The sequence below is a fragment of the Lynx rufus genome, unplaced genomic scaffold (genome assembly GCF_022079265.1).
Source record: "Lynx rufus isolate CCGP_SWC_20201006 ecotype Redwood Valley unplaced genomic scaffold, mLynRuf1.p SCAF_5, whole genome shotgun sequence".
NCBI classification, from domain to species: Eukaryota; Metazoa; Chordata; class Mammalia; order Carnivora; family Felidae; genus Lynx; species Lynx rufus.
This window is the reverse complement of record NW_025814867.1, coordinates 38,079,988-38,224,166: the sequence shown is the minus strand read 5'-3', so window position 1 is coordinate 38,224,166 and position 144,179 is coordinate 38,079,988. Positions and strand designations below refer to the sequence as shown.

The 144,179-nt window shown below is 39.3% G+C and overlaps 2 protein-coding genes across 4 annotated transcripts; both read right to left on the bottom strand.

The window, feature by feature from the left end:
• Positions 1 to 1,292: 1,292 nt before the first annotated feature.
• On the bottom strand, positions 1,293 to 5,250 carry CHST2 (carbohydrate sulfotransferase 2). Its single transcript, XM_047099643.1, has 2 exons — positions 5,163 to 5,250; positions 1,293 to 5,056 (listed from the first exon to the last, which is right to left on the bottom strand). Exon 2 carries the CDS (start codon positions 4,872 to 4,874, stop codon positions 3,267 to 3,269), a length of 1,608 nt encoding a protein of 535 aa, XP_046955599.1. The 5' UTR covers positions 4,875 to 5,056; positions 5,163 to 5,250; the 3' UTR covers positions 1,293 to 3,266.
• A 52,110-nt stretch (positions 5,251 to 57,360) lies between these two features.
• Positions 57,361 to 111,301, bottom strand: U2SURP (U2 snRNP associated SURP domain containing). 3 transcript variants are annotated; one of them, XM_047098950.1, is made up of 28 exons: positions 111,123 to 111,301; positions 102,484 to 102,528; positions 100,906 to 101,037; positions 98,257 to 98,355; positions 95,634 to 95,748; positions 95,027 to 95,160; positions 92,330 to 92,397; positions 91,654 to 91,748; positions 91,535 to 91,570; positions 91,361 to 91,443; positions 89,934 to 90,099; positions 89,540 to 89,751; positions 88,562 to 88,605; positions 85,364 to 85,468; positions 84,122 to 84,188; positions 83,881 to 84,044; positions 82,383 to 82,545; positions 81,895 to 81,974; positions 81,127 to 81,214; positions 79,772 to 79,894; positions 75,149 to 75,305; positions 74,330 to 74,425; positions 73,542 to 73,608; positions 70,575 to 70,734; positions 67,553 to 67,663; positions 64,870 to 64,988; positions 62,729 to 62,905; positions 57,361 to 61,560 (listed from the first exon to the last, which is right to left on the bottom strand). In XM_047098950.1, exons 1-28 carry the CDS (start codon positions 111,165 to 111,167, stop codon positions 61,422 to 61,424), a joined length of 3,090 nt encoding a protein of 1,029 aa, XP_046954906.1. In that variant the 5' UTR covers positions 111,168 to 111,301; the 3' UTR covers positions 57,361 to 61,421. The 3 variants fall into 3 exon arrangements, with proteins under 3 accessions (XP_046954906.1, XP_046954905.1, XP_046954907.1); XM_047098949.1 differs by having other exon boundaries at positions 91,538 to 91,570; positions 111,123 to 111,250; XM_047098951.1 differs by lacking the exons at positions 88,562 to 88,605; positions 89,934 to 90,099; positions 91,361 to 91,443; ... (7 more) ...; positions 102,484 to 102,528; positions 111,123 to 111,301 and having other exon boundaries at positions 89,540 to 89,685.
• Between the last annotated feature and the right edge of the window lie 32,878 nt (positions 111,302 to 144,179).

Here is a 144,179-nt window from a genome sequence, read left to right as displayed (position 1 = left end):
TGGTGAACAGCTTGGCAGTTTCTCCAAACAGGTAACACATTCTTCCGCTCTTGCCCTTCTGAGGACTTTCAAATTTTGATAGTTCTAGATTTCGTGGAGGTACTTAGCAAGTGTTTGTCAAGTACTCACTCTATGGACACTGAAGGGTACAGGATTTACCCCAGTCCCTGCCTGCAAGGTGCCCACAGGTCAGCCTGAATGAGGCCTTTGAGTGCCTCTGAGCTCCCTGAAATTCAAGCACCCAGCCAGTGCCGCTGCCTTGTTCTAAACTCATATTTGTTGACTAAATGCACTGGGTGGACTACATTTTCTAAATAGAGCTTTCTAATTAACAAAGGCATTCCAAAGTCAAAGGAGTAAGTCAGGCGTGCTATCAGCTAAGCAGAATCTGAAAATAAAAATCACTCAGATAACCTGCTCTGAAGAATATTTCCTCCTGCTGATGGATATCCTGCCAGGTTGGGAAATGTGAAAGGATCTCTTTTACGTTTGCTGCCTCAGAAATCGTCACAGGTTCTGTTGCAATTTGTTGGGACACAGGTCTGCTTGCACCAGGGGCTGACAGAAGCTTATTAACACCAAAAAATGCATCTCTCCTTCTCAAACCCGTGGAAGCTGGATGCCACTGATATGACTATGTCGGCCGTTAGTGGGAACTACACTTGTCTTGCTTTCCTAGAATGCAGCTAGGAACAAATCTCCAGGAGCGACAATTCACCTTTCAAATTACAGAGTGGCAGAGTGGAGAGAATGCATCGCTACAAAACAAGGGTATTTCGGGCGGAAACCACGTTCAGACACAGCACAGGGGACAAATGTTCTGTGTTTACGCTTAAAATTTCATCTGAGCAGAGGCCACAATGCTCTGCAGGCTGCAAAGGCTCTACACAGCATCTAATATTTTTTTTAATACAAAATCCAAAAACAGCATATTTCCACTTCAACACAAAGTCCTTAGATATACTGAGAGGAGAATGAATTCAACTGTTTAAAACTCCTTCACTCAAAAACCAAGCATGAATTCTACTGTGATTAAGCGATAGCTGATTCTCATGCCGTATGAAATTTGTTTTTAAGTGGTTATTTTATTCAGAATGGTTGCTTTTTAATGATGCTGTCTTGATTTCCTGTTAAACCTGTGTCATCTATAGTCATCCCACATTCATATTAATTTTGTTCATTTAATTTTAAAGTCTTCTTAAATTAAAGCTATTGCAAATATTCCACTATTGGCCATGATACTTCAGCATAGGCGCTACCATGAAAACACCGTAGAAAACAGGATCGATATGTTATAGCTACAATCTGGTTTAATAAACACAACACTATAAACTATTTTAGTAAGTCAGGAACTAATCATTCTAGAATGTGTTATAAAATCGACTGCTAAATACAACTTTTCTTTTTAACTTCTGTGCTTTTTTATCTTGAATGCTTAACAGCGTGGTGAGATTTCACCTTGTAATGAAAATTATACTTAAGAATCATCTTGTGTTGAATATTTCCCATGTATGTATTATTTTTCATCATATTTTCCTTAAAATCCTCAGCATTTAACCAACACAGCTTGGCCTGCAGAGATTTCACAATAAATTATAGAAAATAAAGTCATGATGATATTGAACTTGTACCGTATTTAATGAAACATAGAACTACACTGTCTCTTGTTCCTATTCAGGCTTCATAACTTCTTATTGTAATATGACATTCTGCAGAATGTTTCAGTATAAATGGGCTCAGAACAGCAGCAACACCATTACCATTGCAGGAAAATTGGAATGGTTTTCTCCCTGGAAAATACCAAATCTCAAAATCCAACACACTTACTCATAATTCATTTCATTTCCTCTTTCCCATAATTCATTTTCATATCTAAAAGAAGCTCTTGGCTGAAGCCTTATACTGTCTGCAACATGTTACAGCTTCTTTGCAATTTTACTTTTAGGAAACACAGTAACGAAAAGCAATGTAGCCTCATGGGCATCCCAAGTAAGCCATTATAAATTCATATTGTTTGCACTAATTTAAATAGGAAGCAAGAAAGAAAAGGAAAAGCCTGTGCGTACCCTTATGGTTTATGGAAGATAAAAACTTCCCCTTTTCAAATGCCTCCATGTACTATGTCACAGGCAGAAAAACACTCCAGACACATATACTTCTTTCATTTTTCTAAAGAAGTTGCTACCATTGTCAACACTGTGTTCACACTAATTTTCGAGGTCTATGTTTTAATCCTCAGAAAATTTAATTACACACTTTTCGTCAAAAAACAAAATCCTTTTTCTGAACTAACCTCAGCACCAAAACACGTCTCTGCGTCAAGTTTCCCCAGTCTTAACCCAACAATAATCAAAACCGAATGCCGTCAAATCCTCACGGGGTTGCTTCTTCCTTTCTGTGCCCACAGTGGAACAGGAAAGTAGAGTGGGCCTTCTCCTCCAGTGCCTTGCTTGGTTTTTGCCTTTAGAATTTCAAGGTTTGTTCCCATTCCTGGGCACCTGACAGGCTGTGATTTACGTGTGAGAAAACAACTCCAAGGTTCTTATCAAGGAGTCAGAAGCTGCTGCCACCCGTCCTAGCAGTTTTCTAGGAAACAGACTGGGAAAATGGGGTGGCGGGAGGGGAAGCAAATTCTGTCCGAAGCTACACAGGACAAGTAGCACAGGTAAATCCAAAGTAATGGAGGCAGATATTAAAAAGAATATTATTTATTACCTTTTTTTTATTAATACTCACTTTATAACCTTTGCCTTTTACACAAGTCTACTTTTAGAAGAATGCCTCCTTGGTTTGTCCAACGGAGCTTTGTGCTCCTGGACAACTTCCCCTTTCTCCACCCCACCCCACCCCACATCCAAATGACTCTTTTACGTGTTCACAGATGCGACGAAAATTTTGTAAACAAGATTTAAGTTACTGGACCTTGATTTAATCAACATCCCACTTCAAAACACAAGGCAGGTAGGAGAGAGGGTAAGAACTGGGAGAAAAAGGAAGGGAGAAAAAAGGTAGGGGAGAGGAGAGTAGGGGAGCTGGTCAGAGCTTTCAAGTCTTGCCTTTTCTGAGACGTGTGTGTATTGTGGCTGTTCCTTGAAATTCAATGACTCAAAACATTGACAGCAAGTGCCTGTGTGGTTATTTATATTATATATCTATAATAGAATACGTGGGCTTCCTCAGTTTGGGTCTGGGCTGTTTTTGTTTAAATACACCACAATCCTCCCGTGGGTGTCTCTACAAGGAATCAAGTCTCCCAGGAAACCCTCTCAGAGCCGGGGCTTCCGGAGCAGGGTCTTACTGAGGTCTTTGACCTCTTCGGGGCTATTGACCCGCTCATAGCCCAGCACGGCCATGGGCTGGTAGCAAAACTCCTCCACCTGTTTGATCTGCTGGAAGGTGAGGGCCGTCCGCCAGGCGTTGGCGGCCTGTGTGGCGTTGCGAGCGGACACCACAAAAGGCTTAGAGGAGGAGCCTGAGCCACTGGTCATGTTGAGGGCAAACTGTTCCATTTCGGGGCTCACTAGCAGCCCCACAAAGTCGTACACCCTCCGTAGGGTCTTGACGGGGTCTCCCACCAGGTCCTCGTACCGCACCACCAGGTAGTGGCCTTGCAGCCAGTCCGGGGGCTGCAGGGCCGTCTGCAGTGTCTTGGCCATGCTGTTGCAGATGACCTCCATAGCGCCAAGCGCGTGGTAGTCTGCCGGGCCGCCCACACCCTCCTTCTTGACACCGAGCTTGTGGCCAGCGGCCTCCAGGAACGGCATGCGGTGGGCTCTCGGGTCCCGGCTGCGCACCACCTGCAGGCTCTCGCGGATGAGACCGTGGCGCGAGCGGATGCGTGAGCTGGCCACAGCACGAGGATCGCGCACTAGGTGGATGACCTTGAGGTCCAGGGCAGGGTCGCGCAGCAGCGGCGCCAACACGGCCACGTCGAAGACACGCACGCCCTTGATGACCAGCGTGCGATACTTGCGGCACTCCTCCTCAAAGCGCGCCAGGCGCTGCGGTGGGCACTTCTTGCACACACGATCGTCCACCAGCCCCACGACCTCCTTGCGGTAGGCGGGGCAGAGTGGCGAGGAGCACACCACTTTGTTGGTGGCCGCACCAAAAATGCCCAGCGTGGTGAGGTTGCGCCCCCCGCTGCCCGCGGGGCTGTACAGCTGGAAGACGGAGAGGTCGCAGCGATACAGAGCGCTCAGCATGTCCCGCGCAGCCCCTTGCAGGGAAACAGCGTCCCCTGGGTACAGTTTTTGCCACACGTGCCACACTGGCTCGTACAGAAAGAACACCTCGGGGTTCTGGTTGAAGAGCTCACCGAAGAAAGATGAGCCCGAGCGCCACGTGGTGAACACATACACCAACTGCCGCTTCTCTCCGCTACCCCCGGTGCCCCGACTGCCATTGCGGGGAGGGGCTACGGCCCCCGCCGCCCCTGCTGCGGCGGCGGGGGCCGCCCCACCGACGGCGGCGGCGGCGGCGGCGGCGGGAGGGCGGTACGGCGTACGGGGGTCCAGGCGGGTGTGTACGCGGGGCGGCACTGCTGGCGGCGGCCCCGGGCGCCCCCAGCCGCCGCCAGCCGCCCCCGCCGCGGCACCCAGCTGCCCGTCGGGGCTGCACTGCTGCAGCGGCTCCTTGTGCCACTTGTAGTCCAGGAGGTTGAGCATGGTGAGCACCAGCAGCAGCGCGTAGCCCGCGCACAGCACCAGCGCCTTCCTGCGGAACACCTTCATTCCGAGCGGGGACGCGGGCCAACGACGGCCCGGGCGCCGGGGCCACGGCGGGAGCAGGGCGCGCGGCGCGGCGGCAGGCGCGGCCGGGAGCAACCTGGGGAGCGCGCCCGGGGGCAGGGCTCGCAGCGGGCTGCGGCTCATCACAGGCACAGCCGGGGCCGGCGGCGCGGCGGAGGCGGCCCTGCAGCCCGAGAGGGGGACGCAGCGGGCCGACTTCGGGCGCGGGGACTGGGGCCGCGGCTCCGAGGCAGGCGCGGCAGCAGCGGCGGCTGGTCCCCGACGCCCAAAGCTGGCTCTCCCATGGCAGCGGCTCCGAGAAAGACCTGCGAGGGGAAGCAGAGTAAGCCGATGCGCCCCAATCCTCCTCCCCATCCGCCTCCTCCACCTAAGTAACGCCCACCCTCGGGTCTGCCAGGCTCCCCCGCTCACCTGGAGCCGCGGGCGCACACCAGAGCCGCCCGGGTTCACGGCCGGGTGGTCTGTCCTGCTGTCACTCGTTCCTCGGTTTCTCTGTCTTCCCCGGGAGTCCCCGCGCCTCAGAGGGGTCCGCGGGACTCAGCAGCGCAAGCCCTGGGCAGTTTCCGGGCGGCAGGCGCCCTGCGGCTTGAGAAGGGAAACTTTCACCGGGCCTGGAACCCTGCTCTGCGCTCCGCTGAGCCCGGCGTGCCCAGCTCCAGCGGCGTCTCCGCCGCCCTCTCGAGACCGCAGCTTCCTTCCTCGCTTTGGGGGGCGAAGCCGGCTGGGGGAGGGGGCTTATACAGGACCCAGCTCCCGGCAAAGCGGCTCCGCCTTTCTCGCTCTCGGCCTCCGCGCCCCGAACCTTCCCATCTCTCTGGCGGCGGTGGATGGGGCGCAGCGCGACCCTGCAGCGGCAGCAGCTGCTTCTTCCATCACTCGGAGGATGCCCGGGCCGGCATTGCCGGCAGCGCCCGCCGCTCCGCAGCCTCCGACTGGCCGGGGAGGACCCTACACACACAACAATCGGCCAAGGGGCCCGAGTCTGCAGCGCTCCCTTGTCGGCCCGCCCCCGGGCACCGACCAGTTCTGGCCAAAGAGGTATCCGGGCAGAGAAAGCCCCCGCCGCTGCCGCCGCCGCCGCCGCGCGAAAGCGGCGCCCGGGAGGATGCTGCTACCCGACTCCCCCTACGCGGAGCGGCTGCAACACGCTCGGGCCAGCCTCTGCGCGGCTCCTGCCAGCCGGCGCCGGGTTGGTGCGCGCCGCCGTCTGTCGCTGCGGCTCCTCCCCTTCGCCGCGCTGCCCTCCTCCTCCGCCCGTCCCGCGCCCGCCCTCCTCCCAGAGTCGGGCTCCAGCCGCCGCCGCCTTGGGGGCTGGAGATGCGGGACTCGATTCACGGCGACTCAGCCCGGGCCGCCAGCCGCACGGCAGAGGCCGTAACAATCCGTGCGCATAAAGCCTGGGCGCGAGCGCGGGGTTCGGAGCGATCGGGCGTCGGGGGCTCTGAGAAACTTGGGAGTCTCCTTGCCGCTGCCAGGCTCAGCCGCATATTTTTGCTCTCAGAAAGAGTTGGTGATAAAGTTTGAACAGAAATCCCTCAGCGGCTGCCCACTCTGCTCTTCCCTCGGCGTCTGCACCGCCCGGCTCCTCCGGGAACCGGGGACACAGCCGCTCCCGGGAGCGCTCCGAGGACGCCGAGCGCCGCTTGCAGGCTTTCTACTCCCGGCTCACGCGTTCCAGCTGGTCTGGGGTTTCTCCCTCACTGAGGAAGTAATAAATCTTTCTGACCCCCGGGTCAAAGAAGACGCATCAGTTTTCGGGAGGAGTGTGCAGGCGGGGCGTCTTGCCTCCCGCTTTACTCCACCTACGGACAGGGCCGCTCGGGCCGCCCCCCGAAAATGCTCTCCCGACCTCCGCTCTTGGTGACGCTTCCAGGGTGACTGACATCCTCGGGAACCGGGGTGGTGGAGGGTCGGGGAGTAGTGCCTCTTTGTTGTTGTAGTTTGCAGTTAAAAAAAAAAAAAACACAAAACAACTTGCCTTGCTTCTTGCTTTTACAGAGGAGCTCAAATGATTCGACTAAAGGAAACACGGTCGTTGGAAGTAAGAAGTCATTTTGAGTTGCTTTCTTTTCAAAAAGATGAAAAATCGCTCGCTCCTGCGAGTAAGAGAGACGACTAAGCCATACCCTCAATTGCATCCGTAAAATGGGGACACTTATAATAGCCTCCAGTAATTCAGCGGTGATTGGGTGTTAGATGCCCAGATGATCGAACCCTACTGGAGGCCTTGCCTGAGCAGCAGCGAATCACTAGGAGTCTTGAAGCTCACGGGCTGCGGGTAAACAGAGCGCGGATCTGCTGGAGGTGTTCTGTTACCTCCTGCCCGATGAAGTTTTTGGAAGTTTGACAGTTACTGCAAAATTACATTTGTGCTATTTTGGGTAGCCTCTCTCAGCCAAAGGACTCTTCTAAATTTAAAATGTTGCTGTTTGCGCCATTATTCTTCAGTGAGTTTTATAGAATCTCAGGAGTGCAAGGACTCTTGAAAAGTGACCTAATTCACGTGGGTTTTCAGGATAGGAAAATGTTCAAAGAACTTGACTTTCCCCCGTTTTCCAGAAAAATCCATAACGCCCTGAGTGAGTTCAAATAACTTTTGCCCCTGTCGTTCTGATAAAGTGTAAGGATGAGGCATTTCTAGGACAGAATAGAGTTTGTGTGCAGCTTTCTCAAGTAGCAAGCATCCCCTCTAGGAACGGGTCAGGACAGACGCCCTTAATCCCTGTCTACAGAGAAAGGCGGTAGAGTTTAATTGTGTGACTTCTCATCTCTCCATTTCTGGACCCACCCACTTCTCTTCCGCTGCTGTCTCAAAAGTCCCTGTCCCTTCTTCCCTCTACCTTTTTCCCCATAAAAATAAATAAGTTATATTGGCTCACTGAAAGCCTGATTAAAGAGAGAGGGCGTTGTGGAGGAAAGAAAATCTCCATTTTCATATTCAGCATGATTCCAAGAAAAATAATTTCTAGTATTTTTAATTTAGTCTCTGGGTTTGTGGTTACCCAGAAAGCACCATGAATTGCAGTTATTTGAGGGAAGACCCTTTTTTAAACAATTGTTTGCATAGGAAAAATTTTGTTGCAATTTTCTAACACTTCACTAGAGTCGGCAAAATAGTAAATCCATTTGCCACACGCCCCCACAACGAGTGCTCAGCTGGCATAAATTTACAGGTTCCGGCATCTCCACCCTCTCCTTGCTGGCAAAAATTTTACCATTTTGCATGGTGTCATTATTAATTCCAAACTTTGTCACAAGTCATGACATCCAAAGACTTGCTAACAATGCCTTTCTTCCCACATTTGTTCAGAAATTCTTTTCATTTGAATCCACTTATTCTTCTAGCATGGTAATGACCCAGACATATAATAAGTCACCTAATAATTTCATTGGCAGAGGAGCCAGTCATGCCATAGGCTGTCCTTAATTTCAGCTCACTGTTTAGTTCATTGCAATTCAGAGTCTTTTCCAGGATGCTCCTTCAGTATCTCTTCTTGGACCCCTGTGATGGGGAAAAGGAACGCTGTTGGACATTGGCTGTGACCTTTGCCTAATCCCTGACAAATAGGGGCCTAACATTCCGGGGTGCTGTCAGCCCAGTACCCCAGCCCATGGCATCAAAATCTTCCAAGACCTTCCTCCATGATCAGGATTTGGAAAAAAAATGTAAGTCAAGGGTATCTGGACAATTTCCAGCCAAGCTTGTCAATGTCACTGGGGGCCTGCCAGATTCACCCCTGGACACCAAGATAGATTGGCTCACTCATATTTGCAACAAATATGCATTTTCAGTGGAACTTAAATGCACAGAATTGGATTAATCATAATCCTTGATTTAAAACACACCATCATCAGTCCAAGGGTGGCTCTCTTCTATTTCGTATGATTTTAAATAAGATAATGAATACTCACGAGCCCTTTACAGAGCCCAAAAACCTCCAGAGATAAACGCTCTACTTAATTTACTTAAAATTTTTTAATGAAATGGTTGTTCCAAGAAGAAAAAAAAAAAAACTTGCCTTAATTGTCAAAGAAATAGCCTGTACAGTCTTATGATTATAAGGAAATGAAGCAGTCATTTAAAATCTTTCCATAAGAAAAACAACAGGCCCAGAGGGCTTTATCAGGCTTTCTACCAGACGTTCAAGGGGTAAATAATTCCTATCTTATACAAACTCTTCCAGAGAACAGAAGAAGAGTGAATACTTACCCCAACTCATTCTAAGGGGATGATAACTAGAGGAGGATTTCAGAGGAGGAAATAGGTCCTTTGCGTTGGTTAATATACACACAAAACTCTTAAATAAATACTAGCAAGACACATCTAACTGAGTGTGGGAATAAAGACAGAAGATTGGGAACAAAGCCTTGGAGTCTCTTTGCACAGTTTTTCCTACCAGACATTAGGGACAAGCTAACTGGACAAGGAGATGTCCCCCTGCCACAACTAGTCCACCAGCCATTTCTCTGCTGCCTGCATCAGGCATCCTTCTGGGGTTGGCCTGCCCTTCCGTTCTTCCTCTCTTCAGGCACAGTGTCTGAACCACCCCGCCCCATTGACTGTGGCTTTGATGGGAACTTTGGCCAAAGTACTCCTCTTCTCCTCCCAAGGGGCATATGTGGGACCCAGACTTAGCAAGTTAAGTGTTCTCTTCATGAAAGTTCCATTCATTCATTCAATCTATGTGTATTGAACTCCTTGTACGTGCCAGACAGTCTGAATCTTCATCAGACAGACTGAAAAACAGAAAACAGTTGCAGCCTCCTCCTCCCATCAGTGGGGCCCTAGAGAGATGCTCCATTAACCTTTCAGAGGGGCCCTGTCTTTAAGCCTATTAACCTGGGGGATTTATTTTTTAGATCCTGTGAGCTACTCCAAATGCATCCACAAATTCTCCCTCCTCCCCATTAAGTTTGTCAGAGTCCATTTTTGTTACTTACAACCAAAAACTCCTAATCAACGTGATGGCTTACTGCCTAATTGCAGCTTTGGTTTCATTCATGCTTCATCTTTGTGCCTTATTCTCCACCTGCCCTTAAAGCAGTGCTTTCTCTTCTGAGTTCCCACCTTTACATTCCAGTATCTAGCCAGGCAGTGATCATAGGATCTCCATGCAGCCCAGCCCCCACATGGGCATCAGTGACCTCACCACTCACACCTTCCCCTGGCCTTATTTATCACCAACACTGGCTGGGCTGCGCACTTGTAATCCCTGCCCCCCTCAGCCACACAGCCAGGACTGCTATCACACTAATTAGCATGCCTTTTTACTCAGATTTACTCCCAGAAACCACATCTAATCATCAGTATTTCCTGACCTCTGCTTCCAAGGACCTGCTGGGCTCTTTGATTATTATTTAATTACAGCCCCCTATAAAAAAGAGAGAGAGAGAGAGAGAGAGAGATAGTAGGGATATGAGATTGCCCACAAAGATAAATACAAGAAAAGTGATCAAATGGAAAATAACATGAAGCCAAGGGTGTGCTTCTATATAGCGATTCATTCCATGAGGTCTTATTCAATTATTAGAGGTGAGCCAAAAAAAAAAAAAAAAAAAAAATTGGTTCTGAGCTTCCCAGTAGCCAGTGTAAAGAAAGAAAATTGGTCAGGAGACCAACAGCCTTACCTGACACAGAAAACTAAGAAAAAATTTTTTATCTTCCTTCTATTGTAGGCCTCATTTATGTGATTTCTTTGTTTACTACTCTTTTCCCAATACTAGCATAGTATCTGGCATGTAAGTGTTCAATAAATACTTATTGGTCGATTTGCTGTGGGTCCTCATAAAAGAATTATGCAGTATAGAAAGTAGACTAAGTCCTTAAATGTGTCTCTGTAATCTACAATAAAAACAACTATAGAGTTGGGGCAGAAAGTGCTGGTTCTTATAAGACCAGTCAATGCAATCCAATGGCATAATGTCAATGCTCAGTTCACTAAAGGCAATTTAGTGTGGGCTACATCTACCCCTCTGATGCGCTAGGCTGCTGGGTCATCTCAGCGTGCTGAATGAAGCTATTTATCATGCTGAAGCATGTAAGGATGAATAACTTCTAGGACAAGGCTTCTTGGAGAAACTATTACCTGGAAACAAGAGACCCAGCTTCTGTCATCTCTTTCCACATCTCCATGCCAAACATCGCCCAGTGGCAGTAAATCTGTGTCTTCTGCTATCCTCAGCTAGACAGTGGTCTTGAAGCGCTTTGAAAATCATTTCATTTCCCTGGCTTTCTCCCTCAGTTGGTCAGGACTTGTGAGTTATGAACACACTGAATAGGGTTGAATCTGGGAGTGTGCAGAGTGCTTTGCTCTGATTATTGCCCCTCATCCCCAGTGTGGAGCTCCAGTTCACAGGAATTCCTCCTTGGAGTAAGCCTGTTCTCTCCACAGAAGGTCTGTACCCTAACAGATGCTCAGAGGCCAGGCCTCCCTGTATCTGCTGAGAGGCAGCCATCCCCTTCTCTGTGGACCATCGAGGCCCATCTCTGCCCCCCCCCGCCCCCATCCATCCTGATCAGTCAGGAGAGATAACTCTCAAGAGTATTTTGAAATATGACATTTGAAAAGATGAGAAGCTTTGACACTGAAGTTTCAGTCCCTGATCAGAAATGCTTTAAAAACAATTAACCAGTCACCCAAATCAACAGTCATGAGGATGGAGATAACATCACATTGGCAGAAATTCCATGGGACATCCACACGCCTCTGCGCTAATAGAATTCTGTTTAAAACAAATAAAGGGATGTCTGCTGTAACACCCTCATGCCTTCAATGTGACTTCTACCTCATGTACCACAGTATCTGATAATAGGCGGTCAATTGGAAAACCGTCTCTTTATTAACAGAAAGAATTAAGTTCTTTGAGATTTAAAAACAGATAGTGGCCCATGTACAGAATTTGGAATCAGCTCTGGATTTAATTCCCTACAAGTTTACTTACAAGTTCAATGTTCTTAGACAAGATATGAAATCTCTTTGAGCTTCAGTTTCCCATCTGTAAATAGGATAATAATATCTGTCTCCTAGAATAGACAGAAAAGGCCAGGGAGGGTTCAGAGGTAAAGCACACAGCATGGCATGGAGCCCTTAGTAATTCCTGTCCCCACCCCACATGAAGGGTCTTTTCTCTTAAGGGAGGAATGAAGCAAGTTGAAAGAACTTAGGATCTACAAGAAAGAAGGATATCCTATCACTTTCTTTCCTCCTCTTTTGTTAGGGATATTTGGGGATTTGGTTTGGTGAGGGCTTCTTTTCAGGCAGGAAGGGTTCTGGTTGACATTGGAAGGGTGCAGAAAGATGGGGAGAAGTATTCAAACAGCAGGGAGGATGGAGCCCATCACAGCTGGAGTTGACCTGTGTGTCTTGATAGCCTTGATGTCCCCTGGGCCTTGCTACCCAAAGTGTGGTCAGTGGATCAGCTGAACGAGGTCACTTGAGAGCTTGTTAGAACGCAAAATCTCAGGCCCAAGACATCTTGCATCAGTGTCTGCCGTTTAGCAAGATTCCTGTGTGACTGGTACACACATTAGAGTGTAGGAAGCAAAGTAGCAGCCACTTTGATGTTTAATGATGGGTAAACACCTACAATAAATTACTCAGGGCCATGCAGGTGGGTGGACTGGTCCCCTCCATTCCCACCTCTGGGCTACATAAGATTACCAGGTGGTTCATAGAGGATTCTCCTGGAGCAGTGCAAATTAAAAAGAGATGCCTCCCTACCCCCTTCCCTGCCCCCAGGTACAGCCCCTCGTCAGGGTTCACAGCTAATGAGCAGATGCTGGAGCCTTTGTGCAGTACACAACTTGCACAACCATACGAGAATATTTTGTTCTTAGCACAAAAATAAGTAAAATAATGCTCACAATTCCCAGAACTAGTCCATTACTCTCAACTTTTGTATTTGCCGAAAGCAACAGAAATACCTCCTTTGCTTGCATTAAACAGAAAGAAAAAGAAATCGTGGCAGCACTTAATTACAATAGCAACATACTGTGACATCGGTTCTTTCTGCAGAAGAATGAGTGTTTGGGGCATGTCATGAGTCTCACGGTACACGTTGCCACACACAAAAGCAGATTCCATTCTAGGCAATGCTATCTCTCTATTCTTGTAACTTATAGACAAACTGTTATGCAGAAACAGCAACTTTCCTTAGGTGACCTCTGTGCTTAATGTATGCTGCATAATTTCTAAGATGTATTGGTGAACAAAGTGGAATGTACGGTCTCATACATGCATTGTTTTGGCAGTCACAAGATAGCAAATCCCTCAGAGGGAAAAATTGGAGATAGAAAGTAGTTCTCAGCCTGGATTGTTCCATTCTGCATCTTCTCAGCTCTATAGATTGTCCTTTCCCCCTTTCCTTTTCTGTGGTAGTGTCTGAGTTCTGAATCCCCAAAGTTTTATGTCAACTCTTTATCCTCTGGCTCAGATCTTGCCTAGTTACATGCTAAAAAGTTGGATGCAACTTTGGCTCAAAATGTAACGTCTCATTAGTTTTCAGATGATATATCCTTGTCCTTCTTCAGATTCCTCTTTTCTCAGTCACGACACAACATGTGGTTTGACTCACTTCAAAGGAGCAACCTTTCGGCTTGAGCTCTGTTTCTGTCACACTCATTTCTAGAGCACAAAATGTTTTGTTGATTTGTTGAACTGTTTCTTTTCCTTTGCCTTGTTAGCTGTCTATTTTTATGCAAGATTTCATTGTTAGGACACAACTTATTATGCAAAAAAGTCTCATCTGCAGGTCTGTGTCCCACTTACAGTTTTTGGGAGACAATCTGCATTTTAATGCCATAGGTCAAATTCCAATCCAATATATATCTAAACTCCTAGCCTTTATATGAAAATGCATTGCTTTCTTCATTTCCAGCCAATGCCCCATTTGTCATTTATTTCAGGATCTAATCAACTTGATGAAATTCCAGGAAAACATAAGAAATTAGGAATTTATTGTACTGAGATATTTGCTGTGATTTTTATGACAAACACCTGGGTTCATTCAAATTTATTTTTCCACTGTTATTTTAATGGTGGATATTTTGGGGTTTTTCCCCCAAATCTCCTCTGCACAGAACATAAGAGACTGTTGGGCTTTAGCCCTACTGGTTCAGTTCATCCCTTAACACCCGTTATGGAAAACCAATGTTCAGCCATTGCCATGGCCTGGACTCTGAACCTAGAGAATGAAGATTGGATGTGCAGCATCATAACACATAATATCGGGTTTGACAGAATAGCAGTGCCGACAAAGTGGGAATAACAGTCACTAATGACAGAAAGAAGGCCTCTCCAGTGAAAATTAATTGTTCTCAATTAATATGCATGGCACTTCTCTGGAGGCTTTTGGATCCCTGGCTTGTTTAATTCTGTCCATAATGATGTGAAGGCCACGATATCTTCACATGTTTGCAGCATTTTTGCTGGTGTCACCAGTTCAGAACGCTTGGGCATCCATCTCTCAGATTTTACCCTTCTGCTTGGCATGGCATGTTGGAAAAGAACCCATGAAAGATGGTGCCATTTGGTATGCTTTGGCTGAATGGCCTTGTTTCTGTAAACAGCTGGATTTGTCCAACCATGTTGGCCATCAGCTTGGGTGTTTATGGCCCTTATGAAACTCCCATATCACTCAGGCAGGCAATTGTTTACTTATGTTTTGCTGGAAACCCTTAGAAATATGTGTACAATCACTGCAGATGAGCCCACAGCTTGCATACAGTCCCAGTCTGGGTCAGCAATCTTTTATATCCTTTTAAATAACCCACACAGAATATCCCCTAACAGATTATTATCCATCTGGTAGTTCAAGGCAAAGTGCTGAATATGCACTGTGTGCATTTGGGGCTCACATTTAGTTTAATCCCATGATTCCTCCTGATTCAAAAAGTCTTTATTTACCTACAAGACTCCCCACATTGCTGTTTCTTGCCATCAAGAGAAGGTAGATAATGTCATCTCCCGGCACAACCATGGTTCACTTTCAAAGCAATTTACAGATGCTCATCCTTATAATCGCTCACCAGAGAAGGATAGATATTTCAAGAGGACTGGAAATGAGGCACTAATTTTGCCCATGAATAACTAGGTCCAGTAGAATTTTAGCTTCCTGACTTCATGGTGTCCCCCAAGGATTACTGAAAGCCTAACCCTGTACTCAGCTTCGATACAAAGCAAGAACAGAGAATCCAGATCAGAAGATCTCTCCGTCCTCCCACATCCAGGCATTCTCCTCCCAATCTCTCCCACAAAAGTGCCACCCAACTGGGGCTAATATGCAAGGAGGTCTCATGGGCAACGGGAGAGATACATAAATGTGCTAAAACAGAGTTTAGTCACTGACTGCCGTGAAGAACTGAGGAAACAGAAGCACCTGGTGGTACTGCAAGTCCATAACCACAAAAGGATGCACACTCCAAGCTCAGCGGCCAGACCGCCAGTTCTGTGTTTATTCTCCAGATTCACAGGCCTTCTCACATGGCCTTCAACAACCTTCTCCAGGTGAGGTTTAAACACTCCCCTTCCCCCAGTCACTGGATATTACCTCCAGCATTTCCAACAGTACCTGGAAAAGCCCTCCTGCTGATTCTGATGCATACTTCAGTTGGGGCACCACCGTCAACTGTAGCACACACCTTGACTCTCAGGCTTCCACAGTCATTTCCCCACTTGGAAGGCCCCTTGCTCCAATGCCAGTCTCCATCCACAGAAAGACAGGCAGAAAAGCCTCCTTCTGGGAGCTTCCATAATTACCACAGAAGGAAGAGGCAGCCAATGCCTAGTGTGTTCTGCGGCTCCTGCTTGAACCACTGAGTTAGCTGAGCAAAGCACGCCTCACTTCTCCTCGTAAGGTTCCCAAATTTCGCTCTTTCCACTGCTACTTCCCCTCTTTCTTGCCACATGCACATATTGTTCTATTATTTATCCACTATTTTCTTTCATCTGACTCCTTGCTCCAGACCTGACCTGTGTTTATTTTAAATAAAAATTATATAAATAAAAATGGTATGGAAAACCATCATGTTCCAAAACTGAAAGGTAACCAAAAACCAAAAGAAAGTTATTAAATTTTAGTTAGATTATCACCTATAAAAGGTTTAGATGTGATCTCTGTTTTGTTTTGTTTTTAAAGGAGAGGAAGATTAGCAAGTATTAAAAAGTGTTAAAGACAGACCAATCCCAGACTAAAATTAAAAATCATCCTTCATTCTTCTGAAAACTATTGGGCACCGACTCTTGATTTTGGCTCAGGTCATGATCCCAGGGTCATGGAATCAAGCCCCATATTGGGCTCTGCGCTGAGTGTGGAGCCTGCTTAAGATTCTCTTTTTCCTCTGCCCCTCTCCCTCCCTGCGTGTCTCTCTCTCTCTCTCTCTCTCTCTCTCTCTCTCTCCTCTCTCTCCCTCTCTCTCTCTCTCTCTCTCTCTCTCAAATAAAACAAAATAAAGAAAACTATCTGACATACCATGAATGGTAGGGTTCCAGTCTTTCAGAAACGTCCCAGAAAATAAGTTTCTTAAGACAAAGACCATAATTTGTGGGAAACATAACAACTCAAAGGCAGACATGTTGCCACTTAAAGAAATCAGTGTGAACGTTTTATACTACTGTCATGCCCATCTTTAAAACTGCTTTAGGACTTAGTATGAGTGCTTTGCATATGGAGTACACTGAGCACACTGAGCAAATATTTGTTGAGTGAATGAATGAAAGAATGTACAAACATCCTGGCTGTAAAATTGATTTTGCAACTTTCCTCAGCTTAACTGCTCCATTAACCTTTAGTGGTTCAGTTCAGTGTCTCCCTAGTACAATCCAAATTCTACCCTATGAATTTCTTCCCCCATGTGATGAGTTCCAATTACACAATTCAAATAGACAGCTCCCAATTTGCATGTGATTTGATCGTGGTCAGAATGCTCATTAACGGAGGCTTTTTTGCTTGTGTGTTTATTTGTTTATTACACTTTCCATCTTGTGTGCCCCATCACCCCTTTCATCTATGTTAGGTCATGAACCACACAGTTTATTGGAGCCATGGGTTGGTTTTTATGTTTGGATTTTGGTTCAGGAGTGGGTATCTAATATTAACCCTTTAGTTGCCAGCTTCCCTGTTGCTAAGGGTTTATGATTATGCCCGTGCACCTAAAGCGGTCTCACTCAACCTGCAGCCCTGAATCCAGCTCACTGAACAACCTCGTCATGCTATTTCCTGATTAATTCAATGGCAAATACTTTCATTGCTGGCTCAAGAGCACTGCAAAGGTGCTAGCCAATTCCACGCACCCAAGATCTGCGATGTCCTCTGAATGCTTCTGTAAACTATATACATACACGTAGTTTGCTCTTGCCGTTAAGGTTATTAGGTAACAAAGGGTTTTTTAAAACACTCACTTTGCCTGTAAGTGTCTCTAGGCCTTCTTTTCAGGATAGTATATAATCAATCATTTTCAAACATGGGTACCACACATGCAGTTACAATGATAAGGGAAAACCATACTGCTTGTCTTTACACCTGGCATTTTTATCATCCAAAAGATTCATATATTCAGCACAGACTTTTTGAGCAGCTACAAGAGGCATGATGTCAACACTATATCCCCACCCAAATTAAATCTCAAACCTTATAGATAGCATTTTTTTCATTCCAAATCTTGTTATGACGCACTTGTGGGAGTGTACATTAGTATCTCACCTTTTGCAGAGTGACGTATCTCTGTGACATATCTAAATCCAAATTCAAATGTTCTACCCAGAAAGTACTGCTTCTGCTAATGACAATTGTGGTTATTCAGATCAACACCCCCACTAACTACAAAAGTTGATGGATATATAATGTGGAGGGTCAAGAAAAAGCCAATGAAAGCTCAGAGGAGAACAAATAGGAAGACTTCCTCTTACAGATATTAAAAACTTGGTAGAAATCTCTCATTATGAAGACAGTATGATATTAGTACAGGGACAGAAAAATAGACCATGGACCAGAATAGACCATCACAGACTCCATCACAGACTCATGCATTTATGGACCCTGAGCTGTGACAAGCTGCCATTGCAAAAGGATAAGACAGAGATAGTCTTTCAATAAATGATGCTTGGACAAGTGGATGTTCATATGGGGAAAAAATGACAATGGAAAGACACCTACCTCATACTATATATAAAACTCAAGTCCAGCTCAATTACAATTCTGAATGTTAAAGGTAAACACAATAATGCTTTTAGAAATAATGTAGAACAGCTTAATGATCTCAGTGGGGGGGGGGGGGTGGAATGTAACACAAAAGCCCTAACCATGAAAGAAAAAAATATATATGTATGTAACTACATTAAAAATAGGGGCTTCTGTGAGTGCCTGGGTGGCTCAGTTGGTTAAGCATATGACTTTGGCTCAGGTCATGAACTCACGGTACATGAGTTCAAGCCCCACACTGGGCTCTGCACTGACAGCTCAGTGCCTGGATCCTGTTTTGGATCCTGTTTTGGATTCTGTGCCTCCCTCTCTCTCTCTGCCCTTCCCCCATTCACTCTCTGTGTCTCTCAAAAATGAATAAACATTAAAAAAATTTTTTTTAAAAATAAGGGCTTCTGTTCATCAAAAAAGAACATAAAGTAAAAACCAAATGGAATGGGAGAAGATATGGCAACACACATAAGTGACAAAGGACTTCTAACCACATGACAAAGACTTTCCACAGATCAGTAAGAAAAAGGCAGGTAACCTAATAGAAAAAAACTCCAGAAGATTTTATTTAGGCTCTTCACAAAGGAATAAATTGAAATTACTAATATACATGAAAAGGTGCTCAGTCTCATTAGTAATCAAGGAGATGCGAATAAAAACCACAATGAAACTGATCTCATGGTTTGTGAGTTCAAGCCCCGTGTCAGGATCTATACCGACAGCTTGGAGCCAGAACTGCTTTAGATTCTGTGTCTCCCAGTCTCTCTGCCCCTCCCCAGCTCACGCTCTGTCTCTCTCTCCTCTCTCTCTCTCAAAAATAAATAAACATTAAAAAAAAAATTTTAAACCACAAACCACAATGAAACACAACACCAAATTGCTAAAGAAATAAAAAAATCTGGCAACATCAACTGTTGGTAAGGAGGGGAACTCTCATCTACTGCTAGTGAAAATCACTAATTATTGATACTGTATGAAAAAGGTCTTGGCATTATTTACTAAACTTGAAATGCTCAACCTTGTGACCCAGCAATTCTACTCATAGGGCCTATGTGCTGAAGAATCTGTGGACATGGGCACCAGGAGACCAGAGTCTTCAAAACAACACTGTTTATAAAATCCAAAACACCAAAAGAGACAAATAAGTTGCATTGTCAAACAATGGAATATTAAATGAAAAGAGATGAACCAGAGTATATATAAAAACATGATGAATCTTATATACACTTCTGAGTAAAAGGAGCAAGGCCTACATTATTTGTAATACTATACCATATAATACTGTAATACCTGTCCAAGAGCAGGTGAAATTACACCATAGTATATACATAGGTGACAAAATTATGTTATTTAAAAATCAAGGAACTGCCTCCCACAAAAGTCAGATGGGGTCATCTGTGGAGAAGGCATATGGAAGTGCTTTAGGGAGACTCGTGACATTATATTTCTTGACTTGGTGGTATGAGTATTCATCTTTTCCATATTAATTATAATGTACATCTATGTACTTTCCTTAGGTGTGGTGTATTTTATAAGATAAAAGTAAATAAAAGGAGAATGAAGGAAGACAAATCCAGGAAAGAACAAAGGAAGGAAGAAAGGAAAGTAGGAGTGAGGGAGGGAGGAAATGAGATCGGAGGCAGAAAGATCAATACACACTCTCTGACTGACATCTTACTTTAGAAACTCGGGCATTAAAAATAACGAGGATGTGTCTAAAGTTTTAGTTAAGAATGTTCATTATGACATTGTTTCTAATTTCAAATATGGGAAACAGTCTAAAAGTCCCAAAATGAGGAATCAGATGTGTGTGTCCCCATATGATACAATATATTGGCATTATCAAAGTCCATGTAACTTAACAAATAGTGTTACAGAAATACATTCACTGCCATGGTGGATCATGGCATGTGGTAAATATGGAGACGCTCTGCCCAAATACCTGTTCGTGGAAGGACTTGCCACCCAGCTGTAGGGAGTGTGGCTGGCAGACTTCCCCCAGCCGCCAGCTACTCTGAGGTTGGCCTCAGCTGCAAATAGCCGCTGGAGCAGGGACAGGCCTGTGACCCAGCGTACAATACCGTAAAGTGGGGCAGCGCAAGATGGAGGGAGCGTTGGTCCCTCAGTGACCAGGTGGAGCACAGCTGGCCCCCCCAAACCAACCACGGTCCATCTTCTTAAAGGCACTGCATCTTGAAGTGTATTTGTTACAGCAGTCTTGCCTTTTAGTTACCTACATTACAATTCAGGAGTTTCACATAAAAATTCAGAATTCTGGGGGCGCCTGGGTGGCTCAGTCAGTTAAGCATCTGACTTCGGGTTAAGCGTCCAGCTTCAGCTCAGGTCATGGTCTCACAGTTTGTGGGTCTGAGCCCCTCCTCAGGCTTTGTGCAGACTGCACGGAGCCTGCTTAGGATTCTCCCTGTCTCTCTTCTCTCTCTCTCTCTCTCTCTCTCTCTCTCTCTCTCTCTCTCTGCCCCTCCTCTGCTCACATTCCCTCTGTCTCTCTCCAAATAAATAAATAATTTTAAAAATTCAGATTTCTGTTGAAAAATCTGAATTTTAGCAACACTGGACCTGAATCTTGTAAGATGATCTTCCAGAAATCATTGGTGGCTGCCCCCTCAGAGGGGCCATGAGATGGATAGCTCCCGAGTCCCCACCTGGTCCACTGCATTCTCTCATGGGATCTGACTGGCATCTGAGGAATTTGCAACTCCAGAATCCAATGCACTTGTATCAACCCATTCTTCTGACCCAAAGATTTCATTCACTCCCCACGGCCAACAAGACCTTGCCCAGCCTCTTCAGCCCAGCATGGGAAGTGCTGCATTCCCGCCCCACCTGTGAGTTACCCCTCTACTCCTGTACCCCTGGAGTCCACTTCCATGCTTTTGCTCAGGCTGGTCCCCCTGCCCAGAAACACCAGCCTCCTCTCTCCATTCAGGAGACAACATCCCCATGAAGCTCCTCAGTGCCAGCAACCTTGTCATCCCCTAAATTCCTAGGACACAAATTGTCTGTGCTTCTCAAACAATCACTGAATTTCAGAGCTGGAAAGAACCATGAGGAAAGGAGATCAGGATGTAAAGAGGGTGTTTAAAATGACAAAACCAGGTCATGGTTGATTTCTGGAGGGAAAAGCCTAGGCTCCCCAAAGCAGAGCCCTTCTCACTCCCTCTCATTCATTAACTTCTCCAAGCCAGAGTTTTAGAACTATTTCTTATCACAACACAGGAAACTGATTTTACATTATAACCATGTACACACTCATACACAATTCACAAAACATGAGATGTAATTGATACTCTCTAGTCTGTTCTATTTTCTTCATGCTGTTCGTAAACCCTGATTTCACACTGATTTTCATATCCCATTAATGGTTTACAACCCACAGTCCAAAAAGCAGCCTGCTCCATGATTCTTCCTTGTCTGGCCATGTGGCAGGGAGCTCTGCTTATCTCCAGTCCTGGATCAGCCACTTAAGGAGCTCTGAGGCCCTAGGCAAATTACTTAACCACTTGGGTCTCAGTGTTCTCATCTGTAATATGGGAGAATAATGTTTACTTTACTAGACTGTTGTAAGGATTCAAGACAATTATTTAGGGATTTTGCACAATGCCTTATACAGAGCAAGTAGTTAATAAACTGATTTTTATGTCAGTTTTTCCTTACATCTTTGAGTCATACTCTTCATCTATATGACGCTTTCTTTAGAATGCTGTGGCACCTAGAAAGCTGCTGTGCAAGTGCTAGGATCTCAGTATGTGCATCAGGGACAGTGTCCTGTCACCTTCTGGATTCCTGCCTTGAGGACCCGACCTCAGGGGTCAGCTAATAAGAGTCCATAGAGGGGGTGAGGAAGTGTGGGAAGATGGAAGGAAAGAAATGGCAGAGTCTTCCCTCCTCTGAAGCCTGTGAGCACAGACCATCCCATTCTCCTGAGCACAGATTCAGAAGCTGTCAGAACTACAGAACAAAATTCTTAATGTGGGGCCCAAAGGGAACATTACCTGGCAGCAGCAGGAAGCTTGGATTAGAACAGTGGCACTCAATTTGGAGAGGGGCCATTTTTTGGAGGGCAGTTTTTAAAAATCTCACACACAGGCTTGCACCAACACGCATATGCGCATGCATGCACGCGCGTGCGCGCGCACACACACACACACACACACACACACACACACACTGAATTGGTTGGTGAGAGCAATAGTAATATATGGCATGACAGCCTCATTTTACAGATGAGGAAGCTGAAGTCCACGAAGTAACGCGCTGAAGGTCACAAGTTAACCCAGATCTGGGCCAGGAACAGAGTTCTTTTCTCAGCCAATACCTTTTTCTCTGTGCACCTGCCAGCTACGTACTTCCAAAACCTGCCCCCAGATTCCCATTCTGCCTCACTCTCCCTGGATATAGTCAGGTCACATATTGGTTTTGGGAAGCTATCTGTTCCTATTTTTGTAAGAACCAAGGTTATTTTTTTTTTGATAATTTTTGTTTTTTAAAAATCAGGTAACACTGATTACATGTAATGCTGGAAGTATATAGCCATTCTACTGGCCTTGGCCTCTGCATTAGCAGCTCCAAACCATCAAGAGTGAAAATGTCTCCATGGGTGATCTTTTCTGAAGGCACTACGCTGGCCATGTAAAAAGTGTCTCTCTTCTCATCATCACATCTGCCGCATCTGATTCTGGAAATCAGAAAATAACCACTGAACCATTAAAATGCTGTTGAATTACTGATTGATGAGAAACCAAGTAATTTCATTGGCAGCTTGCACTCCTGGCTCCCCACCCAGCCTGGGGAAATGCAGAATGTTTAGGTGATAAAGCACGGGACCATGCCCAATCCACTGTCTGCCTAATGCAGGAATTTCCCATATACAGGAGGCCGAACAACAGCTCAGGCTCTAAGTTTCTAAGCCTTTGTCAGTTTAAGTTAGTACTTTAATGCAATTTTAATAGGTAGTGATTTTATTTTGTATCTAATGAAATCAACGGAGCGTGAAAATAGACAGCGTAGCTGAGCGAGGTACAGTACTTAAGGTACGAAGAATAGACTGCTTCAGAAGAGGCTTTTATTAGCTTCATTAGGGTGGTCATCAAATGAGTGATTTCATAGCCAATCTAATTAACCAAAGAATGTGCAGGAACTCATCTTCTTGTTGCTAATTGGGCATACAGACGCAAGGCATATTAGCTACCTCAGAAATCTAGCATACGGATAAACTTGATAGATTCTTTGTGCGTTCCATGTGGGGGGCTTTTAGAGCAGAATTTTGAACAACTCAAGATAAAAACTTTGCAGCTTCTGGCTCCTGGTGTTGCCTGGGCTGAGGGCCCAGGGCTATCTCATCTCCCTCCCCAGCCACCAGGAAAGGTGGCATCAGCAGACGGAAGTCTTAAGGAATCCCTGACAAATGGCCTGGGACTGAGGGAGACAGAGCAGAGAAAAAGGCACCGCCAGATAGTAGACAAAAGTGTAGGGTGCAGGTCTGTCCAAGGGAGGCCTGGAGAGGTAGCAGGTTCCACCAGACACAAAGGACTGTCCTGGAGCAAATCACGGGGTTGCAGAGAAGGAAGGCACTGAGGATATGGAGCCACAGCAAGCCCGCCACACTGAAGCACTCCACCCAAAGAGGAGACCTCCTGATGCAGGCAAGTGTGCATGCCCCACGGCCACCCGCCAACTTGACTTGGCAACATACCTACACGGTGGGCCTTTCAACGTGCCCCACCCACTTAGACAAAAGCACCAGGCTCCTGCTCGGGGAAAACTCAGACCCACACACCTCCAAAGGAAATTCATGTCAGCTGCTGGGGGCTATGGAAAATGGTCAATTTGAAAAAAAAAATGCAAAGATTTTGATTAATTAAAAAATGTAATCATCGAGGGGCGCCTGGGTGGCTCAGTCGGTTAAGCGTCCGACTTCGGCTCAGGTCACAATCTCACGGTCCGTGAGTTCGAGCCCCACATCAGGCTCTGGGCTGATGGCTCAGAGCCTGGAGCCTGCTTCCGATTCTGTGTCTCCCTCTCTCTCTGCCCCTCCCCTGTTCATGCTCTGTCTCTCTCTGTCTCAAAAATAAATAAACGTTAAAAAAAAATTAAAAAAAAAATGTAATCATCGATATAAAAAATGAAGGAAGAGAGGGAAAGATAGAAGAATGAGTTGATGATTTTAAAGGCAAAGTCAGACTCTCCCAGAATATACAGAGTAAAAAGGCAAAGAAATAGAAAATACGACAGAAGAGTGGAGAAGGAGAATATATTCAGGCAGTTTGATTTACATCTAACAGTAATTCCAGTAAGAGTGTACACTCATAGCTGAAGAGAAAAAATAACCAAAATTATATTAAAAGAAGATGACTCTGGGATGTCTGGGTGGCTCAGCCAGTTAAGCATCTGACTTTAGTTCAGGTCATGAATCACGGTTTGTGAGTTCGAACCCTGCATCAGGCTCTGTGCTGGCAGCTTGGAGCCTGGAGCCTGCTTCAGATTCTGTGTCTCCCCCTCTCTCTGCCCTTCCCCCACTCATGTTCTTTCTCTCTCTCTCTCTCTCTCTCTTTCAAAAATAAACATTAAAAAAAAAGATGCCCCTGAACTGAAGAAAGATGTGACTTTTCAGACCAAAAGGGCTCACCAAGTTCCAAACAAGATTAAAGAAAATGATCCTCATCAAGACATATTCTGCTAACATCTCCTGACCCCAAGGATAAAGAGAAAAATCTTAAAAGCTTCCAGGAAAAAAAAAATGAGATTACCAAAAAGGAACAAAAATCAGACTTTCCTTAAGCAACATTGGATTCTGAGGACAGTCGTGCAATATATTTAATAGTCGAAAAATCAGTTTCCCTAACATTAACAACTCAGGCAACAACAGATGTTGGTGAGGATGCGAAGAAAGAGGATCTCTTTTGCATTGTTGGTGGGAATGCAAGCTGGTGCAGCCACTCTGGAAACCAAAAAACTAAAAACAGAACTACCCTACAACCCAGCAATTGCACTACTAGGCATTCATCCAAGGGATACAGATGTGCTGTTTCAAAGAGACACATGCACCCCCATGTTTATAGCAGCACTATCAACAATAGCCACAGTATAGAAAGAGCCCAAATGTCCATCGATGGATGAATGGATAAAGAAGATGTGGTACATATATATATATACACACACACACACACACACACACACAATGGAGTATTACTCAACAATCAAAAAGAATGAAATCTTGCCATTTGCAACTATGTGGATGGAACTGAAGGGGATTATGCTATGTGAAATTAGTCAGAGAAAGACAAAAATCATGTGACTTCACTCATATGAGGACTTTAAGAGACAAAACAGATGAACATAAAGGAAGGGAAACAAAAGCAATATAAAAACAGAGAGGGGGACAAAAACATAAGAGAGTCTTAAATATGGAGAACAAATGGAGGGTTACTGGAGGGGTTGTGGGAGGGCGGATGGGCTCAATGGGTAAGGGGCACTGAGGAATCTACTCCTGAAATCATTGTTGCACTATATGCTAACTAACTTGGATGTAAATTTTAAAAAATAAAAAATTAAATTAAAAAAAAGTCAGTTTCTACGAAGAATTTTATGCCCTCACAAATTGAATCAAACATTAGAGTAAAAGAAAAATATTCCCAATCAAAAAAAAAATATTTCTAGTAAAGTAAGTACCAAACAATTACCAAAAGATTTATCACACACATACCCTATAGGAAAAAACTAAAGCAAGATTAGATGAAGCAAAATAAATCTATATTAGGGAATACTGATCTCATAGAAGTGAAGGAAAGTAGGAAAATTTAAGGGAAAATCCACTGGGATGAGATGCTTACAAAATTTTTCGATGAGCAAAGATTTAAAAAAAAAAAAAAAAGGATTACAGGGCACTTGGGTGACTCAGTTGATTGAGTGACCGACTCTTGATTTCAGCTCAGGTCATGATCTCATGGTTTGTGACTTCGAGCCACACCAATAATGCAGAGCCTGGAGATTCTCTGTCTCCCCCTCTCTCTAACCCTTCCCTGTTGCATGCTCTCTCTCTCTCTCTCTCTCTCTCTCTCTCTCTCTCTCTCTCTCTCTTAAAATAAATAAATAAACAAACCTTAAAAAAAGGATTACAGGGACGCCTGGGTGGCTCAGTCGGTTAGGCGGCCAACTTCGGCTCAGGTCATGATCTCACGGTCCGTGAGTTCGAGCCCCGCGTCGGGCTCTGTGCTGACAGCTCAGAGCCTGGAGCCTGTTTCAGATTCTGTGTCTCCCTCTTTCTGACCCTCCCCCGTTCATGCTCTGTCTCTCTCTGTCTCAAAAATAAATAAATAAACGTTAAAAAAAAAAGGATTACAATTTCAACTATATGGCTCAAATCATAGTTGGCTCTACAATGACCAACACCTACCTACTGACATTATTGTAAATGCTGTTAATAGGTTTTCAGTTTTTAGAATTAACCTAAAGACAGGATGGGAGCCTTAGTTATATAGAGATGGTCCAGACTCACAATGGTTCAACTTAGGACCTTTTGACTTTATGATGGTGTGAAAATGATACACTTTTCAGTAGAAACCATACTTCAGATTTTGAATTTGGATCTCCTCCCAGGCCAGCAATATGTGGTGCGGTCCCCTCTCGTGTTGCTGAACAGCAGCCACAGCTCCCAGGCAGCCACGCCATCTCAAGAGTGATCAACTGATACACAAACAACCATTGTGTTCCCCAACAACCACCCTGTTTCTCACTTTTAGTACAGTATTCAATAAATTAGTGAGACGTTCAACACTGTATTATAAAATAGGCTTTGTGTTAGATGATTTTGCCCAATGGTACGCTGACACAAGGGTTCTGAGCACGTTTAGGGTCAGCTAGGCTAAGCTATGATATTTGGTAGATTAGGAGTATTAAATGCATTTTCTACTTAATGGTATTTGCAATTTGCCCTGGGTTTATCGGGATGTAACCCCATCCTGAGTGGAGGAAGATCTGTACTGATATGAAGAGAATGCAGAAGGTGTCAAACAGTGACATTGTAACTGTAACAAGCATACGATGGGAGGTAGTGAAAGAGGTCAGAGAGAGACAAGAAAAGATGGAAGGAGGAGTAAGTGGGTCATCTGTAGGGATTCTCTTGGCTGATGTAGGCAACCACTAGAAGAAGTAGTTAAAATTATAGGCAGCAGGTAGCCAGTGTGGAGAGCAGGAGGTGGACAGAAACATGAATGAGCTAAAGCCTTCTTTCCAGATGGCAGGAAGTTAAAAGATTCCATTTAAAAATAATAAATCAAGAAATAGGGGGATGAGCATATTACATAAAGTGATGACAGTAAGTGCCAGAAGAATTTATGATAGAAACTATTGACGGTGGTTACCTCTAGGGATGGGCCCTGGTGGTTGAGGGAGATTTTTAATTCCATTTTTTTGCTCTTCATGCAGTTAGTAAGAACATACTGAATTGAATAGCTTCATGGCTTTCACCAGATTTCAAAATCCACTTATCTTTAAAGAACTTTATTTAGCTGAATGTTAAAGATACTTTTTTCTTTTTTTCTCTTAAGAGAAAAAATGAGTAGCTGTCTGTATGAGAACTCTAAACATGCACACACACACACACACACACACACACACACACACACACTTCTAGACTAATTTATAAACCTATAGCTCCAAAACTATTGCCCCCAAATATTTCATGCCAATATTAAGGAAAAACGTGCAATGTTTCCTCTTTCTATCCTTCTGAATGGTAAGTTCTTCAAAAGCTTGACGATGGTGATGATGACAATGACATATATATACATATATATATGTATATATATATTTACATATATATGTATATATATTTACATATATATGTGTATATATATATCCTTATATATATACATATGTGTGTGTGTGTGTGTGTGTGTGTGTATATATATATATATGTATATATATATATATATATATATATACTTAATGGGGTTGGATGAGAGAGCTGGAGACTAAGGAGAAGCCCTAAGGAAATCTGAAACCCCTGTGACTTCTAGGATCTTAGCAAACAAAATCAGAAGTCCCTTTTCCATGTTTCTTTTGCTAAAATCATTAGAAACTGTTTCTCTCTTCAGATCACCATTAAAACCTCGGCATCTTGGTAAAACAGCAATAAAAATGTATTGTCTTGCTACATTATAAGCAAGGTTCTTTCTCTCTCTGGTGTCAGACAGTTTCAAGGCCTTTAAAATCTCAGCCCTGGAACAGAAGTCCTGGCCCAAAAGCTGAAGGTATACCCGTTGCTCCCCAACCCAGACTTACGGTATCAGAAGGTAGCTGCAACCTGGAGCTGGGGAGAAAGTCATATGGTTCAGATCATCCATCAGAAAAGTTTTTAAAAATCTCAGTAACTCCCTTGACAGTGGGTCTACATGTGGTGAGAGAACAAATTCAATGTTAGAATTGCTATTAGAGGGGTGCCTGGGTGGCTTGCTCAGTTAAGCGTCCAACTCTTGAATTCGGCTCAGGTCATGATCTCATGGTTCATTAGATCAAGTCCTACATCGGGCTCTGCATTGACAGCATGGAGCCTGCTTGGGATTCTCTCTCTCCCTCTCTCTCTCTACCCCTCTCCCCACTGTGTTCTCTCTCTCTCTCTCTCAAAATAAACAAACTTAAAAAAAAAGAATTTTTGGTAGAAAAATACAGTGTTGTCTTTTAGTTGGGAGTGAGGGAAAACATCTGAGTGTCCTTTGTAGTTATTGTAAGACAAAAAGTGTTCCCAGTGGTGGTTCTGGATTTCCAAGTACTACTGTCTAAATGGACACTAGAAATCTTCATGGGAATACCTAACATGTATGGCACACTTACTTTGCAACTGTCTAAATATTCTCAATGAATGTGTTACTCAATATCCATCTGATCCTATGAAGTAGGTGTTATTATTAGCATCCCTATTTTTTAGATGAGATAACTGAGATGCTGGCAGTTTTCCCACCTTAATCGTGGAGCCTCAGCTTAGAGAGTGACAAACGGGAGAAACAGCAGAAAGCATCTAGGGGCCCCTCCTGATGACCTGAGCCTCAGCTGAGAGGTTGCAAAATTGGAGTTACGATCTACCTTCATCCCTTTGTTGGAGACAAGCAGCCCTGGAAGCCAGACAGGTCTGAGTTGGGGATGGGGGTGGTCAGGGCACACTGAAATGACAAGGGGAGGAAAAAAGGGGAGAAAGAGAGGTCTGTCTCAGCTGACCTCTCTACCTGCAACCAGGAAGAGGGGAGATGAAGGATCACATGGTGGTCTCAAAGTGTTTCTCAGCCCCTCCTCTCCAACCCCACTTGGCCATGTGTGCTGCTACCCCTGGGGCCCTCTCCCTGGGCCCTTGGTACGAGACTTCTCGCTGTCTCTGGCCTCTCCTCTCTCTGCCACCACAATGGCACAGAGGGAACTTTTCAAAACACAGATCTGGTGTCCCCTTTCCTGAAAAAATGTGACAGGTCCCATGGCCTCCACCAGCGATTCAGACACCACCTTTGAGAATTGTGTTTCCCATAGCCATGGACACCTATGCTATCACTTAGTGCTTGTCTTTAGAACAACTCACTTCCTGACCTAAATAATTGTATCCTCACTCTAAGCAGTAATACCCATAACATTGTGGGTTTGATGTGCTGTTTACCATTTTCCCCAATATGCAATAAAATAATTACATAACTGAAAATTCTAAATGCTCCTTGGTACCACCTCAAATGATCCCACTGACTGTATTTCACTCTGGAGCCATATTGACAGTATGTCAGAATATTTGGGTTGCAAGAAACAGGAACTCAGTCTGACCACCATAAATTAAAATATATTTTATTGGAATCTTTGGGGGCATCAGAGGGCGGGGATGTGAAGAGTCTCACAAAGGACTGGACCAGTAGGTCTCGTCAGGGGTGGGATATCCAGGAAACTGGGCTCAAGCCCCATCCAGACACCCACATCAGAGTGAATGACAACCAAGCATCTTCAGCCTCTAAGTCATGCTGTGAGTCAAATCCCCAGGAAGGGAATTCCCATGGGCCTACTTGGGTCTCTTGCTCACCTCATAGCTATTGGCTCAGGTGCAACTATACAGTGGCTGCTGCCACACCCAAAGACCGCTCTCTGCTCATTTCCTTCTTCACTGAAAACTGACTCTGCCACATTATTCGTGGGCAGAGTATTTTCCCAGCTTCTCACTGAAGGTAGAAATAATGTTGTGTCTTTTAATCAGATTTTGTTCCTTTCAGGGATTTTTATCTCATTAATTTGTTTGATGTTGGAGCTTTTTAGGAGGAAGGGTGGGCAAAGGATATTGATAGCACTAAAACTGTCTAGCTTTTATTTTCACTTATTTATTTTTTTAGAGAAAGAGAGCATGAGTGGGGGAGAGGGACAAAGAGAGAGGAGAGAGAGAGAGAATGCTAAGTAGGCTCCATGCTCAGCCCAACTCGGGGCTTGATCCCATGACCCTGGGATCATGACCTGAGCAGAAATCAAGATGCCCAACCAACTGAGCCACCTAGCCACCCCCAAATTGTCTGGCTTTTAAAAGTAAAGCTGATTTAAATGGATTAAAAGTACTTTAATCATTGTTATCTACTGATTAACTTGGCCCAAAAGAAATTCCTTCTGGCTCGTAATCTAAGACCAGCTGGGCTTCTCCTAGATCAACTAGAAAGCTCTAAACCAACTGCTGGCCCACTGATAGTAAAATGTGTGGTTTTTAGCCACCCTCCATATTTATACTTATTTTTCTTTTTCCATCACCCCTTCTCAGCTCCACCTACTTTCTTTTATGAGTATTGGGGTTTTAATTTTTTTAATGTTTTTTTTTTTTTTTGAGAGAGAGGGAGAGAGACAGCACGAGTGGGGGAGGGGCAGAGAGAGAGGGAGATACAGAATCCAAAGCAGGCTTCAGGCTCCAAGCTGTCAGCACAGAGCCCAACACAGGGCTAGAACTCACAAACCATGAGATCAGGACCTGAGCCTAAGTCGAATGCTTAACCAACTGAGCCACCCAGGCGTGCCAGTTTTGTTTGTTTTTTATATCCTTGAAAGAGACCTTAAATATGATGGATAACAAGTTGGGAGATGTAATGATGAGGAGGAAGAACACACACACACACACACACACACACACACACACACACACACACACCAGGCTGTTAAGGTGAGCCTCTTTCAGGCTCTGTTGTGGTCAAAGCTCCACATGGCCACAAACAAATTAATAGGTGTCAGGTATTCCCACATGTCACACATTAGTACTACGCCATCCACATAGACTCAAAAGAGGGGCTCCAAAATTGCAGTCCTTGGCTCCATACCATCTCAAAGGTTTTAAGGATTGAGGTGAAGAGGTTCTAGAAAAAGCCTTTAGCAAAATGAGAACATTTTCCTCCCCCCTCCCCCTTCTATGGGGAGAAGTGAAGGGAGAGAGAGGCTGTACGGGACCAAAGACAAGAGGGGAGAGTAAGTGTTTCTTGTGAGTCCTCAGGACTCCTAGTCTTGGAACATGTCAGTTCCATAAACTCAGTCTTAACACTCAGACTTTAGATCATAGGGGTCAATTCTTTACACAGTGTTAGTCCTGGATCCCTGCATGCCAGTCTACATGATTTCCACAAGAAACCTTATCACCAAAGTAAATGAAAGCTTTTACCTGCTATTGGACCATAGAACTGTTCTAAATCTAGCAGAACGCCACTCTACCCAGATGCCTCAACTCTCCCTAAGGGTCTTTGGATTTTGTTTTCTTGATCTAGGAGCTCTCCAAGATTTCCCTTCGTTTGCATTGGTCTGTGGAGGTAAGGTCTGGAGAACTCCTTCCCCTTTCTCATAAAATTTGCTGACAGAGGCCACTGCCCTGTGACTGGCAGGTATGTGTTACAGGTATGTGTCAAGTATGTGTACCTCTGGAAAGGATCTAGATAGAGGAGAAAATGGAGCCCCAGAAAGGTGTGGACCCAGGCAGCAGGGAGATCCCAAGATGTAAATCTTAGCAAGGCCTGTGAAATATCCTGACCATCAAGATCATCAAGTCAGAAATCAGGTGGTGAAGTGTCCTTGCCTGACTTCCCCGGAGGTTGGGAGGTTAAGCAGCCCTGCTCCTTCACGAAATGTAGTAGCTAAATGCAGTGCTCTCACAGGGAACAGACCCACTTCTCCTAATTGGTAAATGCTTCAAGATTAGGTCTTTCTACATCTCCTAAATGATAGGTTGTACTGAGTGTTCAATACATGTTAATAGATGTGGTAGGAAGAATGGATTGTACAATTTAAAGCAAGTGGTATGAAATTCTAGCAGATCAATGCACTCTGGGTTAAATGTCTTATTATAGTTATGGAAGAACTAAGATATTCAAATAATGGGCTCAAAATAAATTGTTCCTAGGTTTTCTGAGGTTATGGCTTTAGGGAATTACCTTTTCTGATAATCAAAAACACAACAAATATGCTTTTTTTCTTCACTTGTTTAATTATTTTAAACATTCAGCTCTGGTCATATGCCTGATAGCTATAAAAATGAGAGATCAAAGCATCCCAGGGCTCCTTATTAATTCTGCCCACCAAACATTCCCAAATAACCCTATATAATACACTGCTAACAATAAGTATTTTAGTCTGAGAAATAAATACATTTAATTTTAAATTTATGGTTTGGGGATAAGCTGGTTCTCAGCTTCTAAGCGTTTTATTGTTTCCCAGACTTTTCCCTAATACAGATGTTAAAGGGCTTTTCAGAAAGAATGTTTTAATTTTTTTTAACTTATTTTAATTTAATTTAATTCAATTTTAGAGACAGAGTGCATAAGCCAGGGAGAGAGGCAGAGAGAGAGAGAGAGAGGATCATAAGCAGGCTCCACACTCAGCACGGAGCCCAACAGGGGGCTCGATCCCACGGCCCTGGAATCATGACCTGAGCTGAAATCAAGAGTTGGATGCTCAACGAACTGAGCCACGCAGGCGTCCCAGAAAGAATGTTTTGATGAGTTATCAACTCAATAAAGAAATGAGCAAAAGATATGAACAGACACTTCACTGGCAATCAAATCCCTTTCCTAAATTTGGAAACTTCCCCAGCATGACTCCATCCCCATAGAGAAGCCAAAAGGGCTAACATATGCATTCCCAGACTCTACATGAAGCATCCAGGCTTGTGACCTCATGCAGCTAAGAACCCTGACTCTTTCAGTACCAAATCAGGAATGTGGGGACACTGTGGTTGCACAAGGTGCCAGACCTCAAATGTGCCTCAGTTTCTCACCTAACATAGGGAGCTGCCAACACCAGCTTCTGTTTCACTGAATTCTTAACAAGAAAAGCTTGTAAAATTCCGAATTTCTTAGGGATTAAGTGGCATGGACAAACAAGTATGTGTACATGTTTTGGAACCAACGAATTTTACTAAAAGGAATGCAAATTTCAAAGCCAGAAGAGAGAGAGAGAGAGAGAGAGAAGACTGTGCGGAAATGCTGTGCCATATACAAATTCCAGTTCCTTCAGGCAATGAGTGGAAATCCAGCCTGCACGGCGGCCTGACTGGATTTCAGAATTTATGGAGCCTCCCAGGAGAAGAGTTTCTTCACGGACCTAACAATGCCATCTAACGCTTTGAAAAGCATTCCATGTAGCCATAATTCCACCTGTGTGTCACAGCTTCTGTGTGTTTCCCTACTCTGTATCTTTTTCAAGCAACGAGATAAATACAAGACCTTGGTCTCCTAAGAATTCATCTATTTGAGCCTTTTTCTTCTCACCAGTGTAACCTCCAATCGTAGCATCCAACATAGAGGCTAGGGACATGGTAATCATGTCACGAAGAATGAGCCCAGAAAGAGAAAAAGCAGCCAACACAAGGAAACCCTGCTAGTCAGAAGCCCATTCTTAGAACAAAAGGTCACTTACAAGGGAAAAGAAAAAAGAAAATTGAATGCAGAGCATCTGATGAATATTCCTGCATTAAGACTTACTTTTTAATCCTATAAAGTCAGGGCGCCACACCCTTTAGAGAATATCACACACTCTTGTTTGCAAATCCAGCCAACAGCATCATGTCCCCTCTCACTGCAAACATGCTGGAGAAGATGAACAACAGTCAGCCCCTGGGCCGCCACCATGGGAAAGAGCAGAGCCTCCGGGGACTCCGGGGTATCAGACCAGAACAAGCGGCTTGGACGAGTTAACATTTTCCTGCCGGTGTCAATGACTTGGAAAGTCAATTCTATTCCACTGAGCCTTTTCATCAGTTATGACACCCTAAACCCATCTTCTTTTCACACCTGCAGCTTAGAGAAAATTCTATGAATCAGTCTGTCACCAGGCCGCCCTCGGCATGTCTCCAACAGGCACAGCTCCGGCTGCAGCCAGCTGGCCTAAGGCAAACACAGAGATTCCTTTTAGGGGAAGGTGCTACCAAGAGAATGTCAAAGTCTGGGTGCACATAAGGGAGACCTGCAGCCTTCTGCTGTCTCCACAGAACCAAATGCCGCTTATATGGCCCCAGAGGGCAGGTAGAGGATGACTGCTCTCCAGCTCTTGAGGCTGAGTTCGTTCATCCTTTCGCCCTCCCAAAGGGCAAGCCCAAATACAGAGGCACTCACAAATACCAGCTCTGATCCCTTCCTACAGCACAGAAGTGACCAGACAGATCTGGGTCCCACAGGTTAGGTTCAGGATTGGGGGGGGGGGTGGGGCGGGGAAGGGCTGGGATGCTCCATCCAGCTCCCAGGGTAGGGGACATTGGGCACCCCAGGTTTGCCCTCAGGCTGCCATGCCCCTCATCCAGGACACTCAATCAGAGATGGGCATTTCCTTTGCATTGTTCCAAAGTGTATGCACTTTGAGTTTCAGCCACTGCAAGTGAGAGGCCTGAGAAAATTGAAACTTAAAAGCTTAAGTTATGGGAAACTGAAACCTAACCAAGCTTAACCAGCTTGTTCCGCTTCTGTACAATTGCTTGGCGCGCCCATGTATTCCTGATCAATCATTATTGCCTGGCACATCCGTATATTCTTGATCAACCATTGTTACTTGGCACATCCGTGTACTCCTGATCAATCATTGTTGCTTGGCACATCCGTGTATTCCTGATCAATCATTGCGATACCCGTACCCCCGGTTGTGGTCTGACCTAAAGGCAGGAGCCAATCGAATACTGTTAAGTGTCCAACTTTAAACACCAACCAATTGCAGCTCTGTAACTGTGGAAAATTCCTGATTTCCCCATGACTTGTTTGTACCTGTCTATAAAAGGGGTGTAAAAACCTCTCTCAGGGCCTCTTGGCGTCACCGGCAACGGGGGCGCAGAGGTCCAGGTTCGAACCTGCAATAAATGACCCTTGCTGCTTAGCTTTGACTCTGGACTCTGGTGGTTCGTTTTGGGGGGTCTCTTAGACTCTGGGCGTTTCACAAGTTCAAGTGGCTTCGTCCCTTTCTAGCCCCAGACTGCAGGGAAGTGGAGGACAGTGGTGTAGACCTGGACTCAACCACAGTGCCCAACAGGTCCCTGTAATATCCATTCTACAGTGTATCCACAACCCATTTTACTGGCCACAGCACAAAGAACCGACTCTTCAGGGTGTTTAAACAATTTGTTAGCATTTTTCAATATTATTGCTAGATAAGATACAGCTTTATTACCATCTCTAGCTGCCCTTTCCAATTCTAATATTCTCATATTCTGTGCATCCCAAGAGGGCCCTTCCCTGACAAAGATGTTTACCTTAGATATGTGTGACTTCCAGGAGTCCAAACTATGATCATAAAGCATTTGCTAACACGGTGAAGTTTAGCTTCTTCAAAACAGAACTCACATCACTAATAAGTCTTTTAGGATATCCATCTTTGCCAAGCTTTCTTTTATCCCCCAAGGTGAGGAGGACTTATTATAGATTATATGCTGGATCCACCAGGGGACCACAGAAATGAAGCCTGCATGGCATTTTATTAGCCCAATAGATTATATTCATGATGGAGAGGGAGAAAAAGCAAGTTAACACCCCCAAGAGACTTATAATGGTCCAAAGCATTTCTGTCAAGCTGAAACGGGAGGAAGAAGCCCCAGCCTGGGCAAGGAAACCGGCAGGCTCCAGGGTCTTCTCTCGTAGGGCTCACTTCTGCCCTCGAGAGGCCAGATGGTGTACACTCTTCTGGAAAACAACTCTGAGAGGTCTCCTGTGGATTCAGAGTTGGTTTAGACAGCCATTCTCAGACTTGAGCACCTGTCAGAATCACCTGGAAGACTGGCTGAAGCACAGATTGCTGGGCCCCACCAGAATTTCTGGCTGTGCTGATGTTTGGGGCTCAGGGAGAGAGGGGGGCCAAGAATCTGCATTTCTAACCAGTTCCCAGAGCTGCTGCTGCTGCTATGGGGACCACACTCTAGGATCACTGGAGATACAAGATGGGGCAATGCTTTAGGACACTCTAAGGGAGCCAGTGAACACAGGCTCTCATGGATGCCCCAATCCAGCTGCTCTTCAGGCCCCTGGCTTTCAGTCCCCTGTGACCCCTCTCCTCAGAGGTCCAGATCTCCCTGGACTGGTGCCAGTCCTGTTCCCTTCAATTTCAGGGCCAAGTGCTACCCATGTAGCAACTCCCTCACCACAAGGACAAGTTTTCCTCCTGTGGGAACTGGCTACATAATTTGTGGGGTCTAATGGAAAATGGAAATTTGGGGCCCTTTGCTGAAATAGTAGTAAGACTTAATAATAATAGTATTAATACACTGACAAGAGAGCATTAAGCTCAGCATGTGCCTTTCTTCCCAAGGCCTTGTCTTTGGCCCTGCACTATTGAGACCAGAGAGTTACGACTCTTGTTCACCCCACCCTCCTGTCCTCATCAGGTCTTCACACAAGAATCCACCCTTCCTCTGCACCTCCTTGACTCCACAGCTTCAGTCCCTCAAAACGAGGGCATTGGTATATGTTTGGAGGGAAATTTAAATCCCTGTCAAGATTATGAAAGATTCCTGGGGCACCTGGGTGGCTCAGTTGCTTAAGCATCTGGCTCTTGATCTCAACCCAGCTCATGATCTCACGGTTTGTGGGTTCAAGCCCCACATGGGGGTCTGCACTGCCAGCGTGGAGCCTGCTTGGGATCCTCTCTCCTTCTCTCCCTCTGCCCCTCCTTTACTTGTGCTCTCTCTTTCAAAAATAAATAAATAAACTTTTTTTTTTTTTAATTTTTTTTTTCAACGTTTTTTATTTATCTTTGGGACAGAGAGAGAGCATGAACGGGGGAGGGGCAGAGAGAGAGGGAGACACAGAATCGGAAACAGGCTCCAGGCTCCGAGCCATCAGCCCAGAGCCTGACGCGGGGCTCGAACTCACGGACCGCGAGATCGTGACCTGGCTGAAGTCGGACGCCCAACCGACTGCGCCACCCAGGCGCCCCAAAATAAATAAACTTTTAAAAAATTATAAAATATTCTTACTCTTTAATACAGCAATTCCACTCCCAGGAATTTATTTGTCCTCCAGTGGATAGACTCTGTAAAGTGCTCTTAAAGTGCTCAAAGGATGTTCACTGAGACAGTATTTGTAATCAGAAAAAAATGGAAACAACTTAATGTCTATCAATAATAGTTACAGCATAAGGAATATTTATAGGCAATGATTAGGAAGTCTATTCAAGATATACCAAGTATAAAAAGGAAGTTGAAAGTGTGTGTGTGTTAGCGCATGAATAGAGAAACACCCAGGTAATCTAAACAAGTTGTTAGTCATTACCACTGGAAATGTTCACTTTATAGCATATTCACTTTAAATTTTAATATGTTTTATTATTTCTTTTATTACTTCTAAGTATACGTAGAACAAAAAAAATGCTTAAGACTTCCACCAAAACTGGTCTCAGCCAGAAACCTTGACCACCGGCCAGGGCTACTATCTCTCCCCCGGCCCCTTGTCCTTCCAGCCCTGTCCCTCCTGCACTGGGACATGGCCCATTCCTGTAACTCTCCATTCCCTGTTGCTATGAAGCCTCTCAGGTATCTGACCAAAGCAAGACCACAAATGAATCTTCTCATCTAAATATATTCAGTCCTCCCCAGAACGGGCTCCTGTGAAAGCCTAATAAAAATATAGAAAAGAGAAGCATTTATGAAACATCTTTAGATCTATTGCCTTACTTCGTTTTTACTCTGAGGTAATGGATTCTTATTTATTCTTATTTCCAAGTTTAATTTGTATCTTGACTAATAGCCTCCAGCCTGCCCACTTCCTGAGGCTCTAAACCATCCTGTTCCTCACTCTCGGTCTCAAACAATAATCAGTTTAGTTGAGATACTAGGGTAAGCAATGCTAGCTAACAACAAACTCCCAAGTTTGGTGGCTTAACACAGAGGTTTATTTTTCACTCCGCTCATTATGGATGTTCCAGTGGCAGACAGCATTCTGGTTTATCCTTGAGGGTCCCAGGTGCTTCCACCTTCTGAGTCTGCCCTCCTTTGTGTCCCCAGTGCAGGGAAAGGGACAGAGCATGAGGACTACAAGGGAGATTTTATGGGCCAGGCCTGGGAGGGAAGAGTAAAAATCATATTTCTCTGGTCACATTCCATTGGCCAGAATTTGGCTTCATAACTCTTTTAACCGTGTGGGAGACCAGCATGAGCAATGTGGCAGACAGAAGAATGGACCCCAAAGATGTCCCTAGAACTTGTGTTATATGTTCCTAGCCAAAAAGGACTTTGCAGATGTCATTAAGAATCCTGAGATGAGGAGGCTGTCCTGGATTATGTGGGTGGGACCAATGTAATCCCAGTGTCCTCATAAGAGAGAGGCAGAGGGCCAAAGTCAGAAAAGGGGCTGCAAGGGTGCAAGCAGCTTGGAGTGATGTCCTTGAAGATTGAGGGAGGAGCCCAAGCCAAGGAACACAGGTGGCCTCTAGGAGCTGGAAAAGGCAAGTAAATACATTCTCCCCAGAAACCCGCAGATGGAACAAAGCCCTGCCAACACCCTTCTGACATCCCGGATTACAAGAGAACCAGTTTGTATTGTTTTAAGCCACCTAGTTTGTGGCAATTCGTTACAGTGGCAATGGGACAAATACAAGTGTGCTGTGTGCTAAGGAGGAAAAGGCGACAGAATCTTTTTCATGGGTAAGTAAATCCATCCTTCCTGCCGCTGCCACCTCTGTTCAAGCTCCTGTGGCCTTTCTTCACCTGACCTGTGTGGTTTTGGCTGCCCTCCCAATGATTTTACCTCATGCCAACCTCTCCTACGCAGCCGCCAGAGTGGTTCTCTTGAATTATAGGTCAGATGGCGTCACTCCCTTGCTCAAAAACCCCTGTAATTTCTAAAGGAGAAAATCTAAATTTCTCAGCCCAGCCTTCCAAGTCCTCTGTAATGTGGCTCCTACCTGCCTTTCCACATTTTCCCTCACAAGGTCTCCTCTCCCAGGCAGGGGAAGTACTGATAAGTGCCCGTGAGTAGATGTCAAGAGATGGGGGTGAAAGAAGCCTGGTTAGCCGGCGCTTATCCGCTTCCTCACCCTCAGCCTCCACCTCCTGTCAAGAGAGAGAAAGCCAGGGCAGGACCTTCCAGGTGCTGGGGAGGTAGGAGTTGAGAAAATATGCCTCACCTATCAATACATACAACCTAAAGGAGCTTGTCAGAAGGCCAAGCAAGGAAGAGGGCAAGCCCCAAACAAACTTTGATGGATACTCCCTTGGTTACCTGAATATATTGAAGCCAAATTCCTCAACATGCCAGTCATGTTGGACAGTCATGTTGGACAGACTGTCCAGACATGCTGGACAGTCATCCTCACCATCAAGCCACGTTCTTTGAAGCCCTTGGTGTGAAAACTATCCACAGTGCTCTCAATGAGGACATGCCAGAGATGGTCAACAGGGAGACTAAAGAGCTTTTAAAGATTCCTCATGCTCATAGGTGAACCATTTGTGAGCTTAATGAAGACAATGATCAGGTAAGACTAAAGGGGGGGGCACTGTCATGTCCACTGTCACCCCCCCAACCCTGGCCTTTCTCAGCCTGGTGCTCATATCTCCCCCACCACTCCCCAGATAATGCCCCAAACTCTGGGTTCTATCTTATGTTTTGTGCTCCTTTTCCCTAAACCTGTTGTTTCTAAATGACAAGGGAATGCATGTCAGTCAATCATGTAATATCACAGACTTGTAGAATTTCCAAATACATGTATAACTAATTTGGGGGAAAAAATCAGAAAAGGGGGAGGGTAGAGAGAAATCACCCATTAGGTTACTAACCAACTGCTATCATTTTGGCATATTCCATTTTAAACACTTTCATATGCATATTTTAACATAATGTCATAAATACAATTTTGCATCTGGCTGCATAGTCCTCCTAGGCATCATTTAATGGCCTCATGATATCCCTTCCAGTAAATTCTCTGCAATCTACCTAACTACTCTCCTATTTTTGGATGTTTGAGCTATGTCTAACTTTTTACAGTTTGCAAATAAAGCTTTGATGAATGCATTTTCCATTTTTAAAATTATTTCCTTAGATCAGATTTCCAAAAGTGGCATTTCTGGGTCAAAGTGTATGAAGATATTTCAGGAGAGATACATTTGAAAGTGCAGCTAAGAATATCGGTTGTCAAAATATATGTTTATTTCATATAAATATTTAAAAATCATTCCAAATAATTTTTTGCTACTTTAATAAGAAAAAATAAAACAAAGCAGTGTTTTGGAGTTGAAAGGAAACTCAGATTTAGCCCAGTGGTTCCAAAACTTGGCTGCCCATCAGAATTAACTGAAGAGTCTTAACAATATGAATTCCACTAAAGCTTGAGCAATATTTTAAGTCTGGAGTAAATAATGTACAAGATGAGCCTGGAGAACTTGTCATTTTCAGAAAACAAGGAAACTATCAAAGACCAATGCCATGTGTCCAAAGAACTCAAGAGAAAACTTGAAGAAGCTGCCACTGGCCAAAGAGAGGAATTCTAAGAATAAGAATTGCAGTAGACCAGAGCACATCAAATATGTTAAAAATCCACGAGGTTAGAACGATACTGAAAATAATAATGAAACTTCAATGCTCACTTTGGAGGATCATAGTAATATCTCAGCATCAAAATGACTTTGAAAACTGGAAAATGAAAGAATTTAGGGTATGTTTCCTACTGAACTGTACTGCGAAATCAGTAAGTAGTAGATGAGGGCAAGTTTCTCTGTATTATTCCACCTAATAAGTGAAAAAGGAATGCTGGGGTTAGGATATCATCATTTGCAACCATAATGAATTAATGGACACAGGCAATGACCATAAATGGCTGCTAATGTTACAAAAAGAGACACAACCAGACATTATGTGACCCTAATGAAAATGCACAGTACCTCTTATGAAGTATTCTTGCCAAAACTTTTGAACCTAAGTCAGATCAAACCTCTAGGTCAAATTTCTGTTTTACAGAAAATAAACATGGGAGGTAAGGATGCAATCAGCAAAATCCAGACTATGGGAAAGTCTTCAGCACAAACAACCCAGTTTTTTTTTCAACAAAAGGTTTAAAGGAGAAAAAAATTAAATTGAGGAACACCAATGGATTAAAAGTTACTTAAGAGGTATATGAACCAATGATATTGTACGATCCTTACTTGGATTTTAATTCAAACAAACAAAAAGAAACCATTTTTCATCAGACAATTGTGGATTTGTGGACATTGACAAGAGTTTTGATAATATTAAAAGACTACTGTTATTTTTTCTGGTGTAAAATGGTATTGTGAATATTTTAAAGTCTGTATCTTGTGGAGAAACCTACTAAAACACATATAATTAATTAAAGGATAATTGTTAAAGCTGGGTGATATATTCAAGAGGGTTAATTATACTACCTTCTCTACTTTTGCATAGGTTTGAACTTACCATAATTTAAAAAAAGTACATATATATCAGGTCCTAGGCCCTACCCCAGACTTGCTGAACCAGGATCTCAGATACAAGAACCTGGCATCTGAGTTCTGAGAGCCCCCATGTGATTCTGACGTAGCTGGTCTGTGGACTAGTGTCTAGGAAACAGTGATTTAACTCATAAGGAAACTGAGGCACAATGACAGTACATTTCTTGCCCAAGTTCACATAACTAGTTCATGGAAGAACCCAAGTTTCTTAAATCTTGCTCAAGATCCTTTCCAAGATGATAGGTAGCCTCTTGAATACAAATACCCTCTTGGGCAGCATGATGTTTTGGCCTGGTTTGAACACATTGTGTTCAGAAGGCACTCTGGGAGTTGTCTAGGATCTTTTATCTCTTTGAAATCATAGTCCCATGGGGTTATCCATGAGATCTCAGTGTCTATCACAAAAATGGAGGGGGGACTTTTGAGCCACACCTGCACATAGGAACACAAACTTAAGATCTCCAATGTTATTTCCGAATGAGATTATACATGGAGATCACAAATTTTCCCTTGCTGTCCTTCAGGATTCGCAGTCCAGTAGTTGCAAAATCCCCTCTATCTTCAACCTCTTTTCTAAATGGAAACCAGATGGCAACAGAACATTCAGAACAGAGGTTGAGGACATAGGGAATATTGCTTCTGTTGGACTGTGAATCCTGAACAGAAAGGGACATATTCAGCCTGACAGGTATTAAATGTTAGAGGTGGCATAGGAGTCTGGGGCTTCTCATGATAGCTGACCTAACCAGGGATAAGGAATTGGATAAATTCAGTCTTGGCAGGTTAAGGAAAAATAATGGTAGGAGTGGTTGTGAGAAGTTGTGAGGAGGGAAAGGAGAGGTGTCTGTGGTCTTCTCCTGACCACTGTTTAATATGAGGACTTCTTTTTTTTAATGTATATTTATTTATTTTGAGAGAGAAAGAGAGAGTGTTCAGAAGAGGGTCAGGGAGAGAGGGAGACAGAGAATCCCAAGCAGGCTCCATGCTGTCAGCACAGAGCCCAACTTGGGGCTCGATCTCACCAACCATGAGACCATGACTTGAGCCAAGATCAAGAGTCAGACACTTAACCAACTGACCCCAAAATGAGGACTTCTTCTTGACCTTTGCTGTTGGGGGACAGAGGCTTAAGGGAGGGTCACTCCTAATCTGACCTCTGTTGTTAAAGGGGCAAACCCACACCAAAAGTGCTGGGTTCTCGCTGGCGCAGAAGCTGGAGACGTCTCATCACCCCTGATGATGTAGAGTAGGAAGTTTAGGGGAGATATGTCTCACTCCCCTACCTTGCTACCATAATGGATATTCAATATTGCTACTGTTCTAATGAAACACAAGATAAGATTTGGAGAATAAGAACATGCAGGTCCAATTTTTTAACTCTTAGTGCAGGAAGACTTTACAGCATTCCATCTCAAAAATCATCAGGGAGGAGAAGGTTTCCCCTAACTAAATATATCAAGATATAGTAGGGAAAAAAAAGATACCCATCTAGGTGTCCCTTGTTTGGGGGGCGGGGGGAGCGTGGGTGGAAGGAGACAGCATTGCTTGGCTTGATCTTTTAATGTACCAGAAATATTCTCCTCTCTATCACCCCCAATCCTCATCACGCAACACAGGACCACACTCATACACTTACACACGTGAAAAACTAACCTGAAAAATCACATGTAAAAAAATGAAAACAGCTAACATCACCCAAAAAACTTACATTTGAGTTATTAAATAATTTCTCTCTTCTAAACATAGTATAAAAATAGTGATTTTTTTAAAAAACTAAGTTATAATCGATAGATTCATATTGGGAGTCTTTGGCCTTTTGCCTGACCTGTCAGAGGAAATCAGTGTGGATCTAAGGACATAGCTATCACTCAGTATGGTTGATGCAAGTAGGATTGCTTTAGACCCACACATTTCTTCAGATGACTAGACTAGTTACCTCACTCATCTATATAGCCTGCCAAAATCACCCTCTGTTTTATAGATTCCAGAAATCTCCCCAGCTGGGAGCAAGTAATTTCATCCAATTTGAATTTCTTTTTAAAGTAGTATGTCACAAACTCCCAGTGTTGGCAAAGGTGTGGTGACATACCCATCCCCCACATCACAGAAACTCTATAATGGTACATTTTTGGAAAGACAATTGGCAATATGAGCTTTAAAGTGTTTATGTTCTCTGACCCAATAATTCCATATCTGAGAATAATCCAAAAAAATTTTGAAGGAATGAAAAAAGTATTATGCATAGTGATATTCATCACAGCATTACTGAGAAAAGAAAAAGCAACAACTCAAGTTTCTAACAACAGGGCCTTGGCAAACTATAGTAAAGGATTGTTTGTGGCCACTAAAGTCATATTTTCTAAAAGTTGATAACCTGCAAAGCAAGGTCCATGTGGTGCTCCCTTCCTGGAATGTACACCTCCAACCGAAAGACCAAGCAGCTGCAGAACACTGGAGCTGTGATCGTCTGGGTGGGTAGCCTGGCCAGATTGCCCACCGCTGGATTCTGGCTCCCTCAGCCCACTGCTTTCTCCTGTCCTGCTGATTCCCACATTTGGCTCACCAGCTACACTGTCAATTCTCAGAGATTCCATAGGCTTCCACTGAATTCCTTTTTGCTTAACTTCGCTAGAGATGTCCTCTGTTGTTTGTGCCAAAGGACACTGACACATCTAACTAACCCATTAATCAGATCATCAGACTCTGAAAAATAGTTGCCCAATTACAGCTTGAAAGTGTTTTCCAGAGTCTTTCCAGTAGAACTTTAGCCTTCTGAGATCAGATAAGTTGGGGAAATATGACATAATGTCTCCTGCCTGGGGATACAGAGTACATAGTCTCAGTCCTTTATGAGAAGTTCTGCTGAAAAAGCCTATTAGCCTAGTGTTTCCAATTTACTTGACCACATGACTCTTTTTTTCTAAGTAACACCTAGTTTCACTGTGCAGGGCAGTAGGTAGCAGGAGCAGTGGCCGGCAGCACACCGAATATATGAAGGAATGCTTATGCAGTCTTCACAATTTATCAGTTCCTCATCTACCAGCCCAAGAGCGACAGGGATGCTCTGTCATGATGTAGCCAGCTTGGTTTAAGAGAGGCCAAGTGAAGTTAATCTTACGGTGAATACTGAGCCTCTGTTGGGAGAAAAGAAATCACAAGATCCAAGAACATGATGAGAGGAGAGGCTGAATTATTTATCAGGGAGCTGCTGTTTGCTTGGGGCGATGCGGGATACTTTACTTATAAGACCATTTAATCTCCACAGCCAAGAACCTCCTAACTGGTCTCCCTGCTTCTCCCCTTGCTCCTCTCCCATTCTCCCTGCTCAGTGACCAGAGTGAGCTTCTGAAACGACATCAGGTCACCCCCTTGCTTAAACTGTCAAGTTCCACTGAACCTCATCTCATGCCACACCTTCCTTTCCTCACTGCCCTCAAGCCATGCTGACTGCTTTCCTCAAGTGCTTTTCCATTCCTTAACACACCAACATTGTTCCTGCTTAAAAGTTCCATACTGGCAGCTCCCCTGGCCCAGAGCACTCAATGCCTTATCTTCACATAGCTAGCTCCATGATATTATTCAGCTCAGCTCCCAATGTTAGTGCCATCGGGAGGCCCTCTTTGACTACCCTATCTATGAAAGTACCTCTCACCCACTTTCTATCTCACCACTGTGTTTTTCAGTCCATTTTACCATCTGAAATTATCTTGATTTTTTTTTTTTCTTTTTGGTCTGACTCTCCCACTAGTATGTAAATTCCAAAAGACCTTGTCTGTGCTATTCATCACCTTATATCCCCAGGACCTAGAACAGTGCCTGGTGCATAGTAAATGCTCAGTGTGTTGATGACCCCTGTAACCTGGATGGCATACTCATGCTGCAGATGAGGAAATGGGCTCAAAATGCCCTGGTTAAGCATCTTGACCAAGGCCACACAGCTGGAAAGTGATCAGAACCCATGCTTTGCAATGACGGTAGCCTGAAAGGAGTCTTTGGAGTCCAGTTATTATGTTGTATGGCTGGCCAAGTCCTGCTGGGTCACACAATACAAAGAACTAGGTTTTCCAGGAAGCACTCACCTTCTGTGAACTTTGTGCCTGTCAAGCCCTATAGGAAATAATCTAGATTTATTAAATATGGTCAAGGTTAGGGGCGCCTGGGTGGCTCAATTGGTTGAGCGTCATGGTCTCATGGCTTGTGGGTTCAAGCCCCACATGGGGCTATGTGCTGACAGCTCAGAGCCTGGAGCCTGCTTCAGATTCTGTGTCTTACCCTCAGTCTGTCCCTCCCCTGCTCATCCACTGTCTCTGTCTGTCCCTCAAAAATAAATAAACATAAAAAAATTAAAAAAATTAAAAAATAAAAAAAAGATGATCAAGGTTAGAAATTCATTTTTAGAAATCATATTCTACCCAAAATATCCAAAGAGCTCTAAGGTCCTAAGGTTTGACAACTGGACACATTCATACAGGAGATTATGGAAGTGATTACATCTAATATTTCATGCCCTTGCTCCAGTCTTTCTTCTTGCATTGGGCAGTGGTTTGGTCAAAGGTAAGGATCTGTACAAATTAATCAGAGAGAAGTCACTTTAGGCCAAATCAGGCATGTTATCATATTTACTTTGCTGTCTGCAACACATTCTGCAAGGAAAGAACTAAAAGCTTCAGAGAAAGTGGGGAGGTCAATCAGAGGAGGTAAGGAGGGCAGGGGAAGTCCTCTATTTCTGCCAAAAGCGTATTATATTCTCCTCCATTTTCATCAAAATGTTCTGTTTCTGGGGCACCTAGGTGGCTCAGTTGGTTAAGCATTTTACTCTTGACTTTTGCTCAGGTCATGATCTCACAGCTCATGAGTTCAAGCCCTAAGGAGCCTGCTTGGGATTCTCTCTCTCCTCTGTCCCTCCCCTGCTAGTGCTCTCTCTCTCTCACAATAAAGTGTTTTTTTTTTTTTTTAATGGGGGGGGGTCCTGTTTGAATAGAGGTAAACCATCTGCCACACAGACACAAGAAGCTTTGCAAAGTCAAGGACCTTTGGACCCCCAATGGGTGCATGTAAGGACACAAAGAGGTGTAGGCATTAGTGTACTCAGGCACTAAAAATAGCTTGAAGGTTTTTTTTTCTACAATCCAAGTTATATAAGGATGTATGAGGTTCAAGCAAAGCTATGAGGAGGTGGTGATCTGTGTAGCTCAGTACTTTGAATTCCACTGTGATAGGCTAGGGCACTTAAAGAGAATCATTTGCACTCTTCACTGGATAGGACAATTATCAGTGTATGTGCCATATAAGATGATAAACTGTTCTAAACAGATCTAGATAGGTGAATTCTGCACCTTACCACTAATAGTATTATAAGCTCTGAAATATATAGTAGACAGAGTAATTATTTATCTCAGCACCAAAACTTTCTCTCCTTCATACGTTGTTAGTCATGGCTTTATTATACAACAAAGTTAAGAATATACTAGGTTTCATTACAAAGTATATGCAAATAAAGGATATTCTGAGAGGTTTTGACAATTTCTACATTGAGTCAGGAGAACAAACAGGTAAACAGATCATTCCCTGCTTTAACGTACACCTGCTATTTAAGTAAAATAAAACATGCTTTTAGAGAGATCAATGCAGAATAAAACCAGTATTTTTAGAAGTTGATGCCTCTTAAGAAGTACTTGATGAGTGATATTTCTGCTTGGTGGCACTTACACATATACAGTACTTGGCACAGAGCTGAACATGCTGTAGATTTTTCTAGGGAGGACACATTCTTAAAATAAGATGGGATGTATAAGAAATTGTGGCTAAGCACCCGATGAAATAGCACCTGAGGGTACACATAATTCGTGATTTTGAAATTTAGAATTAACATTCACATTAGCTGAATGTTGTGATTGGAGAATATAGATAAAAAACCTACTTAGATCACCATTTGAGTTTTGATACCTCACTATACCCTGTGAGGAAGACCTATATTAGACCCAAATAGTTTACTTTTCCAGAAATAAGTGAACAGTTTGACAGATCTTTTACTACAATGCTAGCATGGCCAAAAACCATCTGAAACTCATTTTCCTAAATGCTCTTAATAAACCGCTCACACCCGTTGGCTATTGCAATGCCATAAAACAAAATATGCTGAAACAAGAAAAATCATCTAATAGCACTTCATGGAATAGGACTATTTAGCTGCTAAGGTAGCCAACATATAGTGAGGTGCTTATTCTTTTCAATTTCAATGCTTCCGCTTTATAGAGGATCAAATAGTGTTTTGAATCAAAGTTTTGCTCTTCCGGCTTCATGTTTGTGTAAGTCGCAAGAACTCTGAAGAGTTTTACAAATGTCCTGAGGACATTACTACAAAGCCATTATTTCTGAGCAGAATTTAAAGTGTCATTTCCTTTTCAAATTCTTTATCATTTCAGCTCTCCAGTCAAAAGGGTATTTTTAGGGTACATTACTTATTTCTGCATAATCTGAAAATACCAACTGTAACATACACATATACACAAAATACAAGAGTTCAATTCGCCTCACATCACTAACCTTAGTCTTCTCTCAGGATACTCTTCTCTGTCCATTCATCTTGTGAAAATTCCCACATTGCAGCTCAGTTCTGTTAATGTGATTTTTTTTTTTTTTTACTTTGAACTTGGGCAAAAATTCTAGTGCTTCATCATATTTCATACTGTTCTCTATGTTCCTTCACCATATACCCTATTTAAGTTGTTCACAATTAAATGTTCCTTTATGGGCTTTCTCTCAGAAACTTTTGTCATGGAACTCTACAATAATAAATGACAACTAATAAAAACTATTTTTAAAAATCTAGTTAATAAAAATATTAAGGTGGGAGGAGCCAACATGGCAGAACAGCATGGAAGTTTTTTGTGTGTCTCCCATCCATGAAATACAGCCAGACCAACACTAAACCATCCTGCAAACCTAGAAAACTGATCTGAGGATTAACACGACAATCTGCACCACCTGAATCACACAATTCAGCAGGTACTCGGCACGGAGATGTGAACTGGGGGAGAGAGAAGCCACAGAGGGCAAGGAGCTGTTTTTGCGTGCAGAGAGAGGATTGAGATGGGGGGAAGTGGGGAAACGGGAAAAGCACCCCCCCCCCAAAAGCAGCTGAGAGAAAGTGGAAAAGCGGAAACAGCCGCAGGGACTGAACAAAAAAGGGAGAAAGGAGAAAGAAGAGGGTTTAAATTCCATTAAGACTCTATAAATAGGGGGATCACAGAGTCTGAAACTCCATAGCTCGATACCTGGTGGTGCTCTGGTGACAAGGGTGAATCCCCAGGAGCAGAGTGAAGTCTGGAGGTCTTGGGGCCATGGGGAGAGCCAGTTCCCCTGCTGGGAGGACAGCTGGTAGAGGCTGTGTGATTCCCCCAAAGACAAAGGCCCCAGTGGACCCGGGAGAACAACCACATGCACTGGTGCTGGAACAAGGTCGTTAAGGGTGAAGCCTGGTGCCAGATGCGTGTTGTGATTTTCCATAATCCCTGAAACGCTGCTGCTACATGACCGCGTAAACTTCTTCTGGGGCGGGCTGGCACCCAGCCTCAGGCTCTGGGCATCAGCAGCAGCATAGTCTCGCAAACGTTCCTGGGCGCAGCCAGCACCCGGCCATTTCCAGCAGAGGGACAGAACGGGTCAAAGCCATAGTCCCTCAGAAATAAGGGGTCAGGAAAAACAGCCACATCTGAGATAAAACTCAGGAGGGAGGTTCTGCCTGGCGCTTGGTCACAGTGTAAAAGCGGGGAGTGGACGGAAGCCGAAGACAAAGGACTGGTACGCGATTGCTGATTGGGAAGAACAGAGTTCCGATATTAGAGTTTGAACAGCTGGGTGACTCCATTTTCGCCCTACGCGCACGCGCATGCGCACACACACCAACGAACACCACAATAATCCACCCCAATAAGCTAGGCAGCGCCATCTAGTGGAGAATGGAGCCATTACACTAAGCCCCACCCAACTGGGCTAACCTCGCTCTTCAGGAACACAAGTCTCTCCACCTGCTTAGTTTATGGACTATAAAGCGTTTCACAGTTTGACTTCTAGGGGAAAACGAAGTAATTTCAGTCATATTTCAATCTGTTTGCCAGTCCATATATTCAGTTTTTTTTTCTTTTTTCTCTTTTTTGTTTCTTTTTGTTTTCATGAATACAGAAAGATAAAAAATTCATTTTTATTTTCAATTTGTATTAAAAATATTTTTAAATATTTTTCTACTATATATTTTTTTTTACTTTTGTGTAAATTTTTTCAAATACTATTTTACTTCCATCATTTCATTTTATTCTACTTTGGTGTACTCATTTTTTCAAATTTTCAGACAATTTCCTTTTTTTCTTTCCTCTTTTTTCTCTAATCTATCAAGCCCCTTTCAACACCCAGACCAAAACACACCTAGGATCTAGCATCATTTATGTGTGTATGTTTTTAATTTTTTAATTTTAGTATTTTTTTTTAATTTTAATTTTAATTTTTTTTACCTCATTAATTCCTTCTCTCCCTTCAAAATGATGAAACGAAGGAATTCACCCCAAAAGAAAGAGCAGGAAGAAATGACAGCCAGGGACGTAACCAACACAGATACAAGCAAGATGTCTGAACCAGAATTTAGAATCACGATAATAAGAATACTAGCTGGAGTCGAAAATAGATTAGAATCCCTTTCTGCAGAGATAAAAGAAGTAAAAAATAGAATGAAATTAAAAATGCTATAACTGAGCTGCAATCACGGATGGATGCCGCGGCAGCAAGGATGGATGAGGCAGAACAGACAATCAGCAATATAGAGGACAAACTTATAGAGAATGATGAAGCACAAAAAAAGAGGGAGATGAAGGCAAAAGAGCACGATTTAAGAATTAGAGAAATCAGTGACTCATTAAAAAGGAACATCAGAATCATAGGAGTCCCAGAAGAGGAAAAGAGAGAAATAGGGGTAGAGGGTTATGTGAATAAATCATAGCAGAAAACTTTCCTAACCTGGGGAAAGACACAGACATCAAAATCCAGGAAGCACAGAGGACCCCCATTAGATTCAACAAAAACTGACCATCAACAAGGCATATCATAGTCAAATTCACAAAATACTCAGGCAAGGAGAGAATCATGAAAGCAGCAAGGGAAAAAAAGTCCCTAACCTACAAGGGAAGACAGGTCAGGTTTGCAGCAGACCCATGCACAGAAACTTGGCAGGCCAGAAAGGAGTGGCAGGATATATTCAACGTGCTGAATCAGAAAAATATGTAACCAAGAATTCTTTATCCAGCAAGGCTGTCATTCAAAATAGGAGAGAGAAAAAGTTTCCCAGATAAACAAAAATTAAAGGAGTTTCTGATCACTAAACCAACCCTGCAAGAAATTTTAAGGGGGACTCTCTGAGGGGAGAAAAGATGAAAGAAAAAAACAAACAAATAAAGACCAAAAGCAACAAAGACTAGAAAGGAAGAGAAATACCATCAGAAACTCCAACTCTGCAAGCAACATAATGGCAATAAATTCGTATCTTTTAGTACTTACTTTAATCATCAATGGACTCAATGCTCCTATCAAAAGACCTAGGGTAACAGAATGGATAAGAAAACGAGATCCATCGATATGCTGTTTACAAGAGACCCACTTTAGACCTAAAGACAACTTCAGATTGAAAGTAAGGGGATGGAGAACCATCTATCATGCTAACGGCCAACAAAAAAAGCCAAGTAGCCATACTTATATCTGACAATCTAGACTTTAAAATAAAGACTGTTAACGAGATGAAGAAGGGCATTGTATCATAATTAAGGGGTCTATCTACCAAGAAGACCTAACAAGTGTAAACATTTATGCACCAAATGTGACAGCACCCAAATACGTAAATCAATCACAAACATAAAGAAACTCATCAATAGTAATACCATAATAGTAGGGGACTTCAACACCCCACTCACAGCAATGGACAGATCATCTAATCAACTAATCAACAAGGAAACAATGGCTTTGAATGACACACTGGACCAGATGGACTTAACAGATATATTCAGAACATTTAACCCTAAAGCAGCAGAATATACATTCTTATCCAGTGCACATGGTACGTTCTCCAGAACGGGCCACATACTGGGACACAAATCAGCCCTCAATGAGTACAAAAAGGTCGAGATCTTACAGTGCATATTTTCAGACCACAACGCTATGAAACTCAAAATCAACCACAAGAAAAAAATTGGAAAGGTAACAAATACTTGGGAGACTGAAGAACATCCTACTAAAGAATGAATGGGCTAACCAAAAAGTTAAAGAGGAAATTAAAAAGTTCATGGAAGCCAATGAAAATGATAACACCACAACCCAAAACCTCTGGGACGCAGCAAAGGAGGTCTTAAGAGGAAAGTATATACCAATTCAGGCCTTCCTGAAGAAGGAAGAAAGATCTGATACACAACCTAACCTTATGCCTTAAGGAGCTGGTAAAAGAATAGCAAATAAAACCCAAAACCAGAAGACAAAAAGTAATAAAGAGTAGAGCAGAAATTAATGCTATTGAAATCATAAAAACAAAAAACAAAAAACAAAAACAGAACAGATCAATGAAACCAGAAGCTGGTTCTTTGAAAGAATTAACAAAATTGATAAGTCACTAGTCAGTGTGATCAAAAAGAAAAAGGAAAGGACCCAAATAAATAAAATCAAGAATGAAAGAGAAGAGATCACAACCAACACAGCAGAAGTAAAAACAATAATAAGAGAATATTATGAGCAATTATATGCCAACAAAATGGGCAATCTGGAAGAAATGGAAAAATTCCTAGAAACACATACACTACCAAAACTGAAACAGGAAGAAATAGAAAATTTGAACAGACCCATAACCAGTAAGGAAATTGAATTAGTAATCAAAAATCTCCCAAAAAGCAAGAGTCCAGGGCCAGGTGGCTTTTCAGGGGAATTCTACCAAACATTTCAGGAAGACTTAACACCTATTCTCTTGAAGCTGTTCCAAAAAATAGAAATGGAAGGAAAACTTCCAAACTCTTTCTATGAAGCCAGCATTACCTTGATTCCAAAACCAGACAGAGACCCCACTAAAAAGGAGAACTATAGACCAATTTCCCTGATGAACATGGATGCAAAAATCCTCAATAAGATATTAACCAACCGGATCCAACGATACATTAAAAAAATTATTTCACCACAACGAAGTGGGATTTATACCTGGGATGCAGGGCTGCTTCAATATCTGCAAAACAATCAGTGTGATTCACCACATCAATAAAAGAAAGGACAAGAACCATATGATCCTCTCAGTAGATTCAGAGAAAGCACGTGACAAAACACAGCATCCTTTCTTGATAAAAACCCTCAAGAAAGTAGGGATAGAAGGAGCATACCTCAAGATCATAAAAGCCATATATGAATGACCCAACACCAATATCATCCTCAATGGGGAAAAACTGAGAGCTTTCCCCTAAGGTCAGGAACAAGACAGGGATGTCCACTCTTGCCACATTATTCAACATAGTATTGGAAGTCTTAGCCTCTGCAATCTGACAACACAAAGAAATAAAAGGCATCCAAATCAGCCAGGATGAGGTCAAACTTTCACTCTTCACAGATGACACGATAAGTCTATATGGAAACTCCAAAAGATTCCACAAAAAAACTGCTGGAACTGAGTCATGAATTCAGCAAAGTTGTAGGACATAAAATCAATGCACAGAAATCAGTTGCATTCCTATACACCAACAATGAAGCCACAGAAAGAGAAATCAAGGAATCGATCCCATTTACAATTGCACCAAAAACCGTAAGATATCCAGGAATAAATCTAACCAAAGAGGTGAAAAATCTATACACTGAAAACTTTAGAAAGCTTATAAAAGAAATTGAAGACACAAAAAAGTGGAAAAATATTCCATGCACCTGGATAGGAAGAACAAATATTGTTAAAATGTCAATAGTATCCAAAGCAATCTACATATTCAATGCAATCCCTATCAAAGTAACACCAGCATTCTTCACAGAGCTAGAACAAACAATCCTAAAATTTGTATGGAACCAGAAAAGCCCCCGAATAGCCAAAGCAATCTTGAAAAAAGAAAACTAAAGCGGAAGGCATCACAATCCCGGACTTCAAACTGTACTACAAAGCTATAATCTGGGGCGCCTGGATGGCTCAGTCGGTTAAGCGTCCGACTTCAGCTCAGGTTGTGATCTCACGGTCAGTGAGTTCCAGCCCCGCGTCGGGCTCTATGCTGATAGCTCAGAGCCTGGAGCCTGTTTCAGATTCTGTGTCTCCCTCTCTCTGACCCTCCCCCGTTCATGTTCTCTCTCTCTCTCTCTGTCTCAAAAATAAATAAACGTTAAAAAAAAAAAATTAAAAATTTAAAAAATTAAAAAAAAAAAAGCTGTAATCAGCAAGACAATATGGTACTGGCACAACAACAGATAACTCAGATCAATGGAACAGAATAGAGAACCCAGAAATGGACCCGCAAACATATGGCCAACTAATCTTTGACAAAGCAGGAAAGACTACCCAATGGAATGAAGAGTCTCTTCAGCAAGGGGTGCTGGGAAAACTGGACAGCAACATGCAGAAGAATGAAACTGGACCACTTTCTTACACCATACACAAAAATAAACTCAAAATGGATTAACACCTAAATGTAAGACAGGAAGCCATCAAAATCCTCAAGGAGAAAGCAGGCAAAAAACTCTTTGATCTTGGCCGCAGCAACTTCTTACTCAACACATCTCCAGAGGCAAGGGAAACAAAAGCAAAAATGAACTATTGGGACCTCATCAAAATAAAAAGCTTCTGCACAGCGAAGGAAACAATCAGGAAAACTAAAAGGCAACTGACATAATGGGAGAAGATATTTGTAAACGACAAATTAGATAAAGGGTTAGTATCCAAAATCTGTAAAGAACTTATCAAACTCAACACCCAAAAAACAAGTAATCCAGTGAAAAAATGGGCAAAAGACATGAATAGACACTTCTCCAAAGGAGACATCCAGATGGCCAACTGACACATGAAAAAATGTGCAGCATCACTCATCAGGGAAGTACAAATCAAAACCACAAAGAGATACCACCTCACACCTGTCAGAATAGCTAACATTAACAACTCAGGCAACAACAGGTGTTGGTGAGGATGTGGACAAAGAGGATCTCTTTTGCATTGCTGGTGGGAATGCAAGCTGGTGCAGTCACTGTGGAAAACAGTATGGAGCTTCCTCAAAAAATTAAAAATAGAACTACCCTATGACCCAGCAATTGCACTACTAGGCATTTATCCAAGAGATACAGGTATGCTGTTTTGAAGGGGCACATGCACCCCAATGTTTATAGCAGCACTATCAACAGTAGCCAAAGTATGCACAGAGCCCAAATGTCCATTGATGGATGAATGGATAAAGAGATGTGGTATATATACCTAATGGAGTAGTACTGGGCAATCAAAAAGAATGAAATCTTACCATTTGCAACTAGGTGGATGGAACTAGAGGGTATTATGCTATGCAAAATTAGTCAGAGAAAGACAAATATCCTGTGACTTCGCTCATATGAGGACTTTAAGACACAGAACAGGTGAGCATAAGGACAGGGAAGCAAAAATAATATAAAAACAGGGAGGTGGACAAAACATAAGAGACTCTTAAACACGAAGAACAAACAGAGGGTTACTGGAGGGGTTGTAGGAGGGGGAATTGGCTTAATGGGTAAGGGGCATTAAGAAATCTACTGAAATCATTGTGCACCATGTGCTAGCTAACTAACTTGGATGTAAATTTAAAAAGTTAAACTAAAAAAAAAGCTGCTGTAACAGAGAAAAATAAAATAAAAATAAAAATATTAAGAATTAAATGCCACCTGTAAGACTGGGACAGAATATATACGGATATTCAGTGTGCAATAAAGCAATGTATATTCCCAATGTAAGTTTATACAACATATTACAGTGCTATGGAATTACAGTATAACTCTATTTTTAGTTAAAAGATGTTCCCATCATTAGTTTTCAAATACGGTTATTAATTTTAAATACCACTGTATAACTATGTGTCAGTGATTTACATGTGATTTCACGTTTACAATCAACACCCAAGGTCAGTACCCATTTTGTGAGAAAATTAGATTCCGAAATATCACACAGCTAGTAATGGTGAATAGCTGGGAATTCCAGTCCAAATAGGACTCCACAGCCTAGGCTCTTCCTCCCCTTCCACACTAGGCCTTGCCACATCTCATTTAAAAATCAAAAAGCAAGTTCCTTACTGTAAACAGTTTGAAGCTCTGCATTTTCTTAGGGCCAAATAAAAGAAACGAGAATAGAGTTTTTCTTCTTTCCTTTGTGGCAAATGAATTTCCAATCCAAAAACTGCGTTTACTACATGCCAAAGTTTTAGTTTCCTTTTCAGCAGGCAGTAAGGAAAAAAAAAAAAAAAAAAAAAAAGCATTTGAGTATGGTAATTACTATTAATACACTACAATTTCAAAATCACATGGCTTGCTTTGAAAGCATACTTTGTACCCCACTCTATGAAATGTTGATGTGAAATTATACATAACCATTAAAGAGAACACAGCACAAAAAGTGGTAAAAATGGTAAAGAAAGTGATATGGAAATAGCTGGCATATATACTTGGTATTACTTGTTTTCTTTTGAAGTTTTTACTCAAAATAGAAAATGCTAATGTGCCATTTGGGGAAAATCCTTTTCAAATTCTGTAAGGAAACAGAGAAACTTTAAAGAAAAAGTAGGTTTTAAAAAAAGAACCAATGCACAAGCTACCACATGGATGAACCTTGAGGACATTATACTAAGTGAATTATGCCAGCCACAGAAAGACAAATACTGTATGATTCCACTTATTTGAGGTATCTGGAGTAGTTAGCGATACTCCCAGAAATAAAAAGAAAATAAGGGATGGGGAGGACATGAGGAGTTAATTGTTCGATTTTCAATTTTGTAAAATGAAGTTATGGAGACTGCTTGCACAATGTGAATACACTGAACACGACTGGATTATACACCTAAAAATAGTTAAGATGGTAAATTTTGTTATGAGTATTTTACCACAATTAAAACATTTTTAAGTCTTAAAAGAAACCAATGGATTATTTTTAGTGTAATAATGATATTGTGACTACGTTGTTTTAAAAACAAAACATTCAGTCAGAGATACATACTAACAAGGTGATACTTGGGATGTTCATTCTACAATTTTGTATGTTTGAAACCTTTCCCCCGTGAAATAAAATGAACAAAATAACTCTTCAAAGCAAGGGGAACAATAAAATTTCCTAATCAAGAGAATCATCTATCATAAAAATATTTTATTATAGTTTAAACATGTAAGATGTAACATTTTAGCTACAACTGATAAATGTGACACATCACTTATTTCACTTGAAAGAAAGCTGCTGAAAACCAGCTATGGTTTACTGAGCTTGCATTAGAAAAACTACATGGAGAAAATTACATGAACAGGCTAAAGTTTGCTATGAAAACAATGTTTTTTTATTAAAGTAATTAAAAGTCAAAAAACAACAACAAAGGGAAATTCCACAACCTTTGCAACTATATAATCTTTATGTAGAAAAACTATAAAGTGACAGTCTGGAAAGCAGCTCCACAATAAACTTAATCCTTACATCAAGAGTAACTAAATTATGGAATCAGTTCACCCAAAAGAAAAGGTCTTGCTATAAAATATTTCAGCTGAGCTGATTTCAACTAGATTATTCTCATTCCTGAAAAATTGTCTTTCCTGATATTTCAAATCAGCAGAGATGTAACATACAAGAGCCTGTTGAAGTAAAAGGATAAAACAAATATTCCAAGCACAATTACATGTGAAAATGAATGAGGGCATTTTATCTATAGATCTACAAAACTATATAAATAATCAGTTATACACATAACCCATTTACACTGAAGCTCCATGAGGTGGTACTGAATAAACACTGAGGCGTTGAATTTTCAACAATGGAACATGGCTCACTCTGAACAGCAGCACATTCCCACCTTTTAGTCTAGCATCACAACACTTCCCCTGGGATTTGTATTTGTGTATTTTCTGAGTCCTGGGAAGCTGACAACAAAAATAAAGAAAAAAAGCAAAATGACAAGAAATGAAATACCCCCTAAAATTTGCCTAAAATCTACATGTGAAATATGAAGAAGTCAAGCACTTTGTGAGTTTTTAGTCACGTGTTCTTTTAAACTTGTACTAGTGTCTTCATTAGTATCTGTGCTGAATTTCCTGTAATTAGTTTTTCCATTAAAGTGAAAGAGGAAAACAACAAAGAAAAAAAGCTCTTATTTTGTAAATGTACAGTCTTAGAATAGCGTTACTATTTATTTTTAAAACAACCTTCTCTGTTGAAGAAATCACACTGATGTGGTCATCAGAATAGCCGAGGTCACTTTGGCAATACAGCGATTTATTTGCTCTCATTTTTTAATAATCATAATGATAGACTGTTATGGCCATAAAACTTTTCACAATCTATATGATCATGAAGGCAAATGTGTAGAGAACATGTCTAATATACTTAAATCGATTGGAACTTCTTAAAAATATTTTCAAGAATATTAAATTTTGGGGATAAAATACAGAAGTCATAAGCAAGTATTTCTTCTAAGATTCTTTAATTGGGATAAAAATCTCAGGGTTAGCTCACGAATGGTCTGTAACAAAGAAAAATTAGGTCACCGTAATCTCTGCAAACTTTAGCAGAAAAGCCAAAAACATTCTAAGCATCATAAAAGAGCTTGTTGTTTTAGTCTTTAATCTCTAACTTCTCAACATTTATAGTTTAGAAATGCCCATATGCTTGCTAATGGTAATAAGGAAATACAATGTCAAAGAAAAGATTCACAAACATGATCCTTTTCAATCATAGGTCTCTCTTTGGTAAGAAACAGACCACCATTTATTTGTGTGTTTTCTCTCAGGGTAGGAGAAGGAGATTAAATGGTATTAAACTGGTAAGAAATCCCCGTGTATAAATGTTATTAGGATCGAAGGTAAAGAGATTAAGCCTTTATAAGAAGAGTAGGATCTTCTTTATAAAAAGAGTAGGTAACTCTTACTTGTAGCTATGACAGAGCATCATAACCATCTATTACAGAGCGGGAACAGTGTATTTCCTGTAACTTGTATAGAAAGCCACCCTACAAACATTTTAGTTAACCTGTGGAAATTTTGCTGTCTAATGAAGAGTGTTCTTTAGATAGGAAACAGATGAATAATATGCTATTTAAAAAATGGTAAACTATCTCCCCCGCTAAGAATTTACCAATTTATGATCCTATTAAACTTTCATAGAATCCATGAAGAATTAAACAGGCTTACTCTAGATATTTTCTCATTAAGTAAAATTGGAAATAACCTATGTAACAATACCATTTGCAATTCCAGGAAAAAAAAATCCAATCCAATCTAATACACACATTTAGCAAACTTACAGAATACATATTCTATCAAGCCTAAGCAATCCCCTCCCCCAACACACCCAAAAGAATATTTGCTGTATCTGGATCCAAATTAAAGGGACTGCAAACTTCCATTGCAGTAGGAAAACTACTACAAATAAGCACCCAAAACTGACGTAACAATTTCTACTCACTCCTCCTTCCCCAGGGTATTTTTTTTTTTAAAGAGAAAAAAATAAACACTCCTTGTAACTTGGCTGGGAAAATCATAACCTGACCAATTACTTATAAAACTATACTAGATACCAACTAATAATGGAATGCCCAAATCACTAGCAACTCAACATTATTGTTATATTTGCAGAAAAAAGCAATATATAAATTTCCCTTCTCCCAGGCAATGAACAGAGGAGAAAAAATGTGTTGCTTTTAAAATGGCTATATTTGTAGGTTTTTAAAAACCAGCACCAAATGTTCATGTTTAATTATTCTGAGCAACATTTAGGAATTAACATTCCCTAACATTATGGACAAACAAAAGAGTGAAGTGAACAGTAAGGGAGTAACTTTCAAGCAATATTGCATGTTGACAAGAACCATTAAGTAAAACAAACTGATTGGCTCTTTTCTAAAGCTGTATTTTAAGGTTGCCCAGTTTGGAAACAGCATACCTCACTGCTCAGCTAATATACCTACTCCTCAAACCATTGGTATAGCTTATTTTATAACTAGGCAACAGTAAGTAAAACAACTGGAAAATACAGTTTTAAAATCTAACTCAAAACAATCCATTATTAGAACAGTTTTCTACTCTATGAAGGGGGGAAAATATCAAACCACTGCATAAAGTGTCTAAATAAAAAACTGAAAAATTCACAAATCGTAGTAGTGTCAGTTCAAGTCTACATAACCCTTTATTACATATTTCTAGCAATATTATGATCAACATTACACAAGTTTCCTTATTTCTTCCTCATACTGCAGCAATTATTCCCATTGTATATAGATTTTAACTCTGCAAATTGCTTAAATCAACTTTGCACAATGAATTTACAAACTACTGGATGTTAAGTTTCCTGAAAACTATTTTACTCTTAAGTTTTACCTAAAGCTAAACCTAAAATTCAATTCTTAAAAAAACAAAACAAAAAACTAAGGTGCTTTAAACAGAACTTTGTAGAAATACATGAATACAAGCGTTTGAAAGGTAATCTACAGAGGGCTATATAAAAGGGCATTTATCATACAAAAAACTTCGACGGCCAACTCTTGTTAGAAAATTTCTTTTATAAATAAACTTCTTTCATGATAGAAGATGAGTCAAAAGATGGAGATTTAATTTTCCCCTAAAAATAAGTAGTTGCTCAGGACATAGGCTGAGTATACTGAAATCGTATTGCTTCTTTGAAAAAAGAAAAAATATTGTAGCCAGGCATTCCATTAACAAAAAAGACCATGCCACCTTTACCTAGTCTTTTGATCTCTGGGTACTAGTATTATCCAAGATAACCTCATCGAAGTTGGTTGGCAAGCCTACCAAATAGGAGTCTCAGGTCCCTTAATTTTCATAGTCATCTTAGTAAATATAAAACTTTAGCTACTTGAACAATGGAGCTTATAAAGTGCATTAAGTATAAGAAACACAACAGAAGTGCTAAACTCAGTAGGACTTTAAGGGACTTGATGTCACCAATGGGGCAAAAAAACAACATTATAGTTTTCTGTTCAGATTTTATTTGAAATCTAATTCAAATTGTCAAAGCTACAAAAGGGGGGAAGACATCTGTATTATTTTTGCTAAGTCACAACATCCTAAAACAAAATACTACTACTGCCAGCAGATCCATTATACACATTTCTGATGAAATTCATTAGCACAATAAAAATTTCATCTTGAGAAACAGCCACAATGAAAGTAATTTATACAATATAAAACAATGACAGGTCTACAGATGTAGTTACTCATGAGTTTACACATGCATTCACAAACAAATAAACAAAAAATCCAGGAATGCTCTTTCATTTGATTTTTTGTTTTTTTTTTTTTAAAAAAACAGACCATTCAGGCACAAAACAAAATTGCATTTCCAATAAGTGACAGCATCTTAAAGATTTATGTCAGTGTTTGTTTTTCTTTGACTTTTTATGAGACCTGTGTGGAGATCGGGACTGAGATCTGGATTTCTTCCCTGACTTTTTAGGGGATCTAGACCGTGATCGCCTAGACCTTTTAGGTGTCCTGGAACCAGATGGTGATCTGTGGAAACAAATGAAAACAATTTATCAAAGTACTCATGTGATCAAAATGGACCATCCTTCAATTACCTAAAATGATCTTTAACAGAGCACAAAGTCAGAAATAAAACAGGTTGTAAACTTCCCAAATTTACACTTTGTCTACTTTACAGAAACACACATACACACAAGTTTGCACCTCCGGTGTGCAGCACCCATGATTATCAGTGGTGCGCTTGCTTACGAAGACAAAATCTTGAGCCCCACCACTGTTCTATTTAATCAAAATCCCAAGAGGTAAGGACTGGGAAGTTGCATTTTTAACAAGCTCCCCAGGTTACTAATATACCCCCAAAGTCTGAACCTCTAAATCTACAAGATAAAGTTCAAAATGGCATCTAAAATCATTCACACAATTTTTAAAGCATAGCAGCTCTGCAGCCTATCTTCTTGAAGGAAAAGCACCAACTACTGCATATCGTTAAGGAAATCATTTAAGACACCATAATTCTGTATGCGCAGTTCATGAAGATTACCAAAACTAATAAATGTACTTTAATATATATATATGCAAGTACCACTTAGAAAAGGAGAAACATATCTCTTTTATAAAGAATTTACTAAAAATGGTTACAATAATAAAGTTTTAGGACATAAAGCAGTTTTAGTTCACAGGAAAATTCCACTATGTAACACCAGATGAATAAAACATTTCTTAACCATTTTTCTAGAACTACAAGGAAAAGAAGTATGTAACACACTAAAACTACACACTGAAGAATGGTATTTAATTCCACAAGTCTCTACCCAAGAACTTGCTAATAAGATGCAGGGGCAGGAGGAAGGGGGTAATGTATTTTTCTTTCAGCCTTGACAAAATCAAAGAATATTCTATAGAAACTGAAGAACAAAATGAAAAGTAAAGCAGCTATCCCTAGTCCACAGAGAACACTGGATGTAATGTTTAAAATTCTTGGCTGGTCTTTACTTGTTGGAAGCCTTCTTATGCTTTAAGTCATTATGAGACTGGGGTGGGGAGGTGGGAAGGCATAATCTAAAATGAAAGTATACTTCTCCGGTTTTCTAACACCCTTTAAAAAAATGGCTGCCAGCCAAATTATTTTCAAAAGCTGGTAAAATGACAAGGAAACCGGCATTTGAAATTTTACCAAAAAATTAACTGCATTTACCTTTTGGCCTTTTTGCTAACATCTCTAGGAGAATCTTTGTGAGATGACCTGGACCGTGAGCTCTCTTTATGAGATCTTTCTGAACGCTCTGATCGCTCCGATTTGGGTGAAGGGGATTTCACTCGTCTACCACTGCTACTTCGAGATGGGCTAGGGGATGTGCTGTGTCGCCTCTTCCTATGGAACAAAGCCCCCAAAACATTACATAAGTGAGCAAAGGATCAAGTATTCATTTTCCTTCTACTGAATTAGCGATTTATTCCTATCAGTTTATACTAACTTTATTTTCACTTAACCTTATTAATGTTATTTTCCAACAACATTCAAAGCCCTTTATAAAGAATATCTTAAAGATAGGTTCATCAACATGGATGGAACTAGGGTGTATTATGCTAAGCAAAATAAGTCAGTCAGAGAAAGATAAATGTCATGTGATTTCACTCATGTGGAATTTAAGAAACAAAACAGATGAACATTGGGGAAAGGAAGGAAAAACAAGATAAAAACAGAGAGGGAGGCAAATCATAAGAGACTCTTAAATACAGAGAACTGAGGGTTGCTAGAGGGAAGGTGGGGGCGGATGGGCTAAAATGGGTGATGAGCATTAAGGAGGGCACTTGTTGGGATGAACCCTGGGTGTTAGATATAAGTGATGAATCACTAAATTCTGCTTCTGAAACCATTATTGCAATATATGTTAATTAGCGTGGATTTAAATAAAATTATAAATTAAATATAGGTTGATCAAAACAAATACTGAACTCAACTAAGTTCAATTGTCTTTTTCTATGAGACACTGGAACAATGGATAAAATTTCATTAAGGTCTCTGATGAGGTGTTTTTTAAACACTTTACTTATTTATTCATTCATTCATTCATTTTTAAAGTTTATTTATTTTGAGCAGGGCTTGAACCCACAAACCATGAGATCATTACCTGAGCCAAAACTAAGAATCAGACACTTAACCGAATGAGCCACCAGGTGCCCCAAATAAGTGTTTTTTTTTTTTTTTTTAAATGTTAGTTCTCCAATCTTGAAACTTATTGTGGTTATGTAAGAAAATGGGGCATCATGTCGGCTTTTTTTTTTTTTTAAATGTTAATTTATTTTTGAGAGAGAGAGACAAAGACAGAGCATGAGCTGGGGAAGGGGCAGACAGAGGGAGACACAGAATCCAAAGCAGGCTCGAGGCTCTGAGCTGTCAGCACAGAGACGGATGTGGGGCTCGAACTCACAAGCCGCAAGATCATGACCTGAGCCGAAGTCGGATGCTCAACCGACTGAGCCATCCAGGAACCCCAGCAAGTTACTCTTAAATGGTTGGGAGGAGGGGAAAGGAAGGGCAAAAAAAATAAAGCAAAAGTAGAAATATTTCAACATTTGGAGAGTGTGCGTGAAGGATATCTGGGAATTCTTTATACTATCCTTGCAACTTTTCTATGAATCAAAAAATGTATCAAAAAAATAAATACAAGACAAACAAATGGTAAATTTAGCATTTAACCAATTAGTATACTTATGTTATTTGTAACTATCTGTAGAGTAACTAAGCCAGAATTTTTTAAATTTGCATTCACTTGGTTTTTATTAGGAAAATCTCAGTTCTGTTACTAAAGCAATTTTCTCTATTAAATGAGACATTTAGGAACTGAAAGTAAAATAAAAACTAAAAAAGAAGTGGTTTTGATTAGAATGAAGACTTAAAATGAGGAGCAAGTCCCTATGGTCCATGTACACAAACTCCTTTTAGATAGGATTGGGAGATTCAAGTTTTCAAAGGCAGCAGCCTCAACTCAGAAGAATTGCTTATACCAGAGACAACAAGCAAGATATAGCAAGCTGTTTAGTTATTTAAGCCTTAGGTCTGATACCTAATACGGTAACTGAATTCTTGCACTTAACTAAGGCTAAGGTACCATACGACCCACGTAGAGGGATGATGTCCCAGTTAGCTAAGCCAAGTGCCAGCTAACTGCCCCATTTCTCAGCTAATTCCGCCTCCTGCAGGCAGGAGCCAAACACATTTATCATGAAAAAATACTTTTCTAGTTTGTTGGCATCGGTGATGAAAACATTACAAAATGAAACATCATTTCAAAACTTGAAACCAGCATAGGAACTGAGTGAGAAATGTTATACCTTTCTTTCCTTGTTGGAGTACATTCATCTTTCTCCTTCTTGTCTTTGGATCGAGATTCCAATTTTTCTTTATCCTTTTTATCTCTTTCTCGTTCTCTTTCTAATTCTTTCTCTTTCTCCTGTTTTATTTTTTTTAAAGAAAGAATAGTCATTAAAAAATACCAATCTGGGTTAATCTCATTTATGCAACAATATTTTAACCACTTTTTAAAATCACTACTGAAGGTACAATGCCATTTTTTAAAAAATACCTACTCTTCCAGGAAAAGTAGTCATTTCTTCTTACACTGAGTAAAAATACTAATACCAGTGACAGCAGCTAAACGGTTGAATTCCTACCACAGACCAATTACTAAACAACTTGCCATATACCATTTCATGTAACACTTCAAAACAGAAAATAGAAATTTGCTATTACCCTCATTCTAAAGATGAAAAATGACACTCAGAAAGGTTAAGTACCATGCTCATAGTCATAATGGATGGAGAAGTCAGGATCTGAGTCTAAGCTCTACAGCCAGTCCTCTTAACTACTCCCTCTGTCCCTCCACTTAAAAAAAAACAAAACAATAAAAAAAAAACAAAAAAAAAAAAAACAAGGAGAAAGGTAAGAGACTGGCCTTTCTATCTTAGACTACAATAGTCAGCAGCATTCCTACAGCAAGTTGATTTAATCAAAGGAAAGCTCTTTCCAAGCAAAAGGCTTAAAAGGAAATATAGCTATTCACAATAATCATCCATCAGAAAATCTTAATTAGTAACAAGTACCATTTGTATTGGAAATTTTAAATCCTAACTTCTACAAGTACAAAATGACTATATGACTTTATATAAACCAGAAAGATGACCTATCTGCTTATCCCCACTGCTACTACTGCCACTTCTCACTTGAGATTATGACTTCTGTTGATAAAATAATTAAGGGAGTGGCTACAAACAATGAACCGACAAAGCCAACTTAGGTCTTCATTACCAGGAATTGAATCTCTCTACGATTTGTATGCATCAAGAAAGCTACCTGGTAACTGATAAAATGCCTATACCAGATGTTGCAAACATTTTCTGCAAAGAGTCATAGAGTAAGTATTTTCTGCTCTATGGGCCACACAGGATCTCTGTCCTAAGTATTCAACTCTGTCATGATAGTCCAAAAGCTTGAAGGGGCATGGATGTGTTCCAACAAGCTGATTTATGATGAGGTGATGAGTCTGCTGACCCTCAGTATATACCTTCAAGAAACACATCCTTCTCTCCAATTACAATCATAGAATGCAGAGAGTAAAATGGTAATATAGGTATTACTACCATCAGGACCAGTGAGTATCTCAAAGTATAGTCTTAAATGCAGATCAAATCCCTGCCACCAACTCCAAAGGGACTCTTGGGGTACAGATACATCTTTTTAAAAATCTCATTTTTCTTTTTTCGAAATACAACTAGAGTACAGATTTAAAAAGTGATGCTGAGGGGGCGCCTGGATGGCTCAGTTGATAAAGCATCCACCTTCAGCTCAGATCATGAACTCACAGTTCATGGGTTCGAGCCCCACGTCGGGCTCTGTGTTGACATCTCAGACCTGGAGCCTGCTTTGGATTCTGTGTCTCTCTCTCTCGCTCTCTGTTCCTCCCCCACCTGCACTGTCTCTCTCTCTGTCTCTCTCTCTCTCTCTCAAAAATAAAGATTTTTAAAAATTAAAAAATGAATAAATAGATAGATAGATAGATAGATAGATAGATAGATAGATATTGATGCTGAGGACACTGTCTTCGTCTGGTAATCTGTAGGATATATTTTCCTGATTGAAATACTTAAAATATTTTGAACAATTTAATCCAATAAAAAAGTAATTAAAATCCAATTTAAAAAGTAGCGATTATCTCACAATCCTGCAAAATTGGGACTATCAACCTAGTTTCACAGAGAAAAGCAGGCCTCCAGGACTTGCCTGGGAGCACACAGCAAAAGGCGGCCCCAGGAGTGCACAGGTCTGTGTGGCACCGAAGCTACTTTACCATAGTGCTGCTCCTCTCACTGGTTCTACACCATTAATAGTTTTAGTGAGTCTAAGTTCTAGTGTTCTAGTCTAGCCTTTTCTTTTCTTTCTCTCTATATGGTCTTTTCTACAATGACAATCAAGGTAAAACTTAATAGCAGTCCCAATAAAATTCCTGGGTTCTTTCAACAATTAACAAATGGGCTTTCTTGTTCTAAATTCTCTGTATATTGCCACAAATTTTTTATGTACTCGAGTTCACCAATGAAGTATGTTACCCCTTGGTGTCCTTCTTTGTAAACAATGGAAAAGGAGTCCTAAATGAACGTCCCAAATTCTAAGTCCATCTTTATCTCTGTGCCACTTCTCAGGGGGTTGTTGGTGTTTTACTGTCACAAATGTTGGCACTTCATATAAGGTCTTCCAGCTTTGAAAGCATGGAATTTCTAGTCCACAGGTAGTATATCCAGAATAAAATGGTGCGCTATTGCTTTCAGACCCTTTCCCAAGTTGAAATGATTGCAAAACATCAAATTTCTAATGTTCCTGTCTACCAGTATTCAGCATTTGCACATCAAAGGATATAATTTGAGATATACTTTTCCTTTAGTGTACTAATATACCAAAATTCTAGGTAGTCAAACAAATTACTTCAGAAAATACGCATTACTGAGTACACTTATTCCTTACTCGTTGAAGAAGTTTATCTCTGTAGTGTTCTACTTGCTCCTGAAAGCTCTGGCCTGGTTTTTTAGGTCTTTTTCCAGATTCCAATTCATCCTGAAACTTCATAACTTTGAGCTGTGAAATAAGACATTTTAAAAATAAATCTTTTCATCATTATAGCTTTCAAGCAGTGCTTTGGGCCTTTAAAAAATTCCTTTTTTCTTTGAAATAAATGTGTAAAAAGGAAAAATATAAACACAGCAAAGCAATATCTGATTGGGACTCAGTCAAAATATAACATCAACATAAAGCTCCCTTATCTGAAGACCATTTGGCAGACAAGCCCAACCATGCAGGATTCAAGCAATCAGGCATGGGCCCACAGGCTCTCTGCACAGCCACATGAGAGGACTCAAAAACCATGAACTATATATAGTTCAGACCCTTAAGAACCTACTTATTATCTCAACACAACGATAATGAATTTGCTATCTGGCTCTCTAAATGTGCGAGGGAACATACTTCCAACAAGATATGACAGCCAGCAGGACACAAGATATTTTTTTTAAAGCATTCTTTACAGTTCATGTAGGACCAAACACAGAACTACAGAATTTGAATGTTTCACTCTATTTATAGTACAATGTAATCACTGAATATCAAGACATCAAGGAAAGGTTAAATCATATCAGAATATACTTAAGATAGTAAGAATATGTACTAATAAAAAAAATCAGAAACACTTCCATTTCTTGTAATTTATACACAAGCAGAAAACCATTTGTATAAAACATCCAATACAGCATTGTGTGTATGTATAATATATATTCCACACTTAATTATGTTAATACAGTTATACAGTAATACATATATATTTGTATGTACACATATATAAAAATGTTTTATTACATAAAGATATCTATATATAACCTTATTAAATAAAGGGAGAACAAGTAAGATGAAATACATGAGGACTCAGGCTGTTGGAGGTGGAAATGGAAAGCACATGGATCCACCGGTTGCAGCGTCAAACCTGCCCACCCTATGTCATCTGAAGAGGGGAAGAGAACACTCTGGCCTGACAGGATTATTGTATATGCAAACATCTTAACCTATTTTACTGAGCACTGATAGGTCCTTTAAATGAACTAAATACTACTATAAATATTATGAGGCTTTCCCATAGAATGGGAACAAACTACAAAAACTTTCTTCCATTCAAAGTATTATTTTCACTATTTTTGACTTCATGAACATTTCTCATAAATTCCCCAATTTTTAGGGGCGCCTGGGTGGCGCAGTCGGTTAAGCGTCCGACTTCAGCCAGGTCACGATCTCGCGGTCCGTGAGTTCGAGCCCCGCGTCAGGCTCTGGGCTGATGGCTCAGAGCCTGGAGCCTGTTTCCGATTCTGTGTCTCCCTCTCTCTCTGCCCCTCCCCCGTTCATGCTCTGTCTCTCTCTGTCCCAAAAATAAATAAACGTTGAAAAAAAAAATTTTTTTTAATAAATTCCCCAATTTTTGCCCTTTTTCTATCAGGGTAAATAGAACATCTTAAAACTATCCAGTAGTCTGTTTTGGCATTTAAACGGTATAACTTCATTATCAAGAAAATATATTTTTATTTAACTCCAGAAAGGCAGAGTTCAGTAAGCTTGGGAGGAGTTCTGAGAGTTAAGAAGGGGCATGTGCAACTTGGAAAAAAGAAATCCACAGGTGGAGTGAGGTCACTGATATAGTCCCCTAAAAAATTTGTCAACAAGGGCGCCCTAGCTGACTCAATTGGTTAAACATCCAACTCTTCATTTCGGCTCACAGTTCATGAGTTCAAGCCCCACACTGGGCTCCACAATGACAGTGCAGTGCCTGCTTGGGATTCTCTCCCTTCCTCTGTCTCTCCCCTGCTTGAGCTCCCCACCATCCCCTGAGTAAAAGAAATAATTTTTTTTAATTGGTAAAGATTGTATATAAAAAAATATATCCAACACGTTAACTCTGAAAATCCCTCCTCTTCACTTATTACAGACAGTATACTGATTCTGTGTAAGGTTAAAATGAAATACTTTCCCTGTTAACAGTTACTTTGGCTTAATGGTATCTGAGAAAGAGTTGGGCAAAAACTTGTACCAGCCCAACAGTGATTAGAGAACTGGAAATAAGGTAATTACTATGGTGGGAACTATAAATTAGTAAGAGGAACAGTGCTGATACATAGCAGACATCCAAAATACTGTTAAATCAATGGACAAAGTATTAAAATACACTCTCAGATATACTTCTGAGACTCTGGACTGACTGCTACACTAACATTTACTACTGGGAATGTTTCATCACCTTGAAACAAGGAATAAGGAAGGTTCCCATTACAATACCCTTCCCTCTGATAGGTCTCCTTTTGGTAATTAAAAAAAAAAAAAAAAGGCATTAAAAAGGACAGGGGACTGAGGGAGGGAAAAGTCAGGCTGAGATAGTTTGGACTCATTCCCATAAGTTTTTCCCCCTTCTTACTGCTAAGTCTCACTTAATGTCTACTCTCCCCACTGAAATAAAATGCAGATGTAACCTAAAGGTGCCAGAAAATAGTTCACTTTTCCTCGTTACATACTATGTACACTCAAATGTAATAATTTTATAATGCCAGTGTAATCTATTCTTAAAATCAATATCTTCAAAAGATCTCCCATGTGCCAGGCACTGGATTTATGATGATGAACAGACAACAGACATGGTTCTTTCCCCTCATGTAAATCAGCACCTAGTAGGGACTAGAAACATTAAACAAGCAAGCTAAAACAAAATAAAACACACACCACAGTACATGTAAAATAACGAGATAAATAGGGAGAAGTAAGCAAATGCACAAGTGTAAGAAAAGGATAGCAGGAGAGAAGAAATGCTTTAACTAAGAGGTCTGTAGGAAGTCAGCTGGTATGAAGGTTTCTAGGCACCGAGAAAATGCACAAAGGAATGATGCCAAGAGGAAGCCTAGGTCAGTGGAAAAGTGAAAGAAGGCCAGTGAAATAGTTTCAACTTCACTGAAATACTGACCTCAATTTCACGAAGTTTAGCTCGTTTTTCCTCACTCATTTCAGAGTACTTAGAAAACTTAGACTCCGTCATTTCTTCTTTGATTGGATTAGAGTACAAATGATGTTCTTCTGATTTGGAACTCTGAGTATCTTCTTCATCCTCACTTTCTTCTTCTTGACTTTGGAAATAAGCAGAATATATCGTATGTCAAGACAGAAAAAAATGTTACATTTTACAGTTTGGCTTTTTTTATTTTTCACTGTCTTAGTCTGTAAATAGTGTTAACAAAACAGGACAATTCATCACTAAAACGTTTTTATAAAATATTTTATCAAATAGACAATTCTATAAAACTCTTCTGTTTCTTCCACATAAAAAGTTTGAGCTTCAACATAATCATTTAAAAACAACTTCTATGTTATCTACAACATTCTACAACTTTCCTTGCAGTGTTAAGTCAAATGAATAATCAATGATTCCCCATACTTTCCAGTTCAGAGTGATTTCAGAACACTTCATGTTAAAAAGGCCAAATGTTTACCCTTTTTTCAGCAGAGCCTATACACTATAAAATACATCAGTCTGTGTCATACATAGTTAACTAAGAAACAAGATAGTAGGTAAAGACCTTATCTGATTAATACATAATCCCAGGAATAAATGTGTAAATTTTAAATATTATCACATATTAGTACTCAATATCATAGTTGATTCTGAAAATTATACTGTTAGAATCTATGTCAGATAAGAAGAAAATGAAAAACTAAGGGACTACCATGGTAAGGATACAAAGAGGAAAAATTCTCCTATCCTTCCAGAGCAATACAGTGCAAAGAGGCAGGCAACTATTGTAAAGTTGGTCTGGTTTATATGTTTTCTATATAGAGAGAAAGGATCTAGATGACTAGATACCAAACATTAACCATATTATTTACTTTTAATATAAGTTATACTTGGTAATTTAAGATACATATTTATTTTATGATTTCTATTTTAATTTTGCAGTCCCTGGGCAGTCCATTCTAACTGGTTTTGATTTTAGCTCTTAGTTACCAGTTCTAGGTAACCAGGACTTATTCTTTTAAAGAAATGGAAATTCAAGTCTATAAAACCAAACAGAATTCATCATAAATGAAATTAAATTACTATTTGGAAGTTTTCTACAAAGAGTAGTGCTATGTATTTTTTTAATCACTTTTCTGCCATAAAAAATAATTACTAGTTTCAAAAAAGCATTTTGGATTCAGCCACTAGAGAGCAGTAGTGAGGCATAAAAAAATTTCAAGGACCAGAAAGTTGTATGTGAAAATTATCTTTGCCTTGCTTTATACTTCCATAAAGTTATTTTTATGTTACCGTGATTTATTTAGAGCTCTTAAGGAAAATAAAAATTACATTTCCAGTGATCCATGCCTCACTGTATTCTACTGACTCTATTCTCACTGATTATTTTACTTTCAACAATGAAATGCAGTCATAATCCAAACATTAACACTAATATCAAATTTACGCAAAAAAAGTTAATACCTATAGAAACAAAACAAACTGAAGAAACATTTGAGTTCTGCAATGGCCTTTTATACCCTTCCTTTCCCCTAAATTAATTATCTCATGAATTAACACATGTATTTTAAGCCAGTGATGCTACAATAGTCAGAGATGTTAATAATGTGGTACTGTAGACATTAAAAAGGTTAAAGCACTATTTTAAAGCAAACTGGACTATCCCAATTCCTGTATTCTTCAACAGCCTTGGAGAGGTATTTCCATCAGCAAACCACATCTATATTTTGTTAATATTCCATCATCATCATTGCTGACTTGTTCTGATCACACCAATGTTTCTGGAAAGACATCACTGATGCGAAGTTTTCCTCAGTATATCAAACTGTGTTCCCACAATCACATTTCTTTAACAACAATCTAAATGCTACTAATATCCATTTACTGAATCCATACAATGCCCAAACTGTGCTGGGACACAAAAGGGACTTTTTCCCTTTGTTCACTCTTCCATTTGAGAAGGATAAAAGAACAAAGATTTTTTCTTTCTTTTTTGTTTTTTTAAGCAGAAACCTCTGCTTTGTGTTGAGGTCATCTGTTCTCCTATTTAAAAAAAATTAATTTCCTTTGCAATGATGTAAAAAGCTGTCAGGTTCTACCTAAAAGCTACCAATATAAACTTGCTGGAGAATCTGGGAGCAAGATTCCTATAATCGCATTCAGTATGCAAAAACAATCTTGAGGTGATTACCAAAAAGCAAACTTTGAAATTATAATTTCTCTACATGTTAAAGGAAAGCTTTCTTTAATTCATTCTTAGTTCTTCTGAGATGTTTACATTTTTTTTTTATGTTTATTTATTTTAAGAGAGAGAACGAGAAAGCTCATGCAACCAGGGGAGGGGCAGAGAGAAAAGAAGAGAATCCCAAGCAGGCTCCACACCCAGTGCAGAGCCAACACAGGACTCGGGGCTTGATCTCAGGACAGTGAGATCACGACCTGAGCCAAAACCAAGAGTGGAACTTTTAACCAAATAAGCCACCCAGGCACCCCTGTTTACATTTAAATAACGTAAAAGAATAGCCATAATGCACTGCTTTTCTTAGCAATGTACAATCCAAATAAAAAGCAGCATAATTTCCCATTCACATTTTAAAAATCACTTTCTGTAAAGCCAAAACAGTATTTCATGACAAAGATTTGAAATAAATGCAGTTGACCATTTAGTAACTACCAAGTGAGAATATATAAACCTAGCATTGAAAAATCAACTCAGAAGCAAAGGGAAACGAGGTACATCAGACCAGAAACCAAAAGCTCTTTATTCACTGGAAAAACAATGAAGAACTAAAAATGACCCTCCCAACAAGGTTTTAAAGAGTGAAGTTTTCCTCTTCACTATTATTTCAAGCATACCTCTTAATGAAAAAGGGAACTTATATATAATAAGAAACTGAGTAAGTTCAAAACTTAGATTCTTACTTTTGATTTTCTTCTTCTTCTGATTCTTCATGCTGGTCAAATAACTCCCATTTAGAAGTTGTTACAGCTAAACGGAAGGAAAAGGATGTAATTCCATTAAGGTAAATTAGCACTTTGCAGTAGTATAGTAGAAGCCCAGCTCTAGAATTCGAAGTTTATATTACAGAAATTATCTGCCAATTATCTCTTCTTTGAAAACCATTTCTATGTGCTATATTTCTTTATATATATATATATATATATATATATATATATATATAGCATATATATATGCTATAATTTTATTCAAATTCATGAAGTGACAAATGTTATTTTTATTTGTGTGCTGAATGGTTAAGATTTATTCATTAGAACCTACAAATATTAACAATTACATACTATAAGCACTTAAGGACACGAATCCAAGTAAGTATGAAAGGCAGGTCTAAACTGCATCTAAAAAGTCAAGCATTATGGGAGGATCAAAGCCTGGTTTCTCTGAAACTGACCTCTAAGTAGATTTCCAAATAGGTGTAACTTCCATCTACATTTTCTACTGAAATGCCTTACCCTGAAAGGTATTAGTGATTTCTTTGATTACTCGCAAAGCATCCAAACTGAAAGATGTACGAAAATTGTAACAACAACCATAATGAAAACTTAGCCACTAGACATAAAATATAGTAACTCCGGGTCTTAAAGTTGAAATGTTGTAAAACATAAAAAGAAAACATACACACACACACACCAATAATTGATTTTAAGTACTCAATTTTCTAAAGCTTAATATTTATTGTACTTTTACTCACCCTGTGCTTCTAATTCAGATTCATCTACAGCTTCCCATTTTGATGGGGCAACTTTAAATATGGGCTCATTCTTCTTGGAGTCTTCAGTTGCATCCACTAATGAGGAAGGATAAGCCATTAACCCCTACTACTAGATGACTTAAAGAGTTCATGGGTATTCATTCTATTATTAAAAAGTAAAATAAGGCCACACATGGACTAATAATGCTAGTGTCAAGAACAAGGATTATGACTAATCTAATTCTCTACACCTGAGGTCCGATGTTTAAACACAAATACATCAATACAAAATATACAAGTTATTATGATTTCAAGCAAATGGAGAAGTTGGGGCAGTAAAAAAATCTTTAAGGTCTTTACCTAATCACTATTTAAACTATACAATTCTTATACTGTTTAATATTTTCATGCAATTCAAACATACTACAGATTCTGTATACATCCTATGGCCAAAAGTGACTTTAGGCATCTAAGAAACATGAACCCATAAATTATGAATAAAAACAGAACTGACAAAACAAGGCATCTAGGATTATGAGTATAACTGAGAACAAGATTATGCCTATAGTTTTCATGACAATTAAGACAAAAAGAGAAACTTACTTATACGAGGCTATCCCAATAAAGATATGTGACTAGAAAGAAAACCTTTTTCTTGGCAGAGTCAAATGTATTATTGGGTATTTGAATTTTGAAAAGTCAGAAATAAAAGACAAATTAAAGACTGATACCTTAAACTTTTTCCATATCCACATGTGTGGAAATTAAAGAGTTTTGGAATCAAACTTATTAGCTCATCAGTTTGAAATCTGAACTTACAAGGCACTCCATCAAGATCATCATCAAGACTCTTTATAGGGACTCCGTCAAGATCATCAATGGGAGTAGCATCAATAGGAATTCCATCCACATCTTCTAGAGGTGCACCATCAAGTTCTTCCTCAATGGGGGCACCATCGAGGTCATCTGGTACATCCTACAGAAACATACATACTTGCTGTAACATTTTCCTTTACTAAAGTCATATTGCTATAACTAGGATATACTTCATCCTCCTGTCTGACAAAGAAGCAGTCATTCTTTCATTATTTAAGAAATATCTACCAAGTATTTCTTGATGCCAGGTACCATGTAAGGCACTGAGGATACAATAATAAACAAAAACAAGTTTGTTCCTTTGGTCCCTCATGTAATAGGTCTTACTAGAATTTTCTGGGAGACCAGGGGGTAGGAGGAAGCAGGCAATCATAAAATCACAATATTCAAAGAACTGTGACTATAATGACTGCTACAACAAAGAGGCATATCATACTATTCCAATGTATAAGTAGGTTTCACCTAAAGCGGTCTGAGAAGGCTCAATGATACTGAGTCTTAAACTGACATCTGAAGGATCTCAGGTAAACAGGAGATGTTTCAGAGACAGGCAAGAATATTTACAAAGGTTTATGGTAGAAGGAAACGTATACTTAAGAAACTGAAACGAGGACCATGTGCTTGGAACAGGGGGGCTAATTAGAATCTCATAGGAATGAAAGTGAAAAGATAACTGGATGAGGATGGTAGAACTGAAGACAAAGGATTCATGAAACAATGATGAGGTGAAAAGCAACAGAATCGTGATGAACAGAATCTGCTACCATTGTGGTGCATCTCTTCATGTACATATTTACTTATATAGCTACTTTAGTTTAATAAAATTAAATCATGCAATATATATTGCTTTATTAGTTCCTTTTTTCAACTAATGCATCATGTATCTTTTCATGTCATCAAATTAAAAAAAAAAAAAAAAACAGTGATCAGGGGGCACCTAGGTGGCTCAGTTAAGTGTCTAACTATTGATTTTGGCTCAGGTCATGATCTCATGGTTCATGATATCAAACCCCACGCTGGGCTCTGCGCTGACAGCACGGAGCCCACTTGGGATTCTCTCTCTCTCTCTCTCTCTCTCTCTCTCTCTCTCTCTGCCCCTCCCTGTGGTTTCTCTCTTTCAAAATAAATAAATAAGCATTTTAAAAAAGTCATCAGAAATCAAAAACTACATGGAGACAAAGAAAATGGGAAAAAAAAAAAAAAAAAAAAACAAGTCCAAAATCTTTGGGACATAGCAAAAGCAGTTCTAAGAGGGAAGTTTATATCAATATAGGCCTACCTCAAGAAACAAGAAAAATATCAAATAAACACTCTAACCTTACATGTAAAGGAATTAAAAAAAGAAGAACAAAGGCCAAAGCTAGTAGCACTAAAACAGATGAGCAGACACAAACAAAATAGAAACTAAAAAAAAATTTTTTTTAAAAAATCAATGAAACCAAGTGCTGGTTCTTTGAAAAGATAAATAAAATTGATAAACCTTTAGCCAGACTCATCTAGAAAAAAGAAGATTCAAATAAATAAAATAAAAATGAAGGAGAAATAACAACCAATACCCCAGAAATACAAAGAATTATAAGAAAATAGTATGAAAAAATCATATGCCAACAAACTGAACAACACAGAAGAAATGGATAACTTCCCAAAAACATTCAATCTCCAAAACTGGAATCAGTAATCAAAATAAAAATCCAAATTAAAATCCAGGACCAGATGGCTTTCCAGGTGAATTCTACCAAACAATTAAAAGAGTCAAAACCTGTTCTTCTCAAACTATCCCCAAAAATAGAAGAAGGAAAACTTTCAAATTCATTCTGTAAGACCAGCATTATTCTGACACCAAAATCAGATAAAGACATTAAAAAAAGAAAACTACAGGCCAATATCCCTGTTGAACACAGATGCAAAAAACCTCAACAAAATATTAGCAAACCAAATCCAACAATACATTAAAGCAATCATTCACCGTAATCAAGTGGGATTTACTCCTGGGATGTCAGGGTTGTTCAACACTCATCAATCAATGTGATACATCACATTCAAAAAAGGACAAAAACCACATGCTCATCTCAGCGGGGGCAGAAGAAGCATCTAACAAAATACTATATTCATTCGTGATAAAAACTCAGCAAAGTGGGTTTTAGAGAGAATATACCTTAACATAATGAAGGACATATATGAAAACCCACAGGCTAACATCATATTCAATAGTGAAAAACTGAAAGCTTTTCCTCTAAGAACAGGAATAAGACAAGGATGTTCACTCTCAACACTTCTATTCAACATAGCACTGGAAGTCGTAGCCACAGCAATGAGGTAAGAAATAAAAGGCATCTCAATAGGTAGGGAAAAATAAAACTATTTGCAGATGACACAATACTATACATAGAAAACCTTAAAGACTCAACCAAAAAAACTATTAGAATAAATGAATGCAGTAAAGTTGTAGGATATAAAATATACAGAAATCTGTTACATGTCTATACACTAATTACAAAGTAGTAGAAAGAGCGCTTACAAAAACATTCCCAATTACAACTGCACCAAAAGCAAAAACTACCTAGGAATAAATTTAACCAAGGAGGTAAAATACTTATATTCTGGAATCTATAAAAACTGATGGAAAAAACCAAAGATGACAAAAACCAATGAAAAGATATTCCATACTCACGGACTGGAAGAATTAATATTGTTAAAATATCCATACTACCCAAAGCAGTCTATGGATTCAATGCAATCCCTATCAAAATAACCAATAGCATTTTTCATAGAACTAGAACAAATAATCCTAAAATTTGTATGGAACCACAAAAGACCTCAAACAGCCAAATAAAATAAGAACAAGACAGAGGTAGGACGATCCCAAATATCAAGATACCTACAAAGCTACAGTAATCAAAACCATGGTACTGGTCCAAAAATAAACACATGATCAACAGAACAGAATATCCAAAAATAAACCCATACCTATAGAGTTAATCTACAACAAAGGAGGCAAGAATATTTAATGAAGAAAAGACGGTCTCTTCAATAAATGCTGGAAAAACTGAACAGCAACATGAAAAAACCAAAATGGACCACTTTGTTACATCATACACAAAATCAATTCAAGATGGATTAGAGATCTAAATATGAGACCCAAAACCATAAAACTCCATAAAACAGGCAGTAATCTCTTGGGCACTGGCCTTAGCAACGTATTTACAGATAGGTCTCCTCAGGCAAGGAAAACAAAAGCAAAAATCAACTACTGGAACTACACTAAAACAAAAAGCTTTTGCACAGAAAAGGAAACTCAACAAATCAAACAGGCAACCTACCAGAGGGAGGTGGTGTTTGCATATGATATACTCAATAAGGTGTTAATATCCAAAATATATAAAGAACTTATACAACTCAACACCAAAATGAAACAATCTGGTAAGTGGGCAAAAAAGAACCTGACATACACTTAAAAAAAAAAAAAAAAAGATATACAAATTGCTCAACAGACACATGAAAGTAGGCTCAACATGAAAGTAGATGATTAAGCATCAGGGAAATGCAAATCAAAACCACAAGGAGACATATCACCTCACACCAGTAAGAATGGCTGGTATCAAAAGGACAAGAAATAACAAGTGTTGGCAAGGATGTGGAGAAAAGGGAACCATCATGTACTACTGGTAGGAATGTAAACTGGTGAAACTACTGTAGAAAACAGTATGAAGATTCCCCAAAAATTTAAAAACAGAAATACCGTATGATCCAGTAACTCCACTGCTGGGTATTTACCCAAAAAAAACCCAAAAACACTAATTCAAAAACATATATGCACCCCTATTTTTATTTCAGCATTATTTACAATAGCCAAGATATGGAAATAACCAAAGTATCTACTGACAAATGAATGGATGTGGTATACACACATACACACACACTACTCACTCATAAAAAGAATGGATTCTTGCCATTTGTGACAACAGAGATAGACCTAGAGAGTATTATGCTAAGTGAAATAATTCAGAGAAACACAAATACCATACGATTTCATTTATATACAGAATGTAAAAAACAAAAACAAAATAGACTCTTAAACACAGAGAACTGGTAGTTGCAAAAAGGAAGCAAAAAGAGATTAAGATGTACAAACTTCCAATTATAAAATAAATAAGTCACAGAGATGAAAAGTATAGCATGAGGAACATAATAACATCGTAATAACATTGTATGGTAACTACACTTATCATGGTGAGCATCAAGTAATGTATAGAATTGCTGAATCACTACACTGTACACCTGAAACTAATATAACATTGTATGTCAACTATAATCAATAATTACCAAAAAAAAAAAAAAAAATGTGGAGGTACCCAGTTACCCAATTTTCACATAAGGAAACAAAACAGAGAATTACTATTATACATAATTTCCTCTCCTGGGCTCCAGCAATTCCAGGAACAAAAATCCACAAGTTAGTGGTAAATACTAGGTATTTTTCACAAAGAAATACTATTCACATCTGTAACATACAGCATCCCCAGAAATCAATTCTAAAATAATCAGACAAATACATTGAGTACCTACCTCTGTTTCCTTTTCTTCAATAATATTTACAAGTCCTAAGAAAATATTTTGTAGTTTGATCAAAAATGGTTCTGGATAAATTGCCCAATCCTCCCATGCTCTGAAACAGGTCATTACCCGTTGCTAAATAAACAGGAAAAAGACAACAAATTATTATTTTAGGGCAATGTCTCAAACTTCATCTCATGAAAATGACCATCACGATTTGCTCTATTTCCTTTAAACCAAGATTCTTGATAAAAAACAATTTAACTATCATTATATTTTTAAAAAATCAATGTCACCTTCTAACTAAAAGGGAATTAGAAATAAAAATAATGAAAAAGAAACAGTAACTATTTTGTTCTTGACCATCTAAGATCAATGCCCCATACCACAAGTGGTACACGAGGCCACAATCTGGGAATAACTTAGAAATTTATGACAGTTGGATACCAGGGTAGCCAAGTTTTGACCCGAATTCCTTTATGGTCCAATGAAGTACTTTCTTGATTCTGGATATACTTTTCTCTTTCCATCCCTAAACCTTTCTACAAGCTCTAATTTATAGCCAAAATTTTTAAATGTAGTTGTTTAAATTCCCTAATTGGTGGGGTCACTGGGCATCTTCCCAAGTTAAAAATTTCCTAAAAAAAAAAAAAAAGGAAAGAAAAAAAAAGTTGTTTTTTTTTTTTTTAAGTTCATTTATTTTGAGAGAGAGCACCAGGGAGGGGCAGAGAGAGAAGGAGAGAAAGAATTCCAAGCAGGCTCCAAACTGTCAGCGCAGAGCCCAACACAGGGCTGGAATCCACACACCTGTGAGATCATGACCTGAGCTGAAATCAAGAGTCAGACACTTAACCTACTGAGCCACACCCAGGCACCCTCCCATAGCTAAAAATTTCATTCCATGAAAAGTCTTCCTCCCATGAAAGTATTATCTATTTATTCCATTATAAGCAAGATTTTTTGTTTGGCTTTCTTAACACTGATTTACAAAGAAAGAGGTTATAAAAAGTAACTGAATACATTTTCTAAGCATGAATAACCAAAATTATGTTCCTATTCCAGCCAAATTATATATACCATTCTAAAACAAGTGATATTCTGAATTTTTTGTGGTAAGACTAATATTTAAAACATTTAAATAAAATATTTCAAACTTAACACCGAACAAAACAACACTAGATAAAATATTTCAAAATTTCAGATATTTCTGATACTGAAGATAAAATGGCAGTAAATCTTAAAACAAAAATTTGTGAAAGATGCACATTATGTCCTATACTTGTCCTATGTACTTCTCTAGCCCTCCAATGTGCTTGCCAGCCCCTACCCCCTGCTTAACACTAGGGAAAAAAATAAAATAAACATACCTTAAAGTTTTCGGACTGTAAATGGCCTTGAATTGTACGATAGGTAGCATTGAGGTCTGAAAATATCTGACATAACTTTGTTTCAAAACTGAAATTCAAAGAATATAGATTTATGATAGAATTTATTTAAAAACCCCCATTCTACTTCAGCATGCTAGCAAATGAAAAAAACTCTTAAACTCAAAAAAAGAAAAAAAAAAACCTCATAGATTAATCAAGTAACTCTTCAAAAATCAATAACTAGATGTCTAAACTCTTAACACTGAACTCCTTATTCTGTATGGTTATGCCAAGAATTAGTTTCCTTGATTAACAAGGAACTTTACATTTATGATACATTAAGTTACCTAAACTGACCTCTGTTTTATATTAGGAAAAGTTAAGTGACTTGTCCAAGGCAAAAAAACTAGTTAGATTGAACAGCTAGATTAAAACAGTTCATGTTCTGTCTTTGGTCTCTTCCTTTATGCCTCTTATTATTTCTATTGTTTCTGTTTATTTACTACACAACTGGCTAAATATGCAATAGAAATATAAAGTTATTTTTTAACGCTTATTTGTTCTAGTGTAATTTATCAAAAAACTAATATGAAAACTTTGAAAAAATTTAGCTTAAAGTGGATTAATGAATGCAACCTGATTTTTTAGAAAATTCTATGAACTATAAAGAAATTCAAATTAATTAATATTAACAAAATAATTCTCTCTTCTGAATTCCTTACCCTTAAATATTATTTCAGGAATATCAGCTTACAACATTATACTTACAATTTTCTATAATATGAAGCATTGGCAACTTTGGCTGAAGAGTTATACAAAACATCAGAAACCAAATATAATCTGGCAATCTAGAATACCAAAAGATAACATAAATGAGATTAAAAATAAAAACGAGCAGCAAATAATATAGCTAGAAAAAAATCTGTATTGAAATTTTTTGCAATTAGTGGCATAAGGCTAATGTTTAGCTATAACACTCACAGCTAATTAGAAGGGTTATAAGAAATTCAACATTCCTGAAGCCACTACTTTGGCAGGGATAAAATATGTAACTCATTTCTATTTCAACCAGTTGATAATCTGCACATCAATTAACGTAACAAGTTTCCCAGACAGAAGGAAAATAAGACTGCATAGGAAAGATTTCTTCAGTCAAGTTCTTCATGTAAAAAGGAAACCAATTTCAATCCAAAATGAAGTCAACTATTATTTCTTTTACTTAATTAATGTTCCATAAAGAGAAATTATGCCCATACCTTTTTAGGGAGGGGTGTTTTTAAGATGGACAATGACTCAGTAATGCAATCCACTATTTCTTCAGCAGCTTCAGCATTATTAAGACAAAAAACCATTGCATCTCCAATATCATTTTTCCTTGGAGTTAAGCCCCTCAGGATTTCTTCTAATTTGTCCCTCTGTCTGAATACAAATGTTTTTAACATAAATATTTATAGACATAAATTTCAAATGCCATTATAGTTTCTGCTCACAAACTAATTTCTTTAAAACCTACTCAGATAAAATTCTGAAGACTAAATTGTGTTAAGTCTGATTTGAGTCCCCCAAATACATTACATTTCTTTCAAGAACTTACATGGGGGAAGAATACTTTCTCATAAATAAATAATTCAGTGATTTTTAGTTTTCAAATAAAGTAAATTTTAAATTATGGGCATTTTTTTGCAAGAAGTGTTTGTGAGTGTCCCAGTCCTATTATCCCATTACAATGGAAAAAAGCCTTCATGTTCTTTACTTTCTTTTGAAGGAAGTCAGTTACTTTAGCACTTCTGCATCAGATCACAACAGGCTAAAAGCAGGGGATGACAAACTGTCTGTAAAGGATCAGATAATAAATATTTCAGGCAATGCAGATCATATAGTCTCTCTTGTAGTTACTCGACTCCACTGCTATTACCACCAAAGCAGCCATAGACAACAAGTTAAAATGAAATAAAAAGGAAAAAAAAGGAGGGGAGAGGGCATGACTGTGTTCTAATAAAACTTTATTTACAAAAACAGGAGGCAGCCAGATTTAGCCTATAGGCGGAGTTTGCAGATCCCTGGAAAAAATGATGAAAATACATCTTAAGAAGCAAATAGGCTTCAAAAATATATAGCTCTCCATTAGCAAATGCTTTCACAAACAATGAATCAATGCAGCTAGCATTAAGATTTACTCTACACAGTTGAGTATATACTCCTATATGCCATAACCTCTTAGCCAATTTTCTTCCATGAGGACCTCCTCTTAATATTTAATAGCTGTATTTGTTTCTGCTTCTTAAACCAGTCTAACTTCACTGTACCCATAATGACTGAGCACTGATAAATATGTTTCCATGGTGGCCACACATTGTAAACTCTTGTGGAAAGGCTTTGAATAATCAACCATATGATTTCACAAAGCTCTACAGTAATTTTTCCTCTTTAATGCTGCATTCAGAGAGGCAAGAATTCTAAGGGTCCCAATATAATTTCTCTAAAAACCACAAGTATTCCATTGCTACAGAATCATTGCTTAAGAGACCATCACTACTCTTCATCAGTAGGAAGAGACAAAGGTCAATAGAATACATACTTATACTTACCAAGATATTTAAAATTACAAAGCAATACAATGTTGGTATTCTAAACATTCACAAGTAAAAGAAACAATTCACATTTTAGAGTTAACATCTTAATAAGATATTAATTAAAGCAATTATTAAAGTGACTTTTCTGAATATGTTAACAGAAAAGGAAAAAAATTCTTACTCTTCCTTAAGTGCTCCCTTTTTACTAGGCTCCTCTACAAAAGCTTCTGTTTCTTGTTCTTCTGACATCCCATGCAGGTATGGATTTAATGGTGGTGGCCTCCAAAAAGATCCATTTTTGAACATACGAAAATCTTCCGTCCGCCACTTAGTCGGAGAATCTCCCTAATAAATGTACAGAATGTTATTAGAACAGTAAAATACTCAGAGTCAAAATTAACAAAGCAATTGATTCCACTTGCCTGCAGAATAGAATAAAGCTTCCACCTATAGTAAACATGGGCTGGTGTCTGGTTTTCAAATAAGAATCTAAAACAAAACAAACCCAAAAAACAAAAATTAATCATATTAAGTGTCTTCAAGTAAATATAAACAAATCAGAAATACTACTTGCCTATTTCATTTAAAATAAAAACCAAAAGCAAAGATCCCTGAAGAAAAATACTTACCCATTGCCTTCTGCCATCTATCCCCTTCCTCACCCTAGCCCCCAGACAGCCTTTGTGACTAATGTTAGTACTCAGAAGGTATGTATGGATCTTACAATCAATTTTATTGAACGCTTACATGTAGGCTATTGTATCTGGCAGTGGAGAGATTTTCCAAAGATAGAAATTTCAAAAGCAGTGTATTTTAAAGACTTAAGAGTGTTAAATGAATGCCTTAGATACCACAGCTATTCAGAAGATAAGCAATTTTCTATAAATCTCCATTATTCTACTATATCTCACTTATGAAGGACTTTCATTGAAAAGCACAGAGTATTTTCCTCCTAGAGACTGCTAAAAACAATGTTATGCAGTTAACTAAATCAAAATCAGACGGAAAAATGATCCAAGTGCATCCTATTTACTAAAACTGTCTTCTCATTCCTACGACAAAAATAACCCCAAACTTCTAGAACTTTATTCTTGGAAATATTTTTAATTCCAAAAAACAAAGGTGTTTTTTTTTTTTTAATGTTTATTTTTGAGAGACAGGGAGAGAGAGACAGAGCATGAGCAGCAGAAGGGCAGAGAGAGAGGGAGACACAGAATCTGAAGTAGGCTCCAGGCTCTCAGCTGTCAGTACATAGCCCGATGTGGGGCTCAAACTCACAGACTGCAATATCATGACCTGAAGTGAAGTCAGCCGCTTAACTGACTGAGCCACCCAGGTGCCCCTAAAAGTTTTTTTTAAACGCACACCTGAGGACAAACAAAATGTGGTTTATACAGGCAATGGACTATTATTCAGCTTTAAAGGTAAGGAAATTCTGACACATGCTACAACATGGATGAACCTTGAAGACATTATGCTAAATGAAATAAGCAAGTCTCAACATACAAATACTGAATGATTCCACTTATACGAGGTACTCTGCACAATAATATGAATGTACTTAACGCCATTCAACTATACATGTAAAAATGGCAAAAATGATACATTTTGTTATATGTATATTTTACCACAGTAAAAAAAAATTTAAAAGAAAAAAAGCACACCTGAACATAGGATTGTTGATTTCTCTGTTCATAATCATGGCTTCAAACATTGGCCCTTCACGTACAACAAACTCTATCATTCGATGTATCAGGGCGAGTAAATTCCTACAACAACAACACAGTTAAAGAAAATGGATTCAGACCTACCACTACATAAAACTATACTTGTCCTAAGTTACTATAATTGTGCAGAAAAAGATTATTCTGCTGACTAATACAAAATTTTATACCAAAAAAATAACCTGGAGCATATGTTAATGCCTTCCTTGTGCATTAAGAGGGAGCGGGATAATGGGGACAGGGGAGTTGGAGGGGAAGGAAAGGAGAAGGGAGGGTGGGAAACCACAACACAGCTTCTTAGCAATAAAGTTTTAATTTTTTAAATGCCACTTAATTTTATTTTCAAAATGCAAAACATTAAATTATGAATCACAACTAATTGGAAAGCTGCAAATATATAAAATCAGTAAACTCAGAGCTTACATGTTATCATAGCCATCTAAAAACTTACATACTATCTCAGTTTTAAAAGAAAATATTCCTAAACCAAGCACTTTTGTGGTGGTATTGAAACGTTATATACATAACTATAATTTATAAAAAAGCAGAACTATTTAACAAGTTTAAGGCCTGATTTAATAAAAAATCCATCCAACTCCTGTGCTTTTCTGGTACACATATAGCAGATGGAGTTTTTATTGAATCTGACCTTTAATGAGGCAACATCCCTTTGGATCACACTTCAAACTAGTTCACACCACTCATGACATGTATAATTCTGCCTGCGTATTATGACTCAATGAAGCAATTATATTGCCAAAGACTTAAATGGAGTCCGCTTTCCAAAATATTCCAAAAACAGGGACATGGTGAGATGCTTTTCCCACTTTTCAAAACAATTACTTTCCAATATCTAAGCCAAAAAGAAACTTGTAACTTTTTAGTACATTTTATTGGTTGGGCTCATAGAAAATCTTTATTTTCAAACTCTAGGTCCTAAAATCATGTGATATATAACACTATTTTAGACATTGATTACAGCATCAAGCAAAAATGACTCAGCTTATTATAAGCTGCTTTTGATTTCTCACTTCACCAGTCCCCCAACATACAGAGTTGGCAAATAATAATTGGGAAAAGCAAAAGGATATTGGCTCTTGGTACAAGGCACACACTAAATTACACCTTTAGCATTCCCAGCTCAAATTAAGTTCATATAATTGCTAGAATATGAATAGAGTTATAGAATAAGACAGATTTTTTTGGCTCTATAAAGCACTGCTTCAGAGTACATAAACAGTAAAATAATTTATCTCATGGTCATTATAATTATTTTCTTACAGTTTTCAAACAAAACTAATTAAATGGACACTAAAATTTCAACATAGTGAAAAAAATTAATTTTTTTGACCTCTTTAGATCAAAAAAATTATATGAAAGTTTAAATCTTTAATAAAGGGGAAACTATATTTAAAACTATTCATTCAACCTCAAAATTGTTAAAACAAAAAACCAAAAGCATCAATTTTAAATCTAAAAACTAGTATTAATAGTTCTGCAAATAGGCAGTTCTTGATATCCAAATAAGAATGTATTCTTGGCATCCATACAGCTAATGATATCATTTTGAGGGAAGGGAGATAATGTAAAGTTATGATTCAGTTCCAAAACTCCCACTGGTATGTGCCAAATTGAAGTGAAGGGAAATTTTATGTGAATATCATAATATATAAAATCAATTACTAGGGGGACAAATGGTATACATACAGAAACTTATACAAATTAAGTCAAATGCAACTTGACTTGAATATTATAGATGAAAAATGGTTTAGCAAGTTTAAAACAAAGGATTCACTGTAATGGTGAGTTAAGACTTTTCAACAAAATTTTTACTCAAAATTTAGTTTTGAAATAAGCTGAGCCACATGTAAAGCTACTACTGGATATATGCTTTTTAAATGCTACAAAAATACTTTCCTGTGAGTGCTTTTTTATCAGTGGAAAAAAAAACCCACTATAGTTTTAAATAGGCTTGTAAACTGATAAAATCTATTTTAGAAAATTTAAAGTTTAAAAATATTTAAACGTTTCATGTGATTATTTAAAATCAAAATCTGACAATTAGTTTGTTGCTAACCCGAATTCAAGATTATTAAAGAATTGTAATCACACAGCTTTTTCCTTAAAGATTGTGTATTTAACATCATTTTTAAAAGGGTGACTTTTCTATCAGAATGAAACAGTGTAGTACAAAAAGAGGATATATTTTAAAGTGCATTATTTTATTTTAAAATGGCAATTATCTTACTCTGGGCAATAACAACCAAAAAAAAAAAAAAAAAAACCAAAAAATTGTCTCTCAGTTATAATAAAACCACATTTATTGGAGTCGATCGTACCAATGTCTGGTCAAAAACTGTATACTTTCCCAATCCATCCCATGATGTTTTCCTGGTCCCCCGCTGCCGCAGACAGTTCAGCTGGTGTTGCTCACCAAGGCCAATGTCAAAGAGAATTTGGTATTCTTTTGTGTTCATTTATTATTCAACCAGTGTTGTGTTCCTGTGTTTGGGAAAAGGCTTAGCTTGACTGAGCAAGAGCATACCTAGAGCATGAATTCTTCTGCTTTATCATTATGTTGAAAACGAAAAAAAGGAAGAAAGGAAAATAAAAGAATTCCAAATACCTCTGTTACCATGAAAAAAAGTTTCTAGTATGTTCAGTGTTCATGAAATGAATTGGTAGTAATTCCTAATCAATTAGAAAAAAACCAAAGCTATGCCCTTCAGTAAGGAGAACTCAAACTAAAGTTGCATAAACACAGATAATTCAGGAACAAAGAGAAAAAAAAACAGATGGGTCAAAATGTAACATTATACACAATTTAAGATACATTTAAAATACTATTTTCCCATCACAATAGTCTATTATTAGACTAACAACTCCATATTAAATCTATTAAACACCTTCTAACTACTAAAGCTATAAAATCCCCTACATTGGTAACAATAAAAACAAAAAGATAAGGACATAAAATTGCAAAGTACACTAAAGTTAGTCACATATCCCCCCCAAAAAGTACTGGGAAGGAACCATTGCTCAGTCAAGATATTACCTTTTCCTCAACACCATTTTTTTTTAATTCAGAAGGGGATATTGTCTATATTTAGATCAGTAATAATAAAGAAAAACATGTACCTTTCTGTTGGGATAACCACTTTGACTATGGCTTGCGACAGAGTCTGTATATGAAGTCACATCAGATAATAAACATAGAATATGTGAGTATTGTTAACAAGTAACAAGCAAAAATATACATAATGCATTGAAAACACTACACATCTAATCACAAGTTTTGCAGGCAATGACTGCATTTGAAGTAATTATACACTAAGCAATTACATAAATGCAAATGGATGTGTTCAGTGAACAATAAATGTTCACCAAATGCAAAGAATCAGAACATTCCTGCCAGAATGCACATCAATGCACTGAAATAGGTACTACACTGAGAATTATCAGATAAAGATTTTAATTTGTGAAATTAATTAACTGTTTGCCTCTGACCATACAGTTTGCTACTTTGTTCCCAAGCCTTTAAAACCAGCCCTGTCATTTTAAGTGTAATTATTTCATAATAGAACCAACAAATTCTTATAAACTTGAAATTAAGTTGGTTTTATGTTTAATAAAAAGAAAATACTCACCCTTTGCTTTTACTAGAGTAGTTAACTGTTTTTTTAAAAAAAAACCACATATGCTCTCAAATACTCTAATGCCTCAGACCTTGAGAATTAAATTAGCTAGCAGCCATCCAAACAGTTTAACTATTTAGGTCTTTCTAATTGGAAAGTCACTTAACCAAATACAAAGTATCACTTTCTCAGAACAAAGTTAATTTAGATATTGCACTTAAGCAAACCTGGATACAATAGTGGACAAAGGAAAAAAAACTTAAGTGGTCAAAAAAGGAATGGTAGCCACAAATAAAAATATGACCTAGTATTTCAATACAGGGTTTCCACGGGCTAAGGCAGGGAACACATCTACTTATTTCTTTAAGAGTTGCCAAACAAAATTACACACACATTTTCTATAAAATTATTGAAAAGAAATACTACCATAGATTTAGTATTTACAAATTAGATGCGGCCCTATGTACATTTTTTAAATTACCTTCTCAAAATCCTCCTTGTTTTTAGGTGGCGGTAACATTGGAGCATTGGGGTTTTTTAACCTCTCTCTAGGCTGCGCATTAAAAGGCAGTCCTGATGGAGGTGGGGGAAGCGTATGTTCCATCATAGAAGGCGGAATGTATATTGGATGTGGAGGAATAGGCACAGCTTTACCCCAACCTAGCTTCATTTCAAAAGACATAATCATCTTTCCTACAAAAAAAGAAAAGAAAGGTCACCCTGGTAACTCTCAAAAGAAAATAAAAGATGACTGATAATTTGAATTAATTTTAACCTTTCCATTTCTGGTCTATTTTTCCCCTAGAGTTTTCGTAAGTATTTCCAGAACGAGGAAAAGTCTGAATTCTATCAAGAGACAATAAAAACTTTCTTACCATTTAAATTTTTTAAAGCTCTTTCAGCATCTCTTCTATTCATAAAGGCCACAAAGCCACAGTTTCTCTCTCTTGCTCTTTCTTCATCAGTTCTAGGCCACATAATTTTCACACTGGCTAATGGTCCAAATCTTCCAAATTCTTGACAAAGCATTTCTTCATTCATCTATTAAAAAGATTGAGAGTTTTTTGGTATGCGAAAAAAGGGAAATTCTATGCAACAGAAAGCAAAGTAATTGTTGCAAACTTAACAAAAAGACATTTTAATGCTACAATTTTCCATTCAAGTACTAGGACCTCTATCTATACAGGTAAAATCTTGCCCTCATGGGACATTCACAAATCTTTTCATACCAGAAACACACATAAGTGGTCAGGGTGAAGAGGCCGATGGCTAAAGAAATCAGAAGTACACCTCTATATCCCCTCTTGCTCCTTTTAAGATCCTGCATCTAAAATAAGCTGTTTTAAAATTAAAAAAAAAAAAAAAGCGGGGGGGGGGGGGAAGCCTGGGTGGCTCAGTCAGTTAAGCGTCCGACTTCGGCTTAGGTCATAATCTTGGGGTTCGTGGGTTCGAGCCCCGTGTCGGGCTCTGTGCTGACAGCTCAGACCTTAGGGCCTGTTTCAGATTCTGTGTCTCCCTCTCTCTCTCTGACCCTCCCCGGTTCATGCTCTGTCTCTCTCTGTCTCAAAAAATAAACGTTAAAAAATAAATAAAAAAATAAAATAAAATAAGCTGTTTTTCGGCAGTGATTTATTTAGGCATTTAGCAATGTTTTTCAGGCAGCAGTGATTATCACATTTAAGAAAAGGAGAAAATATATGTTGGTGATAAAAGAAAAAAAAAATCTAATCACTTTTTCTTTTTCCAGCACCCTATGTAATCGAGAGAGAAAAGAGAAAATGGTAAATACACAATGAGGTCCAAACAGATGTAACTTTTAAAAAGAGCATGTTATTTATTACAACCACTACATTCCTCATAACACAAGTAACACTAAAATGAGGAAAAGAATTAAAATATAAAAGACAGGCACAAATCACTAGTTTGCTATTATGAAGAAAGAAAAAGGAAATACATTATTAAGGAAGGAAGCTATGCATCAGAAGGGGGTAGTCTCAAAAGAACATTGACTAGCACTGGTCACATGCTATTTTGATAAATAAAATCAGCACATAGTAAGACATTTCAAATTCAGATAGTCCAGTTACAGAAAGAAGAGATAAGCCCTTAAGCACTGTAGCAAGATAATTCAGCCCATACCAGTTAAGACTTAATTTTATAAGGTAATTTTAGAGACTTCAATAGTCCCTAAGTTCCATCAAATTTTATTTTAGATTCTTGACTTTATTTTATTGATAAAGCAGTTTTCTTCCATAATTATAAAGAATACAAGTCAACATTCATCTAACTTTTCTAATATTACCTGTGGATTAATGTTTCCAAGGTATAAATTAGTAGTGCTTGGATCTCCTACATCATGTGAGCCAGGTGCATAATCATCAAGAACTAGGACAAAGAGGAAAAAAAAAATTATAACCTGCAAAATACAAAGTATGGACAATTTTTATTAGTTAAAAAAAGCAAAAAACTGTATTACCACCAGATGATCTATTTCTTCTTGAAGGCGCATCCACTTTAAAAGGGGAAAAGAAAACAATTCTTAGTTTTTAGAATAGTTAATCACAACTATAAACATTAAAAAAAAATGCCACTTACTAGAACGACGCTGACCATCAGAATCTGACTGAGGAGGCTCAAATCGGCTTAACCTGCCTTTTGTTTTATGTCTCTCATCACGCTCTTCCTGAATTCTGTTGAAAACATTTATAATCACTAACAATGAGCCAAAATTTGTTCGTTCACATCTGTTAAGAATACAACTTACCCAGGTACCATGTTCACAGAACTTGAAATATTTGTGAATAATTAAATGCCAGTACTAACAACTGAGATCAGTGAGTCCCATAGCTATAAGTCATGAGCAAATTTCTGCTATGTCAAACAAGCATTAGAATACAAAGCCCACTTCCAAGGTGGAAATTCAACATCAAGACCACAGAATTTGTTCTTTCTTGGTTAAGTTTGCTCACTCCTCACCCATATCTCAGTGACTACATTGTTTCCACTGCAAACAGGACTCTGGACATTAAATACTTAGATACTATCAATTGAACTGCATCTACCTGATGTAACCAACCCAGGTGCTGGATGAAATGCTAATTCACTTTCAAACATATCCTAAAAAAAAATCACTATAATATCTAAAACAACCTCATAGTAGGTAAGCCAGTTTAGTGGTAACTAATCAGTAAACTACATTCTTCATACCTGCATCTCTAAGCCAATAATGCAAAATACCTAGGATAGCTGTTCTCCACACTATGAAACTTACTGTTTCAATTCTTCTTTGAAGAGTTCCAAATTGCTTTTTTTCTTTTCTTTCTCCCCTTTCTTCAGTGGCTATGAAGGATATAACAAGTTATACTTCATACAAAACAAGATTAAACAAAACGAATGGTTCAATAATCAGATCGTTTTAAATAATTTTTATTTTAGTGCCAATTATGTTCTAATTATTTAAATTACTTCTGTTTTCACTGCACTTCCTTCCTGTTCTCTTGAACTAAGAATTTAACAATTCAATTATTAAAGCAATTAAAGAAAATAACAAACTACACTCTTAAAGTAAAGGACTCGCTAACTTTATCCCCTAAAAGCCTGGGATATTTAGGCCTGAATATTGTTAGAGAATAACAGGAAGCAAAACTAATGAACATAAAGTAACTGAACTACCAACTAAAGTACCATGAACAACTACCAAAAATATGCCCTTCTTCAAAACAATCACTGTAGGAGGACTATGAATTAGTAAAACAATCAGTAACATCTTTGGGATTCCTCTTTTAAAACTGCTTTTGAAATCCCTCTCTTAAAAGTGCCAAAATAACGCAATGGAGAAAAATAGCCTTTTTTCACAAATAGTGCTAGAATATCCACATGCAAGAAAAAGTGAAGTTGAACTTCTTCATGCCATACACAAAAATTCACTCAAATGACTCACAGAAACTAAACTGAAGCACTAAAACTATAAAACTCTAAGAGAAAAACATAGGAATAAATCTTCATGACTTCATGACTTTGAATAAGGCAATGATTTCTTAGATATGACATCGAAAGCAAAATCAACATACAAAAAAAACAGATAAACTAAACTTCATCAAAATTAAAAACTTTGGGCTTCAAGGGACACTATCAATAAAATGCAAAGACAACTCACAGAATGGGAGAAAACATGTGCAATTCAAACAGCTGATAAGAGACTTGACTCCAGGAAGTGTAAAATACTCTTACAACTTAACAGTAAAAAGACAACAAGAAGCCCAATTACAAAACGGGCCAAGGAGCTGAAAAGACATTTCTCCACAGAAGACTACAAATGGATGATAAACACATAAAAAGATGTTCATCATCAGGGAAGTGAAAATCAAAATCACAATTAGATACAACTTCACACCCACTAAGATGACGAAAATAAATTTTAAAAATAGACAATTTTAACAAGCGTTGGTAAAGATGTGGAAAAATTAGAACCCTCATACATTGCTGACAGGATTATAAAATGATACAGCTAACCTGGAAAACAGTTTTGGCAGTTTCTCAAAAGATTAAACAAATAGTTACCATACAACCCAGAATTCCATTCCTAGGTGTATGTGTATGTAGGGATATAATATACATATATCATACATTTGAGAACTGAGTATGTAAGTCCACAAAAAAAGCCTACCCACAAATGTTTATAGCAACATTCATAATAACCAAAAAGTGGAGACAACCCAAATATCAAGTGATAGATGGATAAACAGTATATGCTATATCCATAAAATATTATTCAACCATAAAAAGGAATAAGGTACTAACATGTGCCACAACATACAGATGAACCTTGAAATATTATGCTAAGAAGCCAGAAACAAAAGGCTACATGTTGTATGATTCCATCTGCATGAAATGTCTTAAACAGGCAAATCCAAACAGATAAAAAGGAGATTAGTAATTGCCAGGGGTTGGGGATGACTAAAATAGGTATAAGGTTTCTTTCTGGGATAATAAAAATGTTCTGCAATTAGAAATTAGTGATTTTTGCACAACTGTGAATATAATTTTAAAAACAACTGAATAATTTAAAAGGGTAAATTTTATGGTATGTGAATTATATCTCAATTAAACTGCTTTTTTTCCTTTGCATCCAGAGCTATTTTAGTCATGCAAGGAAAGTCAGTGTCACCTTTCAATGTAATCATATTTCTTCACCAAGTATGGTTCCAAATGACGTGACCCGTATCTATATACCAACTACCATGAAAAGTCCATCGAAAAATAAAAATTTTTCTAATACCAAGAATACTTAAAAGAAAGTGCCACTAGGCTGACAGTATTTCCAAATAAATACCAAAAATGTTCTAGGCAAAAGATACGTTATTGGAATACATAAGTTTTCCAAAGTTAACTGCCACTATACATGCTGGTATTATTTAAATACCTCAGTTTAGAACTGTTTAAAAACAAAAATCCCATTACTTTTTATTTAAAATACAGTCAACTTTTGGGGCGCCTGGGTGGCTCAGTCGGTTTGAGCGTCTGACTTCAGCTCAGGTCATGATCTCTCACTCCGTGAGTTCGAGCCCCGCACTGAGCTCTGTGCTGACGGCTCAGAGCCTGGAGCCTGTTTCAGATTCTGTGTCTCCCTCTCTCTCTGCCCCTCCCCCACTCATGCTCTGTCTCTATCAAAAATAAATAAACAAACAAAATTTTAAAAATAAATAAAATAGTCAACTTTTTACTTGCAGTATGCAATGAGTACAGTAGCACCAAGTGTTTATCGCTCAAAGAACATAAGAATATCGTCTAAATGTCCTACTCTAATTTATTATCTCTTCTCTAGAAAGATTAAGCAACAAAACTCAACATCTATTCCAAAAATAATTATAAACAAGAAACCAAAGTCCTGCTTACAATGGAAGTACTGAAATATCATTGGCAGTGTCATCTCTGAACATATAAAGCCACTTATTTGATTATGACTTACAGGTTTTTTGGTTTCTATGACAAGAAGAGATGGTGGTCTTTCACTGGATGACTGATTTGGAGGATTTTTTTGATCTGCAAATCTTGAAGACGGCTTATAGATTTTACCTCTTTTTTCATCTGTTTCATGTTCTTCTGAAATTTAAAATACTAAGCTTCAAAACTAATTTTCAAAAATAATTTCATATTATTTGATCTTTTATTATTTTTAGTTAAAAATAAACAAAAATTAGGAAAATGTGTTTAGCACTAAGATATACTAGTGACAAAATAAGAAGTTAAGTTCTTATTACCACCTTACTCTCCAACAAAATACTAATTTAATCATTTTATAGTGAAACTATGAAATACATTAAAATTTTTGCAAAGTGCACTGCTATCTTCAACCTTGAAAGGCACTAAATATTTTTAAAACTTCTCTGGCTCCAATTTCTTTAACCCATATCTGGCCATTTATTTTGCTAATTAACGATTAATATCAACACTAGAGGGTGCTGATAGAAAGAAAATGTGAAATTCTAAAGACAACAAACATCTTTCATAATTACCTACAGTCATTCTACTAGGACCTTTTGGATTTGCTCAAGGACTGTAATATTCATACTAACCTTTAGCTGCATTAACAACACCTCCACGCACAAACGTCTTCACTTTATTACCATCACTTCCTTCAAAAGCAGCAAGAAATTCCTCATAAATCTCAGCTGCTGCCTTTTCATCTTCCTAAATATACATGAAAATAATATCACTTAATATGAAAATTATTGTACACAGGGTGAGACTCATCAAGTAATAATGTAAACAAAACCTTTCCCTTCACTGGGAAAAGCAGGTTAGGCAGTCCCAATAAGTAATAACACCTAATTTTTGGTAGGTATTAGATATTAACATTGAAACTGAAAGAGACTTTGATCCTTTACTGGCAATTTGTGGAACCAGAAAAAGACCCCCTAAGTAAATCTGTTTAGAGACAGCAGGAGTCAGGGGCGCCTGGGTGGCTCGGTAGGTTAAGCGTCCGACTTCAGCTCAGGTCATGATCTCACGGTCCGTGAGTTTCAGCCCCGCGTTGGGCTCTGTGCTGACAGCTCAGAGCCTGGAGCCAGTTTCAGATTCTGTGTCTCCCTCTCTCTCTGCCCCTCCCCTATTCATGCTCTGTCTCTCTGTCTCAAAAATAAATAAATGTTAAAAAAAAATTAAAAAAGAGACAGCAGGAGTCAAACTATATGACAACTATATAAAATATATTACTCTATTAATGTTTTTAACATTTCCAAAGCACGATGATTTAATTCAGTGATTATAAAGATTTCCTTTACAAACCACCAAAGACATGAGTATTACAAGCTGAAGCAGCAATATCTCCATAGCTGGCATTTAAAAAAAAAATCTCAAAAGAACCTTAAAATTGCAGTTATTACTCTTCACAATGTCCCCAAAATACGTATGCATCAAAGGCCAATGGAAGAGAATAGAAAACAAAAAAATAAATCCAATAACAGTCAGAAATTTAGTATTCAATAAAAGGAATAGCTCAACTCAAGGGAGAACAGATGGGACTTTTCAATGAATGATATTGGGATAACTTGATAACTATCTGAAAAAGAAAGATAAAAATGAGCCAATTCTTCACAACACATACTAGGAGAAACTGCAAATGAATCAGATTTAATTTTTTTTAATGAAACTATATATAAAGTATTTAAAAAATGAGGAAATTCCTTTATAAGCTAGGAGTGAGAACAATAATGGAATACTAGAAATCATAAGGGAAGATTGATAAATCTGATTACCTAACAATAAACAGTTTCTACACCGAAAAACACCAGAAACAAAATAAAGAGACAATTGACTGGGAAAAAAAACACTGCACCTGTGTCACGAAGTGTTAATATACTCAGTATGTGAAGTTTTTAAAACAGAGATGACCTACAAATCTCTGGAAAGACTGGTTGAGATACATGCAGATAGTTCACAGATACAAACACAAAAGCTGTTCAACCTTACTTATACAAGAGAAATAAAAATTTAAAACTACACTGAGATAACATTTTTCACCTAGCAGAATGGCAAAATTTCAAAAACATCCTCTGTTGGCAAGGCTATAGGGACACAAGCTCTCATACATTATGGACAGAGATGCAAAATGGCTCTGCCCTTATAGAGAGCAATCTGACAATACCCAACAGAGCTACATTTAGGCATTTACCATTCAACCCAGTAACCTCACTTACAGAAATATATCCCAATGGGGTGCCTAGGTGGCTCAGGTGGTTACGTGTTGGACACTTGATTTTGACTCAGGTCATGATGTCATGGTTCATGAGATCAAGCCCCACAGAGTCCATGCTGACAGCACAGAGCCTGCTTGGGATTCTCTCTCCCTCTCTCTCTGCCCCTTCCCATCCAGTGTGCATGCGCGCGCTCGCTCCCTCTCTCTCTCTCAAAATATATGAACTTTAAACGTATATACCCCAAAGATAAACTAGCAAAAAAAAACCACATGCATAACAGTATCCATTAACAGCACTATTTGTAATGGCAAAAGACCAAAATAAAAATGCCCTCAACAGAATTTTAATGAATAAACTAATGTATGTCTACACAGGTTATTATTTAAAAAAAGGGGGCGGGGGGCGTGTACCTGGATGGCTCAGTCAGTTAAGCATCTGACTTTGGCTCAGGTCATGATCTCACAGCTTTTGAGTTTGAGCCCCGCATCGGGCTCTGTGCTAAAAGCTCGGAGCCTGGAGCCTGCTTCGGATTCTGTGCCTCCCTCTCTTTCTATGCCCTCCCCCACTCACACTCTGTCTCTCTCTCTCTCAAAAAATAAATAAAAACATTAAAAACAATTTTTTTTAAAAAGGATATTTCAATATACCTGCAGTAACCTCTGAGACATGTTAAATGAAAAAAGCAAAATGCAGAAAGTACACTGTATATAGCATATTATTGATCATCTAGGAAAGAGGAGTACAGTATATATTTATACAGAGTTACTTATACAAAAAGAACAGACCAGAGAATAACCAAAACTTACATATAAGAAATGGTGGAGGGGACAGGGATACAAACTAGACTCCTCTGAATGTACCCTGTGTTACAGACTTGACTTGGTGGTGGGAACTGAGAATACCCTGAGGTCAAGAAACTTTCAAAAGCATTTCTCTATTTGTACATGCACTTACTTAGACACATTTCCAAGGATAACTCAAAATGCAATTTAAACATTACCTTTTTCTTTAATTCTTCTTGCTCCTTCTTACTTAAAGTTCTCTTAGCTGTACTCATTTTTCCAATACTGAATGCTTTAAGTTTGTTTTCTAGAAGAGGCTGTGAAAAGAAGTAAAAAGCATACATTTACTACATACACATTCTTAATGCTACCTATAACTCAACTGATACAGCTTTCAAGTGGTAATCAAGTCTTCAGATTAGATGACTTTTAAAAAAGAAATTTCACTGTAAAGCAGAAAAGCTGAGGCTACTCTTAAGCATCAAGTGCCTCCATTGGGCTTGATTCTGATGTAAAGTATTCCTTAACGTATGTCTTCATTGGCTAACTCAAGGTCAGTAACACACAAAAGCCATTTTCTTTTAAAAAGGTAAAAATAGGGGCGCCTGGGTGGCGCAGTTGGTTAAACGTCCGACTTCAGCCAGGTCACGATCTCGCGGTCCGTGGGTTCGAGCCCCGCGTCGGGCTCTGGGCTGATGGCTCAGAGCCTGGAGCCTGTTTCCAATTCTGTGTCTCCCTCTCTCTCTGCCCCTTCCCCGTTCATGCTCTGTCTCTCTCTGTCCCAAAAATAAATAAACGTTGAAAAAAAAAAAAAATTAAAAAAAAAAAAGGTAAAAATAAAGCAGAGAGGGAGACGCCAAGGCTTACGACTCAGTCAGCCTACTTGCTGGAAAAGCACTTGAGAAAAAGTACAGATGATTCTGAGGAAAAGAAGTAGTGATGGAAAACAGACATTCAAATAGGGAGAAGGCAGCATGTATTTCCAAAGTTCAGTAGCAAGAATCTAAATACCATCTATAACCCCCATTTCAGGTACTACATCACATCACTTCCTTTTATAATTCAGTAAATTAACTCATTCTTCATCAACAACACTGTTTTTATAAACATAATCACAGAATTTCAGATTTCAGAAGTAAAACTGTTGTTGACCTTTAGCTGTTCAGTTATTCATTTGAATGTTAGACTTTGATTCATAAACTTAAGAGGAATGTCTATTAAATACAACCTAAAATATCAATCTGTAACTAAAATCCAAACGTTTCACTCTTGCCTACCAAAATGACAAGTTAACCAATAACAAATTAGACTTTATCAAATTCCTCATTATTAAATAGGCTTGACCTTGAGAGAAGCAAAATGGAAGAGTAAAATGCTATAAACTATTTTAAAGTTACATTAAAGGCACTGAAAAAAATAAAACCGTTTATAACCCCAAAGTCAAAATGAGGTTTCAATAATAGATTCAAACTAAATTTTTTCCCCAAAGTAGAAAGAAAAACATTTGCTCATCATTCAACATCTCTGGATTTGTTTGGGGACTCTTTTTTGGCACTTTTTAAAAATTTATTAATTTTTTGGCAGGGGGAAGAGAGGGAGAGGGAGAGACAAGGAGAGACAGGGAGAAAGAGGGAGGGAGGGAGGGAGGGAGGACGGGAGGGAGGGAGAGAGAGAGAATCCATAGCAGGCTCCATGCTCAGTGTGGAGCCTGACGCAGGGCTTGATCCCAGGACCCTAGGATCATGATCTGGGCCAAAATCAGGAGTTGCTCAACCAACTGAGCCACCCAGGTACCCCAGCATCTATGGTTTTAACTTCAAAAGTTTACACAAATGGTTGGGTGCATGGGTGGCTCAGTCAGTTAAGTGTGTCCAACTCTTGATTTCAGCTCAGGTCATGATCTCATAGTTCATGACCCACATCAGACTCTGCACTGACAATAGTGAGCCTGCTTGGGATTCTCTATCTCCTTCTCTCTCTGCCCCTCCCCTGCTCACGCTCTCTCACTCCCCTCAAAATAAATAAACATTTAAAAAGAAGTTCAAACAGCAAAATTACATACAAATTCAATGAAAACCATAATTTTCCAAAAAAAAAATTGGAAGGGTTCCAATTTTATTTATATCCTAAGAGCTAAATTTACACACTTAACAGAAAAATAGTTAAGGAAACTATGGAATGTTTACACAAAGAAATACAATCATCCATGAAAATATATTTATGCTTAGAAACATTAAACAAGAAAAATTAAGTGTTACGAATTTTAATATTGGCTGGTGATAACTGTCTTATTATATTTCCAAATTTTATTTTTATTAATATATTAGCATCCCAAATTTAATCACAAGAAAAACTATTTGAAATAGAAAAGACTAAGAGCGTGAGAACACTTTGCAGATACATATAGTAAAGAATTCCTTCTCTGGGTTCTCATATTGCCCTGGGCACTACACTAGCCAGAGTGAACAGTACCTGTTCCTGTTTACTTCCCAGGGCAAGACTATATGCTCTCCAAGAGCAAGAACTGTGTTTTAATCATCTGTTTATTTCCAGTGACTGTCATGTGGCACTTGGTTCAGTAAATGTTATAAGGGAGGAACAATATATGTGACTATTAACCATTTTATATCAAAAACACTCCTTGGTTTTTTCAATAAAATTTTAAATTTTAAGTGAAATCTAGCTCACATATTAGCTACAAAAAACATTTCCTTACATGAACTTGTTTATCGTTAACCTAAATACAACAAAGAATGCTATTTCCAAATAGTGCAAGACGAAACAACCAGTACCAAAATATTCAACTACCAAATTTGATCAAGACAGATTAAAATCATTAATCTTTTCTCATCTTTATCAACACTTACTCTTGAGAGATTCTGATGAGGAGAATCACAAAGGCTTTCACGGGCACTCTCATTCCTATAATTATGTTTTCTTGGACTCTTAGGCCGTGTCCGACTTGGCATGTCACTATCTGAGGGTCCCGATGCATCCATCTTCGGGAAAAGTAAAACAAGTTTTTAAAAATCACATATGTAGTACTAAAAGTACAAATAACCCAAATGTCCAAATAGTGACAAATTTCACTATACACTATCAAAACTCTCATCCCTTAATATCACCACTGATTTTATCAGAAAAGTCCTTAAAAGTTTCCAAAAATTCTAACTTAGACCCAAAAGCTCAAATTTTGTATCAGTAACAAATAATTATTTTCTTTGAAGGAACAGATCTGTTCCCTTAAGTTTTGAAGAAAATATCTGCCAAACCCCCAAGTCTGATTAACCAGTTTGTCAGTTGTTCCTTCAAGTAAAAATGGTATTCCATGAAAAAAGGAGCCAGTTTTCATTTCTCAACTTAAATAATCTGGCAATTATCTTTTCCTCAAGACAAACATCACACTTTGATAAGCAGTAGTGCCTTATATGTACTTCCCATTTCATCATACAGAACATTACAGAGACCCATACGCAAGGACAAAATATTAATAATTTTTACTGCTTCATCAAGAACATTCTTAAGTGAAACTAGCATATTTCTACTTTTACTGTGCCAGGTGGGGAAGAATACAATGACTACTGGTCCACTTTGACAACACTGGCTTGATTCATGCTAAGATGCCAACAGTTTATCCATCAATTGCTTTTGCACCATTAATGCAAATGTCAACATGATGAAAAAGGCAAATATTATCTTTGTATTGTTTAAAATAGTTGAACTTCACAAAGCCCCTGGAACATTCTCAGTAACCCCCAAGAGTCTGAAACCAGACTTTGAGCACTGCTGTAATAACATGTAAAGGAATGTTTACTGAGGAATTATTCAAAATATCAAAAAGCTTTTCAACAGGTATATGCTCATCAATAGAGAAACAGCTTAATAATTTGTACCTTCCCCTATGGAATGATGCCAGCAGATTAGAGCTGTGACTGCTGACTTGCAGGGATTTCCAATAGGTATATTTATTGTGCAGTGAGAAAAGAACAAGTGTGTATAATGCAAACCATAGTCAATGTACAAGTACACACATTTGTATATGTACAGAACTTTATAAGCACATATATATACTTGTGCAATATATACTTGGTTTCTAACATGGTCTGTGGGGGCCAACTTGTGCAAATAGAACACACACAAAAGAGTGCACCTAGCTAAAAACATGATAGAGAAGGACACATAGAATATAATTGTTATCTATTTATCAAGCAAAATCATAAACGTAGGAATATACACAGAGAGAAACTAAATGTTAAAGAAAAAGACAAGGGGCACCTGGCTAGCTCAGCTGGTGGAGCATGTACCTCTTAATCTGGGGGTCATGAGTTTGAGCCCCACATTGGGTATAGAGCTGGAAGGAAGGAAGAAAGGAGGAAGAGAAAAAAAGGAGGGAGGAAGGAAGGAAGGAAAAGAGAAAGAAGACAAAGATCACCTTTTACACTTACGTGTGCATCTGAAGATCCAGATGAATGAACATCTGATGATCTGGTCTGCAATTATTACAAAAGGAAGTCAGTATTTAAATGATCCTAAAATGTATTATGCTAACAAAACAAGGGTGCCTCAGGTTATACAGACTTAATCTTCCCAAACTTGTAGCAATTTCTCCTCAGCTAATAAAACCAAAGGCAACCTATGACTTATAAAAAGGTTGTGACCAAATAAATGTGCAAGTCAATTCTTTAAAATTGAGGAAGCATATGGGCCAAAATATGTAAATGACAGTGGGATATCTCTGAAGCATAGTTAAACCTTTTAAACTGTAGACTGGAAAACTAACCACTATTTTACAACAGAATTTTTGTGTAAAAGCTCTTCCCAAGTCATAAGATACACTGTTTACTGCCACAACACTGACAGAACAGCAACATCTTGCTATACAGCAAAGAAACTTCCCCTCCTTCCAACTACCCGGTCATTTAAGGAGCAGATTCTAATAACAAGAAAATCCACACATAAACCCTGAATGTAAAAGGTACAAATGCTACTGCACAAATAGTTCAAGAAAAAGAAAACCCTATTATCAAATCCACAATTGGCCACCATTTACAACTTGTTTTATGGGGGCTGCTCCTAATTCGGCATGCCACTGTTGCTGATTGTTGCACAGAAGGAATTCAGTCTTCAAATGATGGCACTTCCTGACAATGGCAACTGGTAAAATTTCATATTTTTCCTAACTGACCTACAGATCAAATTATATACGGCATACAATATTATTTTTTTCCACTATGCATCTAAAGACAAAAAAGCCAAGCTGCAAGACTATTAACTAAATAACATGTGATATCTGTCTGAAATTTTTACTAGGAGTCCAGAATTTAACTCTGTCACTGAGCTGTTTTTATTTTGCGAGGTATTAGGTAATGAGATTTGACTTATTTCTATATATATTTAAATGTTTAAAGTGAAACCAAGAGGGGCACCTGGGTGGCTCAGTCAGTTAAGCATCTGACTCTTGATTTTGGCTCAGGTAACGATCTCATGGTCATGAGATCACACCCCACATCAGGCTCTGTGCTGAGTAGGAGCCTGTCTGGGATTCCCTCTCCCTCTCTCTGGCCCTTCCAGAGTCAGACGGGTATGTGAGAGCATGCATGTTAGTTCTCCCTCTCTCTCTCTCTCTCTCAAAATAAATAAACATTAAAAAAAAAAAAATTAACTGCTTGCCAATATAGTATATTAACCTAGTAGGTAACAAAAATAGTATCCTAATCACAATAGTAACAATAAGCAGCAAACGCCTGGAAACCAAATAAAGAAATGTACACAACCCAGGTGAAGAAAACACAAACTTTATAGAAGGCTTCAATTATTCAAGTTACCTTTTGAAAAGACTCATTATATTCCTGGATGGGAATAAACATTATTAAGACAATGTCAATTATAACCAAATTTATTTATATATTTAATGCAATTTCAACAGCTCAATACCCCAAAGGGAAATCTTTGCATTGGGACAAAGTTACCAAAAATAATTCTAAAGTTCACCCACATAAGTAAACACTCAAGACCTTATAAGACAGCGCTATTTAAACTTCTATGCCACCATATTCAAATCATTTCTAGGACTTAAAAATAACAGCATGGCTTAGGAAGATGCATTAGCTGATTTCAATTAACCTAAGATGGCATCGGTCACATTTACTGCAAACCAGGTATTTCCCACTGATATGGAGCTATTAGTACACTGCATTCAGAATGGAACTTCTTTAGACTTAAGAAGAGTTAGAGATATACAAATAGTACTTAATAAGATTTTAAAAAGAATAACCAACTTCTGAAGCTAATGGTCCTAGTAAACAGTAAATGTAATGCTACTACAGAAGCTGACCTTCCCTCTTCCTAACCTAGAACTGACTACCATTTGTCCTGAGTTTGGTTTTTATGCTTTTTAACTGAAGAACAACAAATTAATGATACCTCAAGATCTTCCGAGGTCTACAGCACAATTTTTCATCCAAATGAAAAAGACCCAAAAGCAAGAAATCAAAGGGCATAATAAGGGAAGCTTGAGACAATAAAGAAGCAGACACAGGAGAAATTTATCTCAGGATAGAGAAAGCAGATAGTACAGATGTGATGAAAGACAGCAAGAACACCCAAAAGTAGAAAGGATCATTTGTTCTCATGATTGCTAAGGAGTTAAAGGTGAAACCAACTATTCTATACCATATGACACTACATCCTAGTGGCTGAGAATAAAAACTTGGTTCAACTCAGCAGGCTAGCCACAGCAACACTCCTCCAACACTGCCATTCTGCCCCTTGAACTTTCCATTCCCTTTACTGACTCCTAAAATGTCTTTTCTCCTCTCATCTTCTAAAGCAACAACTTGCATCTCCACAAGTTTAACAATCTCTCCATAGGCGGCATATCAACACCTTTATTGCACTGAGATGACTTCTAATTCCTTATTTTTGACCTTAGTACCTCGGGTGGATTCCAATCTGTTCTCAAACTACCTCCAGTTATTTTCACCTGAATGTCTGCAAGCTCCTCAAACCCAATATATTTAAAATTCTTTCCAAACTAGCTTCTCCTATCAGCCTTATTTCTGATACTGGATTGTATCTCTCAATCACTCATAATATGGAAGTAGTAAAATGTTTTTAAGAGCAGTTTCTGGAATAAGACTTCCTGGTTTTAACACTTACCAGTTTTGTAACCTTGGCCCTACTTCCTTCATCTGTAAAATGAGGAGCACCCTGCCTCACAGGATTGTTGTGAAGGACAAAAACAGGTAAAGTACATACTTAGAACAGTGTCTGGTGCATAACTTCAATAAGTGTTGGCCAGCAACAGCCCTATAACAGAATCATCCTGGACTCCTTTATCCCCTCATAATCACATGAGTCAAATTCTGTTCATCCCACTTCTAATACAGCTCTCCCATGGGGACTCTTCCTTTCTAAACACACCATTATGGTCTAGATCTTCCCTTAATTCAACTATCTACTGGTACTATGTCTTACAGTAGAGATACTATAAAGTAAAATAAGACATACTTCCTGTCTTCAGGAGCTAATAAAAGAGTCAAGTAAAACAATGGCCACAAAAGCACAGAGGGCAAGGTAAATCTTAATGGGAGTGGCGAAGTTGTTAGGAAAAGCTTCCCAGAGAAGATCTGAGGTGAGATTTCTGAAACAATCCTCAAAATTTATCAGGAGCACTGCAATAATCTTTAAACTGGTCCTCCTCACTCCCAGATCCTTGTTAAAGTATGTCCCAATAATCTCTTTCCTGCCTCAAATTTTCCATGGCTTTCCAATTTTACTCATAGCATTCAAAATCTCCACTATTTATCTCAAACCTACCTTTGCATCTCAGCAACTTTTATTCCCTTATGCAAGTGCCCTATGCACTGGCTAAATAAGAGACCATTTACGAATCTATTTCCTGGATTTTTCTTTACCTTACCCATCTCTTTATAACCTCTGCTTATTGTTCAAAAGAACACAAATTCTTCTATTCTTCAAGTCTCCTCCTTGCCACCCTCCATTTAACCAGCGGTCACTTCTGTCTCTAAACTTTTAGGTACCTCTGCTTTGTACTATTATGTGTTGACTTTTTTTCACTAAACAGCATGCTCCCCAGTTTGTATAGTCTTACTTAAAGTTTTCTTCCTCAAAGTCAAGCACAAGATCTGCCAAGTGACAGAGCCTCAATATACCTGTTGACCTAACCTGCAGGAACAAGTACGTACCCAACAAAATTAAGTTACACTCCACTGTCAACATACTATGCTGTCCACTCACTAACAAGTGTAGCAACTACCTACTTTAATATCACTCTCCCAAGGCTAACTAAACTAAGGTCTACCTCTCAAAAAACACTTTATAAGATCACTGAGACATGTACCACATATGATAAAGTTAAATCACAAACCTGAAATTATCTTTATTTAAAAAAAACAATTTTTTTAATGTTTATTTACTTTTGAGAGAAACAGAGTGCAAGTGGGGGAGGGACAGAGAGACAGGGAGACCCAGAATCAGAAGCAGGCTCTAGGCTCTGAGCTGTCAGCACAGAGCCCGACACAGGGCTTGAACCCACAAACCGTGATATCATGACCTGAGCTGAAGTCAGAGGCTTAACAGATTGGATCACTTAGGTACCCCATGAAATGATCTTTAAAATTACATCCAAAACCATATCAATACATGAAAAGTTTTAAGAACATTTTGAATGTCCTGTAATTAGGCCAAACTGAGGAAAGGCCAGTAAAAAATTTTAACTCCTCAAGGAAGAGACATCTAACAGGACCAAATAGCATCAAATGCTACTGGCAAATACCATCTTCCTTTTTGAAAAGTTATTTCAGCAAAATATCTAACACATGGCTGGTCTGCAATAAAATGTTAAAGCTTAATGATAGTATAAGAGACAAGTTATCTACAACATTAGTGTTTTCGAGTTTAATATCCCGTAGCAAGTTTTTGTTTTTATTTTTAAAAAATGATGCTCTTTGTAAAAAAGTGGTAGACAGGCAGGAGTCTTCAACTTGCATGCCAAATGAGCCTCTCTTTCTAAGGCAAATAAGTATCTTCCATAAGTTTACATTCCAGGAAGAATAAAGCTTCAGGAATAAAAACCAAAAGAAAATTAAAACTGGACTTTCAGAAAACAATCAATCCGATGAGAATTTTTAAAAACCGTATCGAGTCATATTCAAGCACCAGAGCTGCAAATACTCAAGTTTCTAAAGAGCACCAACCAAGAAAATGGAAGTTCATAATTCCACTCTCCCCCCAAAAAGACAACCTTCCACTCATTAAACTATCCACCTTATATTTTAAGATAAAGTTACAATCATAACATAATAAAGTTTCACTCTAAACTAAAAATGGCAAACCATGAAGAACATAATTTTCAAGGTTTGTGTTTTGTTTGGAATGTTTTACCATATCGAAACCTTACATATTTTCAGATACCATCAAAAGAATGTACACATGGGGCGCCCCAGTCAGTTAAGCATCCGACTTTGGCTCAGGTCATGATCTCACCCTTCACAAGTTCAAGCCCCATGTCGGGCTCTGTGCTGACAGCTCAGAGCCTGGAGCCTCCTTGGGATTCTGTCTCCCTCTCTCTCTGCCCCTCCCTGGCTCGCATGTGTACTCTCTCTCTCAAAAAGAGTGTTAAAAAAAAAAAAAAAAAGGAACACAGACAGTAATAAATATCTAAGGGTCACAAGCCTTGAATGTAACCTCATTTTACTCATTTCTTAGAAGCAAAATACTTTTGGGGCACCTGGGAGGCTCAGTTGGTTAAGGGTCGAACTCTTGATTTCGGCTCAGGTCATGATTTCACTGTTTTGTGAGTTGTGAGTTCGAGCCTACATCAGGCTCTGCTCTGACAGTGTGGACACTTGCTTGGGACTCTCTCTCCCCATCTCTCTCTCTCTAGCCCTCCACCACTCATGTGGTCTCTGTCTCTCTCAAAATAAATAAATAAATTTTTTAAAAAATTAAAGAAAAAAAGAAGTTTAGAAAAAAAAGAAGTAAAATACTGTTGTTAATCAGCAATTCTAACAGTTTTCTAAATAATTCAGCAGTAAACGTCGAAGGAAGCCAAGGAAGTCCAAGGAAGTATGGTCTACCTGCTCAATTTACCTAACCCAATTTTTTACACTATGGCAAAAAAAAAAAAAAAAAAAAAAAAAAAAAAAAAACCTGTCACAGAGGGAAATAAAAGGGTGCATAATTGCACTATATTAGCAAGTGTAACCAGCACAGGAAATGCAGAAGGAAAGAAAATACCGCATTCTCTGCCTATCCTCATTTTGCTGAACAAGCAAACAAAATCCTTAAAATCAAAATAATACACTAATTTTTGTAAACTAAAGTCCAAGGAAGTGCGTCTAACAATTTTTCTAAGGAAACGATTATGGTCTCTCCTCCCAAAATCAAGCTACAACATGGCACCAACACCCCTCTCCTTTAAAGCAGTATTTTCATCTGGTGATAAACAGAAATAAATGCATAGGAAACAATTAAGATACATCAAATAAATAATTTGCCATCAAAATCCTGCATATCGTACATTTTATTTTTATTGAAGTACAATTGACATGCATATTATTTTCAGATATACAACTTAATAACCACAATAAGCCTAGTTAACATGTTACCATGCATAATTTTTCTTGTGATGAGAACTTTCAAGATCTACTCTCTTAGAAACTTTCAAATATGCAATACAGTATTATTAACCATAGTCACCATGCTGTACATTCCGTTCCCTTGTACATATTTGAATTAACACTCTCCTCAATGTGTAGAAACATGATTAACAGGCATCCTGAACTATATCAATGGGAATTTAACTACCAAGGAATGAGCAAGAAACAGAAGAAGCTGTACGTTCCATCTGTACTGTAGAATGGGTCACTCATCTGCTCTGCCAGAGGAAGGAAAACCAAACCACAGAGATCAAGACTAGAAATTCCAAATACTATAGTATTAGCCAAAATGATCCGATACTCTCTCCAATAAATTCAGCACTTGTGTGAGAAATAGAAAGCAGAAATCTGGGCATCATTATATGATAGTTGATGACTTAGATTCTAAAATCTTAGGATTCGAATTTATACAACATTTTGAAAAGTAAGTACTTTCTATTTCCTCTAAGGACAAAAAAGAGAGGGGAAAAAGGAACTAAGGTTTATTATGTACTTTATTGACAGTAATTCACTTAATCCTTACATCAACTCTGTAAAAAATAGATTTACATCCATATTACAAATGAGAAAAATGAAGTGCAAGAGTTTCAGCAATTTGCCTTAATAAGACAAATACAATTAATTACCAAGTCATGATTTGAACCCAAAGGTCTTTTGCTTGTCATCAAAATCCATAATCTTTAACTGCATCGTACAGCCCTCCATACTAATGGGAAAAATTACACCGATATCCTTTGAGTCCTGAGATACCCTGATTCCTTTCACAGACATTGGTAGAGAATCTCGTAATAGCATGAACTGATGATAACCTAAAGCAATATATAAACTGAAAAGATATTACTGGAAGATCCAACAATTTACTTATAGAAACAGCTACTCCCTCACAACCATGAGAAGTACTATTTTAGGAGGAAGCCTGAACATACACATTAAAATGTTTTCAATGTATCCAAAACGTCAAATAGGAGATACTTAAAATATGACTTTGAAAACAAACTAAAATCATGAAGCTTATGCTCGAACTCTCCCAATAGTTCCCTAACAGCAGGCCTGTTTTTGTGAATCTGTTAAGTGGCCGAGTGATGTACCCAACTATTCCCCTCCACACCGACAGGAAACGTACAGGGGAAGGAAGAAACTGACAAGGAGTAAAAGTGGGATGTAAAACAGCCAAAACTGGTCCTCTAACCATAGTTTCTACAAAATTAAAGGCTGACTGTTAAAGCCATCACTAGTTACCAGCTAATTACAAACATCATCCACAAAATGGCACAAAGATTCTATTTATCAGAAACTGATAAAGCAGGTATAAAATGTGCTGGTTAGGTTTCTCAGAACTAAGGCTCGCCCCGTCTACCGTAAATTTAATTTCCTAACAACCAACTTATAATCATACACGTCTGCAAGATATAACAGTCCCTAGAACCTTTAAGTGTTGTTACACAACTTATTGCATTGGCATCAAAAGCTTAAGAACTACTTCAGGCAGTACTTACTACTTTTAATATCGTGTTGGACTTGAGAAACTCAAAGCAAAAAAACAGTGATCGGCCCAAGACGGCAACTAAGACCTGATGCTAACCACCACCTAACTGCTGCTAAACTACTTGTACAGCTCAATGGTTTCACAGTATGTGCACACGTTTCCCTGTTAACTCAAAATCAATTTAATAATCTAAAGTGGCTTCCAAGTCTATGGAAGGAGGAACACACAACATGGAGATGCAGGGGATCCCGAGCTCTTGAAAGTGAACCCTCAAAAGGAGCGCTCATTTTCTACTTCCTCGTAAGCGATACAAGACCACGTGTAGAGCGTAGCATTAACCTTGGTGAGGCAGCTCTGCAAAGGAGAACTGCTCCCGCCTCTGCACTTCCCACCCCGCGTCCTTCCACCATTGGTCCTCCCCTCACACTTGCAGCCCTAGATGTTATTTATTCCCTGGAGAGGGCTTGAGGTAAACTGAAGGAAGCCGGAAGCGTGTGAAATCTAGGACCAAAGAACCGAGGACAGAGAGGAAAACACTTAAGCACCGGGAAGAGATTCCCGCCTCTCCCAGGTGCTGTCCGGCGGCCTTAGAGCGCCACAAACAGGGATACAGGGGCGCTTTTTCACGGCTTCAGACCTCAGTTTAAATCCCGGATTTCCCTCCAGTGACAAACGCAGGCCGAACTACTCACGCCACCCGCCGTGGGCCCGCCAGCCTCCAACCAAATCCAGGCTAGGACTAAGGGGAGACACCAGGCCTCTCAACCTGCGCACCACAGTGCGTCGGCGCCCGGGCCTACCGTAGTGACCAGAACGCGGACTCCCACCCCAATCTCCTCCCGCTGGCCAGAAGAGTCTGTAGGCCCCAGATGACAGTGATAAACTCACTGACTTATGAAGTCCTCTAAGAAATTACCTTCGAACTGGCCTTCTGAGAACCGCCTGGCGTTTTGTCCGCCATCTTGAGTTTTGCCCCTCCTTCGGCGGCCGCAGCAGCACGGGCGAGTCGAACGCCGAAACAGCGGATCTCAGCGGAGCCCGCCAGAGGCGCCTTCAAGGCTGAATAGTCGACTGCCGAGACAGGGAATTCGGGCGGAGCTGTGCCACCTGACTTCCGGTGTCAGTAATTTCCCCGGCCCCGCCCACTCCGCTGAATTTTGTGAGTTTCGGTTGCCGGTCGTATATCGCGGTCCAGGAATTTAGAGAATCTCCTTTTTTTAACTTTCAGGGCTGGCTGATATTTCATTTGTCTTCCAGGCGCCAGCCCTTAGTAGGTGCGAACCAGTTGAATTTCGTGGGTGAGGAGGGAACGGCTCCTTAAAGAAGATGTGCACTGGTCAGCTAGGGAGCTGACTGGGGGGGCCGGGGGGTCTCGCATTCCTTGGCCAAAGACGGTGTTTGCGCCACCTCTGGAGCTTACACCACAGTGCGAAAGGCAAACTTGGAATTTGCACGTTACTTTCAGATAGAACGGTGCCTGGAAAGCGAAGAAAAAGAGCATTTGACTCAAACTGAGAATCTGGCAGTGGAGTTATCCCATAGACTGTTGGAGGTATCTACAATTGGGTACATGCAGAGAAAGGCAAAGTGAGAGAAAAGCATAAGTAGAATTGTAAATCTAGCATACATGTAAGCTGTGTGTCATTTAAAATTACATTTCATGGGGGCGCCTGGGTGGTTCAGTCCGTTAAGCACACGACTTGGTTTCTTTGGCTCAGGTCATGATTTGGGGGTTTTGCAAGTTCAAGCCCGAGTAGCTCTGCGCTGACAGCGAGAGCCTGCTTGGGATTCTCTGTCTCCCACTCTCTCTGCCCCCCTCAAAATAAATAAACTTCAAAAAAAATTAAAAATAAAATATTTCATGGTTTAGTATTCTTTTCCTTTTTAATCACAAATGGAGAGGAGACCGTAAACTGTTCTGTACTTAATATCTTTTTAAAGTTCTTTTTTTTTTTAAGTTTATTTATTTACTTTGAAAGATCGTGTGTGCACAAGTGGGGGAGGGGGAGAGAGAGAGAAAGAGAAAGAGAGAATCCCAAGCAGGCTCTACACCATTAGCACGGAAGCTGATGCGGGCCTCGAACTCACAAACCGTGAGATCATGACCTGAACAGAAATCAAGAGTAGGATGCTTAACGGACTCCACCACCCACGCGCCTCCTTTCTTTAAGTACTTAATAGGATCTGTATTCAAAGAAGGAAAACTTGCTTGAGAAGGTCATGCCTGAACCCAGCCAGTCAAGAAAAATGGAAAGGGCATTCCAGGCAGAGGGAGTAGTTGAAATAAAAGCCTGGTGACATGAATCAGTACAGCCCGTTGTGTAGCCACCATAAGCAGTCAAGTTTTATTAGAAGAGGTATAGAGAGGGTTGTGGCTGGAGAGATGGGTGGGAGCAATTTCACATAGGGTCCTGAAGCGAGCAGCATGCTTAGGAGTTAGAATTCTAGTCTGAAGATGAAGAGTGGGCTTCAATAGGGTTAGGTAGGGCTGTGGTGTCAGATTTTAAGTTTTAAAAAATTGCTCTTAGGACTGCAGGAAGGGAAGGAGTCATCACTTTATCTCCTTAATTCATTTACTTGAAATACTTTTGAGCCCCATTTTGTGTACAAAATCCTGCCCAAAGTTTTGAGAGGTTTACAGAGACAAGTAAAAATCACTGTCTTTCATATGATTTTAAAACTTAATTGACAAATGGGAGAGAGAAAGAGCAGAATTAAACTGATGCCACAAGGAAGGATCAATAGTTGTGGGAACTTTGAAAGCAGTAATTCTGAGAGTAAGGGTGCTGTAAACAGATGGGGAGGTTTCACAAAGAAGGGAACATTTGAGCCAACTCTGAAGAAGTAAAATTTTGTCTGCTGGTTGGTGTTGGGGGGAGAGGGAAGGGAGGTTGGTAGGGTGCATGAGGGAAGCACTGAGAACAGGATCTGACCCATGGCAGGCCTCAGGAAAGATTAACTGTCGTATAGCTGGGCACTGAGGGATCAGCAGGCTAGAGCTCCTGTTCTGGGTGGGCGAATGGGGGTGGCAGAACACACAGTAAATAAATGAGCAAACAAGACATGATCAGAAAGTGAAAAGTGCTATGCCTTGAAATTAAATTGGAATGATTTGCAACCTCCAGTCCAATTGAATTTATTTCCAATCTCGGGTTTTGTCACACTTTTTTAATTCTGGGCTTCTACTTCCCCCACCCTCACCCTGGCCTCTAATTGAAAGTGAATCAATTTTACACTCTTACTGAAGATGTCACTTCCTCCAGGAAGTCTCACAGACCTCCCTTCCCTATCAAGCCTAAGATAGAGACTCTGCTTCTGTTTCCATAAGAATCTATACTTTCCCACCCCAAATGCTCATCACACTTAATTGGTTACAGTCTAGGGTTAGAAAGTGAAATCAGCTGAAATGAAAGAAGGATTGGAATTGGCTGTAGCTCATCATGTTCTGACATGCTGCAGGCTGACTTTATCACTATAAAGTGAATAACTGCATGCTGTTCATTAAAATCCTCAAAGTTCTTCTCACAAAAATAATTTTTGCCAAATTTCTACTCCTAAAGAGTTAGAAGTAAGGGAACACAGACCTCCTCCTTCTCTTCTTTTTCATACAGTAAGATCCCAGAGGAAATCAGACAAATGTGACCTGACAGGAAGTAATACATAGGCCTTTATTAAGGCCTAGTTAAGTACACTTTAAAAAACTCACAATCATGGTTATGAGCAAAGTTGTCCTCCACACATATACATCATGAAATTGGCCCTATTACTTAAACCACAAATTAAAGAGGATGACAGCATGAATCATACAAATGGAATTTTACAGAATCTGAAATTTTTAGATTCACAATTACTATTGCCAAGGGACAACACATAACTGGTAAGAAAATCATAGAATTTACTACAATTAGTACTACTTTTTTACAATCTCACTAAAACCAGGCTCTTTGTCTCTGGCTGTTGTGTTGGGTCTCTAGTCCCACACCTGTCATCTGTTCTCCCTGCAGCTGTGTTCAACAGAGATTCCAAAATAGTGCCAGATGCCGTCCACCGAGGTGTTTTATTTGGTTCAACCAAGGAGATTTTTTCTTTGAAATTTGAGCTAGCATTTTCAAATTGGGAGATTTTATTCTTTTATACTCAGGGTTTCCGGCTTTTCTTGAAAAATGGGAGTCTGGCAACAATTCAGTGGAGGTGAGCCACAAGGGCCTTCTGGAAAGGGAGCCGCACACTGTAATTCACCATGCCTTCACCACACACACATACACACGCACACACACACACTGTAGACGAATGCCCCACACCTGACCTGCTTGTAGGCATTTGAGTTTTCTAATCCTCCTGCACAATTTAAGTCTTACTAGTGGTGATAAACAAAACGTTTACTACTCCCTCCCCCAGCACCAATGAGAATGACTTATCCATTAAGTACAAAAGGCTTAGTGCCTAGGACCTCCCAAATGTTAAATTTCTTTTAAAACAAGGGGGGGGGGAGTAGATTGGAGAGGCTGAAACAAAAGCAGCATTTACCACTGCACACAATGAAAGAGATCTTACAAACGATTGCCCCAAAGCCAAAATCTGCCGCAGGGTGCCAGTGGACTGCTCCTACTTAGTGGCACTTTCATTCTCCGGAATTTTTCAAGCAGCTTCTCCCTCCTGTCTAGACTTCAGGATAGAGTCGGATGAAAGCACAATCCCATCCATTTGTTTATTTGGCAGTTATTGAATTTCTAGCATGTGCCAGGCTTTGAAAAAAGAAGATAAGGGAGAGAAAAGAACAGCTAAAATCAGACTTAGCTCTTCTGTTAAGAGACATCCCAGCTGCTTCTAGGAATAGTCAGGGAATAGCCTTCAAGGAGGGTGTGTTCTGTGTGAAATTAAAGATTCTTTCTGATAAACTTGATTGTCTGCCCCACTTGAGCATGCTAGCCTGACAAGGTTTCAGTGGTAATAGTAGGTTCTCCCTTTTCTACCCTCCCCCACCAACTTACTTACTGATGGTATCTAGAATTCTTTTGACAATAGTAATTAGCAGTGGCTTTTTTTTTTTTTTTTTAGCAGTGGCATGTTTTTTTAAACTAAAAATGCCTGGGGCGCCTGAGTGAGTTTGTGAGTTTGAGCCCTGCATCAGGTTCTGCTGACAGCTCAGAGCTTGAAGCCTGTTCAGATTCGGTGTCTCCATCTCTCTCTGCCCCTTGCTCCTGCACTCTCTTTCTCTCAAAAGTAAATAAACATCAAAAAAAAATTTTTTTAACTAAAAATGCCTAAGAAATAAAAGATATGTATAAATGGTGTCAACAAGCATATACCCCAAGAATGGGCTCGTGACACTTACAAGATAATAAAAATTGCTATTTTAGCTATGATCCTGGTGAGAAGATTACCATTAGCATGCTACCATGTAGCAATTGTTTTATCAACAAGAAAACCTAAGATGATCTAGATGGGGTATCCTGGAAATGGTGTTCCTCAGTGAGTGACTGCATATGTGTGTACATGGGTGTTTGTGGCAAAACTGTACTGACGGTGCCCATGGCAAGTTGAGACAACTAGCAAAGGGCAACATCTCCAGGGAGTCCTCACTGACTATGACCTGGTAGTCTAAAGGTGGCGTTGGCTTGGAACACAAGGAGATCAGGCTTCAACTTATGACCTGCCTTCTGCTGGGGGGAAGCCTACATATCCCCACGAAGACTGAAATCCTAAAGACAACACCAAGTAATATAAAGATTGAGTGGAGAATGAAGTTATGAAGAGAAAATGAAACAAGATTATTTCCCTTATCAATTTCACTTGGTTGCCAATAACAGAAGTCCAACTGTAGTGGTCTTAAACACGAAAGGCTTTATTGTTACCATGGTAAGTCTTCTATCAAAGAATATGGCATACTTTTCTTCTTTTACAAGTTTTGTTCTGTTTCCTTCATATCCGCTTTGTATATTTCTTATTATTTTATTCTAATTTGTTTTATCTTTTCTGTTGTTACTGCAAATAGATTGTTTTTCCGTTATGTATATATGTCCTAAGTAATCGTTATTCATATGGTGATTACCATACATAAATGTTGTGTCCAGTCACTTTGCTGAATTCCTTTATTATTTGTATAGTTTTTCTGTCTTAGTCTTTTAGGTATACAATCATATCATTTGTAAATAATTGCAAGTTTACCTCCTCTTGTCCCTTCCCTCCCCCAACTTTTTTGTTTTTCTCTTGTGTAATAACAGCCAGTACCTCCAGAATAATAAGGTAAGAGTGGCGCTAATGGATATCCTTGTCTGGTTCCTGACTTTAATGAGAATGCTTTTAGTGTTCTTATCAGGAAGAGGCTAACTTTTGGGTTGTGAGTTGAATTCTATACAATTTTTTTAGCTAACCATGGAACTGAAAATACAGAATTTTAAATTCTCATAGAAAAGCTGAAGACTCTGAGGATATGCTAAACAATGCCAATGGTGAGACAAGATGGTTAGAGAAACACTTATAGGCTTGTGTTAAGAAAACCCAGCACATCTCAATGACTTAGAAAAATAAGGGAACAAAGTAGAAATGTTCTGCTCTGTGCAGCAGAAAGAATGGGCAGCCAGGAGGGCAAACTGGAGGGAGGACATGTAGAAATCTATGTTAGTTTCCTGTTGCTGATGTAACAAATTACCACAAATTTAGTGGCTTATAGCAGCAACACAAATGTATTATCTTATGGTTCTGGAGGTCAGAAGTCTAAAATGTGCCTGCAGGCCTGTGTTCATTTGGAGACTCTAGAGAATCCTTTTCCTTGCCTTTTCCAGCTTCTAGACTTCACCTACATTCCCTGGCTTTCTTCTCCATCTTCAAAGCCAGCAGCATAACATCTTTTCTCCTCTCTGACCTCTGCTTCCATCCTTGTTATCTTCTGTCCGACTCTAATTCTACTGCCTCCCTGTTATAAGGTCCCTTGTGATTACTCTGGGCCCACGATGACAATCCAGTATAATCTCCCCATCTCAACAGCCTTAACTTGATCACATCCACAAATCCGTTTACCATGTAAATTAACATGTTTGCAGATTCTGGAAATTAGGATGCAACCCTCTTTGGAGGGTTATTATTCAGTCCACCACAGGATCTAAAGTGAACTTTCTGCTTCTGTATTTTGTCCCCTGGCTGGCAGGCACAGCTTTGATTCCATCAGATCCCATGGGAAGGGTCATAATAAATACAGTCATCTCAAACCAACTGAGTTCTGAAATTGTTAATGGGGAATTCAGTGGGTATGGTTCCAGCGAAGAAGGGTAAGACAGGTCTCTATTGTCAAGGACTTAACAGAGCATAAAGGGGACAAATGTGTCACAATAGGAGTGTCATAAGTGAGGACTGAAATTTTACCCTGTTGTATTTGCTGCTATATCTGCAGTGCCTAGAACAGAGTAAGCACCATGCAGGTACTCACTGAGTATTTGTTAATGAATGAAATCTTTATCAGAGGTGGTTTAGGAGAGCTTAGAAGATTGGCACTGCAGAAAAGGAGAGGGAAGACCTCATGAAGGGTGCTGTACACTTTTGGGCACATCTGTCTCAATTTCAAGACTTCAACTCTGGGACAAACTCCCAGGAGTTAACTAGAAGTTGCTCAGAGAGGAGAATGAGGACCTTAACAAAATGTTGTCTTATTTATTTTTTTATTTTTTTTAACGTTTATTTATTTTTGAGACAGAGAGAGACAGAGCATGAACAGGGGAGGATCAGAGAGAGGGAGACACAGAATCTGAAACAGGCTCCAGGCTCTGAGCTGTCAGCACAGAGCCCGACGCGGGGCTCGCACTCACGGACCGTGAGATCATGACCTGAGCCGAAGTTGGCCGCTTAACCGACTGAGCCACCCAGGCGCCCCAATGTTGTCTTATTTTAAGAAAATGAAAATTTTATTATTTGATCAGACTTAAAAGTCTCCCTTCATGTACAAATTTTGAAATAATACAACTCTCCTCTCATCCCCAATTAAAAAACAATTTTCAAGAATTGTGTGATTTCTACACAGGCAGGCTCAATGGACTATGAACATCATTTACTGTTTTGCCACCTGGTGGCGCTGCTGCAGCCGATAAACAAAATACCCACCATCCTTTGTAGGTATCCCATGAACATATAGGGAACCTCTGTAATATTGGTGTTCTTGTCACATTTGTTGTTACAATGAAAAATCTTTCTAATACCCTGTTGTGCTCCACAAAGCTTTCACTGAACAATTGTGCTAGTGCTGTTGCTAAAAAATGTGCTAAAAAATAATTTAGAAGGGGAAGTTAACTGTGATAAAACCATGGTATACTGTGTTATTTGGGGGAGAACAGTTCACTAGATATTAGAGATAACAAAAATATTAGAGACAACATTAGAGATAATATGTTTACAGTGAGGTTTGCTCTGCTTCTCTAGGAAGGCAGGAGCAGGGCTGAATCCCAACACCTATTTTCATGCTTGGCACACAGTAGGCAAACAATATATATTTGTCGAATAAATAATAAATAAACATGAAAGATGGCCACCTTATATAGCTCCCAACCACATATCCATCCTCTCAGTTTTACCCCTACATAGATACCAATAAAAAGTTCCTGAAACCAAATTCTAAAATCACAGCAATTAGGGGCGCCTGGGTGGCGCAGTCGGTTAAGCGTCCGACTTCAGCCAGGTCACGATCTCGTGGTCCGTGAGTTCGAGCCCCGCGTCAGGCTCTGGGCTGATGGCTCGGAGCCTGGAGCCTGTTTCCGATTCTGTGTCTCCCTCTCTCTCTGCCCCTCCCCCGTTCATGCTCTGTCTCTCTCTGTCCCAAAAATAAATTAAAAAATAAAAAAATAAAAAAATAAATAAAATCACAGCAATGAGTTCCTGAATAGTTCAGCTCAGGTTAGCTGCTCATTTTGGTTAATCAACTATGCTAAGGAAAATAATGCCACAAAAGACAAATGGCTCCCAGAGACTTACCATGGGATGAATGAAGATTTGGAGGAGAGAGGAGCACCTGGATGGCTCAGTCAGTTGAGCATCCTGACTTTTTTTTTAATTATTTTTTTAATGTTTATTTTTGAGAGAGATAAAGAGAGACAGAATGTGAGCAGGGAAGGGGCAGAGAGAGGGAGACAGAATCCGAAGCAGGCTCCAAGCTCCAAGCTGTCAGCACAGAACCCAACGCTGGGCTCAAAATCACGATCTGTGAGATCATGACCTGAGTGAAGTCAGTCACCCAGCTGACTGAGCCACCCAGGTGCCCCGCATCCTGAATCTTTATTTCAGCTCAGGTCATGATCTCACAGTAGGTGAGATCAAGCCCGGCATCGGGCTCTAGACTGACAGCACAGAGCTTGCTTTGGATTCTCACTCTCCTCTCTCTCTGCCCCTTCCCTTTGAGTGCATGCTATCTCTAAATAAATAAATAAATAAATAAATAAATAAATATTAGAAAAAAAAAAGATCTGGAGGTTGGCGGGGGGAGGGGGGATGTGTGAGCCAAAGTTTACTGTGTATGAATAATAGGTGTCAAATAAATATACAATTATTTTTCAAGTGTTTGGAGATGCTGCTGTGATTGACAGGACACAATTTGCTTTACTGTGGTCAAATACACGTAACATAAAACTTGCCATTTTAACCATTTTTAAGTGTACAATTTAGTGGCATTAAGTACATTCACAGTGGGCAAACTATCACCACCATCCATCTTCAGAACGTTTTCATCTTCCCAAACTGAAACTCTGTATCCATTAAATAATAACTCCACAATCATTCCTCCCCTTGACTACTCTAGGTACCTCATAGAAGTGAAATCATACAGTATTGGTCCTTTGGTGACAGGCTTATTTCACTTAGCACAGTGTCTTCAAGGTTCATCCGTGATGTAGCATGTGTCAGAAGTTCCTTCCTTCTCAAGGCTGAATAATATTCCATTATACGTCTAGACAACAATTTGTTTGGCCGTTCATCCGTTGAGGGACATTTGGATTGTTTCCAGTGTTTGGGTATCGTGTATAATGCTGCTATAAAGATTGTCAAAGCATTCTTAAATTTACAACAGCTCTTTGTCATTATGCTTACTTTCAATCGGTGGTCCTAAAAGTACACGGACTACCATGTGGGGATCAGCAGAAAAACTGGCACTGTGAGTATCTTCATGCTTGATAACTTTAGAATCTTAGAACAGGAGTATGTAAAGAGGAGAGGAATCAGTGTGGTGGTACATCTGAAAATCAACTGCAGAGAAGAAGGAATGATGCAAAATAGTCACCAGCCAGGAGAAGAGCAGACTTAAGGAAGCTATCAGAACTGTTTACAATGAACAAAGACTTTTCCCCTTTGCTCCTTAAGGCAGATGAGGAGGCACTGAACAGAGAGGCACAGAACAAAAGATTTCTGACTTCAACTCCGTGTTCAAAATAATCTTTAATTTCTATAACTGTTGAACAATGGAACAATCTACTTTAATGAAATAAGCATTTCTCTGTGAAAATACATAGACAGAAGCTGATTGATTGTAGAAAGGAGGAGGAGGTTGAAGGAGAGTTATATCTGGGCTCTAAGGCATCTTAATACCCCTACATTCTCTGTCTTTCTAATGCTTGAAACATCGGCAGAAAAGACGAAAGTGACCAAAGCTATAGAGTTGCCAAAGTAAATAATTATTCAGTGTATACTTGTTTTTTTTTTTTTTTTATTTTTTTTTTCAACGTTTATTTATTTTTGGGACAGAGAGAGACAGAGCATGAACGGGGGAGGGGCAGAGAGAGAGGGAGACACAGAATCGGAAAGAGGCTCCAGGCTCTGAGCCATCAGCCCAGAGCCCGACGCGGGGCTCGAACTCACGGACCGCGAGATCGTGACCTGGCTGAAGTCGGACGCTCAACCGACTGCGCCACCCAGGCGCCCCAGTGTATACTTGGTTTGATAGTTATTGGTGTCATGTCCTCCAGATGAAGTTTGAATCTGATAAGCTAACTGTTGAGTGCTTTCAGAAATCCACATAATCTTAGAGGAAGACATTATCTGAGATTATAGTGACAGGAGCCAGAACAGATTATCAGGGACACTGAGACCTAAACCAGGAGTCCCTGCCCTTTTTGTATAATATACTGGGAAAATACCCTGGTAAATCCAGATCAAAGTAAACAAATAGCAGAGCCTTGTTACATTTTCATTCAATAAAAATCAGTGACTCCAATTTGTTCTGTTCATTAAACATGGGTTTTTAGTTTTTCTTCCATGATTTCTCTTTTTGTTTTTCATTAAAACTTTTGGGGGGGGGTGGGCACCTGGGTGTCTCAGTTGGTTGGGCATCCGACTTCTGCTCAGGTCATGATCTCAAGGTTTGTGAGTTCGAGCCCCACATTGGGCTCACTGCTGTCAGTGCAGAGCCCACTTCAGATCCTCTGTCTGCCTCTCTCTGCCCCTCCCCCGCTTTCACTCTCTCAAAAATAAATAAAACATTAACAAAAAAAAACTTGTGGGAAAAATGCCTCAAGAAGCTGTGGAGAAGTAGACAATTCTCATACTTTGGGGCTGGAAAATAAATAGGTACAAGCTCCCCTGGAGGGCAATTTGGCCATAGTTAGCAACGTGAAATGTACATCCCCTTTGACCCAGCAATTCCACTTCTAGGAATTTACCTTCCAGATGCATTCTCACACTGGTAAAGAATGTGTACAGCAAAAGATCAAAGACAGCCTGTCAATAAAGGGTTGTTTAATAAAAGTATGGCACATCCAAAATATATTCAGTATAGAGTCAGGACTGAAATGCTATGCCGTTGCTAGAATGAAGGAGATCTTTATGGAGTGACTTGGAAATTGCTTCAAATACACTATTGCATGACAAAAGCAAGGCAGGAAACATTTTTGTGCTTAAAAACAAAGACTTCTTTAGGTAGAAATATAGTATACACATGTGCCCAAGCAGCTTCTAAGTTGACCCTAATGATCTCCAACCCCCAGTAACAATGACCTCCCTATGTAATCACCTTCCCATGAGATTGGGTTCAACCTAGTGAGTGATGTGCTTCTAATGAACAGCAAAAGTGAGAGGATGTCACTGCTGATGCTTGGTTATAAACAAAAACTTTGGCTTCTTGTCTTCATAGACTTCTCTGCTTCTTAGCTGTTTGCTCTGATCAAGCCAACTGCCATGCTGTGAGGTGCCCTCTGCAGAAGAAGCCCATGGGGCAAGAAACTGAGGGAAGCCTCAGGCCAAAAACTAGTGAAGAAATCAGGCCATCAGCCCAACAGCCTCTGACAAACTCAATCCTGCCAACAACCCCTTGAATGAACTTGAAAGCAGATCCTCCTGAGTGGAGCTATGACATGACTACAGGCCCCCCTGACAGCTCAGCCACGACCTTGTAAGAGACCCTGAGCCAGAGGCCCCACTAAGCCACAGGATTCCTGACCACAGATTATGTGGTATAATAAATGTTCATTGTTTGAATCCACTAAGTTTGAGGGTAATTTGTTGCACAGCAGTAGATAACTAATACAAGATGTAATGTGGGTTCAAGCATATATACAATATACTTCTTTAAAAATTGGCCACTGTGGGAGTGCCTGGGTAGCTCAGTCAATTAAGCCTCCAACTCTTGATTTCAGCTCAGGTCATGATCTCATTGCTCGTGAGTTTGAACCCTGTGTCAGGCTCTGTGCTAACAGTGCAGAGCCTACTTGGGATTCTCTCTCTCTTCCTCTCTCTCTCTCTCCCTCTCTCCCTTTCTCTCTCTCCCTCCCCCACCTCAAAATAAATAACTTAAAAAAAATTGGCCACTGTACTTGCCCCTGAGGAGGAAATGTAAAATTCTGGGGATCAAAGGTAGGAGGAAACTTACTTTTTACCGTATGCCCTTTGGTCTATTTGAATATACTGTTTATTCAACAAACAAACAGAGACAAATAATAACACTTAATATCCTCCAATAAATGATAACTCCAAAGGCCCATTTCAAAAATTCTCATACAAATTTTTTTTCCTATATCTACATACATTAGATACTCACAAAGAAGTTGTTTATACTTCTTTAACCTGGGCACATATCACATCATGTCACATTAAAAACAGAGACTCTTGGGGCGCCTGGGTGGCGCAGTCGGTTAAGCGTCCGACTTCAGCCAGGTCACGATCTCGCGGTCTGGGAGTTCGAGCCCCGCGTCGGGCTCTGGGCTGATGGCTCAGAGCCTGGAGCCTGTTTCTGATTCTGTGTCTCCCTCTCTCTCTGCCCCTCTGCCGTTCATGCTCTGTCTCTCTCTGTCCCAAAAATAATAAATAAACGTTGAAAAAAAAAAAAAAAGATTAAAAAAAAAAATAAAATAAAATAAAAATAAAAACAGAGACTCTTTCCTTTCACACTTTTTTTGGAGTCATGGGGAAAATGCCTTCTTTTCAACCTCCTTGTCAGCCCCTCCTGGTCTGACTCCCCTGTGCTCCAGCCACACTAAGATTCTGGTTCCTGCATTAGGCTCTGTTTTTCCCAGTCTCTCTCCCTTAACTCACACCTCCTCTCAATTTGGAATACTTTTCCTCCCAGGCCCCTCCCCTGACTAATTACTATACAAAATACAAGATTCAAGTCCAGGCTCCTCCTCTGACACCCTCAGCCCACTCCTGTCCCACCCCAGCTCTTGCCAACTCCCTCATCCAGCAATTGTGTTTCTGGCTATGCTCCCCAGATGCATTGGTCCCTCACTCCTTTGGCTGTCCCTTATTTTACATAGTCCAAGATAGCTATTCACCCATGTACTGTCATTTTTCTGTCTTGCCTACTAGTTGGTAAGCTCCATGGAGATGGGAAGGCAAGTTATAGAAGGCAGGGATATGGGAACTGTGGTACAACATGCCCTTTTTACTTATCCATTCCCAGTGCATAATCCGAACTAGAGAAGTAGAAGTGGATATGTTTAGCTCACATAGAGGTTGCTTACATTCCTGACACAAATTCACAAGACATATTTGAAGACGCACACATGCATCTAACCCTTAAGATGCATGTACAGAATACCTTTAGTTGCAGTTGACAGAAGCTTCTTCACTTATGTAGCTTAAACTGTAAGGAGATTTTATTTCACCTATCAAGAAGTTCAGAGGTGAGACTGCCCCAGGATTTATTAGTTTAGCAGCTCAGTCTCATCAAAGACCCAGGTCCTTTCCATCTTTCTGCTCTGCCATCTTCAGTGGGTAAGCCTGCCCCTCAGGCTAATTCCCCCCTCTATTCACAGGATGGCTACCACAGCTCCCAACATCACACCAGAAGAAGTGTTCCTTTCTTCCTGAAAGCATGGGTAGCTCTTTTGTTTTAAGACTGAGGGGAAAAAATCCTAGAAGCCACTCCAGCAGACTTTCCCTCCATGTTTCATTGGCCATAAAAGAGTTGACACCCCTGTCTTATCTATCTGATGGCAAGGGGAGTAAGATAGATGATCATGATCAGTTTACATGGAGTACCTGGCTGACTAGGCCATGCGTTATCTGAATAAAATCTGGGTTCTGCTAAAAAGAAGGAAGGGGGTGGGTAACAACAACACTGTCTTCTATATTGTGAGGACCTGGGCTCTCTGGTTTTTTTTTTTTCACTATTGTGCTAAATTGCATATATTATAATTAGAAAACACTTCATCACGCCCAGCACCTGGAGATCTATTTTTAAAAGTATCACACATATGACCTAAATCCAGCCCAAAATATGGATATTTTAAACTTTAGCATTGGTCCTACTAGTCTTACTGTTTGGGAAAGATACAATGGGGTCTGAGTGAGAAGAGTGGGGCAGTTAAACCTAGGACCATGCCGGTGTTTGCCAAGGGACTGAGATGATGACTTTTTCCCCCTTTCCAAATTGGCCAGAACTCTTCAGAGAGCTTAAAGAGCAACCAGACCAGGAGCTGACAAGCTGGGCATGTTATCGAATAGGACACACAGGCTCTCTAGCTGGACTGACTTAGTTTAAATCCTAGCTCCACTACTTAGCATCACATGAAATTTAGGCAATGACGTTACATTTTCTCTATTCCTCTCTTTCCTTCTGTGTAAAACAGAGATAATAATACAAACCTTGCAGGTTTCTGAAAGGATTAAGTAAATATCTGAAATAAAAAGCATATGGCAGGATGCCTAGAATATCAGAATAAAAATATCAAACCTATTATAGGAAAAACAAAACGAACAAAAAACAGTGTTATCATAGCACAAGAACTAACAAATTGGAACTAACAAAATGGAATAGAAGAGAGATCTCTAACATAGACCCATTTGCACAAGGGAAATGAATATACAACAAAGGTGTCACCACAAATCAATGGGGGAAAGGATGAATTGACCAACAAATGGTGGTGGGAAAAGTGACTCACTATGAAGAAAAGGAAAATGTGATCCCCATCTAACACCATGCCTCAAAGCAGGTTCATGGGACTGTAGTGCAAAAGTTCCTATTCACTTTCCGAACTAGCAGTATGGTTTCAAGATGAATAAAGGACCTAATTGTCTAAGGAATAACTCTAATGTTGATGGAAGAAAGTATAGTAGGGTGTCTTTGTAACCCTAGGAGTTGGGAATCACTTCCTAAACAAAATTTCCCAAGCACATACTGTAAGACAAAAAGCTGATGCGTTTAAGGGGTGCCTGATTGGCTCAGTTGGTAGAGAATGTGACTCTTGATCTCTATGCTATAAGTTCTAGCCACATGTTGGGTGTCAAGATCACTTAAAAAAAATAAAATCTTTAAAAGAGGTGCCTGGCTGGCTCAGTTGGTGGAGCATGCAAGTCTCAATCTCAGGGCTGTGAGTTCAAGCCCCACAATGGGCATGCAGCCTACTTAAAAAAAAAAAAAAAAGGATGCATTTGATTACATAAAAAAATTAAGGAATTGGAATCAACAAAGGCCATCATAAATAAAAATAATGGAGTACAGAATATTAGAAAATATTTTTATTGCATAAAAATGAAAAGGTATTAATATCTAGAGTATAAAAGAACTACCAATCATCAAGAAAAAAACACCAACTTCGAAAGAAAAATGGGCAAAGGATACTAACAAGCAATTTAAGAAAAGGAAGCCCAAAGTCTACCAAACGTATAAAGAAGTATTCAATTTTATTAGTAATCCTAAAGAAATCCAAATAAAACAAGATATTTTATATCTATAAGGCAAAAATTAGAAAGCTGAATGATACAAAGTGTCGGTGGGGATGTGAGATGTATCATGCCCTGTGATCAGGAGTTAGCACTTATCTATGTTTTTTCCCACTTATCTATTAAGTGCATAACAAAACATCCAAAACTTAGTGGCTTAAAACAACAACTACTTTATTTAGCTAGCAATTCTATAGGTTTTCAATTTGGACCGGGTTCTACTAGGTAGCCAAGTCTTCTGGTCCAAATGTTCTCCACTCACTTACATGTCTGGGGCCTCAGCTAAGGTGGCTGAGGACCTGGGTGCTCTCTCCACATGGTCTCATCCTCCAGCAGGCTAGCCTGGGCTTGATGGCATGATGATTGAAAGGCTCTCAGCTCAACAACAGGATTTGTGGGATCTCTTGAGGTCGAGAGCCAGAACACAAACATTTTCTGCCACCTTCCACTAAGCAAATCACAAGGTCAAACCAGATTCAAGGGAGAGGGAAGTAGGTTCTACCTTTTGATGGGAGTTGGTAAAAAGAATGTGTGAAGGTTTGTTTGTTTGTTTGTTTGTTTTGCCCTCTGGTATAGGATGTGTGCATTAGTTCATACATTCTGGAGAACAATCTGGTGTTACAGTCAAATTAAATATTTATATTCTTTTTTTTTTAAGTTTATTTATTTATTTTGAGAGAGAGAGAGGGGAAGGGGTATGAGAGAGGGAGAGAGAAACCCCCACACTGACAGCATAGAGCCCCATGCAGGGCTCAAGCCCATAAACCATGACATCATGACCTGAGCCGAAATCAGAAGTCAGACACTGGGGCCTCTGGGTGGCTCCGCTGGGTAAGCGTCCGACTTCAGCTCAAGTCATGATCCCTCAGTCTGTGAGTTTGAGCCCCACATCGGGCTCTGTGCTGACAGCTCAGAGCCTGGAGCCTGCTTCCGATTCTGCGTCTCCCTCTCTCTGCCTTTCCCCTGCTCACGCCTCTGTCTCTCCCTCTCTTTCTCTCAAAAGTAAATAAACATTAAAAAAAAAAAAGTCAGACACTTAACCAACTGAGCTACCCAGGCACCCCTAAATACATTTATATTCTATAGCCCGGCAATTTCCTCCCTGAATACATATTCCAAAGATATATTCTCACTCAAGTTCATTAAAAGACTACATTAATTGTGGTAGCAGGGAGTTAGAGATAATCAGATATACATCACTTGGCAAGTAGATTGTTAAAGTGGTGGATATACACCAAGGAGTATTATGCAACAATTAAAACAATACATTAAAAGTATACATAGCAATATACAGAGATCTCAAAGATATATGCTAAAGGAAAAGAAAAGAAACAGAATGAGATATATAGTACAGTACCATTCAACTAAAAATACATGTACACAAAACAGTATACATTTTGCAAGAAACATGCAGATACACATTAAACACATTATAATGGTTGCCTTTGGGGGAAGTCTTAAAGGGAAGCAGATAAGGGAAAGGAAGATAATAAATTATTTAATTAATAAATCAATGACAAGAGGAGCCCTGCCCAGCAGATCAACAATGACAATTGTACCCTGAAATTTGAAACCTCTGCATAGGAGGTCCAGGAAGAAAAAGAGCAGATGGCTGCTTCATCTCTTCCATCCCTTCTTGCACAAGAGTTCCTTTTCATCATAAAACATTAAAGAATTGTCAACCTCAGAAATAACAAGAGCCAAGGAAGGGGAAGGGCTGGCCCAGGGACAAAGTCCTACGTAAGGGTCACATCTCTGTGTAAGGGCCACTTTCACAGGTGGTAAATTCAAGAAAATGTGGCCTGGTAATATCCTGGGCATTTTTGCTAGAGTCCGAGGGCAACAGGCACAGAAACTGGATGTTCTTCCTTGAAAAGTACTCAGTGCCTATTCTGTTTTCCTACCACTGACCTGAGGGGAATTATCGGTCACCTTCATCAGGATGGCCGCAACTACTCTGAGCTGAACTCCCTGTTGGAAAAAAGTACTTTCAGAAAACCAAATGCCAACTCTCCAAAGGCTTCCAGGCCTCTTCAAAGAGGTCCTGGTTTACTATGACCAGGCCCAAGGGCACTTTGCAAACAAAGGACATTGACCATCAACACTCTTAAAAATGTCTATGAATTTTGTTTTTAGATCATTCACTAGAAGTCAAACATTCTTTCATTTACCAATTCCAGTGACTATTTACTTAATGCTGCATCCTTTGTTTCTTTCATGGGTAAATTTTTTTATTATTATATGAAATTTATTGTCAAATTAGTTTGCATACAACACCCAGCGCTCATCCCAAAAGATGCCCTCTTCAATGCCCATCACCTACCCTTCCCTCCCTCCCACCCCCCATCAACCCTCAGTTTGTTCTCAGTTTTTAAGAGTCTCTTATGCTTTGGCTCTCTCTCCCACTCTAGCCTCTTTTTTTTCTTTTTTTTCCTTCCCCTCCCCCATGGGTTCCTGTTAAGTTTCTCAGGATCCACATAAAAGTGAAAACATATGGTATCTGTCTTTCTCTGTATGGCTTATTTCACTTAGCATAACACTCTCCAGTTCCATCCACGTTGCTACAAAGCATATTTCATTCTTTCTCATTGCCAAGTAGTATTCCATTGTGTATATAAACCACAATTTCTTTATCCATTCATCAGTTGATGGACATTTAGGCTTTTTCCACAATTTGGCTATTGTTGAGAGTGCTGCTATAAACATTGGGGTACAAGTGCCTTTCATGGGTAAATTAAAGCTATGGTCAGTTTAGTTTTTTACTTCCAATTCAATTATCCATATAACTAAATCTAGACTTGGAAAGTCACATTTGAGCTGTGTATTTGGCTTCAGAAAATTGGATATTAAAGCAAATTAAATACGTTTTCAATCATTCTCTTTGTTAGTGACTATTTCTGGCTTAAGAAAGGTATCCGTTGTAATGGGCTGAATGTTTGTGCTCGCCCCACCCAACCCCCACCCTGGCCCAAATTCATATGTTGAAATCCCAACTCTCAGTGCAATGGTATCAGGAAGTGGGGCCTTTGGGAGATTATTAGGGCATGAGTGTGAAGCCCTCATGAATGGGATTAGCGCCCTTATAGAAGAGGCCCCAGAGATCTCTCTTACCCCTTCTGCCATATGAGGACACAGTGACAAAACAGCTATCTATGAACCAGGAAGCAAGTTTTCACCAGACACCAAATCTGCCAGCACCCTGATCTTGCTTTGTAATGCCCCCAATTTTGAATCCGAGAGACCACCAAGGAACCGATACCGATGCAAACGCACGAGGGTTTATTTGCAAGCTCGAGCTTGGGTCCAAGTATACCCCACACAGCGGAGCAGGGACTTGGACCCCTAGGTTAAGAGGCGTAGCAGTTTTATAGGGGCCAGTGGCCAATGAGATTGTAACACACACAGAAAGTTGCACAGTCATGTCAGTCCACACGAAGGTGGCCAATTGAATTACAATTTACCCTATAGTAACTGTTTGAACTAGCCTATCACTCTGGTCAGAATTGGCGCACAAGTTTGGCGGGCAAAAGGGGGGGTTTAAGAATTGACGCGCAGGTTTGGCGGGCAAAAGGCGGGGTTTGCATTCTTTGGCGGTTAGGGGTTCCACATTGCTATATGAGCCAGTTTCCAGTAAGGGTGTGCTCAGCAGCTTGACTAGGATGGGGGAGTGTCTTAAGCAACAAGTAGGTCATGTGGGGGTTATACATGAGATGGTGGGTGTAGCACAAAACGGAGTTAGTCTTGCTCTGCTTGTCCAGGGGTAGGGGGTTTTTGTTAAATTCCTTGGGTCCCACAGCTTCCCAGCTTCCAAAACTGTGAAAAATAAATGATTTTTGTTTAAGCCGCCCAGTCACTGGTGTTTGTGTTATAGCAGTCTGAATGTTTATGTTTCTCATGGCTTTTTGCTTTTTACATTAGCACTTAGAGTTTTCACTCAGATTTGTAAAACACAGAAGTCCTTGATTTTTTTTTAAAAAAAGGGGGGCTGGTAAAAGAATAGTTTGTTTTCTTTAACCACTAGAGGGCACATTGCAACAGATATTTTGGATTTTTTTTTGTCCCAATTCTATATAATTTGAATATCTTTTCTTTTTAAGTTTATTTATTTATTTATTTATTTATTTATTTTTGAGAGAGAGAGAGAGAGAGAGAGAGCATGCGCGCACAAATGAGAGAGGGGCAGAGAGAGGGGGAGACATAGAATCCAAAGCAGGCTCCAGGTGAGCTGACAGCAGAGAACCTGACACATGGCTCAAACGGGTTTGTGAAAACCGTGAATCATGACCTGAGCCCAAGCCCAATGCTCAGCCAACTGACCACCCAGGCACCGCTTAAATGTGTATTTTAAAAGAATATCAAAGAATAAGAGAAAGGATAAGAGAACTTTGATTTTTCAATGTAAATGATTTTTTAAAAACCTTCATTCACTAAATAATAAATGACTAAGTATGAAGACAGGGACAAAATAGAGGGGAAAAAATCAAAATCCTTAAAACCTAAAAACTGATAAATCCAGATACTGTAATTGACAATCAAATGAATAAATACACAAATTGTTCTCTTCAGCTCTTAAGTGAAAAGTGGATAACTCTGGCTCTCTAGGGAGACAAAGAGAGAGTTGCAGCATGAGAGAAGAGCTATGGTATGAAGTGTACACAAAAGATGCCCTATGGGTTGTGAAGAGAGGAAATTCTGTACTTCAACAGAAGTTATCAGATGTTGTATTTAGTATTATTGAATAGGCAATATATGTATATCATTAAAAAATTTAAAGGTACAGAATATGTAGAGTGAAAGGAAAAGTCTCCCTTCCCACAATACACAGTTGCCCTCCTTGGAGGCCACCATTACTACTGGCTTTTATATATCCTTCAAAAACAAATGTATACATTTACAAGCATACAACCGAGCAAATATATTGAGTTTTTACCTGCATAGAAATGGCAGTGTGGTACATACACTGTTCTCACTTTGCTTCATTTTTTTTTAATTTTACATTTTTTGAGGCATAATTGATGTATCAGTTTCAGGCATACAACATTACAACATAAGGATTTGATTTTGTATATATTGCAAAATGACCACCAAAATAAGTTCGGTTAACATCCACCACATACATAGTTACAGGGTTTTTTCCTGTGATAAGAACTGTGAAAGAAAGAAAGAAAGAAAGAAAGAAAGAAAGAAAGAAAGAAAGAAAGAAAGAAAGAAAGAAATTAAAAAAAAAAAAAAGAGGAGCACCTGGGTGGCTTATTTGGTTAAGCGTCCAACTCCTGATTTTGGCTCAGGTCATAATCTCACAGTGAGTGAGTTTGAGCCCTCAATCAGGCTCTGCACTGACAGTGCAGAGCCTGCTTGGGATTCTCTCTCTCTCCATCTCTCTGTCCCTGCCCTGCTCGTGATCTCTCTCTCTCTCAAAATAAATAACAAACAAACAAACAAAAAAGAACTGGGGCACCTGGGTTAAGCATCTGACTTGGGCTCAGGTCGTCATCTCGCAGTTTGTGGATTCAAGCTCCGGATCGCCTTCTGTGGTGACAGCTCAGAGCCTGGATCCTGCTTCGGATTCTGTGTTTCCCTCTCTCTCTTCCCCTTCCCTGTTCACACTCTGTCTCTCTCTCTCTCAAAAATAAATAAACGTTAAGAAAATTAAAGGAAAAAGAACTGTCAAGATCCTAACTACTTTCAAATATGCAATACAGTATTATTAATCATAGTCACCGTTCATTACATCATGATTTTGCTTCCTTTTTTTTTTTTAACTTATCTCAGGGATACATCTCTGTACATATAGATCTGCCTTATTTCTGTCTTATTTTTAGTGGCTGCCTGCTATTGAAGTTACATTATTACTTTATAATTTTGTTTAAATTATACCCATCATTTATTTAATCACTCTCTGTTAATAGACATTTAGGTTCTTTCCTAAATGAACACTAACTACTGCAAAGAATTTTTTAAAATTAACACTACTGCAAGGAATACCCTTTTATGTATGCCATTTTTCATAGTGTATATCTGTTGAATAAATACTAGGATTGAGTCAGAGGATGTGCATAATTAAAGTTTTGGTAGTCACTGTCAGTGTGTCTTCTACGAAGGCAGGCTAGCCAAATTCCCACCACCATCCTGTTTTCCCCTACCTTGCCCACAGAGTTTGTATTTATTTATTTTTTCCTTTCGGCCAATCTGTTAGGTGAAAGACAGTATCTCCTTGTATTTGGCTTTGTGTTTCTCTTAATATAAGTGAGTTGAGCATCTTTTTGCATATTTAAGAGAAAGGCTGGTCTTAAACAGGGCACTATCTACTGTATAAAGGAGTAGCATGTTGGGGTATTATCAGGCAAGTTAAGACCAGAGGGGAGTACATTTTCATAGGGAAAAGAGAATCCGGGAAAGTCCTGAACTGGCCCTAAAAAGAAAACCCTCAGCAGCATCACCCTGCAACCCCCTCTACTCAGGCCTATACTATGCAGGGACCCTAGCCCTTCTGCATATCTCATAGGAGCCCTCCCCATCAAACCGAGATCAGATCAGACACCACTTGGGACCAAAATGTACCACATGCCTCTCATCTTCATAATCCTCAGCACTGCTCTGGCCTATTCCCCTGCTCAACCTTTTCCCTTGCACTTTTTAGACTAACTGTCCAATTGAAATATAATTCAAACTTCGTATGTAACTTAAAATTTTTCTAGGAGCTACATTTTAAAAATGTAGAAATAGTTGTAATGGCTTGCACTAATATTTTCATTTAATATAATATATCCAAAGCATTATCATTTCAACATGTATAATCAATATGGAAAACTATTAATATTTTACATTCTTCTTTTTGTACTAAGTCTTTGTAATCCAGTGTGTATTTACACTCACACCACATCTCATTTGGGACTAGCCACATTTCAAGGGCTCAATAGCAGCATGTGGCTTGACCAGCATTGCCGAATAGAACTTTATGCAATAATAGAAATGTTAGACCCTTGTTCGCATAAATACCCTTTACCCTCCTACATAGTCCATTCATTCCCCAGAGCACTTTTTTCCTTGTCCAGACTCTCCAAGGTCACTGCACCACCTTGGGCATTTCTTTTTTTTTTTCTCAACGTTTTTTTTTATTTTTTTTTATTTTTGGGACAGAGAGAGACAGAGCATGAACGGGGGAGGGGCAGAGAGAGAGGGAGACACAGAATTGGAAACAGGCTCCAGGCTCTAAGCCATCAGCCCAGAGCCCGACGCGGGGCTCGAACTCACGGACCGCGAGATCGTGACCTGGCTGAAGTCGGACGCTTAACCGACTGCGCCACCCAGGCGCCCCCCACCTTGGGCATTTCTAGTGGAGGCCACTTACTCTTCTGTCTCCCAAACCACCAGAACCAGCTCCTCATTCAAGCTTCACTCCAGATCTCTGGTGTCCAATATGATAAACATAAATAAACACGTGGCTACGTAAATTTAAATTAATTTAAATAATTTCAATTTCTCAGTTGTACTAACCACATTTCAAGTGCTCAGTAGCCACGTGTGGCCATTGGTCATTGTGTTGCACATCAGAGGCCTAGACTATTTCTCTTCCATCATTGGATAAAGCCCCCTCTCCTTGGAGACTTTTGCCATGCAGCTCTAACCTCCAGCCATGCCCTCGGTGAAGTCACGGAACTGCCTCTCTTGATTAAGACATTTTGAGGGTTCTCATTCTTCATAGCCTTTAGAATGCCCCATGGTGCTCTGCCTTAGCTCCCAGTATTACGTGGGCTTCGTAGCATCTGTGTACCTCTAGGTAATAGCTTTGTTGAACAGTTCTTGTACCTTCTTAACTCCAACCTCACCTTCACTCTATTGCAGTCACCTATTCCCAGAACCTTCTTCACCTAGCACTACTCTACCCCAGAAAGATTTTTTGTTCCTTTATTTATAATCAATGAACAAGTGATACATACTACACTTTTCCTGGAAAACAACAACAACTGAACCATACAGCTAAAGGGAAAGTCCCCATTGGTCAGCCCACTCCTGATTTCGGGTTCCTTCTTGAGCCTTTCTCCCAACCTCCTCTCTCTTGTATTTCTAAACTGGTAAGTGTGTGCATACTGTTCTGCAACTTGCTTGTTTTTCTTAATAATATGTCTTGTGGACCTTTTCATGTCAGAACACATAGATCCATATCTTCCTTGTTATGTGCATATGAGGGCAGGGGAGAGGTACTATATTCACATAGTTAAGGCCCAAGAAGTACAAAAAAGAGGTACAATGAAGTTTCCCTCCCCATTCTTGTCCTTCATCTATACCATTCCTATACCAGTTTAATAAATAACTATGAAACCATCTATTTCATAGATAACTACTTCTGTTAATTTCTTATTACAACTAGCTATTGTTCATGCATAGAAATATGTATATGGAATCTTATTTCCCTCCCATTTTACTCCCATTTGATGCATATTTTATACACTGCTCTGTACCATGAAGTGCCTTTCCATATCAGTACACAGAGAGCACCTTCATTCATTTGTCCATGCTGTGGTATTATTCTATTATATGGCTATACAATAACTAAGCAGGTCCCTGTTGATGGGGCCTTGGATTGTCTTCAATGCTTACTATTACAACCAGTGCTACAATAAAGAACTTTGTACTTATGTCAGTTTCCATGTGTGGAAATATATCTGTAGGATGAACTGAATTTCCAAAAGGGAAATTGCACAAATGGTATTTGAATTGCTAATTTTGATAAATATTGCCAAATTGCCTTCCACAGACACTATGCCAACTCGTACTCCCATCAGTGCACAGCTCAGAGTTTTTAACTGCTGCATAATATTTCAAAGGCTATATATCATAGTGTTAGGTTCTGCCTACTGATGCAGGACATCAGGTTGTTTTCAATGGTTGTATTACAAAAATGCTGCAATAAACATCCTTGCATGTGCTTCTTTGAACATATATATATCTAGGATAATTAAAGAAAAAACAGACCAAAAGAAGCAGTTGTGTCAAGGCTCCAAGGTAGAAGGGAGCTCAGAGTGTAAGAAATAGGGAGAGAGCCTGTGTGGCTGGAGCACAAGGGCCACGGTGGAGACCTCAGGGCAGATGCGGGCAGCAGCTGTAATAGGGCCATGGAAGCCATTGGTAAGGCTTTGGATTCTATTCTGAGATCAAGATGATATGATGAACATTTTAAAAGCTCGTTCTGGCTGCTGCTTGGAAATGGTTTTGAGGGAAAGAGTAGAAGCAAGAGACCAGGCAATGATGAATGTAAGAATGGGCACCAGAGTCCTGGCCAAGTGAATGGAATAAATCCCTAGCAAGTTGCAACAAACGGGAAGTATATGGAATAGGAAGTGTCCTGCTCACAACAGTGCAATCTCTAAAGTGTGATGAGGGACACAGGGAGCCACAAGGTAGCCACAGCTTCTGCCCTCAAGGAGCTTATTCTTACGGAGATGAAGCAAATAATTTCATGTGTGGACAACAGTCCGATAGAAAATAGAGCAGTGGCTTTGAATGTCAGTTGGCTCTGCATTCAATGGAAATTCTGCTTTCCCACTTATTAGCTGTTACTTTGTTGAAGTCTCTCTCTCTCTCTTATCTGATTTCTTCATCTCTAAGGCTTAGTGCGAGGATTGAATGAGATCAGTTTTGAAAAGCACCTAACGGGGGCGCCTGGGTGGCGCAGTCGGTTAAGCGTCCGACTTCAGCCAGGTCACGATCTCGCGGTCCGTGAGTTCGAGCCCCGCGTCAGGCTCTGGGCTGATGGCTCAGAGCCTGGAGCCTGTTTCCGATTCTGTGTCTCCCTCTCTCTCTGCCCCTCCCCCGTTCATGCTCTGTCTCTCTCAGTCCCAAAAATAAATAAAAAGGTTGAAAAAAAATTTTCAAAAAAAAATAAAAATAAAAAAAAATAAAAAAAAATAAAAAAGAAAAGCACCTAACGCTGGAAAAGGAGGTACTTAATTATATTTGGTGAATGAATAGAAAAAAACATTCCCCTTTCTCTGCCATCTGTCTTCCTGTGCCCCTGTCGGCCTTTCCAGGCAATCATCTTGGTTCTAAATTCCTGCCGTCCCTTCCAACTACAGAATGTGCTTACTAGTGGAGTCAATTCAGCTCATTAACTCTTTGCACATGGATTTGGCAGAATCATAAATTGCTAAGTAATGCAAATGAATTGTTTGCACTGCTTTGGGTTTATTCTTTTTCCAAAGTTATCCTGTTTAAAAATAAATAAAATATTTTTCCCTCTACCCCCTTTTATTATCAGGGAGTTTAAAATATACTAGAAACAATAGATGGAGGAATTAATTTATTTGGTTAATGGATACCAAATTATTATAGTTAAGTTTATTGTTTTAAACCACAGTTCCATGGGGACATTAATAAATGTGATTGCTTTTACTAGAATATTCGTTAATCCTGTGGTTTAGTACACTGATAATGGAACATGCTGTTCCAGTGACTTTTAATGAGCATACTCCACTGTCTAGCAGAAAGGCAAAGAAAATAATTTTACAAATGCATACATGTTAAAAAGACTAAGGCAGTTTTTAAATCTCCTTATGCTCTCAGAACATATCACAGAGTTGCTCTTAAATATAATTTCCTGTTCCTATAAGTTTTTCTCTATAGATTTTTTTCAAATTTAAAATAGAAATCTAATGGATATTGCTCTTAAATTCTGAAACAATATGAGTTATTTCTGGCTATTTCTTTGGCTTGGAGGCCTTACTTAAGATGATTTGTTTTGGCAGTTACTGGGTATTCCTTCTTTATGAGTAAATAATTCTAAACCCACGAAGTAACATGATGATACTATTATCATGTATATAATATACATGGTACTATATATATATAGTACCTTGTTAATCCAGGTCATATTCACAGTTTCAAAATGAAATGATGTTATTTACAAAATCAATGGAGCTTTCCACTCAAGGAAAATAGATTGCCAAGGTTTCAAACCAAATGTTAACTCTTGTGTGTACGTTCTCATGCTTTCCGCTGCCCTCATACCAATCTTTACAAATCAACGCATACATATGCAAGGCAGTTCTCCCCCACCCCCATTTCTTGTTTGAAAACATGAAATTAAAGGCCTCTGATTCAAGAGAGTGGACCACACATACACATTTGCCTCCTCTTGTTCCAGAGACCATCACTGTATACAAAACTTTTAATGGGGTTGGGGGGGGAAGTAAAATTAAATGGGAGAACAGGTGAGGAAGTCACAAATAGATGATCATGTCTGGAAGACAAATCAGATGAAACAAAGCAGAAAAAGACAAAACCCAACATACAAAATACAACAGGAAGGAGAATGCAGATGAATCCTGAGCGATCCCCTTAGCAATGATGCTTAATGTTTTATCCCATGTAAATGGCTTAGCACATTGTAAGTGATCAATAAATGTTAACTATTATATCATTACTCCAGAACTTGATTTTGTTAGTCCAGATCAATACATCTACATGTAACTTATTATTTTGTAGAAGTAAATAATATTCTATAACTTATTCATCCGTTTTCTTATTTGAGATACAGACCTATCTCAAGAAGCAAGAAAGGTCTCAAATATACAACCTAAAGGAGCTAGAAAAGGAATAGCAAATAAAGCCTAAAACCAGAATAAGAAGGGAAATAATAAAGATTAGAGCAGAAATAAATGATATAGAAACAAACAAAAAAAAAAACAGAACAGATAAATGATACTGAGTTGGTTCTTTGAAGAATTAAAAAAAAATTGATAACCCCCTAGCCCAACTTATCAAAAACAAAAGACAAAGGACCCAAATAGATAAAATTGCAAATGAAAGAGGAGAGATCACAGAAATACAAGGAATATTATGAAAAATTATATGCCAACAAAGGGCAATCTGGAAGAAATGAAAAAATTCCTAGAAACTTATAAACTACCAAAACTGAAACAGGAAGAAATAGAAAATTTTAACAGATCCATACAGCAAGGAAATTGAATCAGTAATCAAAAATCTCCCAACAAACAAGAGTCCTGGGCCAGATAACTTGCCACGGGAATTCTACTAGACATTTAAAAAAGAGTTAATACCTCTTCTTCTCAAACCGTTCCAAAAAATAGAAATGGAAGGAAAGCTTCCAAACTCATTCTATGAAGCCAGCTTACCTTGATTCCAGCACCAAAGACCCCACCAAAAAGGAGAATTACAGGCCAATATCCCTGATGAACATGGATGCAAAAATTCTCAATAAAATACTAGCAAGTCAAATTTAACTGTACATTAAAAGTATTATTCACCATGATCAAGTGGAATTCATTCCTGGGCTTGCAGGGCTGGTTCAATATTCGCAAATCAATGTGATACACCACGTTAATAAAAGAAAGGATAAGAACCATATGATCCTGTCAATGGATGCAGGAAAAGCATTTGCAAAATATAGCATCCATTCTTGATAAAAATCCTCAACAAAGTAGGGATAGATAGAACACACCTCAACATCGTAAAGGCCATATATGAAAGCCCCACAGCTAAAATCCTGCTCAATGGGGAAAAACTGAGAGTCTTTCCCCTACAATTAGGAACAAGACAAGGATGTCCACTCTCACCATTGCTATTTAACGTAGTCCTGGAAGTCTTAGCCTCAGCAATTAGGCAACAAAAAGAAATAAAAGGCATCAAAACCAGGAAGGAAGAAGCCAAACTTTCATTATTTGCAGACGACATGATACTCTATGCATAAAACCTGAAAGACTCCACCAAAAAATTGTTAGAACTACTACATGAATTCAGCAAAGTTGCAGGATATAAAATCAACATGCAGAAATCTGTGACATTTCTATACACCAATAATGAAGCAGCAGAAAGAGAAATCAAGGAATCTATCCCATTTACAATTGCACCAAAAACCATAAAATACTGAGAACAAACCTAACCAAAGAGGTGGAAAATATATATATATATATATATATATATATATATATATATATATATATTATCGAGTTAGCTAACATACAGTGTATACAGTGTGCTCTTGGCTTTGGGAATAGCCAAAGAATAGAGCTTTCCCATGATTCATTGCTTACATACACACCTATTGCCCATCCCAATAAGTGCCCTCCTGTTGCTGTGGCTGAGGTCAAAAAAGTTGTTGCCTTTTTTCTCCTCTAGGGTTTTGATGGTTTCCTGTCTCACATTTAGGTCTTTCATCCATTTTGAGTTTATTTTTGCATATGGTGTAAGCAAGTAGTCCAGTTTCATTCTTCTGCATGCCAGTTCTCCCGGCATCATTTGCTAAAAAGACTGTCTTTTTTCTATTGGATACTCTTTCTTGCTTTGTCAAAGATTAGTTGGCCATACATTTGTGGGTCCAGTTCTGCATTCTCTATTCTATTCTATTGGTCTGTGTGCCTGTTTTTGTGAAAACTGGACTACTTGCTTACATCCTACACAAAAATAAATTCAAAATGGATTGAAGACCTAAATGTGAGATGTGAAACCATAAAAATCCTAGAGGAGAACACAGGCAGCAACCTCTCTGACCTCAGCCATAGCAACTTCTTACTAGACACATCACCAGAGGCAAGGGAAATAAAAGCAAAAATAAACTATAGGGACTTCATCAAAATAAAAAGCTTCTGCACAGTGAAGGAAACAATCAATAAAACTAAAAGGCTACCTACAGAATGGGAGAAGACACTTGTAAATGACATATCTGATAAAGAGTATCCAACATCTATAAAGAACTTACCAAACTCAACACCCAAAAAACAAATACCTGGTTAGGAAATAGGCAGAAGACATGAATAGACACTTTTCCAAAGAAGACATCCAGATAGCTAACAGACACATGAAAAGATGCTCAACATCACTCATCCTTAAGGAAATGCAAATCAGAACCACAATGGGATACCATTTCACACCTGTCAGAATGGCTAAAATTAACAACAGAAGAAACAGCAGGTATTGGCAAGATGTGGAGAAAGGGGAACCCTCTTGCACTGTTGGGGGAAATGCAAACTGGTGCAGCCACTCTGGAAAACAGTGTGGAGTTCCCTCAAAAAACTAAAAATAGAACTACCTTACAATCTAGCAATTGCACTACAGGTATTGACCCAAAGGTCATTTGCACAAAAGTACAAATTCGAAGGGGTACACACACCCCAATATTTATAGCAGCATTATCAACATAGGCAAACTATGGAGACAGCCCAAATGTCCATTGACTGATGAATGAATAAAAATGTTAGAGATATATATATACATATATACACAGTGGAATATTACTCAGCCATCAAAAAGAATGAAATCTTGCCATTTGCAATGATGTGGATAGTGCTAGGATGTATTATACTAAAAAAAATATTCCAATCAGAGAATGACAAATACCATATGATTTCACTCATATGTGGAATTTAAGAAACAAAACAGATGAACATATGGGAGTTGGGGGAAGAGGAGAGAGGGAAACAAATCACAAGAGACTTTTAACAATAGAGGACAAACTGAGGGGTGATGGAGGGAGGTGGGTGGGGGATGAGCTAGATGGATGATGGGTATTAAGGAGGGCACTTGTGATGAGCACTGGGTGTTGTATGTAAGTGATGAATCACTGAATTCTACTCCTGAATCTAAGATTGCACTGTATGTTAACTAAAATTCACATGATAATTTAAAAAAAGAAACCTTCAGATTATTTTCGGGTTTTTGTGAGGTTTTTTGATTGAGTGGTCTACCAAAAAATGATGCAAGAAATTTCTTTATACACTTATCCTTTAATTATTGAAGTTTTTATTTCTATATGTTAAATTTTCAAAAATGACTTTGCTGGATGAAAAGGTAAATGCAAGTTTAATTTTAATTGATTCACCAACTGATTGAAATTTTTAAGGACTGTAGCAGATGAACTCTGACCAGCAATGCTAAGGACCTACCTATTTCTTTATTCTTCAGCCATAGTTGGATATTATCAGTCTTATAAATCAATAAATTTATAAATTGTTGTCAGTCTGATGACTTAAGAAAAGGATAGTTCACTAATATTGTAATTTGCTTTTCCCTGGCCTAGTATAGTTGAACATCTTGTTATACATCTTTAGGCTATTTGAAGTTCTTCACTTGTAAGATAATTATTCATATTCTCTGCCCATTTTTCTTTTTCTGTCTTATCAGATTGTAAGAGTTCTTTGTATTTTAAAGACATTAATTTCTTGTCTGTTGTATACTGACTGTGATTACCATTGTTTGCTAGGCAGAAGTTTCTAATTTTTATGTTGCTGAACTCACCAGATTTTTCTTTTATGGTTGCTGGGTTTCTTTTCTTGCTATAGGCTAGGTCTCCCTCAAACTGAGATTATACAAATAGTCTACTATATTTCCTTATGTTATTTTTACCATTTTAGGTTTCAAATTTAGTTCTTTAATCCATCTGGGAATTATTTTTATTCATTTATTTTTATTTTTTATGGCATTCTCATTTTTTTAATTAAAAATTTTTTAAGTTTTTATTTTAATCCCAGTTAGTTAACATACAGAGTTATATTAGTTTCAAGTGTACAATATTCAACACTTCCATATGTCACCTTGTGCTTATCACAACAAGTGCACTCCTTAATCCCCATCACCTATTTCCCCATTCCCCCATCCACCTCGCCTCTGGTAACCATCAGTTTGCTCTGTTTCTTGATTTCTCTCTCTCTCTCTCATTTTTTCTCTTTGCTTGTTTTGTTTCTTAAATTCCACATATGAGTGAAATCGTATGCTATTTGTCTTTCTCTGACTGACCTATTTTGCTTAGCATTGTACTCTTTAGCTCCATCCATGTAGTTGCAAACAGCAAGATTTTATTGATTTTTATGGCTGAATTATATTTATATGTATATATATATATATTTATGTGTGTGTGTGTATACACACACACACACACACACATACTATCACATCTTCTTAATCCATTCATCTATTGATGAACACTTAGGCTGCTGCCGTATCTTAGAGGCTATTGTAAATAATGCTACATGAACATGGGAGTGGATGTATCTCTTTGAATTAGTGTTCTTGTATTCTTTTGGTAAATACCCAGTAGTGCAATTGCTGGATCATAGGGTAGTGCTATTTTTAACATTTTGAGGAACCTTCATACTGCTTTCCACAGTGGCTGCACAAGTTTGCATTCCCACCAACAGTGCACAATTGATTCTCTCTGAATCAAAAATAAATAAACATCTAAAAAAATTTTTTTAAAAAAAGAAAGAAAACCTACTTAACTTTATCAAATTTTAAAAATGTTTTGCTATATCACATAATTTTTAACCTTCGATGTGCTAACATTATAGACAACATTGATATATTTCCTAATGTTATAAAACATAACAATTCTGGTATAAGCACTACATGATCATTCCTATACTTCTCAGACTACTCCAGACCATGGAAAAAAACAGAAAACACATTAGTTCACTTTAGTATGATTTTACCATACCCTTAATACCAAAACCCACTACAAAATATATAACACAAAGCTTACAGAATACTTTCACTTAAAAGATAGAGATAAATAATTCTAAATAACACATTAGCAAATTAAATCTAGTAGTGTGTTAAAAGAATGATAGCAAATGATATGAGGGTATAGTTAGAAGTCCCAAGAGATTCAACAACAACAAAAATACTGAAGGAATTTGAAAAAATGGCTGCACATCACAAACCAATAATATCAAACATTAATAATAGTTTTCCTATACACTCACAACAACCAGTTACAACTGAAAATGAAAGAAAAATATCCTACTCATACCATAGTTCTATTTTTTAACAGAATTTTTGGAAAAAATTTCCTTTTTTTTTTTTCTTTTTTTTTTCTTTTTTTTTTTTTAATTTTTTTTTTCAACGTTTATTTATTTTGGGACAGAGAGAGACAGAGCATGAACGGGGGAGGGGCAGAGAGAGAGGGAGACACAGAATCGGAAACAGGCTCCAGGCTCTGAGCCATCAGCCCAGAGCCCGACGCGGGGCTCGAACTCCCGGACCGCGAGATCGTGACCTGGCTGAAGTCGGACGCTTAACCGACTGCGCCACCCAGGCGCCCCAAAAATTTCCTTTTTTTAATGTTTATTTATTTTTGAGAGAGAGAGAGAGTGCACATGAGCAGGGAAGGGGCAGAGAGAGAGAGGGACAGAAGATCCAAAGCAGGCTCTGCACTGACAGCAGTGAGCCTGATGCAGGGCTCAAACTCACAAACTGCCAGATCATGACCTGCGCTTAAGTCAGAGGCTCAACTGACTGAGCTGCCCAGAGGCCCCGAAAAAAATTATTTTCCGTGTTATTTGGGGATTTGTGAAACATAATCTTGAAAATGGAAAGTAAACATGGGTGGAACCCTGCATGGTTTCTAATGATTAATTCATGCCAGACCATTTGGAGATAAAGCACCAAAGGCTTGTCTGACTCATCAGATCTTCATTCCCTCAAAGAGAACAAGTGCACCGACCGAATTCAAAATAATCTTGGAGTTTCTCTGAAAATTACTGTGAGAATTTCTAAAATTAATTTCCTTTTGTTTGGGTTGGTCTTTACATCAAGGGCACGGCTGATGTTCACTTTAAGTCAGCTAAGCATTGTTTTGTCAGTGTTAACTATTAATAAAACGCAAAACTGTCACGTGTAGTGTGGACAGAAAGTCCCTGGAGAGAAAGCACTGGGTTGTCCGTTTTATTGGAAGTTTCCTATTTCTAGGAATACATGCACTCATTAACGACTATTCCAAATATTTACTACATGCCAGGTGCTGTACCAGGTGCTGGGGGTAGAGTGGCAGGCAGCACAACCAGACAGGTCCCTTCCCTCAAGGCCCTGACCGATCAGTGGGCTGAGGATGGTG

What these genes read in the sequence shown, in the direction of transcription:
- CHST2 (XM_047099643.1), bottom strand. Translation starts at nt 4,874, where the DNA reads ATGAGCCGCAGCCCGCTGCGAGCCCTGCCCCCGGGCGCGCTCCCCAGG.
- U2SURP (XM_047098950.1), bottom strand. Translation starts at nt 111,167, where the DNA reads ATGGCGGACAAAACGCCAGGCGGTTCTCAGAAGGCCAGTTCGAAG. An exon ending in GAAGAAGAAGAAAATCAAAA is followed by an intron (nt 70,735 to 73,541) that starts GTAAGAATCTAA and finishes TTATTTCCAAAG; the next exon opens with TCAAGAAGAAGAAAGTGAGG. An exon ending in ACTCCAACAAGGAAAGAAAG is followed by an intron (nt 62,906 to 64,869) that starts GTATAACATTTC and finishes TTTGTTCCATAG; the next exon opens with GAAGAGGCGACACAGCACAT.